Source organism: Pezoporus wallicus, unplaced genomic scaffold (assembly GCF_028554395.1).
Source record: "Pezoporus wallicus isolate ANWC-B61680 ecotype Strahan unplaced genomic scaffold, APGP_CSIRO_Pwel_v1 contig_3058, whole genome shotgun sequence".
NCBI lineage: Eukaryota > Metazoa > Chordata > Aves > Psittaciformes > Psittacidae > Pezoporus > Pezoporus wallicus.
In genome coordinates, this window is record NW_026641153.1 from 2,129,015 (window position 1) to 2,273,193 (window position 144,179).

General features: G+C 37.6%; 1 protein-coding gene across 4 annotated transcripts; it reads right to left on the bottom strand.

The window, feature by feature from the left end:
* Nucleotides 1-42,020: 42,020 nt before the first annotated feature.
* HGF (hepatocyte growth factor) lies at nucleotides 42,021-99,224 on the bottom strand. 4 transcript variants are annotated; one of them, XM_057422547.1, is made up of 18 exons: nucleotides 98,986-99,222; nucleotides 87,854-88,019; nucleotides 81,317-81,429; nucleotides 80,612-80,726; nucleotides 75,974-76,101; nucleotides 74,172-74,292; nucleotides 69,036-69,154; nucleotides 59,435-59,609; nucleotides 57,370-57,497; nucleotides 56,036-56,138; nucleotides 54,162-54,301; nucleotides 52,027-52,065; nucleotides 51,450-51,546; nucleotides 48,650-48,724; nucleotides 47,921-48,067; nucleotides 47,118-47,224; nucleotides 45,102-45,247; nucleotides 42,021-42,897 (listed from the first exon to the last, which is right to left on the bottom strand). In XM_057422547.1, exons 1-18 carry the CDS (start codon nucleotides 99,059-99,061, stop codon nucleotides 42,727-42,729), a joined length of 2,166 nt encoding a protein of 721 aa, XP_057278530.1. In that variant the 5' UTR covers nucleotides 99,062-99,222; the 3' UTR covers nucleotides 42,021-42,726. The 4 variants fall into 4 exon arrangements, with proteins under 4 accessions (XP_057278530.1, XP_057278529.1, XP_057278531.1 ...); XM_057422546.1 differs by having other exon boundaries at nucleotides 75,974-76,116; nucleotides 98,986-99,221; XM_057422548.1 differs by lacking the exon at nucleotides 47,921-48,067 and having other exon boundaries at nucleotides 75,974-76,116; nucleotides 98,986-99,223.
* Between the last annotated feature and the right edge of the window lie 44,955 nt (nucleotides 99,225-144,179).

Consider the following 144,179-nt stretch of genomic DNA (forward strand, 5'->3'; position numbering starts at 1 on the left):
CCCTGTTGGTGAGCATGAGGTCAAGCACGGCACCTCTCCTTGTCGGCTCCTCTATTACTTGCAAAAGGAAGTTGTCTTCCCCATAATCGAGGAACCTCCTGGATTGCTTGTGCCAGGCCGTACCGTCCTTCCAACAGATGTCAGGGTGATTGAAGTCCCCCATGAGAACGAGGGCCAGTGAGTGTGAGGCTTTTCCTATCTGTCTATAGAGTGCTTCATCCGCAGATTCTCCTTGATCAGGTGGTCTGTAACAGATCCCCACAGTAATGTCTCCCATCACTGTTCTCCCTTTAACCCTGACCCACAAACTCTGTTAACTGCTCACCTGTCCCCAGACAGAGTTCCATACTCTCCAGCCTATCCCTAACATAAAGGGCAACTCCCCCTCCCCGCCTTCAGAGCCTGTCTTTTCTAAATAGCCTTCGTTACAATGAACACAAGCTAATTGACAACCTTTTTCTGAGTATTCTCAAAGTCAAGTCAACATCTGGCTTTTCATAAGGTCTGAAGTTTCTCCTGTATAGGGAATATGTCTCCCTGGGTTACTTTTGAGATGTGTTAGCAGAAAATCAGTGGGATATTTTAAGTTTTTAATTGTGTATTACTACTCAATTAGAGTTAGAGACATTGTAGAATTACCCCTGAGTCAAAACTAATGACCAATTTTTTACTTCTGTACCTGATTTATCTTCAGTAGCACTCTCCTGGCTAGCGTTCGTACTCCAAGGGAAACCCAGCTGTACTTGTTCCTAGAAGTTAATATGATATTGTCCTGTGACTGACTTAAAGCATGCAGGCAGGATGCTTGCCTAGGAACATTCCTAGGGTCCTGTCCTAAGAGAGTCCCTGGATCATTTCTTGAAAGGCCATGATGTATGTCTCTGACATAAAGCAGCCGGGTTTTCTCTCAGAAAGCTCTTGTCATTCATATTTCACCAGTTACAGAGAAAAGTGTTTAGGGGAGAAAACATCACAATTCACATGTTCCTTCTATAAATCCAGGATCAGTTACACCTGTGGTTTTTAGGAGAATAAAAAATACTTATTGTGAAATGTGCTTTTTCCCCATAGAGAAAGCATTATATCAAGTTGTCAGTTCATACCTTTTTACATCAGTTTCAGAACTGAGTATGTTGTTTGTTGTAATGACACTAGCACATGAAAAAAAAACCAGAGATAAGCACTTATGTAATTTGCTTGATGTCCTTGAGATCTGAAACAAGATTTCCCTTTAAGATTTTGAAGGCTTTCAAATGCATACCAGATACTTTGAAAGTTTACATTTATAAATTCAATACATAGGAGGTAAGCTTTCCCTTTTCTCCCAATGAAAGAGTCACGTCTTTGGTTTGGATTGAGCATCAATAGCATCTAGTTTAGGTTGTTCTGGATCAATTTTTATTTATAAACTGCAATTTAAATCCTGTCTTACAACTTTAGGTTTTCAGAAAGCAAAAATTCAGGAAGAGAAGTGCATGAGGGCTTGTAGAACTATGGCTCATTAAAGGGACTCTGTCTACTTCTACTGTCATTTCTGCATAAACTTATAAACAGTTTCCTTTACTGAAGTACAGTGTAGTGGAATAAGAACATGTCCTACTTGATCATGCTTGTGGAATGTCTTTTGTAAAAAGAAAATATTTTGGAAACTACATCCATGGAATGAACACAGATTCCAAATCTTACTTTTGCCAGTGAAGATGCTGATCAAGAATGTACTTAAATGATTCAGTAGAAAGCAAATTGGGAACTTGCTCAACTCAGTGCTGAATTCTTGCAAGTTCCCAAAAGTTTGGTAAGTTTTTTTTCCTGCCAACAGCAATAGGATAATAAGTTTGGCTTGATTCTGTGGCAACAGGTTTGATCTTCCTGAGATTCACTGAGTTAGTGATAAATGTGAGATCAGCTGTAACCTCAGAAGCCAGGATAAACAAAGAGACCAGAGTAAGAGAGAACCTTTGTAAAAGTAGAGGAAGATAATGACATCTTTGTAATGTAACAACCAAAATGATCTTCATCTTGTTCAAAGTTCTTCCCTCTATCATTAATTGAGTCTCTTAGCTGAACATCCTATTCAGGCACTGACTCCCAAGCACCAGATCAAACAGCCACATCAGTTTAAGACATAAACCTCTTATCTTTCTGTTTTGTTTTTCTTCCAGAAGTTAGGCAATGGGACTGGGGTAATAGAAGCAAATGTGTTTATGCCTCAGCACAGGTTGCTTGGTGCAAATTCATTACTTCTAGCTTCAGAGGTGCAAACTCAGTTTTCTTCTATCCCCCTCTTTCAGATTGTCCAGCAAAGAGTAAAATAAAAACCACCTTCAACCACCACAGATAGATTTGCCAAAGGTTTTGACTCTGTTCTTTTTAGTGACTCATCAAAGTCCTCTTATTGTTAATCCCTTTTTAAATGTTCGACTTTTTGTATTTGTATTACTATGTTTCTCTTAGTACATGAGGCATCAGCCCTGATTACAGTTTTCACCAAAAGGATCCAGTGACAGCATAGCTTATGAGAAAGGAAATTTCCAATATAATTTATGCAAATCTCTTCTCCCTGATCTCACACTCAAAAAATGAATAAAGACTCTGTATATCCTGGCAAACTCATTAGGCACCAGAGACAAAATTGTAATGTTTATATTCTCTGGTTTTTGTTCTTGTTCAGTTATAAAGACATTAACTTCCCAAAGTGAATGACAATCCAGCCCTTCTCTGTTAAAAGTGAAGAGTTTCACCAGGAATTTGCAGACAAGAGAACACACTAAAGCTGGTAAGCTGTTGTTTCCAAATCTTGAATTTTATTATTTCATTCCTGGAATATCTACACTTCCATAAACAAGATTATATATTCAGGGCCTTGCTTACACATATCTAAAGCACTCGGACAAAATGCAGGTCCTAGCCAGTGCTTCAAGGAAGCAACAACAGCTTGTGCCAGCTCAATATGTAATATTTCCTTTGGATGTTTTTAAGCATGATTTACATTTTTCATTTGGCCATTTCATTCAGTTAGTGATTTTCTGTCCTCAAAGTGCAGCTAAACTAGACTGTTAATATCAGAAGTGCAGGGAAAAAAAAAAATCTGTATTCAAACCTGCTCCTGCATGAGATGCTCAGAACAACTGAATGTGAGATCATATTTTCTCCTGCTTCCTTTATGTGAAATTACTTAGAAACGGAACGCAGATGAAACAAACACTTCAGTCAACTCCTTGCAATAACCCAATGCCAAACTTTTTTTTGTTTGTTTGTTTTTGTTTTTGTTTTTTGTTTTTGCTAAGGGGCTGCAAATACTTAGGTTGCATTACAGCTGATAGCAGTTTGTTTTGTTTGTCTTTCATAGCTGCACATGACAGAGATTCAAAACCCATTGACTTGAACAGGTTCTGGATTGACTGTGGGGACAGGATTTCCACTGTAGATAGGAATGCTAAAAACCATAATTTTTTTAAGGCTTCAATTTCAGAAAAAATATTCCAGCCTCTCTCCCTTTCTCATTCTGTCCTGCACATACACATTTGCTTAGGTTTCCATTCTCTCTCCTTTGTACGTTAGATAACTATAAAATTACTGAAGGCATTCAAACAGCAAGGTATAATTCAATGTGAATAAAGCTGAAAATACTTGCCTAGAGGTGGGAATTTTCCCTTCAGGCCTTGCTGAAAAGCTGTCAGGCACACACTCAAATGAAGTCAGCAGATTCATACATGTTTTTACATGCAATATTGTGATCAAATTACTGTACTTTTAGTACTGTACCTGCACTAAAATCAAATTAAGTTGCAAAGTCCAGTACTCCAAAGCTAGGGTAGTGAGAACTGGAGTTGCCCTTTCTTCGCCAGATAGAAAGCACCAAGCCTCAGGCTGCCCGTGGTTTTCCAGGACTATAGCTCACAGACGCAGTGACTGGTCCAGACAGCACTCACCGACACGCGCATGTCTCAGACTTCCTCAGAACAGCTGAAAACAGGACTGATCCAGTTACCAAGAAGAGAGGACTGACGCATAGCAGCCAAGTAGCTTGCTGCTATCCATTATTTATTTTCAACTTTCAAAAGAAAAGAAATAATTTAAGAGGTCCAGGGGTGCATGAGAGGAGGAGAGTAATGGGGAGGGAAAGACGAAAAGGGAGAAAGGAAAGGGAGCTTTGACTCAGTCAGTGAATCACTTTTTTTTTTCTCTCTGAACAAAAGTTCAGATTTATCATCAACAACTGAAGAACTTCTGAACTGATAACTTAAGTATCCCAAGGAGACAAGCAGAAATTTTCAGTTTCATCCCTTTTTCTTCTTTTTTTTTCCATGATAATCCAAACAAGTAATAGTTATGGGATTCATTAAATCCATAATTACTATGTTAACCAGATATTTGTCCATCAAGATAGTATGTGAATTAACCTGGGTCATGAAAAACTGAAGAAATCAAATATTTTTTGCACATACAAGGATGCAATTTCATGATGAACACAATAAATATGATTTCCAGAATTACCTTAGGTAACACAAATTGAAGACACACAAAGTGGCTGAAGCCCTTACAAGGGGCTGACTTGGTGCATCCACCAGGACTCGCTGGGTATTCTGCAGACTATAGGTGATATTCCTGACTGCCACTGGCTCACTGGATTAATATGGACTAACCATTTTTACTACCATCAGTTTATTAATGCCTTTTAGATTCATTTTAAGAATGATGGCAGGGAAACATTGTATGGGATATGTTTCATTCAAATGCTTTAAAATATACCTAAAAAAGCAGTAGATAAAAAGGATGTTGTCTTAATGCATACAAGCCATGCTATTAGTACATGTTATACACGACGGTCACTGGAGCAGACAGGCAGAGGAAATTGGAGGCTCAAATCCATCTGAAAAAGACACCTAGATTTAGATGTTAACATGTGAGTGAGGGAAACAAAATCTACACAGTAGAATATGGAGAGTTATTTGGGGTAAGATCCATGTATATGCATAGGGAAACAGTGCCATTGGATATACCCTGGGGTAGCCCACCTTGCCTTCAGCTGCTGGAAGGCTATGAATCTGTATTTGATGCAGCAGAAGTGCTGCATCACATCTGCCAGCTCCATGAAACTGACAAAGTTACAATATTACATGCTCATGTTTAGTCAACTGAATCTTGCCCCAAGAGTTGACTTTGAAGTCAGTCGCTTCAGGATGAACTGAATAACCCCTAGGTGTCACTGTCTATACTGCATAAGGACTCAGTTCAGTTGCCTTTATATTTAGGTTGTTAAGTGCCATGGGTTCAAGATGCCTTCAGGTGTCCTACCTGGACTCCCACCAGTGGTCCAGAGGTCTGTTTCCAGGGATTCTGTGTGCTGCCTGTCTCATCAATGTGTGCATTTGGGACACCCTTGGGCCGCCACCTCAAATCGCACTAGAAGCTTGTGTTAGGTTAATACATGACAGTGGCTGTAATGGGAGTTTTAGATCCTTTTCTCAGATGTAGATGCCTTTGGCTATGAGTTGGGTCTGATTATCCAAGCCCCAGTAGGATTTAAACTTAGGATAGACATCAGGTTTCTCTGCAGTCTGTGAAATCATAGCAGTGGAATATATGGCACCTGCAACATTTGGGGATTCAAATCAAAATATCCAACAAGTGGTGATCATTAAAGTTAAAAAGAAACAGAGTTGCAGTTTTAGAATTACATTTGTGTCTGTAAATTTTACCTAGAACCTCAGATTGATATCAAAGTGATTTTTGAAGTCTGATCCTAATTCATTCATGACCAAATGACCATTATTCTCTGTATTAGGACAATTAACAAATATAGTTTTGAGTAGCTAAGGTGGGAACAAGGTGTCAAAATTTCACAGTTTACATACTTCAGTCGATGGATATTTTCCATTATGTCAGACTGCTAACATTTCCATTTATTCAGAACTCTTCATGAAAAGTTTATTCTGAAGTATCTATTGCATCCTGGTGGTAATTGCATTACAAAGACACATGCTTTCAGTACTATAGACTACATGTGAATTAAACATCTGCCTAGTATTATAACACCAATATAAAAAAACCCTATTAAAGAATCAAATTATCATCTTGCAAAGCTGGGAGACTCATCCTGTCTCTGCAGACTTTCAAATATTAGACTGATGCAATGCTTGTTCTTAGCCAAGTAAACTCTGTGTTACTTTCTTTGTTTCATTATGTATAAATATGCACATGCATTGTTTATAGACTGTGTATACTAGGCAAGGCCATGTCTGATTCACAGCTGTGAAATTAATCATGCTTTATGTAGAGGGGATTTCAGGGAAAATTGTTTTATATCAGTACTCTGACTCTTCACAGTGTTTCTTTTCTTGTGCATAAACCTTTAAGGCCAGGCAGTACAAGTGGTAAATTAAATCTACTATTATGTAACAGGCTCAAAGAACAGATTAAAGGTACAAGCAAACAGAAGAACACAATAACTTAAAACATACTGAAACATAAATATGCTGCCTTCAAAGCATAAGTCAACAGCTTAATGCATTAACTATTTGGCATAAGAAAGACATTTACCCTGTAAATTATTCCTCCAGCAAACTCCTTCTCTGATGCAGATCAAAATGCACAACAATGGGAAGTTTACAGTCCTGCCTGAATGTGTGGATGACAGGAGCTCAAATGGAAAAAGATCAGTGGTTACTCTTAAAGTGTGAATCCAGTTCATTTTGTGAACAGCTTCCACACATCGTAACAGCAGCAAATGCTTTCTGCTGGTTCATAGCCTGACTTGCCATTTATAAAGTTATGCTGTTATAGAGCTGACTATGAGGCAGCACAAACCAAAGGAGCTAGAACTTGTCTTTCTTTTACAGTCAGGGAAATAAAAACTCAGGGTTCTGAACACAAAGACAATTTTTTAGAAGAGTAACATCTGTATCTTTCAAACATGGAATAAGATCTACTTCCAGATATATTGTGTGGGGTTTTTGGAAGGAAATCAACAATCGATAAGGTGGCCTGTCCACTGGGATACATTGCTATTGCCTTATAACACCATAAAAAAACAATGCCACAGGACCTAAGGGACAAATGTTCCTTTGAAAAGAAGTTATGGACTGATCAGGATCCCCATAGCACTGGGAATAACACAAGAAACTGAAGACAGTAACCGAGTCCTGCTCATCCGTTCTTCATTTTTTTCCAAAGAGAGCTAGAGACACCTCTCCAGACGTAAAAGTGCTGGATAACAGAGTCCTCAGCAGCCTGTGCAAAATGCATTCTTTTTTTACTCTTCTTTGTCACTCTTCCACTCAAGAGAGACTGTTCAGAGATGCTCTAAATCAGAGGCTATGCTCCAGTAACAATCCTAAGTGAGACAGGAGAATAAGATCAGGATCTTCCAAGAAGATCTAATGAGCCTTCATTGCTCACTCAGCGGGTTGATCCAAACTTAACCAAAATAGCCAAAGGACAGAGTAGGTTGCCTCTGAACAGTAATTCAATTTACATCCCTCTAATTGAGATCCACATCCTAGGTCTCTCTCCAGAGCCAAGTGTTTAGCATCTTTCTAAGAAATCCTGGGGACAGATTGGGCAGCTCCCTCTAAATCTGTTTGCATCAACAAGACTCCAGTCATTTCTCTCTCTAACCACTAAGTGAAGAGTAAAACTTCCCGCTTTCTCTGATTCCAGTATGCTTTTGGAATGCAGCTCCAGCATATGAAAAGAACAGTACACAAGAGAAATCCACTCCACTATGTTTAAAACCACTAAACTATGTTTAAGACAACAAAAAAAAATTACACTTAAGCCTGCAAGAGGGTTTTAAGCACTAAACTGGAATTTCATAGACATTCTGAACTGCAGTTCTGAGGTATAGACCAAAGCACGTTGGTGAAAGAATCTCAAAGATGCTTGGGTATTTCCTATTCATTGTCTTAGTTCTGTCGAGCCAGTTTTCAGAGCCTGTCTCCATCTGACTACATAGGACACAGAGCAACGATCTGACTCTGCATTGTGAATGCTACCCCCATATTTATGGCACTCAAATCTTAAGCAGTGCAGTGCTAAGTTAAATCAGCCCCTAACTCTTACCTGAAAATCAAGTGAACCAGAAAAAATACATTCTTAGATTCATTGAGCATTGGATTCAACAACTCTAAACCTTTTACAATTTTTATATTAATTCCTCTGGGTAACGTTTTTTTCTAGGAAGATCTAGATACCTGGTTGAAAAATAGTAGAGTGGAAAAGATCTTAAAAAGAAGAGTAAATTATAAAATTAGCAACTGAAACTTATAGAACTCATTGTTCTTCCTAAAGACATAGACCCACATAGGGAAAAAGAGATCATTAAAGTTGACATTTTTCCATTCCATCTATCCATACTTATTTTAGGACATTACTGCTTCAGACTTTTGAAGCCAATTCCTACTGAAATCATGATGTGCCATACAATGTAGAAATTGGAGCATGTTAATTTTTTGGATCATGACAGTTACGTAGGTGAAATCATCCTGTTTTAATTACAAAGAAACTTCCCCACCCCATCCCCCCAACTATGTTTCTTCTGCTTAATGTTTTCCCCCTAATAAAAAGCAAAGAATTATTACTATAAAGAAAAACTTATGTCATTTCTTGACAAAGAAATATATTTCCTATCCACTATGTGTCTAAATATTGTTCACTTTTCTAATTCAAACAATACCACTAAGTCAAAGCAGCTTTTCATAAAGCAGGATTTGACCTCATTTAGTTCCATCCTGAAGAACATATTCAGGGAAAATGAGTAATGTGCTGAGAATTGTTAGTCTGAAGACACAGGACAGGAAAAGTGGTTTGTAGCAGTCATTTTCATTATAAAAGTATATATTTTTTGTATTTAATAAAAGAAAGATGAGCTACTCAGGGCCAGCTTTTTTCCCTGTTACACTGAAAATATCCTTACAGTCTGAAGAACTGCCCCGCATCCTGCATGTCAGGTATTCATTATATGCTTTTGATTTACACCTTTAAGTGCCAACTGATATAAAGACGTTATGTCAAACATTTCTCATGACTTGGAAAAGCTCGTATCCTGAAAATGCCATTTCTTGAGCTCAGAAAACATGCAATTCTACTTAGAAATGCTGACTTCTTTTGCAAACACAAATGCCATGGGCATTCATTCAGAAGGACAGCTGTCAGAGATGAAGGAGTTATGTTCTTTTCTTGATGTCTATCTCAGTGCCAGATCATATACTCAGAGGCAAGAAACTTAGAGCTCTTCCAAAGTGAACTCTGCTAGATATTTTTCTCTTTCAAGAACAGGGGCTCAACTAACAAACTCTTCAGATGTATCCTGCTCTTCCTGGTGTAGCTTTTGAAAAAGCCTCTGGAGTTGGAGCAAAAAAGCTCACTTCTCCCAGTCTGAGCACACTGTTTGCCTGGGAATACTCTATTCCTACTATTATTTCTGTGTTCTACATGATTCTTCCTTGTATAAGAAACATAAACAGTCTGGGAGAAGAAACTAAAATTTGCAATCCTTTGCTGACGTCCAGTAGGAAATCATATACCTTTCCTCACGGTCAATCCATTATTGAAGACTTCCCTGAAAAAATAAAAGATAAGATGTTGACACTTTTAGCAGCAGAAAATCACTGAACCAACATTTCATATGACCTAAACCAATGTTTCAACTGTTGTTGTTTTAATGACTCTTTTAATCACCCAATCATAAACTCATTTAGGTTCAAAAAAACCTTTAAGATCACTGTGTCCAACCATTAATGCTTATCTTAATTTGTTTTGAAAGGGACAGTTTAAGGAGTTTTCCAAGAGTATATCGTAATCTCAAATGCAGTGAAACATACGAGCATTTGTAATACAAAAGTCTCTTTTCCTCAAATATGTTATTAACAGATGTCTGCCTCCTGCACATTCTGCAAACTGCTTACAGGTGCAAGGAAATTGTTTTAAAACACTATAGCAAAGATTCAGAGTAAGCTTGCATCACCTACCCAAAGAGACCTTAAAAGATCCCCAGAAAGTCATCACAGAAGAATCATACAGGGTATTAGAAACAGAAGGGCATTCTTCGAGAAGTGGAAAATGCTTTCAAGCAAGACAAGTGGAATTAAACATAGCTTGGGCAAGTCTACAATAAGATAGGCCAAAAATCACTTTGTTAACTAATTGCATGAGGGATAAAAACTAGGAACAAAACTTTAAACATATCAAAAGCAGGAAGCATGCCAGCTTATCTGCAGGGTTGATAGATGACATAAAAGGTAAAAAAGATTTTCTTCAACAAGAAGAAATACTAAGTGAATAATTTGTATTTGTGTTTGTGTTCACTATAAAGGAACATAAGTGAGCTGACATTGAGCCTTTCCTCTGGCAGACAAATCCTAGGAAATAACTCAAACTGAAGTGTGCTTACAAGATTTTTAGAGTTCTGATGATTTTTTTATCATTGATAACATGAAGAAAGCTAGTTTTTCAATTAAAATTCAAAATCAGATTATGTTTGATTATATCAGATTATATTTGAGATTTTCAGAATTGCTCAGATCAGCTTAGATGCTGAAAGAGTGAAAGTATTGAATGATATGGTGTGTTTTCAAAGAATCTGTCAGGAGATAGCCAGGAAACTACATGCTATTAAGCCTCTTTTTTCTTGGACCAAGCATCTGAACTTCATAGCAAACCACATTAATAAATATGATGTAATAGTGAATACTCAGCATGAGTTTTGCTGGACTCAGAGAAACAAGAATTACAGGTGAGCTCCCTAATATGCTGTGTCTCCACTTTCAAAGAACTTTCAAGAAGTTCCTCCCCAAAATTCTTAACCTAACAGGAAAATTTCCCTCAAAGATTAATGGTCACTTAAAATCTGGGAAACAAATAATGAGAACTATGTAGAATGTTACCAGTGGTAAAGTATGAGGATCTGCCCTTCAGTGTACGTAGCTGAACATAATTGGCTTGGGATGGATACGAACATAAAAACTTTTTTCAGAAAGTCCAGAAAGTGACTATGAAGATATCAGAGGATACTGGATGAATAGATATTAAAAGGTCAAATAAAAATTAAATTCTATTAACTGTGAAAATAGTTAAAATCTATATGCCATATATGCCATGATGGACTTTAAATTAATTACTCTCAGCAATCTTTGGATCATTGTTATTTCTGTAGAGTCACTAGCTCAGTGCTCATCAGCAACCAAAGGAAAACAGAATGATAGTAGAGACAGAATCAGAAAATTTGTACCACTGTAGAAATGCATGGCAAACACAGGCCTTCTGTCTCATGTACAGTGCTCCTCACCATCCCCCTCTTCAAATATATAAATAGCAAAACTTGTAAAGGTATAGGGAGCTGTGACAAGGATGATGAGAGGTAAGGAATGCTTTCCATATGAGAAGATTTTAAATAGAGTGGAACTATGCTCAGAAAAAGAAGGAACTGAGAGTGATTTGATAGGTTGTAAAATCATGAATGGGCTGGAGAAGGTGACTGGGGAATAATCATTCACTGTATTTTATAACACAAGGATGAGAAAACACCAAGTAGAATTATCAGACAGTGGGGCTGAAGGAAGTAAAAGGAGTACATTTTCACAAAACACCTCATTATATTGTGGAACTCACTGCCACAGATAACTTCCATTGCCAAAAGTGTAAATGAGTTCAAAACCATGTTAAACAAATTCAGGATTGGAAGAGCCATCGAAAACTAATAAGCCTGATGATGTGGTTCAATCTTCAGTTCAAGAGAGCTCCAACAAGAAATGGCTCGAAGCTGCATGGCTGTGTTGCTACCAAAGCATTTGCTGATCATTATCGATTATATAACATTGGCAGAGAAGAGTTTTAAATCTGACTAAAACTAGATGGTTTTATATTTTTAACTTTTGTCACAGTTTCCAGTGAGTTTCCATTACTCTGAGCACAATTCCTATTACATCTTTAGTGACTATCTTACTCTGTATTTGGGTCTATATGTTGCACCTGCACATCTTCGTCCATCTTGGAAACAAACATACATTTTGGGTTGCATGAGTCCAACCAGGCACATTTTTCTATTTGGAAGTACATGTCCCTTTCCCTTGACAACTTAAGTTTTTAAACTAAACATCTTAATTCTGCCATAACAGTTCAGTAGGACAGAGCTGGATGGTAGAGTAGTTTTAGATTCCCTTGGCTTTATTAAAATAAAAAAAGGAAAAGAAAAAAGAAAAAGAAAAAAAAAAAGATAAGAAGAAAGAAGAGGAGATCTCTAGAAACAGAGAGGAAAACTATGAACACTGAGTTATAAAAGAAGTAGAAATAATACCTGAACTGACCAACAACATCAAGATGCAGTATTTTTTAAATGTAATACCTTTCCACACGTGAAAATTTTGGTCTTTAATTTTATTTTGACCCACCTTTTCCAGCATCTTATGTTTTAATAATATGAAAATGATGACTCTTCTTCCATTAACCTCTTTCCATCATGGGACTACAGAGGAATGTTATTGAGGGATGAAAAAAAGACAGAGTTTATAAGGAATTTTCTTTTTCTTTTTTTCTTTTTCTTTATCTTTTTCTTTTTCTTTTCTCTTTTTTTTTTTTTTTTTGAGAGGGAGCTTATTTGGAAGACATTCTGCCTCTACTATGTCAAGGTAAAAAAAAAAAAGGTATGCTTTGAAAATAGTCTGCCTGTTTTGTTGCTGGGATACTCTGAGTTTCAAACAGTTGGAGATTGAGAAAAGATGTTTTCTTTCAGTACTTAAATTTCATCACACTCTGCTATTTTTTTCCCATCACATGGGAAATCCCACACATGAGAGAAGACATATATGAGTACAACCTGTAGTTTCTTTCAGATGACAAATGCTGTGACGAAACAGAAGAAATTTTCCATTAAAATAAACCACATGTCAGATTTCAGCTCAGATTCAGCCAGCTCTCAGCTAAGGAAATGCATCTTAGCTGTAGATCATGGAGTAAATACATATCTGCTTTACTCAAAGTGGCCCATAGAGAAACAGACAGAAATACTAGCTGGCGCTGACTATGATAATAAACAGAAAAACCTTCCAAGAACAGTCCACCTCATGCTTTTACCAACGTACTCCTCAAAGATGCACATATCTCCTTGCCTTAGGTGATGTTTAATTACCTTGTACCACAATAAGATGTGTAATTCAAAGCCAAACGTATCCAGTGAGTGCTGGACCTCATACTGCTTGTGGTATTCCTTGTCATTGGTAATAAAAACTGTGAAGAACTGAAGCTTCCCACAAGGTCCTGCAAAATATAATGAATTTCCTTTACCATAGTTCAACACATTTCTCAGGACCTCAATTTATCCAATTAAAAAGAATGGAAAAATAAATCTAGGGAGTAAAGGAAATACTGGAAATAGGGAAGAAAAAATAATATGAAACTCCCTTGTTACAGGTGATTAGCTTTCTCCATCCTTTAAATAAGTAGACCAGGGAGATAATGTATGTGCTTGGCATTCAGCTTAGCCCCTTCAGTCTGAGTCCATCCCCACAAAAAGCAATGTTGAAGTGTTCAGGATTATTTTGTATGGATGATTTTTTTTTTCTTTAGTATCTCACTGTTTCAAGAACACGAAAAACATTTTCAAAAATGTGTATATTAACAAATTTTCTTTGGGCAAAATTTTATATCTACTAGGAAGAAAACTAGGAGCAGGAATGCTATTACTGCTTCTACTTTCCCTTCTTAATGTCATAAAACCTAACTTTGTCTTGACTCAGACATTCAACTAAATCTACACAATGATTGCTTTCATGTCAGTCTGCTTTGTTGTAATTCCTTAGATACACACTGGAGGATAAAGTATTCCAGAAAAAACAGGTGAACTAACTTTCCTGATGTGAGAAAAACACTCTTGAGTAGCTGACAGGATTTCAGTCCTGATAGTTGAAATGTGCTGCCTGTAAGGTAAATCTTGTCCTTCTTGGATGAAAAGTCAAAATTAATATTTTTCTAAAATATTCATTTCATTCAACCCAAGACCCACTCATGAGTAAACTATAAAGGACTTAGTAGCTAATCAAATGTTCTTTTCTCAGCTGAAGTAGTCAAACAGCTTCTAAGGAGCTCTTTCTGTGAATGGGGCCACCATTAACCACACACTTCACAGCAATGAAATAGGAATGGATTGTTGGACGGATCCTAATCCATAGCTAAAACTTACATTCCAGTTAAAACAAGTACTACATAGTGACAGAAGTAACAACAAAGACAAGACACACCCCCCCCCCCCCCCAAAAAAAAAGAAAAATCCAATACATAGCTGTATTTTACTCTAAAACTAAGCAACTAAAATAACCCCTGGTGATATAATCCCTGGTGAAACTGAGTTTAAACAAAAGTCAAATGATGCAAAATGACTATTGCATACTTAATAGGTATACATGAATTCTTCAATACTCTCTCGCCTTATTGTAAATCTATACCTTTGAATAGTTGGATAATGGTGGAAGTGACCTATTATATTGATTTCATATTTCTTTAGAAGACCCATTTGGTAACAGTTTTACTATTTTATATATTTAGCACATAGATACAACTATTGCTAGCTAAACCATTTATTTCTCCCCAAAGATCTGATTGATAACATGTTTAGTAAACTTCTGAGCTACCTCTTTCTGGTTTTGAGGATTGCACTGTTTCAGACCTGAAGAAAGCCTTCTGTGTTGTAAAACCTATTTGTTCAAGCTCTAGCAGATGCTCTAATAAAGGTGCTCCATTACAGAAAGCTGTCTGTCTCAGTGAGGACACGAATGCACTAATGAAAAAATCTGGTTTATGTTATCTGTTAGTTTATCTTTTATTTTTAGCTTAATAATAAAAAAAAAGAAATCAAATGTGACTAGCAGCTAATATAGTGCTAACATAATGTTATTAGCACAGTATGACTGGCAACTAACTATGTTCCACTAAGAATAAATAAATAATGACTTTGAATAACCACCAAAATTTAATGTATTCACAAACATAATGATCACTGATAATTACAAGTAAAACCAGAAATACACAGAAGTTAGTTTCAATAATTTAAAGAATAAAAGACTAACTTTTCAATGAAAAACACAGCTGAGCTTAATCTATATCAAAAACTTGGGAGCGTCATCATTACCATTATAGATGGAGCTGTGTGATTTCACCTTTTTTGGTATTATATTTCAAAACCTCTTTGTTGAAAGAAATGGCATGATGGAGGCAGAAGTGATGAATGCACTGAAAAATTGCTTCCTGTCATAAATAACTTTATAAACCTACTGGGAAATTTTTCATGTCTACATCTGGTAGATGGTGACTAATGCAGGATAATCAAATTAGAAATCATTCATCCAGTAGGGACTAGTGACCACACAAAGGTCTGGTGACTAAAGCAAGATTAGAAGTTGATATGTGTAAATCACAACTGATTCTAATCAGAAGCAGATGCCTGATTTCAGACAGGTCTTCATGGAGAAGATGTCAAAAAAAATTAGAAATAATTGAATAGATGGAGACAATGAAATGCTGACTATGTTATAGTACAAACAACTGGTAGAGTTCTATTCAAGTAGGTATGCATAGTTGAAATTGCAATGTCCACAGAGAGTATAGATTTAAAAAAATGATACTTTCTACCTGATGATTATGTGGTTTAAATTAATAAAATTTAGTGTAGAAATCATGTGTAAACATATTGTGAAAATGTGGAATAGTTAATTCTATTTGACATGTGAAATAATATTCCCATTCTCTGATTTTCTATGGGAGAGCATGATGAGAATCAAGCATTTGTTATCATTTTTTAGACTAAAAATATACTTTTCAGGATTCCATATTTATATTTATCCTAAACCAATTCTAAATTGTAAATTATATAATAAGTGCAAAAAAAAAATTACCGTGGTGTTTATTATCTCAATTTCTTTTTTTTCTTCTGGAAATTTTACTACAGCTCTGTGAAGCCTTTCTATTTCTATCATTAGCAACAATATGCTTTTTTTCTATTCAAATAATTTTTACAGTCCATTGTTGTAGTTAAGGGGTACTGAATATAGATATGCGTCTCCAGTGGTACATTGAAGAATAAATACTAAACATGTAATGCCTCCTACTACTACTACCTTATTTCCATAGGCACTGAGAACTAAATAGCATTAATCATATGTTGCATTACATAGGTTTGAATTTATGGAGTGCATGTTGCACACAGAATCATCTAAACTGTGTCTGGAATATATTTTTTGCCATAGAAGGATTTCTAATGCTAGCAGAAGGCAACAATACGCTCTCCACAATATTTTACCTGTAACAAGCACAACAGGGAGCACTGAGTAAAGAAGTTTGACATTCAGAAAGCTGAGCGATTTTAGCAAAAAGCTTATGAAAAGCTAGGGCATAGGTTAATTTTACTAAATAAGATATTTTTATGATTCTTCAATTTTTAGTTCTTTTCTAATTCTGATTAGGGTATTTTTCAGACCCCATCAGCTTCTCAGTCTGAATATTCATGTGACTTATTACACATCACTCACACTTTCGATTGGCCAACTGTGTCTCAAATGGCTCTATCTCCTGTTTGGATGACTATTTTACAAATGAGGTTTTGCTGATATTTAATCATAATTCCATACATAAACATTCCTGTGACTTGCTGTTTAGAGGAACACATACGCAAATACTACACTGATATAAATGTCCTTCTAAGCCAAAGAACAATTTACACAAAGTGAATGTTGGAGAATATTAGTAAAAATGTGAGTCAGAGGCTTTCCTGTAAACTGGGTGGATGGGTAAGGTTAATGGAAAGGACTGAGTTTACAATCAAGTTACTTTCCCTGACTGAAAGAGGTCATAAAAATAAAAACAAAACCAAACAAACAAAAAAAAAATCAAAAAGATTTTTCTATGAATGTCTTTCAGCTCAGTATTCTTTATTGATTTTAATGGTAGGATTCTCAATATGGGTTAGGGCAGAATGCCTGGTTTGTTTCCAGTATCACATTTATGGTATGCCTGGAAACCTTGCAAGTAAATGCGATGACATTTGAGTGATAATTCTGCACCTCTAAAGCAATGTAAGAGTAGACTTTAGCTGCTGCTTGTTATTAAAGCACATACAAGTCATGTATATTAAACATAGAATCACTAATCCAGGGAATAAATCATACTCCAGTGCATAAAATGGGAACTTTAACTTAGCCTGCCACATATAATAGTTTTCTAAAGATCAAGACAAAGTACTTGTACTGTTTGCACAAAGACTGACAGATCAAGAAAAAAAGGATTTTTTTTTTTTTTAAGTGTATATAAGATATATTTAGAAGGATAAATTCATGACTCAAAGCACATGTGTAATTTACATCTAGGACCTTTTCAGCTTCTGAATGCAAACACCTAGAAGCACAAGAAATTAGCAAAACCAGAAAGTATATTACAGACACTCAACAGACAGGATTTTTGAGCATTAAAACACCCCACTCTTTGTTAATTCTTTGAATCAACAACATATGTTGTTTACTTATTGTTGCATCTTGCAGAAGAAATAAAGTTGGCTTCAGCAGATAATGAGCAGATGAATTTTGAAGAACAAGGACTGTGCGGCTAGAATTATGAATACCAAAGAGCAATGCCATTATACTGTGGGCTTAAGGTTTTTCCACAGCAAAATAATAGCCTGCCACAGAGACAAACAAATTAGCTGATGATGGACCTCCCTTCCACAGCTAACCTTTAATCCAAGACAGACATTTAACTAATGAGGTATCCTCCTGTTGTACTACTGTGATAATATGAAAGTGGTGTGAAGCTGATAAGCTGGAGTCAGTCAAGTTTTTTACCTTTCTCAGAAGTCCCTTAGACATCAGCTAGATGAGAATGTGAGGACTCAGCCATTTGAGTAAATCTCCAGTGATTTAGCCCCTGGAAAGTCTCGAATAACTTTCTTAGTCATAACAGGCACTTTGGTCTCACAAAAAAGATTGGCATGTAAGTTCAACTACCCACTTAAAATTATTAGTGATTTGAGTTCATCTCACTAAGATTTAACCAGCTTAAATGTAGGAGTCCTGTCTAAATAGTTGCTTTCCAAGATCCCCACATAAGCTCCTAAAAATCTTTCTATTTCTGAATTTTCCTCATAAAGTCCTTTGAGTTCTACTCTAAGGCATGTGCTCATTTTGAGTAAAATATTGTAAATGAGCTTAGCAGCTACCTCATTCTTTACTACTTTTGGACTCACAAAGCAGGAGTTTTCCATCCTCTGGCATCTGTTGACCAGTAATTTCAGTGTATATGCAAATCCCCACAGAGGTTAAGGAGGATGAACTGCTGCCCATCTTCTACACAAACTTTTTGCTATTTGATCTCTTGGATGATGGACCATTCAGCCTTTTATTCCACTGTCACATGATATGGCTTGAACTCACTTCTTTCACATTACTGGGACCAAGAGGTACTAAATGTGTTAATTAGCAAGCTCTTTGGAGAGAGGGCAAAAAGAAAGAGAAGATGTAGAATTTTTCTCTTCTACCTTTTACTCAAGCTAGTCTACTTTTCACAAAATGAAATAAGAGTGAACCAAGAAGCAGGTGAGTGTATTTTGCCCTGACAGCTGTGGAAACAAATGTGAAAACATGTCTAAAATGTAAGTCCAACCAGAAATTGCATGACGAGCAAGATACTGTAATGGAATTGACAATGCTACATTAATAACATTTGAAAAAAGAATGGACAGATTTGAGGATAACAATTACACTTTTGGGGGCAGATGTTCTCTTTACCTCAGTTGCTACTGAGTGCAATGTTATCTCACTTTGTATCAGCAGTGTGAGACTTCAATTGTCAGAAAAAAGGAGGGATGGAAACATATAAAAGTCTTTTTGCCCTTAATTTTTTTAAGTCCTCATTATAAGGCATTCCATAAAAAAAAATTGGATTTAAAATAATGACTGTGGAATCAGGATTTTTCTTCAAAATCAACCCTTGTTTCTACAGTATCCAGAGCTAATGACAAATGGCTCAATGGGTTATTTATTCTTCTCATGGAGTAACTGTGGTTCTTCACTGTTTAAAGTTCAGATCATGCTCTGATACTTAAGGAGGAACACTGGGGCAAGGCAGTAAGAATTTGTACAAGAAAACTGCTGTGATGACTTTACCAGTCCTTGTTTGCACAATTTTTTTTCTAATTTCTGAAGACATGTTTAGCCATCCAGCCCAGTACATCAGTCTTTCTAATTATACTTCATTAAAGGCAAAGGGCTAGGCAAGCATATTATGAAAAGGAAAATGCTTTGGGCTTATTGTTTGAAAGACTACTGTCATTATGGTGCTCAAGTTTAGTTATGGACTGAAAGAATTATGAATTACCAGAACAAGACGTATTTGTTCATATGGGCCCCTCATTCCCACAGTAGAACACCATTTCAAATGATATATTCTGCCTTGAAGGTGAAGCTTCCATGATTCCTTTTAGCCTTCTGCTCCACACTTCTGCAGATCTTATACTTAGGGAATTTGTGATTAATTGTGCCCTGCTCTTTCATTTTCTTATCTACTACTCAAAATTCCTCTCTCTGTCACACACTTTCTTTGAGAAGGTGTTGATGGATTTCCTAAGGGGTGGTGAAGGCTTTGACATGTATTGGCAATCAAGACTACATGAGCAAAAGGTGATCTGAAAGCAGGTGGTGCCTCATTATCAAACTGTAAGAATAGTAAGTTAAGGAAATTGCAGGACCCAGAGATAATTATAAAATCATAGAATCATAAAATCATAGAATCATAGAATCATAGAATGGTCTGGGTTGGAAAGGATCTTAAGATCATCTAGTTTCAAAACAGCTGCCATGGACAGGAACGCCTCACACTAGACCATATCACCCAAGGCTCTGTCCAAACTAGCCTTGAACACTGCCAGGGATGGAGCATTTACCACTTCTTTGGACAACCTCTTCTAGTGCCTCACCACCCTCACAGTAAAGAATTTCTTCCTTATATCTAACCTGAACTTCCCCTATTTTGTTTAAACCCCTTCTTGCTACAGTTCCTGATGAAGAGTGTCTCTCCAGCATTCTTTTAGGCCCCCTTCAGATATTGGGTAAGGCAGGAATGAGTATTTCATTTGTTGTGTTGGTGGACCAGAGAGAGTACAAGAGGAGAAACGGTATTCTGGAGAGCACACATGGCCCCACAGCGCCTAACAGTATGTTAACAAGTGTCTGGGCAAGAGAGAGGGTGCTCTAGCTATTTGATATAGTTTATACCACAAACAAAAATCCTAGTAACATTAGTGATAGACATATTCTTCTTTCTACTTGTAGTACATTTGCTTTTGATCTACCCCTGCCTTTCCACATTTTTCTATGACAATACCGACCATGAAACAATGCCTAGCTGTGGCTGCATCCACTCTGTTACTTCCGTACCTTTCCATGAACCACTGAAGTTAGTTCATGGCATCTAAATTTCAGTGCAGTGCAGAAATAGCTTTGGGATCTAATTTTCTATCCCTTCTGATCATGCTAACACTACTATGATTTCAGAAGGATATTCCTTGAGAAGACATACCTCCCAACCAGACATTTTGTTACAGTATTTTGGTAAAATATTTCAAGAGAACAGTTTTATTAACAGTAGACCATGAAGCTGACCCTGATTTTGCTTATGAGCTGTGTACAACTGAATTAAATACACAAACCCAGTCAGCTTAAACCTGTCAAAAATTCTTCTAGGAAACAGGTTGTTCATGCAAGGATTGCAAATAGAAAAAAACTTTCAACTTTAATGAAATAGTTTATGCCCAAATCATTCAATGTAGTCTGTCAGTTGTGTGGAATCATTTTTCATAAGGATGTGGCTGGAAGACACTTCAAGATGGACTCAGACTACAAAGTAGTTTAGAAATTAATGAAATGTTGGGTTTTTTTAAATGACCCTTTAAAAAAAAATGCAGATTCTTCCTTCCTATGTACAGCTGTCATCTATATTCATCCTCAGTTCTGCTGAAATTCTGTTATCCTTTGAGACGTCAGGAGTTGGCTGTTATTGGAGGACAGATAGAAATGTTGATTGTCTTCTAGATGGATATGACAAAAAAATTGATCTGCCTTGGGGCATAGGAGATTTCAGTTCTTGTCTTAAAAGGATGCAATGCAAGAGATTTGATGTGAAGTACATTGGAATAATCACAGTAACTGTCTAATTATACATGGCATAAAATAAAACTCAATTTCAATAGTTTGGGAAAGTCTAATGAGGCCTGATGTTTATACCTATTTCCTGGTTCCAAGCCGAGTTAATATCTTCATCAAATCTGATTTGCTCTGGCAGGATCAGAATATCACAATAACACAATCAGAATAACGCAAACACTGAAAATAAAGTTTTATAGCACAGGATTTTAATCCATATTTATGTTAAAAGTAACCAGTTTGTCTGTCTTTTCTCTCTTTTCCTACCACTTACACCTTTTACCCAAATGTTTAAAATTGGTTTTCACTCTCTCAGCAATCTTGATATATAAGGATGTCTTACTTTGTTGGCAAATGGATGACTGTGGCATAAGATGGAATAAATAATTTGATTAAGTGAAAGTATAACATTCAGAAAACTCAACAGCATAATTTGATGTACCTGTACTCAGCATTCACACTTAACTAAAAAGGATTATTTTATCAACCAACAGCAAGTTTTTGATAAAGAAGCAGTTCTATTCCCTCTCACACATAAACACCATAATGCTGTCTAGTGCTGGAAATACAGGACAAACAAAAGCAGATGAAATCCTAATGTGATAAATCCCATATCAGTTGGGACTTAGATCTCTACAGCCTATCACATCCAAAACAGCAGCTCTGTTTTCCAGGACAGCCTAATCTTGTATTTATGAACTGCCTTCCCTCACAGCCTTAGAGTTCACCTCAGGCTGATCGCAAGTACTTCTTCTGGTGAGGTGGCAGTCTCTTAAATACCAGGTAAAGCTTTGTTGCAATCCTCTTTATGGGCAACCACACTAGAAATATGTCTAAATGTTCTTGAGAAACCCTGTAATTTTTTATGTTGTCATAACTGAAGCCAATTTTAATAGAGGGTAGATGCCTGTGTGTAGCCTGGGTGGCTTTCATATGCTTGTTGTCTGATCCAGGTCAATGCCTGCATAGCGATACAAGGCAGCAGACCACAGATAGCTTCAGGGAGGGAAGTACTCTGCTGGGCTGTTGGATTATATCCTGAGCAGAGCCCAGAGTCCCGGAGATATGAAGTCTTACTCATTTTGCAGCTTTGGAGAATTCTGCATTCTCAGTAGAAAGGGAAAGACTTGTACCTTAGTCTGGATTACTCTCTGGTAGTACATAAGTTGCATATACAGGCAACAGAGCAGACATTTGATTTCAGTAGCCTGGAACTCCATCTGCAGATCTCTGAAGTGTTTATTTGTTTTCAAAACTATTCAAGGGATGCAGGAAGCTGCATTAGAGAAGCTCAAATATTTTTTCTTTCCTTTTCTGGGGTCAGCCACTTCAAAGTGGAGATGAACCAGTGCCTATAATGAAGACTAGACACCACTATATTACATTTTTAAACAGAAAATCCTGAAAGAATGAACTCAAGTCTTAGCTTCACATGAGAGGCCTAAGGTCCTTCTCTGGAAGGAAAGTTCACTAATGTGGATCAAGCTGCCAAGTCCCAGCATAAGCCATTACAAGAATAAGAGTACGCAAACGAAAATAGGAAAATCTCTCTGGAAATCTGATTTTATGCTAAAATATGAGGAAATGGATATGGCTAAGCCTCATTTTTCTACAGTCTCCAAATTGCTCTCTGTGTTAGAAGAAATGATTTCACTAGGATTCATTTTCAGAGTTTAATGCAGAGATTCAGACTTTGTCTGGACATTGATGGCTTCAGAGAAATGAATCAGAAGGAAAATTGTGTTTCTTCATTACCACACAGTTATGGTTTATGCGTGGATAAATTGTGGAGAGGTTACCTTATAATAACCCAAATCCTCTCTTTTGCAAATTTAACCTTTCCCACCAGATTCTCACCCCTGTTTTGCAGCCAATAATGGACTAATATCTAGAAATCCCAGAAAAGACTGATATTACGTTGTCATTACAAAGCCAAGTCTCAGGGTACAGTGTAAGAAGTAAGGCCTGAGTAGGGGCTGTTTCCTGAGTGTCTAAAGGGAAAATGTGCTGTAATCCAGGCCAAATTGATTGAGATTTGAGTACATAAGTTGGTTTTGCACAGAAACCAAAGGAAAGTCCAGTAAAACTGAGACTCTTGTAGTCAGAAGGGAAGATTTTAATTGGTGTGAATTTTTACCCCTCAGAAAGCTGGTAGATTGTTACCACTTTGTCAGATAAAGCTTTGGTCTGGTACATTTGGTTACTCGTATTTGCAGGCGACTGGTTTGGGAAACTAGAAAGACAGTGTGCATGGTATAGACATTTTCAGAGACCTAGAGGAGGTATTTCATAAATTCGGAAGGCTTCATTCTTGACCAAATAGGTCCATGCAGTATTTTAAAACACAAGTGAACAGTGTTTTATAAACAAAGCGAGCACACTGAAGACATACTACAAACTGAACTAGGATGTTTCCCTGTTTGCCTTATTAACTAAACCTTAACTAAACCACAGACTTAAATTTGCACCAGAAAAAATTATAGAAACTTGGCAGAAACGTAGTACAAAACCCAGAGGGAGTCAGAGTCATTGCCTTATGTAATACGATGAAATAGGTTGGGAATGACTCAGAAGCCGTGATAGAAGTCTGCACTGTCCGCACAATTTTAATATATTTAATAATAATAAAAAAGAAGCAGACAGAATAGTCCTTCTCAGTCAGGATGGTACTGTTCCAGACATCACATGGGAATAATAGCTCTGTAGAGACAGCAGTAACGTTTTCACAACGAGTGTAATCTCACTGTTACACTGTTGGAACTAAACTATAGCTTTCTGGACACAGTTATGTCTATGGATGATTTCTGCCAAATGACTACTGTGTGTTAGCCAAACAAGATTTTTTCAAACACTACGTGTTTTATATCACTGTGTGCGCATGTTTGTGCATGTGTGTCCGTGTGTAACTTAGATTTCTTACAATAGTCCCATCTGAAGTAAAAACTCATTAAATAGTATCCCAGACACTACAGAACATCTTACAAATAAATGGATATTGTTCTTTGGCTATCAGCTGCTTTTAGTTTAAGTAGTTTACTGTAGCTGAAAGCTCCAACATTCCAGATACTTTTTGCTATCAAGGTTTATCTCAACCTGTTAAAGTCTAGATAAGGGGTTGCCAGTTTTCCTGCTTCAAAGGAGACGAGTAATTGGAACTACAAACTCTCCCCTTCATTCATTAAAACACACATTTTATAGGACCACAGAAAGCATCTGTATCTTTACTAAGACAAGGCATGCATTAGACAGATTTAAACAGACTGCTCAATACAGTAGATCACTTGTCTGACATTTACAGATGTTAATGTGCATACATTCATTTCAGAAGAGGAGAAAATAGCACATGCTTAATCAAAAGATTATTTTACAGAATGAGGTCCTCACAATACATAGTACTTTGCTTTATCTGAAGCCAAAGTCCCTTAATCCTTCACCATAACCATTCAGTACCTTCCATGGTCAGACCCCATAACTTTTTCAGTGCAGTTTCTCTCACTTGTGCCTTGTCACAAAGAGAGTTTCATACTGCTATATCCAAGACCTATACAATCCTGAAGATGATTACAAACACTATGCCTTGGCTAAGTCTGACAATCATTAATTTCCATAGTCTATTAACAAAAAGTGGAATCTACCCAGCAACTATATAGCCCTAACACTAAATAGTACGTCTTATAGTATAAGATGTACATATTTCCTTATGGTCAGTTTGATGAAGTCTTCACTTCCTTTTTGATAGCTTACAAATTCATCAAAGATACAAACTGTTTCGAAGTCAGTTAAATTTACTCCTACATGATGCCATTATGATCAGAATATATAAAATCTGCAGTCTAAAGTAAGGTTTTGCCAGAGAATGACTGAAAAAGAAAATAAAAATATCCAAACAGTTCCTTTCTTGTGTGTTCAGTAACTCTAAAATGAGTCCCAGATTGTTTCCACTGGAACACCGTAAAAAGGCTACGTGATAAGGTGCCCATTAGTTTCCCTGGTAAAAGATATTTTAGTGTTATCATAAAAGAGGATTTCGGTTAACAAATCACTGACAGTTAAATGTACTGCACTTTTAACAAATCTAGAGGTTTCTGACAAGTTTTTTCCATTCAAATGCTGTCATATCCTACAAATGATGGGTTTTGCAGGACATGTGATTAGCCTCCAGTAGTCATGAGAATGAATGAACAAGGACCAGTTTCACAAATATTTTGAAGATTTTCTATGTAAGTGTTAGATTGGTTTCTAAGGAAACACAACCACAATATCATAGAATGGCTGAGATTGGAAGGGACCTTTGGAGGTCATCTTGTCCAGATTCCCCTCTCAAAGCAGGCTTGCCTACACCTGGCTGCTCAGGACCCTATCCACATGACTTCTGAGAATCTCCAAGGACGGAGACTCTACAACATCTCTGGGCAATCTCTTCTGGTGTTCATGCACCCTCACCGTAAAAATGTCTTGGCTTTTTTTCCTTTTTTCTTATCTTCAGATGTAATTTCCTGTATTTCAGTTTGTGCCTATTGTTTCTTGTCCTGTCACTGGGTACCACAGAAAAAAGTCTAATTCCATCTCCCTTACACCCTCCCACAAGGTATTTTATCCCTTTACGGTATATTTATAGTGACAAATACTCCCTGACCCTTATCTTTCCCAGGTTGAGCTCAGATCCCTCAGTTCCTTTCCATATGTCAGATGCTCCAAGACCTTAAACATGTCTGTGGCCCTGCAGCTCAGGAAGCTGTTGGCCTGTTTTGCTGTTATAGTTCATTGATGGCTCATGGTGAACCACCCATTGTTCAGGTATCCACTGATCCATCCTTCTCTAACGAGTTTTGAATACTTTGATCAAATTCACTTTAAAGGAATCATAGGACTCAACAAAACGATGTTTCAGCACTGGCAGAGCTCAGGACCACTCACATTACTGCTTCTTGTTGTTTGGTGAGGCAGATGTGGCGTTACCACATAGGAAGCTATTTAAGGGAGACACATCCATAGAAAATCAAACTTTCTTGTTTCCCTTTTTAACAGAACACCTTTTTTCATTGTAACTGCATGGGCTATAGCCACATTTGATAAGTCACTCAAGTCTGAAATCCAGCCATGTATTAAAATAAACCCTAAATTCAGTAGACTATACCCTAAATTCAGTAGACTCCTGGAGGATTTAAATAGCATAATAAAGAAATAATTCCTAAGTTATTCTATAATGAATGGTAATAATTACACTAAATGATGAGCCCAGAACTCAAAAAGAAAATTCATAGAATCATAGAATAGTTAGGGTTGGAAAGGACCTTAAGATCATCTAGTTCCAACCCCCCTGCCATAGGCAGGGACACCTCACACTAAACCATATCACCCAGGACTTCGTCCAACCTGACCTTGAACACTGCCAGGGATGGAGCATTCACAACCTCCCTGGGCAACCCATTCCAGTGCCTCACCACCCTGACAGGAAAGAACTTCCTCCTTATATCCAACCTAAACTCCCCCTCTTTAAGTTTTAACCTTTTACCCCTTGTCCTACCCATACAGTCCCTAATGAAGAGTCCCTCCCCAGCATCTCTGTAGACCCCCTTCAGATGCTGGAAGGCTGCTATGAGGTCTCCACACAGCCTTCTCTTCTCCAGGCTGAACAGCCCCAACTTTCTCAGCCTATCTTCATACGGGAGGTGCTCCAGTCCCCTGATCATCCTCGTGGCCCTTCTCTGGCCTTGTTCCAACACTTTCATGTTCTTTTTATGTTGAGGACACCAGAACTGCACACAGTGCTCCAGGTGAGGTCTCACAAGAGCAGAGTATAGGGTCAGGATCACCTCCTTCGACCATGGTGGTCACGCTCCTTTTGATGCAGCCCAGGATACAGTTGGCTTTCTTGGGCTGCAAGCGCACACTGAAGCTGGCTCGTGTTCGTTTTCTCAACAACCAGCACTCGCATGTCCTTCTCCCCAGGCCTGCTCTGAATCTCTTCTCTGCCCAACCTGTAGCTGTGCCTGGGATTGCTCCCACCCAGGTGTAGGACCTTGCACTTGGCATGGTTCAACTTCATGACGTTGGCATCAGCCCACCTCACAAGCGTGTCAAGGTCCCTCTGGATGGCATTCCTTCCCTCCAGCCTATCAACCGAACCACACAGCTTGGTGTCATCGGCAAACTTGCTGAGGGCACACTCAATCCCACTGTCCATGTCACCAACAAAGATGTTGAACAAGACCGGTAGCAACACTGATCCCTGAGGGACACCACTCGTTACTGGTCTCCAGCTGGACATTGAGCCATTGACCACAACTCTTTGTGTGCAGCCATCCAGCCAGTTCTTTATCCACCCAGTGGTCCATCCATCAAATGATGTCTCTCCAATTTAGAGACACGGATGTCGTGTGGGACAGTGTCGAATGCTTTACACCAGTCCAGGTAGATGACATCAACTGCTCTACCCCTGTCCATCAGTTCTGTAGTCCCATCATAGAAGGCCACCAAATTGGTCAGGCAGGATTTCCCCTTAGTGAAGCCATGCTGGCTGTCACCAAGCACCTTGTTGATGTTCATGTGCCTTAGCATGCCTTCCAGGAGAATCTGCTCCAAGATTTTGCCAGGCACAGAGGTGAGACTGACTGGTCTGTAATTCTCTGGGTCATCCATTTTCCCCTTCTTGAAAATGGGGGTTATATTTCCCTTTTTCCAGTCATCGGGAACTTCACCTGACTGCCATGATTTTTCAAATATGATGGCCAGTGGCTTAGCAACTTCATTTGCCAGCTCCTTCAGGACCCGCGGATGGATTTCATCAGGTCCCATGGACTTGTGCTAATGTTTTTATACAACAGAATTCTGACAGCCTGTTATGTACACTTTCTATGTACCTCTTTTTATGCATAACTTCTTTAGTAGTCCTTCTAGATATCTATGTGATTAGGTTTCTTTTAAATATTTTTGCCAGCCTCTTAGCCTCTTCATGACAAGAGTTAATTCATTTGGTTTTCCTTTTGGTACCCTGTATAGTATTTGTCTGTGGGAATGTAGTTTGTCTAGTTCCTTTTCTAACCTCCCCAAATGTATCAGTTATTTACATTCTCTGAGGCCAATTTTTATAACAGCCTTTAGTGCCCTAACCTGAGCCTTAAAAAAAATGTCATTTTTGAAAGATCCTCTAAAAAGATAATCCCTTTCCTTGTCTTGTAGTTACTTTATACACGAACAAGGCCCTATGATTGTGTCTGCAGAGCTTGCGGAACAGAGTTTGAAGCGGCTTCTTCAAGGATACTAAAAAAAGTCAGTGCTGAATTTCCTCTTCTCAAAGATCTGTTGCATGGTAAAACTGAATGAATTTTAAAACTCATTTTAAGATTTGGCAGTATGAACAATATTGGCATATAATTTTTCAGCAAGATGAAATATGCATGTGGAAGAAGAAAGAAAAAACCAAGATACTTGCAGCCTAATCCATTTAGCAATCTGTCTCTAATTTTAATGATGCATTTTTCATTTTATTACTCACGAAATGTCATTTATATGAAACTGTCACTATGATATTAGGGAGGAACAGCTTGTGTTAAACTGTGCAATGTCTTTGCCAATTTTCAGTGTTAGTTGCATTCTAAATCTTTAGAATTTCCCTTACACTTTCAATTCAGCTTAGATATACTACTTCATGTATCAAACTTCTGTACATAGCTGCTGCATTTCATCTTAGGGTGGACATAGCAACTATTGTGTTTAGTTAATTCAACAATATGGAAACCACTCTGAAAAAAAATTATGTAAAAATGTCCTGAAATATCTATAACTCTTAACATTAGTATTGACTAGGTGGAGCTGCAGTCACTTTCAAAGAGAAAGAATATATTTTATTTGTTCAAAACCCAATTATACTACTTTTCTTTTTGTCTTAAATATACTTGAAATTAACTTCATTATTGATAATCACTGAGATGGAGGAAATATGGGGGGGGGGTTCCTCGTTTGATTTTCATATACTAATATCAGCCGCTACGATGTACTATTCATTGAAGTTAAATGCAAAAAAAAATCACAACCAGTCAATTCTCAACTCTGTAAAATTTTCCTCAGGAAATACAGACAAACCAACACAAAATTTATTGTGTTAATATACATCTTTAGGTTCTCATCTGCGTTTCCTAAAAACTACCAGTTTTCTCACATTTTTCATGTTCTATTTAAACTCGTTGCTTTAAGAAGCTAAAAATAATTAAAATCTTACAAATCTTAGAAGCACATTTGTAAAATGAGGACAATATCAACTAATTACTTTTCTATGTTCTCATTAGTATTAGGGGGAAAGCAATAGCATTTTGTAGAGCATCTTGAAGCATTAAACAAAAGAGTTTTATTAAAGTTGTGTCACAGAATTTAACACTCAAACCCAAAGAAGGAAGTGTTTTTAATAGAGCTCCATTAAATTATGGAATTAAGATTAAAGATATCTTTTTAAAGGGGAGCATTTCTAAAATGAAACCTTCTACGTAGGAAGCTATAAGCAATTTCGTTTTTCTACATTTTTTAATGAGCAGTCTTTGATTTCCATTTTGAATCCAAGTCTTTCCATGAGAAATCAACGATTTTTAGTAGAAAAAAAGGAAATAGGTAGAATTAAATTACTGAACAGGGGACAGATGTGGAGGATGTTTCATATCAAATAAAGCAATTCAGATCAACACTGCTTTTTTGCAGGCACAAAACCTTTATCGCAGCAGGAAGGAGTATCAGAAGCTTTTTTCTTGATTTTGTACATTTTCCACTAAGCTGAAGAAAAGTATTATAGCTGTAAGAAAATGAAGAATCAATGTTATCATGGTGCTGGGAAGGCCAGCGTTTCCTTGAGCCAGTGGTAGGGGTGTCAGCAGGAGCAAGGCCCGTCAGACAGGACTGTCCTCCCCAGGCAAGGAAGGGCAGGCTGGGGCAATGGTCATCTCCTTGGGAATGTTGGGCAGACATTAGGATGAGCCAGGAAAGGTGGAGATGCCATCTTATGGCTTCTCTGGGGCAGGGAGTGATAGCCCCCAGCGCCAGAATGTAGTCCTGGGCTGTGAGGAGGGCTGGGGGAGCCCTGGAGATGAGCAGGGACATTAGGGCGCCTGAGTGTACTCAGGGTCTCAAAAGACAAAATGACTCTTGCCAAACCAGAGGCAGAGACAAGACATGAATACAACTCCAATAGTTTCTAGTTTCACAATCTGTCTTGACATTAAAAGGGAAAAAAATTATGATAATAAAGAACTGATGCATTCGTTGATTGCAAAGGGTTATTTAAGAACTTATTGTTCCTCTAGGGAGGAGCGTGTCCTCAAGTTCTTCCACGTGAATCCTCACTTGTCATCAACATTTGGTTTTAATCACAAATCTTCCATGCTAATCTCAAAGCAATTGCCTTGTTTGTAGAGCTGTGGAATCAAGCTTCGCAAAACGACTTAGCATAATTTCTTGAATGTAATTCAATTGGCTTGATCAGATAATTCATGTGGCATAGGTATTTGTAGAAAATTTTTCAAGTGTACTTTTCAAGTCTTTTTTAATCTTCTGAAATCCTTCTAAGGATGGACCAGGGTTTAACTTCCAGAAAAAAAAAGGTTGGAAAGCCAAGATCTGGGTCTTTTGGATATATACTTTAATTCTATAATGTAATTACAAAGGGGTTTTGACCCTGCCACATGTGAATGTTTTGGGCTTCATTCTGATCTTAGATGAAGCACGTATCAGACACAGTTATCATCATGTTTTAAACATATCTCTATATTCTATCAAATAAATGTCAGGCCTGGTATACAATCTGTCATTTGTAATTCTGAATCCTAGGAGATGTGTCTAGACAAGTAATATAGATGATGCAGAGATATACATTCCGAATTCAACTCCAGAGCACAGAGCAGTTATAGCTGTTCCCCACAGACTATGAAGTAATTGGACTGAATGCCATTAAAATGCAACCATATTGAAATGTCCTCTGCATTACCTTTCCACTACACAAAGAGATGTAATAAGACGTCTAATAAGACTCTGAAGACGAAACCGTCACTATATCTATTTTTACACAAACTGCAGTTAAAGCAGAAGTAAATTTGTACGTATCTTCTCTCATACAGTTGCCGTTGTTGAGACTTTGAACGTCATTTTCAACTGGTCTTTTTTTAAAAAAGAGGAATTAAAGGAAGCCATTAACATTCTTAATGTCAGATTTGGAAGTCTTTTTTATGTTTACTTTGTTCCTAGCTTAGGTAACAGTGCTTTATAAATTCATTGGATTATGTCTTCAAAGAAAGGCACTTGTCAGTGGGACTTGAGTTTATGCTTGATGTTAAATTTATGTTTAATTATGGTCTCACATTAAACCTGAGTTTTTTGATACAGCATAATCTATCCATGTTTGTATTATGGTGTTAAATAAGTCAGAAGTGACAGTTTACCTATTCTGGCTGAATTTCTATAGGTAAATTCAGTACTTAAGAGCAATGTCACAAAGTCTATGCATGAGATTCTTTCTCAGCATTATGAAAATTACAGCAGTATTTGTAAAGCATAAAGAAACACAGCATGGTGATAGCATGTACAGATTCATCTCTTGCTACAAATACGATGGTTCCTGCTGTGGAATTTTTAAATTATACAAAACCTAATGTGTTAGTTAGCTGGTTCAGCAATCTTGCACATCAACTGACTTCTTTTTCTCATGCTGAGACTGGCCTTATAATATTTAGTATTATTTTTATTCTTCATTTAACTGTTATCATCATTTAACTGTTTCTTACAGACATCCTAACTATGGAGATCACATTTAGTATCACATCAGTCGTAGCCTCCATTCTATATAATTCAATTGAGCTAGCATCTGTTACAATAAGTCCTAAGAAAGGTGATAGAACCTCCAATAATCTAATTCAGTCTAGTTTATGTTATTTATTTCAATGGAATAAAACTTAATTTTGGAGGCAAAAACAAGCCTAATGAGTCATACCTCTAAATGGTCTGCCCATCTTTGCAGCTGCAGTTTTGTGCCACATTACAGGCTTGCAATCTCTATTGTGCAAAAAAATCATCTATCTAAAGATAGCTCTTGATAATGCAAAGTACTTGTCAATATCTTTAAGACTATGCAGGCAAATTGTTAAGTAGCTAAAGATCTTTTCAGTTCTGATAGTCTGTGAAACATTTTCTTTTCCTAAGAGCTGATATTTTATTTGTTTTGAATGCAAAACAAAACATTAGGAAAGGCCTGGAGGGAAGTCTAGCACAAAAGTGACTAGTAACAGTCTAATCTCCCTCTGCTATTGAAGGAAAATGTGTTTTGGTTTCTTTCTTCTTAGTCAAGTAAACATAAATATATTTCCCCTGGCTTCCATTACAGCAAGTTGGCAGTTACAGAAGAATTCTTTCAGTTTTGATTTCCTGTCAGCTTTACTAACAAATGACCGCAGAGTACAGTATTCTCTTGGTGTGGTTTTTATAGACTCTGTGCCTTAAAAGGAGTGTTTCTAAATGAAATCGCTATATGTTCTCACTTGGAGAGCTCTCTTTGCTGTCTGTATGTAGTACATTTCCCCTATTAATGACTGTGTGAAATTGGGAAAACGATAGGCAGGATGTGGCCTGAAAGAAAACATTTGCTAGAGAAACTTCGCTTCCCTTGATCTTCATCTTCTAAGCTGGAGTCAGAAAACTAAATTCAGATAGAGACATGAACTGGTTCAGGCCACTTTTTCAATCTACCCATAGCAGAGAGAAAACAACAAACCACACCAAACCAAACCAGCTCCATGTGCAAAGGGCTGATCTCAGGGAAGTCAGTGGCACACTGCTGAGTGTTTTCATAAGAACTTGCTGAACTTTCTCCCTCAATGCTGAATTTCTTCTCAGAGGTCAATCTTTCAGAGAAAGAGACCTGACAACAGCAGAGCTCATGAGATACGGTCAGAAACTGTGTGGTTCCTAGGCTCCTCGGTAGCCACTCCTATGGCCTGGGACCTAAAGGATTGCCCTGCTTTCTCACACTTAGTATTCCCTGAGAGTAGCCACTAACCTTTTCATTTGTCTCTAGAGAACGTCTCTATTTCAAGCAGGCATCCATTCTCTACTTACATGTAAGGAGTAGCCCCTCTTGAAGAGCAATCAAGAGCAACAGTCTTTTCTAACAGCTTTTTCCAGATTGAGATTACTTTTTCTGTTCTGTCTTTATAGCCATGGTCTCTGGAGAGAATAAGGCAAATATAGAAATGCCACTCAGTCCATTTGCTGTATTTTGTTCTTCAACACATGTATGCCTAAGTAGCCTTTTGCTCTGCATTTTGCAGAAGGAAAATGTCCTGCAGTGAAGGGCTCAGTACTGTTCCTGAATGTGCACTGAGGGACCTAGACAGCAGTGTGGAGCAGGGCTAAGAGAGGTAAAGTGACTTCATCTCTTCAACCCTTACAGAGAAGATAATGAGCAAAGCACTTTCCAAATAGAGAAAGCATAAGAGTCTTCAGACACCTAAAGAGGCCGAGAAAACTGCCAGGAGAGGAGTGAAGGGAAGAACATTCCAAAAAACTGTCCTTAGCAGACCATAAATCTTACTCAGCAGACAGTTCAAACACATCACTTGCACCAGTCCTACTCTTCCCTGTTACTTTTTTTCCTGTCAGCATTAAAATAGAATAATAAAGTACCGAACAAACAAATAAGGCAAACAAGAAAATAAGCACCAAAACCCAGTAGAGAAGAAAAAGAGCTAGAGTCCTTGCCTGTCAGGAAGGAGTCCCTTGGATCACACTATGCTGCAGCCTGTGGAAACACCAGTGCTTTACCACGTCTCATCCAAGGAGGGAATTCATAAGCTCTTCTTAAGCATCTGAAATAATCATTCAGAGGGATACAGGAATGCCAAGACTATATTTAAATATTTAAATGGAAAGCATATCCAAAAGTTTTGTTTAATGCCCAAGTGAGGTGTCTTCCTGTTAGTTTTGGCTGTTCAAGCTTGCATCAGCTTCATATTCCTTCCTGCATTCAGTTAGAAATTTAGAGGTAAGGTAACTCTTTTAAACATAAAGAATATTTTACTCTTGAAGAATTTTTCAGGGAAATGGCAAGAAAAGTCCACCCTCTCTAGTTTGCCGTGGGAAAGACAGAAAGCTCTGCTGCCAATTTTAAAAGGGAATGCACAATAGGGCAAGGAAATACCTCTTCAGAGGAAGCCACACAGAGTGGGAGCCTGGGGAGGTAAGTGAGCACACCGGAGAGAAAGCAAACAGATTTCAGTTGGAAACCAGCCTGGTCTCTGTCAAACATACCAATAAAACTGACATGTTCCTGCATACTGAGGTGGTAAGATCTGCGTGTCATGGTGGGAAAAAGTACCTATAAGAAAACTTAGTAGCATTAGCCCAAAGGCCAGCTACAGAAAACTTAAAAGCGCTTTTTTTTGCCATCCCCTATCCCCAGTCATGTGTATAAACCAAGAAGGAAGGTAAGGCTAAATTAAATTCTTCAGTAGAAAGTTAAAGGTATTAATGCTCAGGGATTAGTTTTAGGAGGTATATAAACTAAACTGTTGCTAACACTAAGCGGCATCAAAGGGGATTAATGAGCACCATACTTATAAATACAGCTTGGCCTCTTCGCTAAGACAAAGTCAGTCTGGAAAACCCGTCCAGAACTTTAGAAGAGACTCCTAACTAAATTAAATAACAGCCCAGAAAGCCCCAGTAGGAAAGCAGGTTTCTACAGGAAAAATATTTAGGTTTAAGACAGCTTTAACATTAACATCTGGCGATACCTAACAAAATTAAAGTGGAATAAAAGGAAAAAAAAGTATCCAGAAGGGCTTCCAAAGGCCCATGCATCAATCCAATTAGTGTAGATGCAAATGTTTATTACTGAGAGTTTGAGAACCTTAATTGCTGAGGCCAAGCTTTTGAATTCCTAACTTTCAGGGCCTTCATATGCAGACTGTGGTAACACTGATGTTTCCAAACCAGTAGGCAGCTGGCTGAACACTAATCAGGTCTACTTGTCCGCTTTCAGGGCAATGAACATCAATGCCAGAGCTTCTACAGTGCTTCAGGCAGAAGTGGTACTTGTGTATGAACACAGACACACATCGAAGAACTGATTTGATTGGTTTGGATCTAGCTAGTCTGGAGTGTGGGCAAAGATGCTGGACGTGAAGACTTTTTCTCATAATTCAGGCTTACACTACAGAAGTTTGCCATCACAAATGTGCAAATTCAGGGTCTGAAAAATTCATACTCACGGCTGTCACCGCAAAGCTCCCCTTTGTTATTCTTGGTTATTAAGCAAAGTGAGATGAGTGCTCTTGGTATGAAGACCTTTCTTCTCAGGTTGTCCTGTTCCCGTTCTAAGGCACTTCAGTTACCACAGCTCTACAGGACAGGGAAAATCCCAGGTTACAATAAACCTTTCCCTGAATATTCTGTGTAGATCAAGAAGATTAGAATTAGTGAGATACCATTGCAAAGGCATCTGTGTGCATTTGTGTGGGTGTGGTGTGTACTTGGTTTTGTGTAACTTGTGTTCTTTAGTGCTCAGTCACATCAAGCCTCTGGCTATGTATGGATGGCTTGGTATAGCAGGCTGTGGAGCACCTCCCCAGAGATAGCAAAGCCTAGCTGGTGTGGGATGTGTAGAATCCATCTATCCCACTAGCATATTTCTTCCCCTGTGTTAATGTACATGATGGCAAGCTAGGAACACCAGGGTGGGTAGTTGAAGGCTGATATCTGAATATTTCAGCAATGCTGAAATACCTACAGGTATTCTTAGAGATATACTCTGAATAAAATCGACAGGGAAAAATAAGGCTATATGGTACTTTGGCAGCAGAAACATAGACTTCAAAGAATTACAGGATCAGGCAATAACTGGGACCCAGCTGCCATGTGAGGTTGCACAGCAATGAAAAACAGGTTTTTAAATAAGTGTTTAATGCACAACTTCTACACCTTACACTGCTGTGAACAGCACATTTTCTGAGCTTTCATTTATTAAAAAAAAAAAATAGAAAAAGAGTAAAAATTAGGAGAGAATAAACTATGTGGTGGCAGTTTTGCAACTGCTATGTGAAGTTACAGTACTGTTAAACACAAGGCTGAACAGCAGATGGCATATTTACGCCCAAGACGTGAGACTATTGTTGACATGGTTTGTAATAGCAATGTTGATGTAAATGCATATATGCTTAGTCTGTGCATAATGCTGACATTAATCCTCAAGGAAAGAAAACCATCTGTAAAATTTTCAGTTAGCATAATCAGAACTGAATTAAATACTATAAACTTACATATTATTCAAGATAAAGCTTCTCTCTAGTAGAGAGGACTATAGCTTTGTGTTTTATACAAGCCTCATCTAATCCAATGTGTGCCTTTAATGCTATATTTCCTACCTTATTTTTAATAAATTACTATGAATTGCACTCTCCTGTGTATAATCTTTTCTCCCAGTAGAATATCAAATAACCCAATTGAGGACAACACTAGCTTAAAGAGACACAGCTTAAGGAGTCTCAGGCAAACATCAACATTTTTTGGGCTCTGAAGTTTGCAGGTTTTTTTTGCTCTAGTGGAGAGCTTTTCCCTAAGGAATTCTCAAGGAATTTATTATTATGTGTATAAAAACTGCATTAAGAGTAACTGCATCCATTCTGTGTTTTTAATTATCATTACTTTAATGAAAAATATTTGAATAGTAAGCAAATCAACCAATCCTTATATTCAGTTAGATTATGACTGACTAAAGTTGACAGTCTTCAGTGGAACTTTGATACCCAGGTTTGAAGTAAAATATATACTTTTCCCCTCTGCCACTTAGTACCAGTCCGGACCATGCTCTGAATGCTTTACTAAGCCAGGATCTGAACTAGTCCCATGACAAAGTCCAAGGGGTCCAGAAGGAGGATTTAGGATCTACCATTAGCCTTAGATGAAATTTTGATGGTAATTTCAATGCTGGTAGGGTCAGGTCCTCAGATACAGAAGCACAACTGGCACTACATCTTCTGTGACCATATGGAGAATTCATTGCACCTTTCCAAGGTTCTGAATCAGAGTGTAACAGCTTTAGGAAAGCTAAGGCCATTAAGCTATTCTATTGCAGTTTTTCACACCACATATCCTATGCTATAAAAACTGAACCAACTTGAAAATGAAAATTATCTCTTCATTTTAGGGCTTACTTTGGTATTAATCTTTTTGTGGCTTGCCTTTTTCCTCCCAGCTGTTTTCCTTCCTATTTACTGTACGTGGTTTTTATTGAAACACAGCTGTCCAGAAATCCATGCTTTTGAAGGCAGAGTAGGTACATAACTGAACTCTACTAAATGGCTTGCTCTGTTCACATGAGGTTTGTTAAATATCAAAGAGTAGAAAGCAAATACTGAACACTGATGTGGGTCTTCATCATTTATCATTTGCAGATTATAGTGTTTTTGCAACTATGAAAGATAAAGCCATACAGGATATAAAATGAAGGCAATAATCCTCTATGGATCTTTTTTGTGTAAATTGCTGTACAAGCAGTTAATTCTCATAGCTCCCAGGAGGTAGACAGGTCATCTGAACACCCTCAACTCTTTAAATATAAAACTACAGCAAGATGTGGTTTTGGCATATGTACTATTTCTAAATTTTTATAACTTTGGAAGCATCCCTGCGTGATTGGAGTTATTGGCAAGCTTCTCATTGATTTCAGGAGTTCCTGATAAAATCCACTGATTTTATGAATCAATTAGAAAATCCTGGTTTTGGACTACAAACAAAAAGAAAGTGATGTTTACCATGGAAAATTCAGAATCAGACTTCAAACACTCTGCACGTGGGTTTATTTGAAGAATGATTCACTGTTGATATAGCTGGAGTTGTTAGCAAGTATATGTTTAAATCATCAGAATTGCAGTGTAACCAGAAATGCTTAGAACTTTGAAATTTCAGCTAGATAATGAAATAGAAGTAATGAACTTACTGTCCCTTACTTGAACTTGCTGAATGAGTGCTATGATGCTATGGGAGCTTGACAGTACTCGGCTGGACAGAGTCACTAATCTGATGGGGCTAGTAAGGGTGTTGCTTGTTTCTTTCTTTGCAAGCTATTGCTGATGGCTGCTTTTGATATTAAATGCAGGAGCAGCACCTAGGTTTACTCAAGTTACAGGTCTCCTTTGTATCACCTTTTGTACTATCAGTAGTACAAAGTGATACAGTAAGCCCTTCCCTGAAGTGTAAAGTTTATTTAAAGAAATACTTAAAATTCCAAGCCTCTCATAAAGGAATTGTGAGGAGCTACAAACCTCTTGGTAAATCTTCATGTTTAGGTTAAGCACATCCTTTCTACTGCAAATATAAACCCTCCATGATACACTTAGGCCATTCTCAGTGCAGATTTCCGTCAGGAAGTCCTTGGGGAGTACTCAGTAGCATCACAGCATGGATTTGACTGTATGTTTAATTTTATGTGCAATTCTGCTATTACACACATGAAGGTCTTTAAAGTACCATTCCTCCATACTCTGCACACTAAAATCCCTCACTGAAATTAAAGCTGGGAGGCTAGCCATGGGATTCCAAACCTTTGTCTTTAAATAAGAAATATAATGATAATTAAGTTGGGTTTTTTTTATAAAATACTTTATTAAGAATAATAAGAGTAAACAAGGTTACAAAAATACCAACTTTATTAACTAATGAAGAGGCAGTTAATTACAGAAGATTTTTAATACAAGTTATAACCACAGTGTTCCCTTTTCATTAGGCATTCAGCCAGATGCATTTAATGGGAGCATTATTTTTTCCCACTTAAATATAAAAAAATACTCCCTATCATACACTGAATTCCACAGGCAGCTCCCTGAAGTTAGATCCCATGCAAGGAAACACCATACAAAATTGCCCAAGGGTTTAAAAAGGAACACTGTAAAATTTTAGGATGAAAAGCCATGTTAGTTCCTGCCAGCAGCCCCAACATTCATAAAACAATAATATACCAGTGCACGTGAGGGAGGAAGAAAATAATCAATAAGGAAACAAGGCTAAACAACCAATCCAATAGGTTCCATGTGGGTCAACTAGTTTACAGCCAATCTTCCAGAAGGACAGCAATACAGCCTTGCCTCCTGCTGCAGTTGCTGTGGAGTTGAGAATCTGTGTGCTTTTCAGTGTACAAGGATGCATAAAGTTCAGTGCACGGCTATAGCAAAAAGCACTGAGCAACTCTGAGCCCCCGTCTTTTGACAATCACATTCACTGATTTCAAGGGACATTTTGCCTGAGTAGGTTTTGACCCTCAGAGATGTACATGGACCCTCGTCTGCAAAGCTCTAACTCGAATAGCTCTGTCAAGTACGCTGGCATTACCTACAGCAAGGGTTTGCAGAATGCCTCAGAGAATTTAAATTTTAAACTAAAGAAGATTTCAGCAGTAGCAGCAAAAATCTAGACCAGTACATTCCCAATGACAGCTACAGTTTCTCTGAGGGTCATGAGGTTTATGAGAGAACAAGAGATAGGGGGAAAAGCTTTTCTAACGAAAAATTGTTTTCATTAATGAAAGAAAGAAGCATCAGCCAGTTCCAATGCCCAAAGAAAATCAGTAATTAAGTTGAACTAACTTCAGTAGCACAAAATCACCTTTTTGGGTTTAATTCAAAAATTTTATATCCAGTTTTTATACTTTTCAGAGACCAAGGATTAATTACAACAAAGAGAATGAAGATGAAATTCAATGGTGTTTAAGAATGTTCATAGATAAGAATTTAAGTTCTGTACGCTTTACTTCTAATATGAAAAAAGCCACATCTACGAAGTAAAGTCCAACTCCTGCTGAAGTTAGTTAAGAGGGTTTCCAGCAATTTAGATGGGCACTAGACCAGGTTCCCTTGTTATTACAGCAAGAAAAATATTAGAACAATGAAAAAATATCTATAGAGTGTCCTTTAAGAGAATCCTGTAGTTATAACAGTTGCCTGGTACGGTACCATTGGTACCAACAAGAAATATTCACAGGAATAAATGAAGTACAAATTCATTACCACATATCCTTATTCTTCTCTTCCCTTGCTCTTCAGAGTCTCGTGTGCCCTCCATACTGAGATAGGGAGAGCAAGAGCACCCGATAAGCAAGTGCATACAAACATGTTAAGTTCTGGAGCAACAACTCTGCACAATTTATTTTAGTGATGTGCTGCCCAGAACAAACAGGTAAAAATCCTTACACGTTGTCTAACAAAAAACAGTATTTTTATCATATATATATGTGTATATATATATATATATAAAAATCACAGTCTTCTGCACAGCAGAAGCTTATAACTAAAATATTTTAAGATTCAATTTTTTTTAGATAGACATAACAAAATGCCTGCAAATATAATACAGTGGGCACATAACAATTCTTAGAGTACAAAGAGCGAACATGGAGTTATATATTTTATCCACATTCTGCTTGTGACTGGAGACAAAACTCTCTTGGAGTTTTTTAAAAGTTTCTCTTAAAAAGTTAATCCTTTCAGTAAGATATGGTCAGTATATACTTACTAAGAATACGTTCTTCACATACATGGCAATAATTAACTGTAAATACAACAGGCTAAATCCTGTCCTCTTTAAGCCTGGCAAGCAAGAGAGCCCAAAAGGAGAATAAAGTCTTCAGAGGCAGCTGGAATGTATCAGTACAGACTATCTGCGCAGCATCCACCACCTCCAGATCTGCTGTACAGAGAAGTCGCATCTTACCCAAAGAGACTATTTACATCAGGAGGAATTTCAGAAGCTCCGCTTGCTGAAGGACTTCTTCCTATGTGCCAGTAGAATCTTCTGGATGCTTGACAGAAATCTTAGCATGCCAAACCACTTGAGCATGGGCTGAAAAGCATCCCAGTTCAGCAGGAGATGTAAGCATATTTGAGTCCCATTGAAATGAAAGTGCACTGTTGAAAAAAATATTTTGGCGAGTCAGCATGAAGACTGCCTCCCAGGACAGCTCCCCTGAACCGGTTACTTTCTGCAAGGCAAAACTCAACCCTGTGTCTTCTGAATGAAATGTCCTTTTAGAAATGTCCTACACCATGATGTCAGCTTAGCGGCTATGCAGTCAGATATGATACACGTCATACAATTTGCTAATGGAAACATTTACAGTTATGCAGTCAAGTGAAGTAACAGTGCAGTTACTTATGCAATTACATGTACAGTAGTAAAACAAACAAGTTGATATATGTTGTATCAATTTTCCAGAAAATACAGGGTAAATGGTGCCACCTATAACAACATATTTGTATACTTCCAGCCATACCAGTAAATGCCTAAAGGAGAACACATGCTTTTCATGGACGCTATTAGTTCCCTTTCCTCATCAATATAAAGTGATGGCTTTACATACAGGCAGAAAACACAAGCTACTAAACTATTGGTGATGTTTTCCATATTACATAAAAGATCATATCAATATCTGCAATAATTTTATTACCCTGAAATTCATTATACAGAGGATATAAATTTGTCCAAATCTAGGTAAGGTTTTATTAAAGATCTTACGTCTCTGAAAGCCTATTAATGTATAACTTACTTTTCCCAGTATTAAGTCTCTCAGCCAGGTGCCAGATCCAACTATTCTAAGTGTTCTTTTTCCTGCTGCAAATAGTTACTTACACGAAATAATTAGAATTAGCTGAGTTTTTAACACTTGTCTATTGAGAAGATTTGGGTATATTTGATTGAAATTTATTTCAATGGCCAAAGTTTGCCAGTAGCTAATCAGGATTAATTTTTCAATCTGTATGAAATACACTTTTGGCATTGTAAATCTACGGTTATATGTTATAAACAAATGATTGATAGTTACTAACCAATACACTTTTATGTCTCATCCTTCATCCAAAAGGGATTTTGAGATATCTATTATGGGACCACATACGCACTGGAGGAACTAAGTGCAGAATTAGGCTCTATAACCACTATGTAAAAGGAAGTTATATTGACTTCTATGAGAACTCTGCTTGCAGCAGGCTTGTCAAAGTCCATCAATAATGAAAAGATTAATTTCTAAAGAGATTATTTTTTAATGAAATATTGACCTCTTATAAGGGCTAAAGAGAAACATGATCATGTATGCTGTCCTTGACAGATGCATATATCTCTCAATAGGTCTTTTGTAATATACGAAGAGAAATATATGGCTCATAGAAAGAATAAGACGTGATAAATAAAACTGTGATTCGATTCTCCTCCTAAAATAATCTGAAGAGCAGCATAAAAGAGGTCATATGATCTATTCCTAAGAAACCTTTATCATCCAGTAACGTTTTTGCAAAATTTTTTACCCATTCAAGTATCTTCAGGAGATATTTTACCATACTTGCATATACTGTAAGTCACTCCAACATTTATAAAACAACACTGATTGATAGACAAAAACACCAAAACCACCCATAAATATTAAAAGAAGCTCAATGAACTTGACTATCAAGTAGTTAAAAAATTGTTGATCTTTACATTACACATTAATTCCATGCTGTCCAAAATCTTTCTCTGAATGGAAGTTGTCAAGTTTTCAGGGTTTTCTGTAGGTCATCATAATCTTGTGTATCCACCGGGAATAATATGAGACTCGAACAAAAATCCCAGGACGATTTCGAATGGCACATCCACGGCCAGGAACAATGACACCAACTACTATCTTCAGTCTGTTTTGTTCACAAACCAAAGGACCACCATAATCTCTCTAGGAAAAAAATAAAGAATGACACTTCTCAAAATGCTTCAAGACACAGCTTCCACCTGTCTCCTACTGACTGGTGTCTTTTGGCGGTGACCTAGCTCAATGAACAGGCAATAGAATTATTCTTGCCATAAGACAAAAAACTAATTCCAATATCTTTTCCACAGCCAGAATTTAGGAGAATCAATGTCAAGGTCAGCCTTTAATCTTTGATTGCATCCTGTGCAAATTAAACCCTGTGATGGATCTTTCCATGCAATTCTAGTGACTTCAGACTATCAGACCTTACTGTCCTCTTTCAGTTACCTGCAAGCATAACACTTGCTTATGTGCATATAAACAAGATAAGCAGAAAGTCAGTTGACTGATAAACATCTGTGTTATGGTAAAAGGCTTTGCATCAAAGACTACTGACAAAGCCAGGTTAATATTCTTCTGTCAGGCCATCATCTTGCAAGGCCCTAGAATAAGAATCTACGCATACTAATCAGAAAGGGGGAGAATTCCAAATATAATAAAAAGTAATAGTTTGTAAACACAATTTTGAGATGTAACTTTTTAAAATGCTCTTGTTCACCATTCTGAGTGAAGGAGACATCTATGCACCAGTACATGCATTCAGAGAAAATTTGGAGGATGGCCAACTCAGATCTGGGTCTTATTTAGCACTAAAATACATCATTCCAATTACATTGAAACAGTAATTTAGATACATTCACATAGATCTTGGACAACATAGACACTATGTTCAAAACAGACACTGCAGCTTTTACCCAGGCAAAACATACACTGAATCTAGCAAACTATCTGCAAAGCTAGACAGTAAATGTCCGTATCAGATAGTGAGATATTGTTTCAAAAAATAAAAGCTGACAAGTAGCATTGTAATCTCTCCGGATCACCAGAGAAACAACAACGCCTGACCTTTATTTGGTGAAGATTTTTTTTTCCTGACTGACTGCAGATTAGTTCCCACATGAGCAATGAACTATGTCAGTACCATCAGAGCAGCTCATAAAACACTTTCAGGAGTGGAGTTTCACCTGCCAATTTGATTTTGCTTCTCTGCCTGCTCTCTGCTGAGGAAAGTGGCTTCAAAGGAGAACTCAAGGAGCAGGAAACCATGCAGTCATTAAGACTGATTGCTAATATTAATTCAGTCCATTTCTTCCAGCAGGAGAAAACAAAGTGCAGGATCCCCTGCAGACTTCCATGCAGATGTTTCATTTATAAGCCTTGACATGCCGAAGAGCTCACTTATGATTAAATATTTGATTTTGAAGAAAATACTTTGCAATAAAATAATGATCATGTGGAAAATTAATAAAAGGAAGAGGCTTCAGTCAGTTGAAGACCTCAGTTTACCACGGTTTGGTAGAACGCTTGGGTAGAGAAAATTTTACTAGTTGGTTAAGATCAGTATTAGCAAACCATCTGTCCCAGATATTAAATGCATAATAATGTTTATGACTGTCCTCCTTCTATATGTCATCAGGATGATTTTCCACATGAAAAATTATATCTTTCTGTAATAAGTGATTTACAGCATTTCTCCTCAGATGTCTTTTCTCCATCATCAAATCTAATCCCAAGCAAAACAATATTGAACTACATACTTTTTACTGAGGTAGGTTTCTGCTGTCCTCACTGATATGTTGCTCAGGTTTGATTAGGAAGACCAAATACTTCGCCTTTCTGACTAATACTGAAACTCAGTACATTTTTTGATCTTTCTTCTTCCCTCATAACTTTATCAGCTCTGTTGAGCAATGACTTTTCTGTATTTTGCATACAAGTCCTCATCTAATCAAACAGTTAAATTTGCTCCAGGCTTTGCTTTCTGCTCAATCAAAATATGCTGCTGTTGATAGCACACAGCCCACTGTAGCCCTTATTATATAAACAGAAATTTGTCCCAGTCTAGTAAAGTGTTTAGTCATGTGATTATATTTAACATTCATGCAAATCTTTTACTAGGGTGGTGGTACGGTAGAATTGAAGTGAAGAAACCTTTTCCTGCACTCTTGCTGAAAATAGGTCACTAGAAATAAATAATTTTCCGGTGCAAAATATTAAAAGAGGGGGTCTTTTGGTGTAAAAAGTTTAATGCAGAGATAATAGTTGCAAAAAACCCACGCTAAATTATTTCTGGTAAACTATGTCTAGCTGATGGCTCCTCAGAATGTATTAGGAAATGTGATATTTACCTCACAAGGCCCAGCACCAATGGTTTCAGCCACAGCACAGATTTCTGACTCATTCACAGTGATCTTCCCTTTGAGATACTGATTGCATTTCTCATTTCCCAAAACAAACAGATTTGCTACCCGAAGAAGACCATCGTAGTTAATTACTAGGATTGGAAAGAGAATGAAAACTTTATTCTATTTTAAGGAAAAAAAGAAATTGAAGATACAAGTCCAAATAAACTTACTCATGTAACTTCAGTTATTGTACTTTCCCACCAGTAATCACATTTTTTGTCCATCCCCATTCTCACCATGCATTTGTCTTTTGGATTTCTTATATTTGCTGCAAATGAGATTTGCAAGAAATTTGTTTGGTGGGCATGTCTGTTCAGTTCTCTCAAGATATCTGGAGAAGTTTTTTGTATGAGAAGCAAGGGATAGGTATCTGGTTTTACCCTACAGTTCACCACCAGCTTGCCCTGTCGCATCACAGAAATCAGAGCCGTGAATATTGTCTCTCCCATGAGTGGAGTGAGGATTTTGCTCCCTGCTTCAAACACAATTTAGCATGTGTGAGTGCCTGCCACGGCCTAAGGAAGGAAGTGTGACTTGAAAAATACTGTAAGAGAGCAGAGTCTTTCTTATTCTGTGGTGGCTCAGCTACACTGAATGACTTTGTGCCTGCAAGGGCAGAGCCACAGCCTTGTGCAATCTCCATTCATCAGTGTGAAGGTCAGGAAGCAGGAGCCCTGTGGAGCTTACTCTTGTTCTATATGTCGAAAGACAAGTCTGTACAAGCTGCAAAGATAAATAAAGGGCCTAGACTTGCCCATTCTCTGCCTAGCCATCAAAAGAAAACACCAAGTTCTCCCATCACTGACTTCTTATCCTGTTTTCTTGAAAAAAAATGGATGTAACACTTACTGCTTTCCTGCCTGGAGTGCTGTGAGGATTATAATAAGTAATGCATAAAATGATATAGTACAAAGCCCTTGGAAGACAGATGTTATGTATTCACTGCATTATGTAACTCCACAGCATTTCAAATTCCTTATCAGTTCTAGTAAGCTAAGCTTTCCTGCAATGCTGCACCATGCTCCAGCCTGACTTTCCTGTGCTCCAGACAGCCATTCCCTGCAGAGGATGGTTAATATGGCCATGCTGGGAACACCAAATGTAGTCATCTGGGAAAGGGCTGGTACAGATTACTTGCCACCCACAAAGAAACGCAGTGTAATGGCTACAAAGAAGAGAGCCTCAGGATTATGGTCTAGTTTCTGCTCTGCTTCCAGGAGAGCATGAATATGTTGCTGCTGCTTACTCAGGGTCTGTGGCAAAATGACATTTGAGCACAGCAATTATTGTAGTAATTATTGTCAACTGGCAGCTATTAACTTTATCATCAACACATAATTAGGCAAATATAGTATTTACCAGGCTAACTAAATGTCTGTTCTCTCACATATTTCTATTTACTTCACAGAAAACCTGTGTTTAATAAACATTAGTAAGGTTGCAATGTCAAGTACTGAAAAGTTAGGGAATGCCAGACTTAGGGCTGCCTGTGCATCCTTAGCTCAATGTCTTTGTATATGTTAATTATGCCTCTGATTACATGACTCTATTAGTTTTTCCACAGGGTGGCCTGCTTTAGCATACAGAAAGACTGCTCAAGTAGATGAATTGGAATGTTTCCAAAAAGGTTTAGAACTCTGCAAAATAATTTTGCCAGATTTTGTAAACATGTAGAACAATATATTTTGCTAGTTCATTCTTTGAAATGTTTGAACCATTTCGCCTGTCCATTAAACAAACAAAAAATAAAAGTTGGACTAGAGAAAACATTTAATATTAAATGATCTCAGGTGAAATGCTCAAAGATTTACAAAATTAGGAAAAAATTGAAACTGCATTTTATAACAAAAAACTTGTTGCACAATCGTGGCATCAGGCAATACCAGCAGTCTCACCTATAATGACAAGAGGAAGTAAGCTGTCAACGCATTCATTTAGTTTTTAAAAATAGTTTCTTACATCCAGTGTATCCCCATCCATAAACACTGCAACTGGTCTTCTCTGGAATGGTACATCCAGAAATGGGCAATCGGATTATTTCTACAAAATTTGTCAATATGGCAGGTCTGAAAAGAAAAAACAAATAATAGATACAACAAATTTTACTTAACTTCTTAAAATATATCTGAAAAATAACTTCAACAGGAATTAAAACCTGTGCCAATTCTTTTCCATCTTTGATAGATTCTTCTACCTATTTTTTGTGCTACAGCTGTTAACTGTCAAAAGATTTCTTGAAACGCTGTCAGCACTATTGTGCTATTTAACTTGGGTTTTCATCTTAAAAGTAAGTAATGATGGCATTTTGTTTGAATATACAGCTTTGTTAATATGGAGAAAGTTTGAAAGTTCATATATACACAGGGATCTCAGTTACAATCTGGTGCTTATTCTATAAAATAAGACCATATACTAGTGCATGTGGATTGTTATTTAAAAAAAACAACAAAATGACAAACAAACCAAACCAAAAAAACCTTCCTAACAAACCTAAACGTGGTTAGAAAAGTTATCTAGAAAAGCATATAGGCACAATTTTTCAGTAGTAACATCTGCTTCCTGATCGAGGTAGATAAATCTGCATTTCTGCATATATCAATTAAAATTTCTTTCCATTAGAAGTTTATTCTATAGAGACATCATAATCATGCGGTATCAAATGCAGTATCAAAGATGGCAGTGAACTGAATTTGAAAGTCTTATTTAGAAAGAATCTCATTCTTTAGTTGAAAGTTCTGGAATTCACAATAATGGCTACTAACCTGCTAAGTTTCAGTAAGACCAAATCTGATCCTGCAGGGCCATATACCAACTGGGAGATATTCAGAACTTGCCTATGCTTCTCCTCTCCCTTTCCTTTGATATTATGGACTCCAAGCCAGGCTTTGTAATCTTTCAAATCTTTGTACCTAAATGAGGCAAGTTAGTTAGGATTTTGACAAGCATATGATACAATAACTAAAAAACTGTTTAAAATGTTAGATCTTAACTAATACTCTTCACCAGAAATGGGTTTACGCTGCCAACTTCTATTCCAAAATCAACATGCTCTGATGTAAGCTTTTGGTCTGAAGCCGTTACATAATTTTAACTATTACTAAAATCTAATTTTTGTTTTCTAATTGTATCCAAACATTTAGATCTTTGGACAATATAAACCTTTGTTTTTTTTTGGGGATTTGTCCAAGTTTTCTATTTTATTTTGTCCAGCTAAGCAGAAGCATGAGATTATTTTCATAAAGAGGCAACTGTCTAATCATTAGAATTGGAAAATATATTTATACTTCTATGTTGAATAGCCAGAACCCTTTTAGATTAACAACAATAAAAACAGATAATACCAAGGTCCCACAGGACTTTTATGTCAGAAAAGCAGTGTTAAAGCCAAACAGGAGGGAAAAAAAAGCTTCATTTAAGTTGAAGAAGTGATGTGCTGATAAGATTCCAAAAATAGACGTATTTCAATATTGCAAAACTACAGACTACTGTACCGAGAAGGGAAACACTGCCTTGCTGTTAGAACCCACTCTTCCTTTATCAAAGTACCTCCACAGATATGCTTATTCCTGGGAGAAAGAAGAAAAAAAAAAATAAAAAAAGAGGTAATAGAATGATTTTCTACATATTCCAAACATTTAAATAATACTTTTGTTCCCCATGTATGTATGTATGTATTTCCCCATGCTGGTGAAAGGTAGACGACTGTCAGTCTGCAAAAAACACATCTCTATCTCTCTGCCCTACAGTTTCAACACTTACAGTAACATGAACTTGCAGAGATTTACTCCAATGTGTAAAAACCAAGAGCAAAGAGAAAGTCACTCTGTTCATTTAGCTGTTTCAAAACTGAATTTGTAATGAAACCTAATTAAAAACAATATAATAATAGTAAAAAAAGCAAGCTAATTCTTTGTAATAGGAACTGGACTGAAACACTCAAGCAAGTCCCCAAACTGCCACCAGATGTAAACAACATTTGATCATTATTCATGTAGGTATTATTCAAAGCATTGACCTCAAGGTGGAGAGTTCCTATTTGATTACAAGTCCTGTGAGATTTCTGTCCCCACATATTTCAGTTGGAAACAATCTGCAATGTGTGACATCCTACATATGATTATAGAAAACCTACCGCATAATATATCAAGTAAAATTAAAGCAATTAAGCGTGACAGTTCTTTTAAAAATAAAGACGACCGTGGAATGCAGATTAATTAGTTTCCTTCTTTCTGCTTCCAAAATCACATTTATTTTCTGAAGCTCTTTGGCAAGTGAATCAGAATTGTCAGCAATTCAGGAAAAGCTTAAAATCTTGGAATTTATAAATTCAAATCGCACAAATGCTCAAAGCTTTGTGAAGAACTTCTGGAAGGAGTCCAGGCTCTGTATGGATTTCAAAGACAGCAGAATAACACAGATGCTTGCCTACATTAGGTTTTTTTTAATTGCATTTTGGTTGAGGAACAAAATATCTGATCCAAAAGGTTGGATTCTTTCTAAAATATACATTGTGCCCAGTATTATTACAAAAAAATGTCACAATCAGGGAGCATATGTATACTTCCATGTTATGTTTACATCACTAATTATCAAAATGAATTTATAAGATTGTATCTTCTGCTTTAGAAGATTGACTACTACACATGAGAAGGTTAAACTTACTATTTAAACATGGGACAAATCCAGAACTGATTCAATGAAATAGATTAAATTCATTCAAATACACTTAAATTCACCTTATAAGAGGATCTGGATTGAATATATAAGAAATTTTGACATTGATTGATTAAATATTTAGAAGTGGGCCTTGGTTACCAAATATGAATACAAGTACCTATGTTGCACTAAGCCTTTACCATTCAGACATGGCAATTCCATTTTGAGGTGTGCAGTTAGATTTTTGCAAAAGTCCTGAAGAGATTAAGTTTTTGTTTCAGACAACATTCTATTTGCTTCCTTGGTAACAATACAAAAATAAAACTACATTTTTATGCCCACATGTAATACTCAAAAATATATTTTGCTGCTGGAGTATTCCAGGAATCCCGTTTTCAGAGAAGAATCTGCAATCATTTAAGCACACATCTACTTCATGGAATTTTGTTGCATAGCACAAAATCCAAGTTCAACTGGCTTAACGTAAATTATTTAACTTCTAGGCACCCAGATGTAATTCACCTCACCTGTCTAAAAGTTCCTCAAACATCAAGGCTGCTTTATAAGCAAGTGCACAGATAAACTTTTCCAGGAATGATTCAAAACACCTGATTGGTTATTTAGTCTAGGAATAGAGTGATGGTCCCTTAGAAATGTCTTTCTGGATCTTCCACTACCCTTCCAGAAAGGTCTAGATCTGATTTGATCTCATAAGATGCAAAGATCATCAACAATGGGAAGGACCCCAGAATTTCTCTAGCAATGAAGCAGTGTAGAAAACAAAGAGGTTTATCTTTACTCCATTTTTCCATTTAAGACCTGGTTTCAACACGGTTTTAAAGGAGATGGGCAATCATAAGGTAACAGAATTGAGCCATATCTTAGTTTATATCATCAGACACACACACAAACAAAAAAAAAAAAAAAATTGCGTTTTTTTTTTTTTTTTTTTGTTTTGTTTTTGGTATTTTTTTTTTCATTATAGAAGATACAGGGCAGATACATGAGGTATATTAATGATTAATACTTCCAGCTGATGAGTTATGAACCAGAGTAATGAACATAAGAAATGGTAATTTATGTTCTGGCTTTTACACAGTAGTAACTTAAGATCTGCCACAATGTAATACACATTTCCAGCTGTACATGTTAGGGTCTTGGTTTAGAGAATGAAAAGGATTTCCTTATAGCTCCTACTTTAAATTGTATGCAATGGTATGAGCAGAAAGCTACATTTGACATGGATATAAATCCTGAATCCAATACTTCTCAACTAAATGCACTGCTGTTGAAGTGAAAATATTTATATGAAACTCAATTTTTTTTTGTAACAGTTTCTAAAATAAACAGTTTAGTACTGGATGCTAAGCCAATGTTATGAAAAGGTTTGCAGCAGCTAATCAAAAAAGCAGAATGCTATGAATGCTTCACAAGCTCATGTGTGTAAGTTAGCGACAATGAACATGTAAATATTTCACTGACAGAGTGAACACTATAAAATCACCTGATGTTGCAGGAATGCTGCTTTTCTGCTTTTACAGAATTTAACAGCAATCCAGAAGCATTCTTATTATGGCCAGTTCTACAGCTCCAAACCCAATATATTAGTACATGTATTATCTTTCTAATAGTTACCTGTATGTCAAGCTAACCACCCATCCTTCGTTAGTTTGTGTCGGGATTCCATTTACAACTCTCAAATGTTTTGTTGAGGCACAAGGAATGACAGTATCTGAAAGCAGGTCCAGAGATCACATTTTACTAAAAAAAGCGGTAGGAAACCTGTACAGTTGCACATAAGGACCACAAGAAGGTCAATATTTATTACGGATTAACTTCCCTGCGCTATCGAAATATACTTCTAGAGCATCAAACCTACTTCAGTGAAGCTGAGTCAGTCTATATAAATATTAATTGGCAATATAAAATATATATATTTAAATGAGGGGTTTTTTTTTGAGATTTACATAGTTATAAAGAAAACATTGTAAATCATTACCATATCTCACCACTGGCAGGACAGGATAATGAGTATATGTAAAAGAGTATAATAAAACTGTTCCACATTTTCCTCTTGTAAAAGCTATTTTTCTTAATCTGCATTGGTTTTAATCTTTAACTGATCTTTCTTTTATTTCCCAACAGGAAAGAAATGGCTAGTCTTAGAGGATACAATACATGCATTGGACAGTACTTCTGCAGATTTACTTACCATCCAAGCTGGTTGTAGTAGGAGTTGTATCCCCTTCACCTGGGCAGACACATAAAATAGCCATAATACAAAATTAAAACATATCTAACAGTTGAACAAAATAAAAATAAACAGCAAATGACATATTGTAAATCTTAATAATTCACAAAGTTTTAAACTTCAGTGATTCCTTTATTACTCTGCAAAAGCACAGTTTAGTAAAGATTAACAGAAAGGCGGAATTTCATCCCAGTAGAATTAAATAATTAAATATTTTGCAACAGGAGTTTAAAACATTTTCCTTCTTGGCTGAATCCTGAATACATCAGACTATCTATTATGTTCAACTTATATATTTAATTCGTAAAAGCAAGTGCTGAAAAATGAAGTTGTGACTTTCATATAAGCTTTCATAAAGTATTGAAGTCACATAATTAAATATAAATCAGATTTAATGAAAAATCCTGATCTCCTTGAAAACCTTTGAAACTTCAAATTTCCTTTTCCCTTGTTATCAGCAAAAATCTTATCAAAATATGTGTTACCCAGAATCTGGTTTGGTTCTTGCACCTAGTCCAAGTCAAAATACAGTTACAATGACCTTGCTTAGACCTCGTTCAAAGTTCTTGCCTTCAGCAAAGTCTGCAGAGTGACCTAGCATTACAAGCTAGAGTTATAGGTGCAGCTACTAAAAATTTGCCCAGGTAAAATTGAAACAGTCTCATCTGACTAGATTTCCACCATTAAGTAAATCCCTCTCTCCCTCTCTAAAGGTATACATTTATATACATAGCTAAATTTCCATGCGTATGTATACATATATGCATATGTGTATGTGTATGCATATGTATATGTGTATCTATATATATGTGCATATACATATATAAAGAGTGAGGGCTGTTTGAGACCAGATAAAGGCATTAAGTGAGCACATTTGGGAACTGCTAGCATTTTTCTGTACTGGTTAAGATGGTTATCAGTACCTGAGTGAGCTACTAGTAGTTTAATACTAGTCCATATGAGTTACAATTGTAAAACAGACATATTCCAGTTCTGGAGGTTGATTCCAGAAACCATAATACCATTGCCATATAACCTATAAATGTTTGCTGTGAATATTTCCTTAGGAATTCATAGATACAGGTAACGAACTTATATATTCACTATTTATAGTGAATAAGATTTATATTCCTTCAGCTGTTGTTCTTTATCTACATTGACACAAATAACCTTTTGTAGTTTGTTTACTATTTACATAGATGCCAAAATACCACCTGAGACTTGAAGTATCACCTCTTAGAGATGCTGCAGTTCAGATTATGAGGGAACACAGCAGATTGCTGCTAGGAATGAATGTAACATTATCTTTAACCTCTACAGATCACAGACATGCATTCAAAGGCATGATTTACCTTTTAATTGTTCTCTCAGGATATACAGCACAGTGATTTAGAAATAAGAATTGGGAAAAAAAAAAAGAACATAAATGGGAATTGCACATTTTTCAGCATAAACCTATCCTTTTCCACTGAACATCAGTCTATTACTGAATTCCCTAGGGTCTTTAATTCTGTTTATTTAAGCTATTTAGATTTTAACATGCAACTTTGGAGGTGTGATGCTCCTAGTTCTTTCCAGGAATTAAATCATCCCATAAACATCCAAAAGCAGAATCTAATCTATATAGCACATATACACTTCAGCATATATGTAGTGAGTTATCCTAACTTGACAAACAAATACAGATCACACAAAGAGTCTGTGAAGCTTGTAGCACAAGAAGATAACTGTCTCCGGGTTTCTTGAGGCCATAGCCAGCTTTCTGACCACTAGACAATTCTTTGTCTCCATCCAGCACTTATTCAATAGCTAGATCTGTTGGAAAATGTTTAACCATCTGTAATAGCCCTTTTATGCTCCTGCTGCATAAATAAGCCTTGAAATCTCCAAGCTGGTCAAGGAAAATGACCCCTTGTTCATATATTACACAAGCAGCTTCTGTCCGTTCCTTCTCAGTCATGCACAATTGATTCTTGATAGAATCACATATTATCTGCTGTCACAAGTGACAGTACAAAGGTATGCATACGCATGTGACACAATGGCTTCACTGGGACTGCACAGTTGACAACGCCTGAGGCATACCAAGTACTCACATCGAGAAATAGGGCAGTAATCCCAGGGAACGAGAGGATCATCTGTGTAACACCAGGGACCATGAAAATCATCATCTGGATTGCGGCAATAGTTTTTCTTCAGTTTACTAACATCTGGTTCTCTGAATATTTGTATATGCCTACAGGGAAAAAAAAATTGAAGTGCTGAAAAGCTTTATACTATAGCCCAAATTTTCAAAGGTTAAATGTTGCCTTGCTCCACATTGTAATATTAGCTGATTGAGAAGCCTACAGGTCAGGGTTTAGGGCTGGTTAAAATCAAAGGGAAGATGAGACCCATATATTTGCTGGATCTGGGTCCAAGTTTCCTCTGGTTGATATTTTAAGCTCTGTGTCCACTGGACAGCTGGGAGGTTTATTGGTCTGCCACCCTCAGCAGGGATCATTACACTGATTAGAAGAGAGTATGTGTTGCCCTCAGCAAATCTACAGGCCTCTCTGGCAGCACAGGTACCTTCTTCCTCCAGATTTACAGCTAGTACCAGGGATCACTGAATCTGCAAAGAGAAATCTTACGCAAAGACAAACACAAGAAAGTTAGGCAGACTGAGCAGCAGGCAAGGAGAAGGATGAATGGCTCAGACAAACTGCAGCAATAGGTCTAAATTGCAAACCTACATGGGGCACTTCTAAAAGTGAAAATTTGGGGTAAAAATCTGAAGCAAAGAAATCTGTTTATTTCTGGCTTATCAGATAGACACAAGATTCCTAAGTCACAGCTGCACTCCCTTTTTCAGTTCATAACCATCCATGCATGCTGCCTCTAGCACACACATAACCAGAGTAACTGCTGCAGTGAGACAGGTAGCTCCCGAAAGATGTTCCCAGACGGAAAATTTGTGGGAGTAAGAGAAAAAAGGCTCATCTGTGCTCAAGACTGTATGAATGCAATTGCATCAAGCATCCAGTCTCATTCACAGCTAACTGAAGACCTATTAGAGCTCTCAGAATGCATGATCATAAACCTCTTCCTTCCTTACATGGACAGCATACTGGAATATGTATTCTGCCAAATTCCAGAGGGCAATATGTTGGGTACTATGACTGTGGTGATCGTGAGCACTAACTCAACAAGTACCAAAGGTAATACTGAAATAATCACATCTACCTCAGAAACTAAAGGAAAGTGAAGGAAAAACTGTTTCCATCTGAGACACTAATGTGTGTAATATCTCATACATAGAAAATTTTTGATGAATCTCTTTGTGCAGTACGTGGAAGTCCTTGTTCTTGTCATTTACTGATCTACTATTCTGAACCAGCAAAGACAGCACGTGATCAAAATAGTCTTGAAAACTCACAACTTCTTTTATACTTACTGCTGATTCATTTTTTACATTAACAAATAAAGTAATTTGCCATTTCCACTACTTGAATATGATAAACAACAGAAACTACAAGTTCCTTTCATGTCATTTGATGTCAGTATCATTAGGTCATAGTCTCAAGATTCAGTTTCATGCTGCAAGGGAGCTTAGGTAGTTTAAAGGCTCCTGCTTCAAGCAGCATGAGCTATGAGATCAGATTGATGAGATAACTGTTTCCTACTTCATTCCTGCTATTCTCTCATAGAACAAAACTTTCAAGGACAAAGTAAGGCCTGGTAAACCAGGCCAGTAAACTAAACACTAAGAAACATCCCAAAGCCTGCAATTAGTGGTTAGCCTGAACAAAGACATGTTGTGTAAGACATTTAAAGGGAAAAAAAAAAAGAAAAAGAAAAAAAGATACTGAAAGCTCCAGGGCATAAGGGGCTATTTTAGAATCACTGCAGAAGAAAAAGAGATGCCATCTGGAGGCAGTATTTATTCAGGACTCACTGAACCATCTCTTTTTGTTTTATATGTACACACCTACGTAAGTCTTCAATATTCTTGTCCCATGTGGAGCAAGTTAGCCCAAATCTTGTCTTGGATAGGTTCCCCATGTAACTCTTTCCATTGCCACGATAACAATCTGAACAAAGGATGTTGAGACAAAAAGAAGTGGAAGGTGATTGTGCAGCTTTGAAGAGAAAACTCCTCATTTCCATCAGTAATCCAAATAATTAAAGACAAGTGGTATATTTAGCAAACACTATACAGTATAAATCAGTCAATTGTATAAATCAAATCAGAAAGAAAATGGGAGAAAGTTTTCACAGTTAGATACATAATGTCCTGCTTGAGGCCCTCATTCCCAAAACGGTAGCATTTTAAACTTTATCTTATTTATATAAACTGGAAAAATTTCCTTCATAAATAGTTTATTGTTAATTTAAAATGGTCACACAGAATATTCTGAAAATTGTCAGGAGCTGCTGTATACAAAACAAAGCAAAAACGCCCCGCTATTCCTTCATCCTAAAAAGCCAGGCACTCAGCCTATTTGAAAAACCTTGCCTTTATGTAGATTCTGGATACTGGCAAGAGTATATAATCCTAGACTTAAATTCTACTTTGGCAAAACAAAAAAAAATCAACATGACTTTAATTTTAATGTAATTCAGAAACTTGCCTGTTTGCTCCAGCAGAAGTCATGTTTAATTCATAAGCTTTCATCATAAGCCTTTCTGAGACTTTTCAAATGGATTGTTTAAAATGATCACTACTATAAAGACTTTTTGCATGAAGTATTTCAATTCATATTCATCAGTATTCTTACTTTTGGATAATTGATACTTTACAGAAAATACAAAATGAAAGACGAAGTTTAGTCCTTTCTCTGACTAACTTTTGCAACTGCAACTTTTCAAATTTTAAGGGGAAAAAAGGCTAGAATTTAAAGATGGAGATCTTAATGCAACCTAATATAGGGTCACAGGTCTGATGTCCTAACCTCAGTTTATGCTGTGATTGACATCAGTTCTAAGATGAGAAAGGTCAAAGAGTAGAACAGATTCCCAGTTAATATAAAATGTATCTCCAGTTAATATAAAATGGCACACTGATTTATCTTGTCTAAAAATCAGATCCAATAACAAATCTTTGCTGTAGCTTTCCCTGTTGGCATCGAAACATGAACTGAGAAGTGAATCTCATTTACACCACGATGAATCCCAAATATGCAAATAAAGCTGAAGCAGAACTACACAGGTGTAATACAGATGTACTGAGACCAACTTCTCTATTTTTCAAGCCTGCCTATCTGCCATTTGGAACAGTACAGCATTCACTTAAAATCATGTTATCGACTTTTCCTCTGTTACCTTGCTCATTTGATGCATCGCACTTAGGAATCTGGGAGCAATAACCAATACGGATGTTTGGGTCAGTGGTAAAACACCAGGGTGATTCAGATCCATCTGGATTTCTGCAGTAGTTCTCCCTCAAATCCCTATAAAAATAAACATGTTAGCTCACAACAGGGATAACCTAAATCCACTGATGCATTCTATTGCTTTGTATCATGAATTAGCAACTATATAGGCTCCTTAAGATCTGATATTACCGATCAGTGTCCAGTGCAAGGGGATGAGGAACCAGTAAGAACACAGCGTCAAAAAAGAGTGGTAAATGTAATAATATGGTTATGGGAATTAGTTTTCAGAGGAACTATGTTTTGACTGGATAGAAGATTTCATTTGAAGATTAAAAATATTTTCAATACAGCTATTTTTATTCAGGGTTCTCTGTCAAAATTTGCATGCAAGCTGACATTGGATACACCTGCAATCCATTACAAGTGCTTTTAAATACAAACATTACCAAAGTGCTTAAAATTCCCTGTGCTTTGAATGGCTCTGCTGAGTTTAGAGAAATGGAGTCCTGTAGACTGTCAGCAATTCATTTAAGAGACTGAATCTTGGAACATAAAAAAAAAAGATGTCTGTAGAAATACTACACAGCTGTTACCTTTAAAGTAAAAGTCAGTCACAAGGGAACATCTTTAAATGTCTCTTGCAGCTCACATGAAATAGTCAAACCTCTTAACTGTAAGTTTTATTTTCCCATCCCCTGACAGTTGTTGCCAGGTTCTGTGCATTTCCATATTTCATTCCGTTTTTCCATGTGCAGCACTTACTGATAACAGACTATGGAAAAAAGTTGAGCCTAATACCATAATTCTTACTCATGTGAGTTTTGAACAGTCATACCAGTGGTTCTGTTAATTTTACTTATGTAGCATAGGCTGAATAAACTAATATTAACCTCTCTACACTGCTAGGAGCATTGTAAGATTTTGGGGCCTAATCCTTCAGCATTACCCAGGTACAGCACAATTTTAAGTGGTGTTTTGTCTGAGAAAAACCTGTGGGATCAGGCTTAACCACTAACTTCCCGGTAAATTCCAGGTGGTTCTGAGACTGACAGAGGAAGCCCAGGATGAGTCCTATTTTCCATTATAATGATGATTGTTACATTTTCAGTACATGTGTAAAATGCACAGTATTTGATTGATAAACTGAACAATAACAGTGAAAGAATTAAGACAACAAACCTGTTTTGCTCAAACAAGCTATTGTTACGGTGATAATTTGAACTCAGACTGGAATATTTTCTTTACTTTGAAAGTTTGGCACCATTAAACTCCAGCACAAGCCCAAACCGATATTTAGCCATTGATAAAGACATTTAGCACAAACCAGGCATTGTGTCCATGCTGGTCAGGTAGGTTTCCTCTATGCTCAATGAAAAAAAAGGACTGAAAGAGCATGACTAAAGTAACTACATAAAAGAAACAGATTATTCACTTCCTGGGAGTGTAGGAAAGGTACTGTACAGAAAGGTTAGATTAGTGGTCCTGTGGGTAAAAGCAGTCGTATTCATGTAAGTACCTTTAGTAATGAGACAGAAAAAGAATTGAAAAGACAGATAATGTCAAGTGTTGCCAAGGAGATTACCCTTAGATAACATTTAGGACATATTAAGTTAAAGTGAGTAATGAAAACTGAGAACAAGTACTTACATCCATGAAAGAAAAACAATATTGCGTACCAGCACTACTGGGATTCAGGTCCCAGTTTGGAAAACATCCATACACTTCATAATCAATTAAAATATAGTGAAAATATGCTTGAAGAGAAAGTCCATAAAAAAACCTTCTACAGTTTCACACAAGTTCATCTAGAACTAATATTTTGAGATCTGAAGAACTGATTTTCCCATGTTCAAATGGTTTTCAGCATCAGCAAGCAGAGTGAAAGCATCAGCTTACAGAGAAAGAACAGGGATCCTATAGTCTACTTTGGCGACATGAATTTCTAAACCTTTGAAAACTCTTTTTTTTAAGCTCTTTTACCATTGCAGCAATACCCTCATGCATCTACTCACTTGCACTTGAAGTTCTCAGGAGTAATGTTGTGCTGATGAGGAAACTGGGAGTCCCACCGCTGGCACTGGATCCCACTCCATATGGTGTTCACTGTGCCACGGTAACCCTCACCTTGTCCCTGTATGCATGTTGACGTCTCAGATGCTACCTCTGTGCTGTTCATGACTCTTTCATCTGCAGACCCAAAGAAGAAAGGCTGTTTGATATGCTTAAGACTGAGCCTGGCTTAGGATGCCATGCTTGAACTCTACATTGCAGTTAAAATCGTGGTATCTGGAGCAATTTGGTGAAATTGCCAATATCTCATGTCTTTTACAAAATAACCTTTTCCTCTTCACACTTACAACACCCATGAAATCAAAATAGGTGTTAGACCTTATGCTGGTTTATCCACATGCAGGCAAAGAATTGGCAACATTTAAGAGCTTTTGGTTAGTACACTTTGTTAAACATATTAATACATGTTTGCAGGATTTCTCCAAAGAACTCCCAGAATATCAAGTCACAGGGAAAAAGATGCACATAAAAAAAAAAAAAAAAAAAAAAAAAAAAAAAAAAGCCTAACTCCTATTATAAAGGATAAATCCTATTATGGAAGTGCTGAATCCTCCTTGAACTTTCTCTTTTTATGCCTCATAGTTAGAGGGAAAAAAAAACAACTCAGTTTTTGGAAATCAAAGATCAGTATTCTCTACAGACAGACAAATGTTTTAGACTAACAAATTCATCGGACTCAAGATCTTTTACAGATGTTGATATGCTCTGCATTCATCCTGGTGTGGGCTGTCTTGAACCAAATTCAGAAAAATAGTGGTTTTTGAAATGACTCATTCACATAACTTGAAAGTCTCTTTATATTTCTTATGCAATTTTTGTAACTGCAAATTAATAGCACAGATATTGCACCAGATATATACAAAGTAGTACAAAACTAAATACACTACAACAGCAACACTTCTACGGTGTCCCAAAAAAGCTCCCAACACAATATTTTTGCAAGTAAAACCCCATGTGTTGGTAACTGTTATTGTTCACAAGACTAATTTTATCAATTACCTTAAAAGTATTAGTTGACAGCAATAAGTATGTTAATAAAGTCCTAAATTAGTTTTGTTTGAATGTTCCAGTGGTTAGAACAATATTTGTGTGTTACTCATAACGTAGTTCATTCCTGGTAACTTGAGCCAGTGCTATGAACTTGCAGAGAATATGGATCTTAAGGAAACCAAATGTCATAACAGATGGGTTTGGCTGATTTGCTGTCTAATCCTCCACGTTAAAGATCACTTCCCTGTCAGATGATAACATCAAGTTGTGCAGTTGAATTATACATTTCTCCAAGCTGGAGAAAATTTCTCTTCATCTGGTTGATGTTTTTACATCACTGTTTCACGGTCAAATTAATTTCCTGTCCTTCTTTCACAAGGCATTTTGTCTGTAAAGGTTGTCCTGTTTCAGCAGGATTGTGAGTTCCAGGCTCGTTGCAAAGCCAAAAGGATATGACACTGCAAGTATCACAAGTAGGCTTCCAGAGGCCAGCAAATGCACCCTTTCTAGTGGATTTATCAAAACAGCTTGCAGATAGTAACTGTATTTCTAATCGTTATTACTCATTTTTAAAATAATTGACAACAAACAGACAAATTCATGCATCTAAAAGAAATATATGGCTGTATATTTAAGTTTTCCATCATAACTATTATATGAAAACAAATTGGAATCATATTCTAAAATAGCTCCTAAGCTGATTAGACTAAACGTTGCTGTGCCACATTCAAATGCATATTAGTCTTTTCAAAAAATATTTGTGATGCTTTAATTAAAAAGGAAAGAGATGTGGGGTATAATTTGGAAAAAAATAGTTATCTACCACCATCAATTTCAGTACACATATTGCATCCTGGCTGCATAATATTTCTCAAGTAAATTAATAAGTTACAATTATATAATTCTAGCAAAAAGTTTCCTTTATTAATTGTAATAATGCATAAAATTAATACATGATATTAGAAAGACCTTATTTATCCAGAGTAAGTTACTATTTCAACTTTAATGAACTGTACATCTACTCTGTACTCAGTCATACTAGAGAAAATCATTAGGTTGGCATTTATGTATCATTGTGTGGTTTTGGTTTGTTTCTTTTTAAATCACTTGCCTGAAATTAATAACTAAAGCATCAAATGACTTAAGCAAGGCCATAGAGTCATTCTGTAGAGCATTCCTTCTTATACATTTACAGATACACAACTTAGCAGTCTGCTTGCACAGTGATTTCTATCTATAGATTATTTTATTACAAAAATTTGTTTGTGTCAAAATACCCTATTTAAAGGAAGTAGGCAAACTTAATATTCACATAGCAAGGCCACTACTGTAAAGACTTATGTTATAATGGCTGAGAGAGATTGCTTCAAAATCTTCAACATGCAATAGATTATCTGCTACTACTACTTTGTGGCAGCTCTCAATAAGAATTCTAGTGATGAAAAACATCACTAGAATGGTTTTATTGAATTAATAAAGCAATTTATCCTTCCAAATAATCACAGAATCCCCTCCAAACTCTTCTTGCTATACCACCTGCATTTACTGCAAATGTCTAATTTTCAAACATGAAAAATGAGACACCAAAATATTTCTGAAATTTAATTCTGAAATCCCGGGGCTTGTGCCTTCAGAAACAACCTGTCCAATTCTGGCACTTGAATCTCACAGAAAGCTCAAGATTTATCAAAAAAGGCCCAAGAAATCATTCAGCGAGTGGTTTCTTGAAATAGGCATGATGGGAACAATCTCCCTGTTCATGTGGGCTGGATGCACACAGGGACATTCAAAAGCTTGGAGAGGTGCTCTGCAGACTATAAGGCAGTTGACAAACTTAAGAAGTGCCCAGGTTGTCCAAGCCTACAGCTTTCATCTCCATTCAGTACTGGTCTTGTTCTTGAAGCTAATTACTCTTGTCACCCACATAGGTGATTATCTAATATTTCTTAACTTTGGGCATGAACATCAGATGTGCAGAGTCCTGAGATGGAAGAGTCTTGAGACCACACTCAGCAGTTCTTTTACAAGGAACTGGAAACAAGATCAAGCTAACAGCCAGTAAGGCTGGATTCCCATCGTTACCTTAGCAATTCTTTTAAAATATAAATTAAGACTTACAATTCCAAGGGCTTGTTCCAATGAGAAAGACATTATGAATTAACTTTTAAGATGAAAATTCAATAAATAATCCTTACAATGCAGGCAGTTCAGCTTTTAGAGTCCTGAACTGAGATAAAAAGTACCATTAAAGGAAGGTCACACAAAATGTCATCTTACAAAATACTAATATTTATAATTTGTTAAATGTCACTTCTTATTCCTGTATGGAACTTGACTATAAACAGAGGAATTTGATAATTGTCTAGCAACACTTTGCTACTTTTGAACTTTGTTGTAATTTGTTTTGTGTTCTGGATGACTCAAATTAACCATGTAATTCAGACAGCTACTTGAGGATTTCCTGTCGGTAATATTTCTACCTTCACATGTTCACTCTGAAATCCCCAACCAAATCACAATAATGCAAAGGCTTTCTTTTTTTCCACAAACCCCTCCCTATATTTCAAAATACATAATTTTATTTATAAAGAGCCAGCTCATGCATTCATAAATGCTTAAGTAAAGAGATGAAACATTATCCAGAGCTTCATGTGTAAAGCCACAGACAGCCTTCTCAGTTCTGGTTCTCACAGTAATGTCAGCATGAGGGAATCAGCAGGGGCCTTGAGTCATTCTACAGCTGAAGTAACCAGTTAGAGTACTATTTCTGTCTTTAATACCAGTGTCCCAGAAGAAAATCCTGCACAAATTTTAGGTCAGTGGTGAAAATCCTACTCACTTAAAGGAAAGTATGGGATTTGCTGGAGTATTCATATTCTTTCATAGTAATGCTACCAAGGCATTTTTGGGAAAAGACATAGTTGGAAAAGAAGTAGAGTCCTAAATTACTTCATCAGGAAAACTCCTACTTTCTCTCATAGTGTTGTAATTTCTTTCCTAATGTGCCAGTCAACAAAAAGAAAATGTGCCCTGATTTGCAATAAAAGATTTTGAAAGATTTTAAAAGACAAGATGTGCCTAACCTAGTAAAGAAAGTGCAAATACCACAAAGTCCTTATTAAACATAATCCATGCATTTCTGTAAACGTCAGTAAAAAACATGAGTGACATGGAAAGAAGCTGCTCATGCTTCCAGGCATCTCTACCTCAAACAATACCATCCAGTGTTCTAGGCAGTATGATAGTGGCAGTTCTTTTCTTTCCATGTATTTCCTCCAATGGATAATCTCACAGTACATGAAACATGAAAAAAACTTCCATCATTGATTTATAGGGGTTTTGTTGGTTTGGTTTTTTTTTCAGTAAAAACATATAAGAAAGCAAAGAAGTTAGTGAAATCAAAGCTCAAGAATCATGGTACTGAAGAACTAATTCTCAGCTCAGACCGGCACACCTACAATTCATTTGTCCTTGAACAGAGAGAGATTTTTGCAGGTTATTCCAATGCCTACAATTAGGCTTTAAATCCAAACAATTTTTAGTTTGAATCCATTAAAAAAAAAAACAAAACCAAAAACAAACAAACAAAATCTTTACATAAACTCAGTATCTGCAAGTTCAGAGCTCTTAAATCTCACTTTCAAAGCTATCATAGAAATGATGAAAAAGATTTGAGTGGAATCCTTTTTAAGGAAATGTAGATTAAATCATTGCTCACAATGAATGCTGGACCTTTGTTATGCCTCCCTGTGGAACAAGGTGGAAGGGAACACTTTATCAGCCACTAAACATCACTCTCTTTCCACTGCCACTTTTCTTTAAACATCTTTATCTTACACAAATATTGAGCTTAAACTGAGTGTCACCTTTATTTGTTTACATGCTATGATTCAACAAATAACTTTAATCAGAGCTTCACATTCAAATGGACAGTTGAAATCTCTGCTTCTAAAGAATGGCTAAACTAATATCAGTGATTTTTTGCCTTCAGGTTCATTTTACATCTAGATTCTCAATTTTGCCATTTCATTACTTGCTTTTCCCCATCAAACCCACACCTTTATTGAATTCTCTGAGGGCTTTTTGGGTTCCAGTCACTCTTACCTATTGCCTATGAGTACTAATAACAGAAGTTAAATCCATGGTAAAATCAGCTGGGTAGGTTGGAAATCAAGTAGGCAGCAAACAAACACTGTCTTTCCCATATTAATACCATATATCTCAGCTCTCAAACGACTTTATTTCTGGGCCTTAGCACTTCTCATATCTCTACAGATCATCTGCAGAAGTGCAGCTATCCTTTTTCCTGTTTTGTTTTTTTTTAACTCTCCATTCCTGTCTCCCTTCAGTAGTCCATGTCCTCATTCATACCAAACTAACAGTCTTTTTTCATGTTTGTGTCACGGCTTCCATTTCTTCATTTCATCCTACACTTTCTTATTGCTGTTATAGTTGTCTTTTTATCCTCTCTTCTAACTAAAAAATGTCTCAAGCCAAAAACCACAGACACATATGTGAGCAACTTCAAACCAGTTCTGGGGTCCCTGAAGTCTTAATCCAGATCCAATTTTTGCAGCTTGAGCCATCTCTAATCCCTAATTGCTCCTGTCATCTCTTTCTCAGAGCCCTGGCTGCAAGCCACAATGTTTTATGCTGCTTTCTGTGCTTGGAAATAAAGTTACAATGCCCTCCTGTCTCTTCAGTCTTAAAAACATATTTATTTTCTGAATGCTTCCTTCCACTGACTCTTTTGCTGAAAATTTTGTATATGAGCTGTTGTCAGCATTTTGGCTATAGAGCATGCTAGCACTCATGACATGCAGCAAAAGCCACAAGCAGCATGCTGCCTTGTGGTCACTCCCCAAAGAGAGGACACCTACATTTCTGTATATAGTTCAAGGACTTGGATTTGAAAAGCATTTTTACTAATTAGTATTTCTTGTAAAATGTATAAACAGTCCTCATCACAGGAATTAAAAACCTGTGTGAGAATCCAAACCACAAAGCTATAAAGACATATAACTCATGATCTCTTTTTAGTTACTGAGATTGAACACAGCCACAGCTTCAGAAAATGAAGCTACCACTGAAACCCAGAAAGGCCTAGTGTTTTAGGCTCCCTGCTATGAGGTGGGAAATAGTTTTTCTATGTGCCTCCAGAAAGACAGAAAACTGAAAACAGGGTTTAGATATTTTGTGTTGGTATGCTAGTCACTGGGCTGGTGAAACAACAGTATCATAAGCAATAAATTCCCTCTCTGAGTGATAAAGGAAAGCACTGAGCAGCATTGCACCTTATGTAGAGGGCAATGCCATATGCTCGTGCCAAACAACCTTTGAAAATATCTGCGGGATTAAGCACCTTCAAAATCACTTTCTTGTATACTTCCTCATATATATTGTTTTAAGAATTTTGAAAGATCTATAGTTTTCTGCAGTGAAAATATGGTTTTGCATATGAAATTTCCACACATATTATACTTTCTAACTGCAGGTGAAATAATTCATAGTTAATTCAGTCAACTTATGCCTAGAAATGAGATAAAAGGCTTTCATTACAACATTAAAATCATTACATCCTTTTGGGGTTTTAAATTTCATTTTGATGATTACCTTTCATTGAGGACTCTAATTGTCATTTGAGCAGACAAAGGCAACATTAGAGTAGTTTGCAGTTCTCCCACCCAGCTGTTTTATAAAGCTTAGGCCAGACAGTAAATACTGAAAGTTGCATGGGCTGTAAGCTTACGTGACCAACAAAGCCAGATGTGAATCCTCAGAACACTGACACATCAGCTCAGGAAATGCCAGAGGATAAAGGTTTATAAAAGTTGCATTTGTGAAACAGTCAGCTGTAACTGGCAAATTTTGTTGGGGGTTTTTTTGGTAATAAAAACACTTCTACCAAGGGAAAATAATGGAACTAGTACTCTACATATGATTAACTTATTATCTAATAAATAAAGAATGTTAGAAGCACAGTAAAAAAACACAAAATAAAACCCCAACAAACAACAAGCTCTAACAATTAATTACCTAAAAAATTAGAAAGATGGTTCAGTTACACAGCTAAGCAAGACTGCACAAAATGGGGAAAGACTGAACTTTCCACATTACCAAAGATTACCAAGAACTCAATTACATGAGTTAGGACTGCAGTTCACAGGCAAGACTTTCAGCATGGTGTAACTTACTGGGTGTCTGACACAAAACAAGCAGTAGTTCTGTTAAGTTTCTTTTGTCTCTTGAAAACCTGATTACAGACATTGCCTAAAATAGCAAATTAACCTCACTTACTTATAGTGGAAAAATTTTGGTACTTTTAACTACTTTATATTGTATTTACAATGGCATATGATAGGACAAAGTAAATTTAATTACTCCACATCAAGAAGTACATTAAGAGTATTCTTATTCAATCTTCAGATTTCAAACAATTGGCTAATCAACAAAAAGTGACTGACACTCCAAGACATTACACTGGCCTAAGCCAAAACAAGCAAGGACAGAAAATGCTGAACTATTGGTAGTGGAAGCAGAAAACATTGGGCAAAATTTGGTTTGGCAAGAACTCCAAGTGAAGACAGAGCATCCCATGCTTCCCTCTTCAGGTAGCAACTACACACATGCAAAGGTTCATTCCAGAGCCATTCCCTTTTACTTATCCACTTTGCCCTGTATTTATATATTTGTTAATTTTATGGGAAAAATACAGGATTATATTATGGAAACAGACTTTTTTTAAGATTCACTACTGTCTTTATTTTATCTGGATCTTAGATACCCCAGGAATGGTTTGTCTTGGTTTATATAACAATAACAAAACACAGAGAACCCTGCAAATTAAGCTGTCATAAAATAATCACTCCTTTTATGCTTATTATAATTTTTGCTTTTTTGCTTTTTTTTTTTTGAATTCTTACATTAGTCTAGTTCCAGGTGAGCTTTCTTGTTCATTTTAATAGACTCTGTTCTGTTCTTCTATTCTCCTTCCAAGAGACCCAAATAAATTTTACAGTGACATAAGCCTACTGAAGTGACACTAGGCCTAGATGAAAAACAATGTCTGGTTTTGAGGATTAATTTTTTTTTTCACACTTAATTTTGGTCAGAATTGAAGCAGGACAACAAAGGAAATCATAGTTTCCAAAACTGCAGATCTAACAAAAACTGACTTTCTCATGAGATAACATGACACTGAGTTTCACTCAGCAGTTTTAGAAGCAGCTTTTGCCTGCATTTCACAGAAAATCAAAAAAACACTGTTTTCCCTTTTCTGCCCATTTTCCTTGGGTATCTGCCACAAGACTGGGGCCCATGAAGCTGACAGGCTTCTACAGTATGGATTCAGTTAAAGTCATGCCTTGTTTTCAGAAATTGCCTTTATTCCAGAGATGTTATAAACAAAATGTTTTGAGTAAAGAGAATAAAAAACCAAAACCTGCCTAAGTAATATGAGTCTGCCTTTAATATCTTGTACATTGATTATTTCACATTTCAGATTACTAAGAGAAGAAAAAAACTGGACCCCAAATCTGTCAATGAGAAGCATGTGAGATAAAAGGAGAGATTATCACCTGTAGACCTCATGAGTTGTGAATGAGGAAAGCAATTTCAGGGATGCAAATCTTAGTTTTCTGGCTAAAGCAAACCCCAGCAAAACTTAATTCTACCACCTGCCTCAGCCCCAAGGTTACCACAGAAGTCGAGAAAAAATACCTAACCCAAGTTTTCATGTGAGTTCCAAGAGTTTTACCATTTTCATTGTCCCTATAGTGCTCATTTAAGATATCTAATCATCAGTAGAACAGAGCTGTCAGAGCTAGCACCAAAGTTAGGAGGATCTGGTCTTTGAAAATAGAACATGTTGCAGAATGCTTTATAAATTCTGAACTAAAGCATCTCTAAGTGGGCATCCAATATTCATATACCTTAATGTTGCTTGGATTCAATTCCCTGTCTGTAAAGTGAGGCTAAAAAAAGCTACCATCTTGTTATTGATGGATGAAAAGAAATTAATTGACTGTAGAGTGTTTTGATACTGCAGCACTGAATATCACAGAGAAACCCATGAGGAAACTAATAATTCTGTCTTCAGTACCAGGCTGCATAGCAGGCAGGATTTGAGGGCTAGAAGCACACAATGAGCAAAAGGAAACCAAAGCAATGGGCAGTTGTTAGATAGAACACTGAGTAGGGAAGGTGTGCATGCACCTGTTCCCAGACTCATGGGATAATGCTTAGCATGGCCAAACTAATACTGTACATGAGATCTTCATGATGACATTGTCTCACTGGTTTAGTTCTTGAGATTTCTATATTTTAATGTAAATTTCTGTATGTGACATACACACATTTTCCAATGCTAAGACACAACTCTTATTTCCTGTCAAGATTAAATATAATGTTGTTATAAACAATTCTCTTTGAAAACAATGTTTTAAAAGTCAATGAAGGGCAATAAATGAACTAGCTGTGGCTCTATATTGCTTGAAGTATCTGTATTCAGATTTTGGAAAGGAAAAGGAAGTAATAAATTTTGCTTGAACTCACCACATGTTTTAATTGCACAGAACTCCCAGGGGGTGTTAGGGTCAAGAGTGTAACACCATGGTCTCAGCTTGCCATCAGGATTGCGGCAGTAATTATCATCAAAGCCCTTGTCAGGGTATCTGCAAACCACAACAAGAAATGTGTCAGAGAAGTCTTCCTGGCAACGTTGCATTGGCTTGTACAAGGTACTTAAAGGACAGTCTTCAGGAGAAGCAAACAAGAACCAGTTCCTGTTAACCTGGAGTCTGATCCTGATGTGGACGCAAATGCTCCTTTAACACTATTAGAAAGTTAATAATGTAAAGTCTCTTTCCAAATATGCAGCAGAATCAGACCTCCACTGAGGGGATTCCCTGCTGTGCTAATGCACAGGGTACCGGATGGGGTAACTACTAATTGCTAAACTCTTACTCTTGTGTCCATCAACTGATGACCAGACTCTAAAGCCACTTGTTTTATTTGAAACAACCCAATTAAGTGTGGATTGTATAAACACTGCCTAGCATGCTGGACTCATTAAGGAAACAGGTTTTTCAGTGCAACAGCCCTGAGTTCAAACTGGAAGCTATTTTGAATAGCTATGTTATTAATGATAGCTCCATTTCTGTAATAGAGCTCATTCTAGGCCATGCCCTCATTTCGAGCACTGGGTAAAAAAAGGTGAAAAATAAGGAATTATTTTCTGTCACCCTTATATCATTAAGATTTGAAACTATCGTGCCATTTAATTGTTTCCACTTTCCTACCACCATCATTGAACGATCAGGCAGATATTCAAGATAAAACTTGAAGAGAAGGAGATAAACGCATACTCTTTTCCTCCAGTGACAACAAATTGTCTTGGTATTCCAGTTTTACTGAAACATGTTTGTAAAAGAAATAAAAAAGTAGATTTGCCCCTGAGGGAAAGATGAAAAGTGTGTAAGAGAACAATAAAATTAACTACCTGGGAACCTGAACCCAGTTACAACTGCAAGCAGATGTTTTTCGCACAAGCAGAGGAAAATAGGATTTACAAGTGTGTGCTTTTGCTAGGATGCTTTTTCTGTCAAACAATCATGCTAATTTTGACTCACTGCAACTTGATCTCCCATTCCTTGGGAAAAATCAGGTTGCTTCATCTATATAAAGGACAGGGCCGGGATTCAAGCAGAATAAAAAACAAATAAACAATAACAACCAAACAGCAAAACCACCAAGGAGAAACCTCATAAACCTGAAAATTCAAGGGCAGTCAAGAATGTGGTAGTTTCAGATCTAGCATCAGTACCCTGTTTTCTGCTAGGTGGAAGACTAACTGTAAAGGACCAAATTGTGTCCAAGGATTTCACAAGAAAACAGTTAATGGGCTATTAACACAGCATAAAGAGAGATTTTTTTTTTTTTTTAATTTTCTTTTGTACCCAGTAGCTGCAGTGATGAGCTTTGATGTTAGTAGCACATGTCACTTAGCAATGGAGAGTCCATGGCACTACCCAAGAAATGAGGTGAATCCAGGAATGGCAAGGTATCTGCAGTCATAGCTCTCAAACCTATTCAGAACAACTGGGAGTGTAAAGAATCCACTTTCTAGAAAGCAAGTGCCCTTCCATAGCACTGTATGCTCTGTCCTTTCCAATATTATATGATATGTTCCCACAGTATGCAAAAAAACTTATTTACTAACTTAAGAAAAGATAGAATAGATCTTCAGGAACCAGCTTTAGGTATCTGCTGCATGGAGTAGTTCCCATGAACTGTATCTTTCCACCTACTACGTTTCCTTTTTCAGAGCAACAACAGCCTTTCCAGTCACTGTTTCTTCCCTCAGTATTCAGACATGTTTCTGCCTTCCCTCATATCCAGTAGGCAACAGTTTCTCTGCTCCTATTCAAAAAGGCCAACTATCAAATACTAGGGACAAGATAAACAGCAGGGCTTCAACCTCTTCCACACAATTCAACAGTGAGACTGTGGAGGATTCCCTGAGGGCTCATCCCTTTGCTCTGCACAATTCTCCTTCCCCCGTACATCTGGGGAGAGACCTCTTGCTTAGACCCAACAAAAAGCCTGAGGTTTCCAAGATCTTTCAGAACCCTACATATTTCTTCCACTCTCCTGCTGCTGAAACTTCAGTAGCTGTACTTCATTGTTGAAACTGAAATGAAGCATTAAGATACACATCTGGTGTCAAAATCAAAACTTTTTCTCAGTTTCAGGGAGGGGGGAAGAGTGTTAGATGAAGAGATAACATTTATTTTCTTTAAAGCAGCAGATGCTGAGTTATAGCCTTGCTGGAACTAAACTGAAACTTAGTGTCTAAAACTCTTCACGAATATTTCTTTTCCCCTTTTTGTTTTAAAAGATATGCAGGACTGGAAACTTGATTCTGTATAAAGTAAATTTTCATGCAAGAGATATAAAACAGAGTATTTTAATAAAAGTATACCCACAGTTATTCAACTTCTATAGCACACTTCAGCCCTACTTTTCTCTGTGCAGTTCAGTACATATTTTCAAACATGTTTAATTTTAAGCAGAAAGTATGCTTCTCTATGCCTATCAGAGTCATTATTCTCAATGGTTTTCTTTCTATACTGAGACATAATCCTGCCCATGAGGAGGACACATGAACTGGAGCTTCAGAACACAATTCTGCATCCACTACTAGCTAAAAACAGGTCATGCAGGAGCTTTTTGGGTGGATTCCTACTGCTACTTTCAATCACATCTAAGTACACAGACATCACCAATTCCCTTCAGTAACTGACCTCTGAAAGGAATACATGTGGAACAATTCAACAAGGTGACAGAAAGGAAAAGTGAGGTGTATTCACCCGGAGAATAAAACGTTGTTCCACAGCAGGTAGACTGAAGCATTTGAAAAGATCACTAGTTTTACTTCTTTTCCTTTGCCACTGCAATTGATGATTCCAGAAATGAAAATAAGTTTAAGTCTGTCTAGCTAGTCCCTCCTGGTTTCCAGGTTATTCACATTATCTCCAGATGGTATAGTATAAGCCTCTCTAGAGATTGCTGCATTTTAATGGATCATTTGTTCCAGACCTCTTATTTTCAACTTCAGTAACTATTAAAAACCACAAACAAACCAAAGCCCCAAATACTTTTAAAAGCTAGTATAATCAAGTATAATTGTCACTACCTTTAGTGACCATTCCATGAAGTTAATTAACATCAATGTTATTGTACACTGTATTGTACCCCAGTTACTCTTCTGAAAGCACATACAGATCAGTTCAATCTGGATGGGTGACTTTTTGATTAAAAGGCATTTTTATTACAGTCTAAAAGCTCTCACAAAGATGTTTTCTGAGGAGAATCTTTCAAGGAGGAACATGACTGTGAGATTGCAGTTAGTCTGAAAAATCACTTCACAAGCAATCCAAAATTAACAGAATAAATTTCCTCCTGATAGTAAAATTATTATTGTTTGTACCCAGAAGTTTTATAACTCGCAAGGAACAAGATTCTACTCCAGAATGCACAGCAAGTGCATGGCAAAAATCAGAAACAGATTATCTTCAGTCCCAGCCTGTTAAGAGCTACAGGACTGCCTGCTACTCATGAAGCAGATCATCTGATCCAAGAGGAAAAAAGAGGTTATATCACATAAACTCAAAAACTGCAGTTAGTTACTGTTTTGTTGAATAAGCAAGCTTTCTAATATCTACCAGTACCTGTATTTCTGAGTATGAAAAAGATGCTTTATTTGGCAGAACACTTCAAAATATATAAAAATACGTTCAGTGGAAGGTCTCAATCATTCTGAGTTTGTTGATTCTTGCAGTCCTCCTCTGTCAGTTTAAGTTTATTCCATGCACTTACAAATAGAGATAATCCAAAATCCTGAGTAAAACTAAAATGAAACTTTAGTCCAGTTTAAGAGAAACACAAAGGCCCTCCTATGTGGTCTAAACCCTCACACAAAATCCTTCCAAAAGGGGTGTATCATAGATGACCCTTTGCGCCTGGGTGAATTTTACCCTTTAGGACAAACTGTAATGGGGATGCAATTTATCTTGCTATTTCTGACTCATCTTTTGGCATTAGGTATCTACGCTTAAACTAAAAGAGAAAAGTCTAAAATACAAGTCCATGTACATAAAATGCTAAACAGAATGATTAAGTCCTTTCCCAGGCTGAAAAAAAAACACATGTAGTGGGAAACCTTTTGCTGAAACAACTTGGATACTTAAACTTGATTACAACAGAAGATCATCTACAGCTGTAAAGCTGCTCAATATTTCAAAAACAGATCATACTCTGCCTTGACAATGTTGCAAGTTTATGTTCACTAACTGTGTTAAGAACTAAAAAAAAGTATTATTTTTTAATCATTATTTATTTTCTGATTGCTTTAAGGTATTTTACGCTGATTGAAGTTGCATAACAACATATGAAAACAGGCTGAGAAAGCTGGGGCTGTTCAGCCTGGAGAAGAGAAGGCTGCATGGAGACCTCATAGCAGCCTTCCAGTATTTGAAGGGGGCCTATAGGGATGCTGGGGAGGGACTCTTCATTAGGGACTGTAGTGATAGGACAAGGGGTAACAGGTTAAAACTTAAACAGGGGAAGTTTAGATTGGATATAAGGAGGAAATTCTTTCCTGTCAGGGTGGTGAGGCACTGGAATAGATTGCCCAGAGAGGTTGTGAATGCTCCATCCCTGGCAGTGTTCAAGACCAGGCTCGACGAGGCCTTGGGTGATATGGTTTAGTGTGAGGTGTCCCTGCCCATGGCAGGGGTTTGGAACTAGATGATCTTAAGGTCCTTTCCAACACTAACTCTTCTATGATTCTATATACAGCAACATTCAGAAATTTATTTTTTTTTACTGTAAGTGAAGCTAGGGAGGAAATTTGGATCAAATAATGCAGCACATGTCCATCACTACACTACACAACCATGGGATGTAGCCACAGCTGCATGGCATAGCCTCTAGTCACCACCCTTCATCTCCAGCATGATGGCAACCAGCCCGCACACAGCATGGGCCAGGACCCCAAGCAACTAAAACTGGTGAACTCCATAAACTTCAGGTCACCTAATGCTGATTTTGTCCAATTGGATCCCAAATGTGTGTCATTTTCAAATTATATCTACATGAATTTCCCTGGGAGGTGGGGAAAGACGCTACCTCTCTGGACGAAATTTGTGCTTGTGTGGTCTCTGAAGATCCCAGCGCTGACACTCCTTGCCTGTCTCGGTGTGATCCATTGGCCCTCTGTAACTTTCTCCATTGCAGGTCATGCATTCAACTAGGAAAAAAGTAGGTAGCTTATTATGCTAATGACTTGTAACACACACAAAAATAAATTAGAATAATTAAATCACATCTCTGCTGTTATAAATTGAAATCACCCTAAAGAGAGATAGAAAAGTAATATATTTAAGTTAGGTTGGTATGGTAAATGTCCTTTGGAATAGATTTTCATCTCTTAAATCTAATCCAGATGCTTAAATTTGATATCACTTTATTCACTTTATAGGACACTTATGGTTTGGAGGCAGGTGGGTGTGAGCTGCTAGAGACATTCATGTTCCTAGCACATTTTTTAACCTTAGTTATGGCTAGTAACAGAGAGAGACACATATCTAAGGAAGGAGTATATTTCAGGGGTGATATTTTATGATTAATTGAAAATAATTATTCTAAATCACTCTAAGTCATGGCATAATTACAGCACAAGTTTAAGTACAAAATGACGGCTGAATTTCAGGGCAGTACAGTCTGTTTCTTTAAATTCCCACCACATTCATACGATACTGTTTCTTTTCGATACTAATTCTTTTTGGCAGCCTAAGCTAAGATACGTTTTCAGCCCTAGTTTGGGAAAGTGGGGGGTTGAGGGAGAATGGGCAAAAGCTACCAAAGGGATTTGATATCACTGCTGAACAAAATATCCTCCATAATTTAGAAAGAGAAGACTTAAAATATAAAATAAATTCACCATAAGTAACTGTAGACACGTTTCTCAAGTGCTCCCTAATTAGAGTAATTGTAACAAAAGATCACTTAGTAAATAGGAATTTATGCAATTACAGATCTCACACTTCAGACCAAACATCCACTACCAAAGTCTTCATCCTGCAGTGAGCTCCAGGTCTTATCACATTTGAACCTCAAATTGATCTTTAAATTTTAGCTTTTAACAGATTTTCAAGCTCCTTGTAAATCATTCTCTTCCTCCCTCCTTCTCCCTTTTCTTCCCCCACCACAGTATAGCTATTGCACATGACACATTAGCAGGAAAATTAAAGTCATCCTATCTTGAGAATTTAAATGAGTTGATTGACTGGAACTGAATTGGCTGATTAGCAAGATATAAGAGATTAGTTTGGAGCTTAACAGAACGTAAAATTCAACAAATGCAAGGGTTCACATGAAATATCTTTTGAATTCTGTCAATTGAAAGTTGAACGGGAATGAATTTATGCAAAGTCTTATTTACAGTATTCAATTGAAAGAAAAAAATGGGAAAATAAACCCCAACATGCTTAGATTGCTCTTTTTTCCTGTAGTTAAGTATCTCTATTTTCATCCAAAAGAAGGAGAAAAGTTGATTTTTCCATGGAATGGTACTAGATGATTTTATCATACAGTAATAGCAATGTTAATAGATTCTCTATGTACCAGATAAGTGAAAAAAAGGGTCGCATTTGTGCGCTCAGCATAACTTCTTTGTTCCAGCTCCTCCATGACCTGAAAAAAAGCTGCTGAGTCTAAAAGCGTGTTAAAGTCTTCCAGAGTACTGGAACATAATAAGACCTTCTCTTTCTGTAATAACTTCTTTCCTTGTTACAAGCGTTATTCTTGCTGAGAAATCACCAATTCTTTCTCCAAAGTCCATGAGCAAGTGTCAGTGAAACTAGGGGAACTTCTGCATACCTGCTATCAGCAGAAAAAAGGAACTTTCCACATAAGCCTTGCTGGGTTACCTTGTGAGCAGAGGGGGATGTCACAGACTTCATGGCGCGTCTCTGGACTGGTGGTGAAGCACCACGGCCCTCCCTCTTCCCCTCGGGGGTTTCGACAGTAGTTTTCCCGGAGGTCTTTACCCCGATAGCTCGAAGGCAAAAAGCTAGTTTTAAAATGACAATCATTACAGTATAAGAGCATGCAAACTTTGGTGTTAAATCATACTATTTTTTGCAAACAGTTAAAAACAATCCCATTTCTGCTTCTTTCTCCCTCCACCCTGCCTAAACAAATGTACATCCCCAAATATCTGTCCCTACACAAATACACATCTTCAGTAAGGATTACTCAATGAATGGCCTAAATCTGGGTCAGTTAGTCTAGCCCATTGCTTGCTCTAGCAAGTTTTACTCCCATCCCTTGGGCATCCAGAGCCAAATATCTGCCACAGCGCCAGAGGCAGCAACACACTCCATGCTAGCCCTCACTGAACTCTCCTTTGCAAGCTTGTAACTACTCACACAAGGCCCTTGGACAAAAAGGAGAAATGTATCGGGTGCATTGGGCTTTTCTGGGGGGAAAATCCATTGGGTCCATCACTGTGTCAGACCTGTCATTACTGTGTATGTTGTGCACATATACAGCACAATAACATATATAACTGACCCAGCTGGGCTTAGTGTGCACCTACTACATAAAGCCCACAGGCAGAGAAACCTCTTTTCATTTCTGGCCAGGCAGCAGCTAAAACTGAGCATCAGGAGTGTGTGAGCGTGACTGAGCACTGTGACACACCATGCTGAGAGGCTTTCACTGCCTGAAACCACAGACAACTTTGCATTTCAGCATCAGAAATTTCCCCAGATTCCTCTTTAGCCATCCTGCCTCATGTTCTGCCGTGAACCCTGCTGTTGTCACCTTAGGGTCTGCTACTTATAGACCCACTCATCATTATTATTGTACAAATTAGGTCATTTAACAGCAACCTAGCTGACTTCAACTGTCCAGGGTCAAGTTTTTGTGTTCTTAGCTATCTGTAAAATTTTGTGCTTACCCCTGGAGAAATTCCCACATGCACACTGAGATATAAATATATAAGTAGGTGTGTGTATATATATGTATATATTTACACATAAAAGTAATACTGGTTATTTTTTGCTACAAACTAGGCAACAACACGTAGTGAGGAGCCCAACCCTAGAGCTGGTCTGTTTGATGCCACTGCAAAAGCTCTGACCACACTCAGACTTCTTATTGGTGACAAACCCATTGGCACTTCACTTCCAGTTTCATTGCAGTGATGCTTAAAGAGCAGCTAAACCTCTGCAGACAAAGACATTAAATTCCGAGTTATGTTCAATTCCATTAAAACTTTATGGCTTTTGGGTAACTGAAAATTTGGGCAAAATACATAGGGGGAATACACGAAACCTGTAATTCATTGTAATACGCTGATTTAATTTTTGAGCTTTCTAAGATTTGTACAGGTTTTTTTTTCTTCAGTATGTTCACATTCTGGTCAAAATATCACTAGTGAAGTGCAGCTTTTATTCTGAAAATGCCTAATACGTTAATTTGGATGTTTGTTTGGGTTTTTCTCTATTGGTTTGGTTGGTTTGTTTTGTTTTGATGTGTTTTTTGTTTGTTTGGGTTTTTTTAATTCCCCAACGGAATTCAGATGTATCTATATTCTGTAGGAAAAGAAAATGAATAAAATTTCATCTAACTTCATTTAGATGATTGTAGACTCCTGCAGTTTAAGAAACTGAACTAAAGCACTTGGGACAGTCTTTATACCCAGACACCAATTTAATTCACACAAGAAAAGCAGAAACATATGAAATGTATGGTCCCTGCTGTCCTTGGAATATTCTATGTTACAAATGAATGAAAGCAGGAGTCTGACATGTGTCATTTTAATAATGTTTTATTTCCGTTAATGAAATCTTTGAACTAAGTGAAGTGGAAAATACCTCTGTTAATCACATTGTGGTTCTAGTCAATCCAATGCAGAAGCGTTACTGAAAAAAGTGTTTTCCTTATTTTTGGTGCTTGAAGAGAATAATTTTTATGTCATTACTGCTGCCTATAAAATTGTTGCTTCTGGTTTTCCTCTGTAGTCTTGTAATATTAAATCTCACAAATTTTGTTAGCTAAAGAAAGCCCTGGGCAAACTTTGCTGATGGGACATTGCAACTAGAGTAAGTGTTAATGTAGTATGTCAGTGCATATTAGAATATCTTATTTAATTTTCCTGCTGAAAAATCTTCCTGCTCAGACATTATGGACATTAGAAAACCAGGACAATAGGGAAAAGGCACTTCAAATTATATCAGATATGCTGTCATTAAAAATTAAAAAGTCTAAATGAATAGCATTAAAAACCCAAGATGAACTGGAAAACAAATGGCTTCAACAGGTAATGAAGCAACATTCTTGAGGGAGGAAAAGATGAGATGCAATAAAGACCCACCCAGAAATTGAAGATAGAGCCACTCCTAAAACTGTGTACCGATTTAGTTCAACTATATTAGGTAAGGAAAAAAAGAAAAAATCTGAAAACTGAAGCCAGTAAGACTAATGGTAAAAACAGATTCAACAGCAAAAATCACAGAAACAAAACTCCTGTGACGTGCCAGTCTGATCTTTGATTGTTTCTCTTTGAACTCTTTTGGCATTGGCTTTATCCATTTAAATTAGAAAACTCTTAAGAGAAAAAAATAAAATACTTTTGTAACCTTTACCAGGATAGAGACAGAAACAATAGAACCCTGATTTCAGCTGGGAGTCTCCAGGTTCTACTGGAATACAAAAATAAAAATGTAATTTGTTAAATCCAGACACAAATTTAAAGGCTGAAGTTATTTCAGTTCTTTCTAGAAAAATAAGAAAAATCAGTAAAGTACATTTCTCCCTTGAATACGAAAAAGGGATTTATTTTCCAATGGCACTTTGTGATAATCAGATGTTGAGAAAAACTGACCTAAAAATCTAAGCCTTTCATACTAATAAGTTCCAAACACACCACTACTGTCTGCTTCTTCCCATCTCCCTCATGTCTCTGATGATGAAATCATATTTTCTGATGTTGAAAAACAAAATTAGCATGCAGCCACCTCATTCATCCAGTGACCTTTTAAAAATTAAACTTATTGCACAAGGCAGGAGAAAAGTCATTCTCATAAAATTCATCATAGAAAAGTGGCTGTCCAAATGTATTAAAGTTGTGCATGCTGTATGTTAAAATGGAATTTAGTCATAACGTATACTACCTAGACACTTTCTTTAATTATATAAATTTGTATGCATGTTTATAGAATAAATGCTCTTGCTTAGGTTGTGATTAATGAGAATTCTTTCACTTCTAAAGGATGAAGATTGTATACTTCAAGGTGTTGAGTCTCAATAGGTCATTGCTGTGGAAACTGATCATATTTATCATATGCTCGTAATTAAGAATGCGTCTGGTCACTGAAAATCAGACACACTACCATCTATATTATAAGCAGCCAAGTCTAGTCAATTCCAAGCCTGAGGCTCAGCTTTGTAACACATAATAAGACAGAACCCAAGTATCCTTTGTCTTTTCATGTTGTTCCAAGATATCATCTTGTACACTGGATAGATTTGGTCAGGACAGGACTCAGCAGTGCACAGCCCAGTTTCTCACTAGCAATCTCCAGCTCAGCTCCTTCTAAACAGAGTGCTGATGCTGGGTGTCCAGAGCAAAAGGCAGCAATGTGGATAGGAAACTTATGGGTGAGAGGACCCTTTGGTTTTGGCTCTTAAGGGTTTACCATCTAAATGGCTAAAGCCAATAGAAAAGGTTTCAAAGAGAAAAGGTCAAAGAGTAGACCAGCACTTCATGTTCCTTTTACTAGTTTCCAGCAACATTTGTTGTGGTTGAATCTGTTTTTACCATTCCTCTTACTGGCTTCAGTTTTTGCTTTTCTACTCCTTTTTTTAGCCAATATAATTGAACTAAGTCTACTCTCAAAGTGTAGATTTGGCCTCAGTTCCTCGCTATATGAGGTCTTAAACTTAAAAGTAAGTCCCATACCTGCTGCAACAGTCTATCATATATACATAATGCTTGTATGATCTGAAGGAAAAGATTTCAATAATCTGTTCAGTCTTTTCCATGTATTTGTTGCCTGCTCTAAGGGCTTTATAAGGTTTAATATATTCTCTAATTATAGAGAATTAATACTAACTATGCAAAATACAGTAACAATAATTATACACTGATGAAATATGTGGGATAATATTTTTCAAAGTTACCCATTTTCTGGGAGTCAGTTAGAAAACATTGATAAACTTCCAGACCCGAGGCTGAAGTTAAGCAGATGTTTTGTTTCTGCCAGTAGCTAAGAGATACTAGGACATAAACAGCTTAAGAAAAAACAACCCTGACACAAGAGAAGGGATCCAGACACACAGGCTGGCATTAGGAAAGACCTCTTGGAGAAAGTCCAAGAAGGTAAGTGTTTTCTGGGATCTGGAGAAAGGCATCTCTTGGGGAAAGGCAAGAATACACCTAAGAGGTTTTGTTGTCTAAGGTCAGTTTTCTCATAAATTCTGTTTGCTAATAAGTCAAACCCTGCTTTATGGAAGCTGTCTGGGCACTATTCCCATTGTCTCTGCTCCTGAACTCTTACCTGTGCTCATGGGGGATCATTGAATTCCAGGCTTGACATTGGATACCACTTTTGGTAACAGATATTGTTCCTTTGTAGTCTGCTCCTTTTCCGATGATACAATTCCTGACATAGTCTATTGAAAGAAAGTAGAAGAAAATTAGGATTTTCGTTAATGTATTTAAAATTTAACTCTTCATCCCTTCTCACATAAAATTAATATATTTATGATTGACTTTAAATAATTATTCAAAATACTGTTTAACTGTCTACATACATTCTTGTACCTTTTTTTCCCCTCATCTTGATCCCTAAATTCCCAAAGAAACCTACTGAAAGTGTTTATAAAGTGCCTGATTGACCAAAAGTCCATGTCTGAGGACTTACATCCCCCACTCATGAATGAGATAAATAAAAGTTATATTAAGTCTACAGTAACTCATACAACTGAACTTTTAAATATTAAACTGAAGAAGAAATTCAGACTAGTATACATGACAGTAGGCAAATATGTATGCTGGGAAACTGAGCAAAAGCAAGTATGTGAATAAACTTGCATGACAGAAAAATGAGGATATTTGTAAATAATGCTGTAGAACGTAGCTTTCAGAATGCACAAAACCATCCCATGCCCAGGATGCTCCTACAGTCAAAAAGTCACTGACTGACCTCAGCTTTTTCCCCCTCCATAGCTGGAAAAACAAAATCAGTAAATAAATCAGTTACCCTTCTTTTCATACAGATCAAAAGCATGGTCTTGCTTCTTTCTCACACCATTTGTCAAGCTGTTGAAGGATAACCAATGGCACCGTTTTGTAACTCTGTCATAAGCAAAGGCCCTGTAAAGAAAATCTGGATAAGAAAAAAATCTCTGTGTGGTTTATAATAATGACACATGGCCTGCCAAGGAGCATGCAATGACATCAGATTTATTTTTACTGCAAAAGTCAGAGAAACAGCCCAAATTACTATTTAAACCTACAACTGTGCTGACAAGAACAAAGAAACAAATTAAATTGATGTGGTCATTACATTAAATACCAGCTTGGTTGTTCCCTTGTCATTGAAGATCTTTATTTTGAAAGTGAGATAAATGTGACTGAGACAGCATTTGTGGCCCCAGTTGCACTGTTTTCTGGGGAGGGAGAAGGGGGAAACACTCTAGAATGTCTTTACTGTGCTTATAATATATGTTTGAAGTTGTTAAGTATCTCACAATGATAACTTCAGGAAAATTCAAGCACATGGAGTTGTTTCTTGCCTAGAACAATAGAGCTCTTTAAAACCAAGATTGTTTTTATTTTTATAAATAATCTAAATTGCTAGGGTACCTACAGCTTGTATTTGCGTAGGTTTTGTTTTCTTTTTTTCTCTTATTTTTTAGTTGCTTTCACGGATAGAGTACAACATGTACCAAATTGAGTGGATTTGGGGGGCAAGAAAGACAAACAGAAGTCAAAAAAGTCAAGAAACTCTTCCAGCTTTTTAAATGAAACATACAGACCTTTTTCTCCTACCATAATTTTGAAAGGAAATTAATTAAATGTAGGTAAAATATTGTAAAGTATTTTAAAACCACTGTAAACTGCCTGGGTGAGGGCAACTTACATTCCAATATATTCCAAGAAAAAAAAAAAAAGAAGAAAAATAACAGAAAAAGCTGAAAATTCTTTTTCCCCTCTTAATTTCTCTTTAGAACCAAATAACAAATCATTGACATTATGCTATTGCTCTAGCCCACCACAATGTATACATTTCTGTCAGTCATTTCAAACCTCCAGAGATATTTTATTCTGACTAGAGAAAGCATTTTAACACTACTTGATAATATCCAAAAAACACACATTTCCTACACTTCATCAGTACTTCAGCTGTGCCGTATTCCTGAGTATTACATCCCTCAACTCAAAGCTTTTTGAGCTTCATTTAGTTCATCATCGAGCTTTTCTTTGTGAGATCTTGCTGGCTTTAGTTAAAAACATTACAAGATCCCATCCAACCTCCCCACTCTTCTCTCTTTCGAACATCCTCTTCATTATCATTTCCATCACCAAACAGATTTTTCATCCAACTGCTCTCTCTACTCTGTTGACTCCAAATGTTTCCAACCTGCTAACCTTCATCCTTCTGTCTTTATTCAGCCTTCTGTTCCCTCCTGGCTGGTTCTCAAATATGAACACATCCAAGTGCCTCTAACTCCATCCCCACAAAAATATCCTTGACCTTTCCTGCCTTTCTAATTACATTCTCCTTTCCCCTCCTCCCTCCTAAAGTGGTAATGCAGAATGCACTGTTTACAAACATTTTGTTCAGTAGTTGCCTTTCAGTTGCCTTTTGGTTTCCTTCCAGTTTGGCTTCAGCCACTCCTGCACACAAAGTTTCTAACAATCTTTTGCTGGAAACAAATCCGGATGGTTTTTACACTCCCAAAGTCAATATGTTTAATCAAATTCTTGGACTTTACGCTACTGATATTGCTGATCACAACAATTTAAACAATTTTTGTTGTTGTAATTTGTACTGAGATAGTTGGTAGGTTTTCTGCTCAGATACTGAAATCTCATGGTCTATCTTGGAATCCCCTTCAGTGAAAATACAAAGACACTCCAGAAGGTAAGCAAATAATAAAGAATAACATAGGCACAGTGTTGTAGGTAAGGAAGTGACATGTCGTCTACATAGTCAATACAGTAATAACTGCAATATCTTTTTCTCACCCATAAGAAATGTAATGGGAAAAGCTGCAAGATGACTGAAGGAAAACAGTGGGAGTAATGGACTGCAAATAGTGGTGAATCCTTTAAAGAATAAGAGCAGCTTAGCAGCAGGTTAGTAAATCTGATAGCAAGCAGAAAAAGATGCACAGAGAATTATGAAGTCAAAAAGACAAGGTAAGTAAAGCTAAGGAGAACTTCGATGGGCAGGAGAGCTAGGAATAGTGCTATAAAGAAGAAACAAGTCTAGATAAGAATCCTGTAACTCAGTTGGAAATCATCAAGAACCTTGCACGCATGATAGTAAGGGAAAAAAAAGAAAGGGCCATTCTGAGAAGTGTCATGTATTGGCTTCAACAAAGAGGTGCCAGAATTAGAATCAGCAACAATTAAGAGAACTAGCTACACAGGATTTAGAGAAGGCTGAGGTTCTGAATGACTTCTTTGCCTCAGTCTTCACGGGCAAAGGCTCTGACTGCACGACCAAAGTCTTGGAAGGTAGACGCAGGGACCGTGAGAATGAAGACCTTGGGCCCAACCAGAGAGGATCTGGTTTGAGACCATCTTAAAAACCTGAACGTGCACAAGTCCATGGGACCTGATGAAATCCATCCGCGGGTCCTGAAGGAGCCGGTGAATGAAGCTGCTAAACTGCTGGCCATCATATTTGAAAAATCATGGCAGTCAGGTAAAGTTCCCAATGACTGGAAAAAGGGAAATATAACCCCCATTTTTAAGAAGGGGAAAATGGATGACCTGGGGAATTACAGACCAGTCAGTCCCACCTCGGTGCCTGGCAAAATCTTGGAGCAGATTCTCCTGGAAGGCATGCTAAAGCACATGAAAAACAACAAGGTGCTTGGTGACAGCCAGCGAGGCTTCACTAGGGTAAATCCTGCCTCACCAATTTGGTGGCCTTCTATGATGGGGCTACACAACTTATGGACAGAGGTAGATCAGTTAATGTCATCTACCTGGACTTGTGTAAAGCATTCGACACTGTCCCACACGACATCCGTGTCTCTAAATTGGAGAGACATCAATTTGATGGATGGAGCACTCGGCGCATAAAGAACTGGCTGGATGGCTGCACACAAAGAGTTGTGGTCAATGGCTCAATGTCCAGCTGGAGACCAGTAACGAGTGGTGTCCCTCAGGGATCGGTGTTGGGACCGGTCTTCTTCAACATCTTTGTCGCTGACACAGACAGTGGGATTGAGTGTGCCCTCAGCAAGTTTGCTGATGACACCAAGCTGTGTGGTTTGGCTGATACACTGGAGGGAAGGAATGCCATCCAGAGGGACCTTGACACGCTTGTGAGGTGGGCTGATGCCAACCTCATGAGGTTTAACCATGCCAAGTGCAAGGTCCTACAGCTGGGTGGGAGCAATCCCAGGCACAGCTACAGGTTGGGCAGAGAACAGATTCAGAGCAGCCCTGTGGAGAAGGACATGCAAGTGCTGCTTGTTGAGAAAACGAACATGCCAGCTTCAGCCAACCGTATCCTGGGCTGCATCAAAAGGAGCATGACCAGCAGGTCGAAGGAGGTGATCCTGCCCCTCTACTCTGCTCTTGTGAGACCTCACTTGGAGTATTGTGTACAGTCCTGGTGTCCTCAACATCAAAAGGACATGGAACTGTTGGAACAAGTCCAGAGAAGGGCCACGAGGATGATCAGGGGACTGGAGCAGCTCCCGTATGAAGACAGGCTGAGAAAGTTGGGGCTGTTCAGCCTGGAGAAGGCTGCGTGGAGACCTCATAGCAGCCTTCCAGTATCTGAAGGGGGTCTACAGAGATGCTGGGGAGGGACTCTTCATTAGGGACTGTAGTGACAGGACAAGGGGTAATGGTTTAAAACTTAAACAGGGGAAGTTCAGATTAGCTATAAGGAGGAAGTTCTTTCCTGTTAGGGTGATGAGGCGCTGGAATAGGTTGCCCAGGGAGGCTGTGAATGCTCCATCCCTGGCAGTGTTCAAGGCCAGGTTGGACAAAGCCTTGGGCGAGATGGCTTAGTGTGAGGTGTCCCTGCTCATGGCAGGGGGGTTGGAACTAGATGATCTTAAGGTCCCTTCCAACCCTAACTATTCTATGATTCTATTATCTAACATAGTATTCACAATTTACTTGCAAGCAATACAGAAACTTGCCATACATAAATCAAAAGTTGTCTCAATATTCTTTCTTTATCCCCAGAAAATAAGGGGAGTCTGATACTTTAAGTCTGCAGTGCCTGGAATCTGCCACTTCATCACTTCCTGGCAGATAAGAAACCCAACCCTCTTCCTGCTTATGTACCTCACACAGCACAGACCTAGGTGTTGTTGTTCCCAGTACTATTGTTATAAAATATTTCTATTTTATTTGATCTTAATACTTCAACAAATTGAGCTTACATCCAGAAAATAAAACATCTGTTGTGATCCAAGTAATGGGGAACTACTGTATGGATATGGAGTATCAGAATCAAGCCACAAAAATGTCAGTAAACAAAGGAAAATCCAAGTCTTTTATTTCAAGTCTTTAAAATGCCATTTTGTGTTAATTCTCTTCTTATTTTAGAATGCTCCCACAGCAACTAGTGAACTAATTGGTTTTAATTTAAGTTGGCAACAAATTTCACCTTGCCGTAACCATATGCAGATATGATGTTAAAGACTGGGGATCCTAGGAATAAAAGGGAAACATTAGTAATCAGTGGTTCCTTTAAAAGGGAACACATGTCAAATATGTGTTTACAGTAGTATCAAAGAACTATGCACGCTACAAGAGGACTCATCTGGGGCCAAATGGGAAACCACAAGAATGTTCCCAGACACAGAAAATCCATCTTAGTTGTAGCACAGGCAAAACCTAATCATCTACACCTCTGCTGCTAGACTTCCTTCCTAAAAATATGTCAGGGAAAACTGGAAATTCAGGGCATGAGTAGTCAGATTTATAATTCTTTTTCATCTTTAGTGCAAAAATAATTACATGACTGATTGCAATTCTATTATCTATGAGTAGGACTCTTCCAAGCTGCCTTCTCAAAGTCTCTCATAGCTCCTCTAAGCTGCTTTATTGACTGGTTACAGCAGGGATAATATGCTCCTTAATGAATCCATCAGAGAGAAATTCTTCACAAATTGCAATGTTTTAAAAATTCGAAGAGATTCTAGATTATTATTCCTGCAAAATAGAATTAAAAAAAAAATACTAACTTACTTTTTATTTTCAGAACACAAGCATACCATCCAGAGCAGCTACAACTAGCTTGAGACAGTATTTTTAAGGAGATGTTGGAATACGGAATTGTTGTTTGCTTGGCACTGTTCAGAAATCTTACATACTGTGGAACCTAATTTTACAATACTCTTCTCTTATGACCATCAGAACTCAAGGAACTCTTGCTGTATTGAAGACAACCTGATCCACTTGGCAATAATATCAGGGGAAGCTCTGCCAATAGGAAAAGGAGTGTCTCGTACCACATGAAAAATATTAGTGCCTGGAAAATATTTTCTAACAGAAAATAAGTAAAGTCTGCTCATTGTTTACATATATAAGTAGTCAAAGTACAAAGCAATACAAACTAGATCTTGCAACACGGGAATTAAAGGCTTAAAGAAAGATTAAATTACAATCGAGGCCTGTTTCTGCAACAGAAGAGCTTTTGTTGTCACATTTAGTCTAGCTTCCATTTGTAGTGACTGTAAAAATTTTTTTATGTGTCAAGATGAGGCTGACATTTAGCTCAGTACTCACCACTACAGAAGTTATCAATTCTCTCCAAGATTCTCCTGCATTCATGTCCTTTCATACACTGCTAATGGTCTAGACTAAGAGAGGCCAGGGGGATACTTTATGTCTAATACATGGGAAAAATAATAGTGATTTGTTCCAGAAAATAGTAGAGAATATGTACAAGGCAGACAAGCAATCAGCTACATGATGTGTTTCTAAGAGACAGCAGATGCTGAAGAATAGTTATGATATACTTGTAATGATTGTGCAGCCCAGAAGGTTCGATTCCATTGTATCAGATTCATTGTACTTGCCAGTGTATTTCAGCAGTGAATGTATCTGTGCTCCATGTGTGAGGTTCCCATTGATTTCAGCAGGAGTAATGTGCAAAGAATGAAGACAAAATATGGTCTGAAGTGGTGCTGAAATACTGCAGCTGTGATGTGTGACAATAACCAATTTATAAAAGACATAAAAATCTCAGAAATGTTCACTGAACACTATAGAGCAGCACAAGTCATCCGCATTTTAACATGAGTACATTTTTTCCAGCTATGTTTTGGAAAAGATTACATATTGGACAAGCTAAGAAGATAGATCAACTCAGATAAAGCTTTACAATAGACTGACACTCTTTAGGCAGGGATAACAAAATCATGGAAATCAAAAAGCATGGTCTTTAGATTGTCCTCAGTACAAGCTATCACCAATGGCAATTACAGACACCTTGGGTCAAAGGGTGTTACACAGGTTCTATTATAAAAAAAAAAACAAACAACCAAACCACGATATCAAACAATTAAAATAATGGAGATACATAACTCACTTGCAAGTGAATAAAAGACCTTTGTTCCTGCTGCATCTCTTGGCACATTGCTCAGTGGTGTTTAACAGCTTGGTTTTCACTTCCAGTGTTTTGTTTACTTTAATGAGCATCAACTCTCCTGTTTTTTTGAAGTCATGAAGAGGGTTTCTTCTTTTTCCTCTACACTCTAAGACAGAAGCAAAGAAGAAAAAAATGAAAAAAATAAACACTGTAAGGAACAGTCCTGAGATTAAAAATGCCACTATATATGAATAAAATTTATTAGGAATTATGGGAACATCAGTATCTAAATCTCAAAGAAACTCACAAAAATTAGCAGATACTGAAGAATTGATTATTTTACATGGTCATCACCATCCTTAAAAATAGTGTAGGTAGTAACTATAGAAAACCTAGTTTCAAATAAAAACTTGCATAGTACTGATGAAGGGTAATAGGAAAGTTTTTCACTCTTTGTAAATTTTTTTTCAGAATGTCCAAAATACGTCTGATAATCTGAGATTTTATAAAGATTTCCATTAAAAACTTGGGTGAAAAAGGTGTACAGATGTCTTTTTTTGGATGGACACAGTGAACTTACAATCAGAAGGAAAGGATATTAATATTACAGAAAGTCTACATCTGAATAAATTTTAAAATTTAAGAACAGTGATAAACTGTTCTTAAAACAGTAAACTTTTTGTCACAAACTGTGAAAAGAAGTGGAGCCTAGAAGTGATACAAAATAGTCATTTTTGTGACCCCTGCTCCAGTGAAGACTCAATGTGAGTGTTGTGCCCATTTTAAGTGTGACAGATTTAGAATTTTCAGCCCACAGTAAAGATGACAGGGGGATGCAGAGGCTATTGCATGGAAATAGTCTGCACGGTTGCAAATATTTCAGAAAAAAAAAAAAAAGAACGGGTTGATCTGGTTTCTATGTCTCTGTTGGTGGAAGGGGTAGGAAATGTCAGGGGAAATTGGTTAGAGATGTTTGGCTAAAGCGCAAGAAGAAAAGTCTTTGATTTTTGCAAGAAAAAAACCCCACACCAATATATATGTAGATTTCCCAATATATATGTATATTTTTATTTTTTCTTCCATAGAAACCAGTCTGCCAATGTAGGCTGCTCCACTGTCAGTGAAGGCAGATGAATACATCTGGAGAGTGATTCTCCCTAATCTGACAGATGAGTAACATAGGGAGGACCACTTGCCCTTTGGATCTATCTCTCTTATTTTACTCAGTGGTCCCAGATGATCCTTTTGGATTTTGGATTAGTAGCTAACCCAGGTAAGGTTAGGTGAATGAATACTTTCTTAATTAACAAAGCAGGTAATAGTATTTTCAATAACTTCTTTCCATGTACCAGTTTTCACAGCTGTCCCTCCATTTTTCTCTACAGAATCTGCAGTAATGGTTGAACATGAATGTTCAGGATCAATTTATTAAATTTTGACAGAGTTTTTCAAATATATGAAACCTCAGCCTAACGCTCCGTTATCCTGAACAGATAATTCCTCATGCAAGTGCACTTAAGTCAGCAAATTTTTACTTTGTGCACTCTGTGCAGAAGCTCAGAATAACTTTGTAAATCGCAATGGCTGAAGCTCTGGAGGAGTTTCTAATAACTCCACATATTGTAAAGCCAAAGAGGGCTCAAGGGTGTTACTTTTGCAGAACTTCCATCCTGATCATTAAGTAAGCAAGCTCACATTTTCACTGGATTCAGCTAAATCACACCTCTCAGTGGCAAGTTATCCCTAAGACACCTCAAAATACACCAAAGACATTTAAATTAGATTTCACCAAGCTTCAGCCTTATCAAAATAAAATAATTTAAAAAAATCAAAGGAGTATAATATCTCTGCTGCAATGCTTCCATAAGATACCTTCATCCCATCCTGGTCTTCATCTTGAACTGCTAAAGGTGAACTAAGCTATTGCTCTGCACCTAAGAGCCCACAGTTTTAGTTCCAACTACAAATATTTTCAGAAAAGAAAAAAAAAAAAAAAACGGTTTTATTTACCTACAAATCCATGTTCTTATCATATAAAGAAGCTTTAGATGAAAAGACAAAATGGTAATAGTTTTGGTGCTGTGCAGGGGTCTCATATCAGCTCTCTAAATAATTTTCAGCCTTGTATTTGTGCTGTGGACATGCATCCAAACTGAATCATTATGTTTAGCAAAATGCTAGGAAGACATTCTTGCCTTAAGTATCAACACCCTGTTACTGGAAAGCACTATTTTCACTGAAGCTGCTTTATTTTTTCCTATACCTGTGATAGAGCCAAAGTGCTGCAAAAAAGATTGCATCTGCTCCTTAAGACAACCACAGGAAAGCAAGTCTTCTGTAAAGCTTTTGTGGTATATTTCTCCATCTATTATCTTACAATACATATTTGTTAGTTCTGTGTTGTCTCAGCCAGGACTTTAATGTCAAATGGAGGTAAAAATCTGTACAGAAATATCAAAGTGTTTTCTTTCAGTTTCTGATAATAACATTTCCCATGTACTGATAAGTGTCATTATCTTAATTCCTGATAACAGCTTCTTAAACTCATCAGCTAGCATCCAAGAATATTGTTGTAAAAACCCAAAGAATTCTATTCTGCCTGAAAAACATGGTTTACAGTTCTGCTTTTTTGAAAGAAAAGAATCCTAGCAGTTGTCCAAAGAGGATTATGGGTTTGATATTGCATTTAACAATTTATAACAGCTTGGTTTACTTTAGCTTTCAAACAACAGCATTCTATGACTTGCCTATAATCTAAAAGGCAAAGGGCCAAATGCATCTGTGGTGTGACTGTTAGAATCACGAGAATAATGCAAAGCATTACTTTTACAACAACAAAATAAAATAATTGAGCCTTTCTACTTCAAATTGTATTATTAAAATCTTAAATCTAATATTACCCTAGAAATGTTCTGTGTTACAGGTTATCATGCAATATGCTGTAACTACAGTTCTTAATTTGTGATTGCCATTAATTTCAGTTTCCTAAACTTTGATTTGTTTATACTGTGGGCTGTGTCCTCTGATGGCTTTTGTAGTTGAGGATCATATTGCTAAGGAAGTCTGACATTCCACTTAAATTTGAAAATAAGAGCAGCTGGTTCAAACACAAGAGAATCAAGTCAAATATGAATCAACATTTTTTCTTCAACCACTAACTAAATACATTTCTTCAGTTAACTTAAAAAAATTCCTCAAAAAAAATGAGGATGCTGTCTCTATTTCTTAACATGATAGCAAACTTCCTTGAACAGAAGAAAGAAGTCAGCCAGTGCCCAAGAAAGTGAGACCTACAACATTTGCTCTAGTAGGATGCAGCATTGGACAAATACTCTGTAATTTAATTTGCGATGTCCACAGTCTTCCAGCTGGAACACTTCCATTTTAACAAAATATTTTAATATATACTGAAGGAAAAAAAGTCATACTTCACAGTGAAAGACTGTGAGGAGACCTACAGGTCTCAACTTTCGGTTCCCTAACTACCTTTTTCATACGAAGTTACTGCATAATCTTCTCAGTTATGAAGCATTGAGACTTTTCAAACTATAGACCGTCTGGAAGAAAAGATTTCCAACAGTGCCTTTTCTTGGAGTAGTTTCAGTCCATGCCAAGTCAAGAATCAGAGATAAAGTTATCATTCTGCAGCATTTTAGTGAGAAAACTTGCTCGGAGTTTGCAGAACCTACTTAACTGCAATTTTAATTATATTTATACAAAATAAAACCATGATTCTTAATGAAACTTTGATGGTTTCCTATGGAGTTTTATTTCCTTATTCTGTTTCCTTACACTTGCAGAACTTCAGCATTTTACTAAGTAGTTATTTGTTTTGTTGTGCTGAACTTTCACTGTGCGGGGTTATGATTTTTTTTCCTATTATAATTATTGGTGTAAGGAAGTTGGATACAGGTCTTTATACTGTGGGTGGACAAAAGACCTTTTATAATTTTCAGTTTTGACATAACAGCACCATTGCTCATTATGTTTGTCAGATGTCAGAGATAAAATAAATCTTTGGGAACAAAAATAAATCAAGAAAAAGAAGGTGCTGCTGCCCATGCTGCAGGGGTTTGGAACTGGATGATCTTTAAGGTCCCTTGAAACCCAAACCGTTCTGTGATTCTATGAAGATACCCAAATTACATGGGCTGGAAAATGCTGCCAGAGAACTTCAGAAACCAGCTGCAGTCCTTCCAAACACAGAATGACATACAAAATAAAGATGGCACTGGGGAGTAAAAGTAAAAAGAGGAAAACTCTTCACATACTGTGTAGGAAGCTCAGAGAATCCTAGGAGTCAAAATATTTTTCAATGAAGAAAAATGTTCATGTAAAGTGACACAATTATTTCAGAACTATAAAAGAGACATAGTCCCTTTCTTTAGTGTCAACTGGCATTTTAGATAACTGTTGGGTATTTTGCATCATGTTTGTAATGAAATGAAGTCACCTGACCTTGAGCAGTTAAGAGATGGACTAATTAGAGATTGAATTATTTGTGTTACAATTGATAACCAGGTCAGAACATCAAAATGAGATTAGCTATTAACTGAATTTTGCAAACAATCATCACTGCAAGCCAAAGTAAACTGGCTTTCCTCAATGAGCTAAAAAGAACCCTCAAAAACCAAAACCTGAATTGTATGTGACTTAAAACCTGGGGGTGGGGGAAGCAAAATGAGAAATTGACCATCAAAAGAAAAAAAAAAAAGATAAAGGAAAGAAAAAAATTCCCAACCTTAAACACATGTGAAATAAATGTAGGAAAGCACAGTTCAACACAACAAACATTTTATCAGGAAACACCACGCTTGACAAAAAATTGCATTGTAACACCCATGCAAATGCATTCATAACTATGCATCTGAATGAAAAAAAAAAAAAGAAACAAGCAAATGTTAGATCTCAACAAAATGTACAAAGAAAAAATCTGCAAAGCCATGTATTATCACAGTGTTAGACAATACTTTTCAGCAGAGATATCAAAGCTGAAGACTTCTCTCAATATAAATAGTGGAAACTTAATATGAAAATAAACAATAAAGTATGCTTAATTATATGCATAAAATTGCATTGGCAAAGCTTGTGTAAGAAGAAAAATCAATGAGTAGAGTTTGAAATAAAGCAACAGTTCTTGGCATACATGAAAAGCAATATGCAAATGCACAGAGGTGTTTAACTTGTCTATAAAATATATTTCGAGGGATAATTAAATTCAGTAACATATTTCCAAGACAATGCTTTTCAAAGGATATAAAACCTCAAGGGTAAATTGCATATTGATGCAGGCCCCAGTATGACAGCATAAATATACTAGCTTCATTAAGGAAAACAGAAACCAACAAGGTGACAAAACGTGACCTGATGGTGAAAGTAGATGCTACAAAATGGTTTCTGATACCACATGCTTAAATTAAGAGTATGGTCACAACAATAAAGGAAAAGATGTTAAAGGTGAATGTTGATATTAAAATATTTAATGGGGTCGTTAATGTATTATGATCTATAAGAATTGTTAGGAAGCACTTTTCAAACAAATACATTCAAGGCAACTTTCTGTCTTAAGTCCTAAGAGAGTCACTTTGATAAAAAGAACTAATGTTCAGCACTTTTAACTTACTTTCATTTACTCTGAATTCTCCTTATGCCTGTTTCAGTATCAGAAATGTCCAGATTCCTGGTTAGAATGCAAAAAAGTGAACACCTTTTCCAAAATACTCCTCATTTGGAAAAAAAAAAAAAATGAAAAAAGAAAGGAAGAGAGAAAGAAAGACCAACATAATGAGAAACTGAAACAATTCTGAAATATGCCCAAGAAAAGATCTTTGCAGATTGAATAGGCTTAGATTCCAGATTAAATTTAATGCTGTTATTTATGTAAGACAATAATTTGGCATGAAAGAATTTTACCAACCATACCCATAAAAACTGCAGTCTGCTGTATAGATGGAAAATCACCAAAATAAAACCAGCTGTCCAAGGAGACATCTCTAGCTTGTCACAATGAAACAGTTTCTTGCAAAGGTATATGGAGGATGATGTGATTATTTTAAGTTCTGAAATTTATTTTCTTGGCAAAAAAGCCATCATGGAAAAAAATCTACAATTTTGAGAAAGTAGTTTGAAGTAGAGACATACAATATAGAGATAATTTTTTCCTTATTTTTACATTGGCTTTCAGTCTAGTTATTGAGCAGATTCAGGAAATGCAAAAAAGATATTTCTTTTTTTGGCTTTGTATTTTATATTACCACTCTCACACACAACCAGGAACACATACCCCTTATTAGCATCTGCAGAGAGTGCCATGTTACTTGGACCCAGTTTCATGTTTGTGCTGTCCTGCCTTCATAACCTTCTCCTGTAGCCAGCATGAGAGCTCAAGAAGCTAAGGGTAATGCTAACAACTGATAGTATAGTCTAAAATTGGATGGCAAATGAAAAAGGACAGCTCTTTTTCTTCCAAGAAAAGGTTATCTGCCCAGCAGGATGCTGGGACCCATTGTCAGAAACAAATGTTCTGCAGTTTGTACTCTGACTTGCTGTATCTAACCTCTGGATAAATTACTGAGAGGACTTTCCTTTGTAAGAGTTGTCTTCTTACGCATTTGGCACAAGGATTAAATCCCCACCATTTTGCATTGCATTGCACAACCTTTACAAGCCTTTGGTGTCTCCTCGGAGGCACCCAGTACATTGTGTACTTCTTCAGTGATGGAGTCCCAGCCGCCACTGAGGACACTAGGGCGTGGAGCAGGGGGTAAAGAGAACAGCATGAGCAGGCAGGGGCAGGGATTTGGGCAAAACAAAGTTACGACTACTGAGGGCAGCAAAACAGCTCCTGTGAGGAGTGATGAGAGCCTTGCCACATGGTGTATACACAAAAGTAGTGTTGCTGACCAAGGCCAGGAGTCATAGGAAGAGCTGGAGCTGAGGGGAGACAGAGGGAGCAGCCAGTTCCCAGCTGGGCCAATAGCACGAAGGACTGCCCGTCATGGCTGGGCTCATCAGACAGCCCAAGGCCCACAAGGGTGGAGGCCCACAAGCCATTGAAAACTCCTGCAGCTGGATGTTGCCAACACATCTGACTAATCTGGAGCATGTTCCCAGCTCTGCTTCACTGCAGCATTGCTTTACATGTAGGTTAGAACCTGTTCAGGAACTGATCCACTATCCCCTAAGGGCACTGCCAAGAAAACCTACAGAAAAGCAAACGGGGTAATTATGAGGATGTCCATACCCCTTCATGTTTCTTTATAGTTGCCATACTTCCCCACTGCAAAGTACAAATATTGCTCACATCATGCTAATTCTCCTACTATTCATGCTTCCCAAGCAAGTGTGGAGATAATTCTTTCTCACCTCTATGACCAATCCTTTGTCCCCTCCATGCTGCATTCTAGCCTCTGACCACCAATTCTACCTCAGCACTGCGGGGAAAAAGTGAAATTCCAGCGCTCATCGAGTACAAGTAATTGCAAAATGCTTAGGGCAACTTTCTCCTCTCCGCATCAAGCTTTTACCCATCAAGAGGCCAAGTCATCCTGCTTTCAAATCTCCTTGGAAAAGTTTGAAATGCTTAAGTGACAAACTAATGCTCAGTATAAAGATCCAAAGGGGAGCTATTATGCTCTCCAAGGGAGACTGCATGTTTCCCTTCCAACACTGGCCTCAGTTGAAGTATTACAATAATGACAGACGAGCTCCTCCAATAAGAGGCTTTCCTTTCTTTGACTTCAGCACTCACTTTTCCAGAGTTCTATGCAACATTTTAATCCTGTGTATTTCAACTCCGTGTTCTCCTGCTAAGTTGCTTATGAAAATGGCATTAATAGAAACAAAATCTGTTAAGCAGGGTAAGTGCTGCCTTATATGTGAGAGCAAAACAAGCAGCCCCTGGCACCAAGCACTAAAAGGATTCCATTAAACAGAAGGAATACAGTCTTCCAACTGGCAGAGTATCATTTTGCTTTGTTGAGAGTGTATAGTATAATGATTATCTACAGCTGGGTTGGGGAAGTATGAATCACGTTAAATTTTTAAAATATACTTAGCTATGCAGACCACAGGAATATACAATGTTCTTACATTGATCATGGATATGGGATTTTATTATTTTATTTGGTTTTAAGCAATAGTTATTTATAGGAACTAAGTGCAACTCCCACATCTTCATTAACAACTGCTTCAGATCATCCAAACTGCAGAAAGTGCTGAGAAATTTGAATAAAAACACTTGTCTGACAGTCTCTTCACAGAAAAAGATAACTTTAGTTTAAATAAATCTTGCAATATACCAATCTACTTTTTTCTTTGATTAAAAAGTTATTTTCAGTTTTAATATATTAACTTTATTAAACAGATACTGTCTAAAAATACTGAATATCTGCACAAGGAAGAAAACTCCCTAACAAACTTGCTAGCTGCAGATTAATTTCTTTGTGCAAGTGACAGAGACTTACAGGATATTGATAATGACTAGGCAAGTAGTCTACAGGAACCTTGCACATTTATCTTTCACCAATCACTGTCTTATCTTTTAGATATTAAAAAGAAACTCAGAAACTGATAGTGTGGACAGCTTGCTGACATTAAAATTTCTCCTGTTTTCTTCACCCTCCTTTTTCTTTACCCTTTAATATAACCCAAATGTATTAGTCAACAGCCACAGTAACACAGGACATTGTCTTCATACAGGATTTAGGACATGTGATTCCAAACCTAAAAGATCCATTCACAGAAGAAATAACACTCAACATTAGGCACAACTAGAATCAGATTTACAGAACAGTACTAGAAGAAGCATGGGTATGCATTAGCAAAACACTTTTTTTTTTTCCTATTTTTAAATTCTGTTTTCATCACTTTGCTTGTTTTTCATATATAAAAATAAAAATGTAGGCAAATATTAATCTTTCTTAAAGGCTTCCCAGTAAAAAGAATTCAATATCCCATACAAAGACACCATGTATGTTTAGAAAGCAATCAATATGTTTCAGAAAGGAATTGCATAACTTCCTCTTGCCTACATTGTAAAAACCCAGACACTTTTGTTGAAAATCATGTATTTTTGTAAAGCAAGGTAAGCACAATGGCAGTGTGCAGTAAGACTAATCTTTCTTGCCCATAATGCAAATGATAGAATTAATATTAAGGTAGGTGGGGGAGGAAAGTTAAGAAAGGAAGGGTTGCCAAGAAACTGTCACTATGAAAGCTGGCCAGAAAACAAATCCTACTCCGTGAAAATATGAAGTTTTGGAAATCTAATTTTCCTCCACACCAAGATGAACCATCCAGTCCTATATTGGAGAGCCCATTGGTTAGGGCACAACCCTATTTGTCAGCCTACTGATACTGGCAGCACTGAGGTTTAATCTATCCTGTTGGAATATTAGATTATTCATTGAGCTTGATAAAATCTCTCATTCAAGAAACACATCCTGACTATCAAGACAGTAAGCATGACATAGCTTCGTATGAAATTGGCTATAGAGCAGTACCTGTATCTTTGGTCCATGGAATTAAGTTGGGGGGGATGGGGTCTAATTCCACTTTTTTTTTTTTTTTTTCCAAACTAAGCCATCTGTTGAAGAGTTTCTGTCATAAGTGAGGGTTTCTCAAGAGTAGCTACCACAGGATATTGTGAATATCTCTCTTTCATTTGATTTGGGAGAACCAAGCCAAAGATAGCTTCTGTTTAAAAGGCTCTATTTTTGTGCAAAGTTTTGATGGTTCAGCGTTTTCCATTTAAGAAATGCAAACTTTTCCTCAGAAAATCCCTAACCAGCTCTAGTCATCACTTTCCAGAGAGGTCGCATGTCCATAAAATGAAAATTGCAATTTACATGGAAAAGGAGTTCAGAAAAGCATAGCAGCATCATGTCTGTGTCACCTGCTAAGAATGCCCACAAAAACAAAATTGTCACTGAGCAGACAGCACAGAAGATCTGGCAAGATGTTCAGCATCCTACAGAACTCTTATTGCACGAGAAAAATGGCAGGATCTACTGCATGTGATGCTTCCAGGTTTTTTTTTCTACTTGCCCTCTAAGATCACGAAATACTCCACTTTGAAATCCTATTTCAAAATATAGATATTTTTAAGTAGGGAATGTAGTTATGTCTTGGAAGCCACCAACACCACTTGCCATACACGTTGCACGAAGCCCTCAGACCTTGCCCCAGGACTCACTCTGTGTCCCTGCCCTCACTCTGCCCACTCCTGGCAGATCCTCTCCCTGAACTGTGGCTGTCTTTCGCCTCTGTCTGTGCAAAGGTCTGACCCTAACAGTGTTGCCGGAAGGAAGGAAAGGTTTGTAGAAACCTTGCAAACTTTTTTTTTTATCCCCTTAAACATCTCCCCAGAGGGCCAATAGAAATGCAGAGTGAGCTCTTCAGATATCCAGTCCAAGGGGGACACTTCAGGAAAGAAATTCAGCTAAAGAGCTTCCAGCACTTGATTACTTATTGTTTGTTCCTTCCCCCCCCCCCGGATCTCATTGGGAACATCTAATGAAATTACAAGTATTTCTGGCCTGAAATAGCATGTTTATGCTGCTGCACTTCAGCAAGGACATTCCCTTTCAGCAATGTGCTATCCCGTGGTTTGGGTATTCCCTGTCAACTTCTGTTACTTAACATCTGTTCTACCACTTGAGAATTAAAGAAAGGTACAAGTCCACGTCTCGCATAGGGCACCTATGGACAGCGACGGGATTCCCTTCTCCCGCTTTCGGCGTCTCCAGGGCTCCGAGGTCCCGTTCGTCCGGGGCGGAGGTGGCGGGAAGCAGCGACCTCTCCTCCAACCCCCGGACCAGCGGTGCCCCCCTCGTACACCTCGCGGCAAGACCGCGGGTTCGCCCCGACCCGCCGCGCTGTCGCCGCTCCGCACTGCATCGCTCAGAGGGCGCGGGAGGCGCCAGGCGGGCACCGATGCACCCAATGCCCAGCCTGGGCGCCGGGTAGTTGCTCCTGCCCTCAGGTAGGCGCTGCGGGAGCTGGGGTATCCCCGCCTGTCCCACCTGCACCGTCCCGAGCACTCACCCGCGCCCCGGCGCAGCGAGGGACAGGGAGAGCGATGCCGCGGTGAGGTGGAAGGAGGTGGCGAGGGAAAGGATAGATAAACTAACCTGCCACGGGGATGGTGATGGGAAGCAGCAGCAGCTGATGGAGCAGCAAGGCGGGCAGGAGTTGAGTGGCCCACATGGTGCTGGCGGCCCCCCTCCCCCCAGGCGGCTGGCGGGGAGGAGAAGAGATGGCTCCACGGAAGGACCCTGCGCGCAGCCGGTCACTAGAGGAGGCAGAGTGAGCCGAGCTGCTTTTTATTGCGATGATCTAAGTTTGTTGTGTGATTAACTGGAAAGATCTGGGTCCCAACTCCCTCTTACGGTAAGAAACTGTTTAACAACATTCCCTCTCTGTCTCTTCTCCTCCTCCCCTCCACAGGAGCTGCCTCCCCTCCCGCCCCGCAGCCAGCCCAAGGACAGGGCTCCCACCGTCTCATCCCTCCCTCTTACCCTTCATCCATCCATCCCCCCCTCCCTCCTTGCCCCCGCCTCCTCCCCTCCATCCCCTCGGGGCTCAGAGGGAGCAGCCTGTCCTGACAGGGACCCCAGCTCTTGCCTCAGGACTGGTGTCTGCTGCCCCCAAGCCCCTCCTGGCCCCACAGCCACTCACTTGCAGCTGAAACAACTCTCCCTCCCTTCTTGCAGACGTTTCCCTTCACAATCTACCTCTTTCTCCACCTGCCTCTAGGCTCCATCCCCAGCTGCATCCTCATCCACAGTTATCTCAGCAGGAGTCCCCCAGGCAAACCCAGGGACAAAGCAAGGCCAATTTCACCACTTAGGAAACAGCTTTCTTCCGACCTGCTCATGGCTGCCCACTGCCACTAGCCTGGCCTTTCCATCACCCTCTTTGGCCACCTGACAAATGCCACTTCCCCAAAAATGTGGCAACTCTCGTGAATCTAAAGGTCAAGTATCAGCTGGCTGTCATTGCTCCATGGAGATAATCCCAACACGAGGCCTGACCTTCCTTCTGTCACAGGCAGTGGTTGAAATTCTTCTGTTGCACTTCATTTTGACCTCGTGGAAGCAATGGCTTTGGGTTTTGTTTAAAGTCATGAGATCGGCCTTCATGACACACAAGTGTTCAAAAATAAACACTTCAGGAAAAGATCTGCCTTAATTTAAACTGTTCTTTTCTCCCATGCACTCACCTACCATCTATAGCATGTGTGTGCAACAACACAGGAAGCCTTTCCCCTCCATTTTCCACAAATAAAGCAGAGTCCTGTATGTGGCCTCATGCTATGTGAGTCAGGAAACAGCCTCCTTCTTCTTTGCCCAGAATTATTATCCATACTGATAAACACCTTTGAGAGAAATAGCTTTCCTTAAAAATGGGTTGTTTCCCAAGCCCCAAATATTCATTGTCAGGTTTTATTAAATTTTTTCCTGTATTCCCCAAATTTGTTTTTTTTTTTTCACCAGACTCATGCCCAGTGGCAAAACAGAATTTCCATTTGGGAATTACTGTGTTGTGAAGTAAAAGAAAGGGGACAGAAAGGAGTTGAGAGAAAGTCTGTGAAGAAAATATTTTGAACATTTGGTGTTACAGGAAAAACACATTTATGTGAGACAAAAAATACTTTCTGCTGCAGAGTGAAGATAATTTCTAGGGGTGTATTTTGCTGTGCTTGTTTTTCTCACAAGAATGCAGGTTAATATACGGGAGTTCCTTAGAGATGCACAACCTGAAATCAGAGAAAGTGTATTCCACTGGCCAGTGACCTTGTGTGAAATCCTTGTCCACTGCAACCGATAGAACATATCTAAAGCTTTGTTTTTCTCCCTGTGCTCAAAGATAGACATGAATGTAAACAATAAGCAGCAAAAATAATCATAGCACCATGCTGAGCTCAGAACAGTCACATTCTGTTAACCAGATGTATTAGACTTGTTGTCCATGCATGTGGTGAGTGACTTTATTTTTGGTTAAAAGCATAAAATCATGCACCATTAAAGTCAACTAGATCTTTTTGTTTGCCACTGACTTCCCTAAGAAGGTATTTGGCCTGTAGTCAGGTTTCTCCTGAATTTTGGAGGATTTTTGCAGTGTCTCTTGAGGACTAGGATGCTCCTTAATGGAGTAAATATTTTGCTATATGGATACCTATTATTAATACATAGTCTTGTGTATTATTCATGATGCATCTGCAGTTCTGCTCGAGAGCTCAAGTCATGGCCATACTCTTCTTTGGCTGAGTATGTTACACTGGGCAGGTACAACTCCATAGCCCTGGTTCTCCATTTGCCTAACTAGAGGACACCTCTGCTATTTTCATAAGCCTTATATATATCCCCTCAGTGGAAATCAGGGCACATGGAGTGGAAGGCCAGGTACAGAAGGGAGATTAGGAAGGCAAAAATTCTATAAATGCCATATTCTGATGCTCTGTTTGTAGGCAGTCAAGACAAAGTTTTGCATCTGGATCTGGGAAATGAAAATGTTCTTTGGTCCCACATCATATACTGCAAAATGTAGTGTGATCTTTTTTCTGTGCTTTCTTGCCCCATGTGTTTTACAACTGAAGTATAATATTTTAGTTCAGTTCAATCAAATTTTACCTTGAAACCAATTTCAATATGAAGGAAGGCTGCAAAAATTCCATTTCATGCTGAAGTTTGCAAAAAGAGTTCCATGTTAAATTTCAGTCTGCACATAGAGAAACTGAAGATCTAAATATGATAATAAAAAGTTGTGGGGTTTATGTAAGAATATTTTGTTAAGTTTTCTGACCTACAAATCTCCTTCTCTTTTTCTGTTTTTAGAGCTTAGCTGAGTGTGGGGATTTTTGGCTCCTTTTTTTCTTTTCTATTTTTTTTTTTTGGCAGCATTGCAAACTTGCCTCGATAACCTGACTTTCAAATCAGTGCAGCTCTGTATTAGGAAGGTAGCATAGCATTTTTGTGTAAGGTATCTAAAAAGAGAAGTGTTAGTGCACACTTTACCTAAGTTGTATTTGCTCTGGACTGCCCACATGAGTAAAAAAGTTTGAAAACACTTTATTTTGGTTGGAAAAGTAAGCAGACATGACCAAATACATAGAAACTGCTGTTTTTATATTCCCTTTTCTGACTATAACCACAGTTGGATCTGTTTTTGAGATGTAGCTTGCTATTAAGAAATGCTACATATTCACAGTTTTGGCAGGAATCTTCACGCAGAGTAATACCAAGTCACAATTAGCTTTAAGGAAAGCTTTTCTAGATGACCCAGCATCTGTCATATTAATTACTTCTTGTGTTTCATATAAAACTTTTACCTCTTGATTTAGCTGGTATAGGTATCACTCTGTTAAGGTCCTATTGGATAATAAACCAGATACAGTAAACTGAGCTTGAGACTAAGAAGGGAAGAGACTGAGGAATGGACTGCAAGACTGGACACTGCTGGGAAAGCCAGAGTTTAAGCAGAGCTTCAGCACAAGGCAGGTGTCAATACTTGCTGAGGCACCTCAGCCAGGGCCCCAGCTGGGCATATGGCGCCTTCCAACCTAATCTCCAGCCTTCTTCATGCAGAAAGAAAAAGGCAATTAGCGTGGAAAGACTGAAAGGAAGATGTGGAAGAAAAGGATAACAAGATCTGAGCAGAGTGGTTAATATCTGGCTGAATGCAGAAGCTCAGAAACTACCCTGAGTTTGCCATTTTAGACTCAGACAGAAGGATTTTACATGTCTTCCAAAACACTGCAGACCTGAACTGCTACTCCCAGAGGACAAATTCACCACACCAGTCAAGTTGTTTAGAGCACCTTACAGTGAAGCAGAAGAATGTGGCGCTTCAGACAAGGCTTCTTTTCAATTAGCCACCACGGAAACCCAAGGATGAAGACAAGAGCCACATCTCCCCCTGCAATGTAGGCACTAACCTGCAGTCCTGAAGCAGTCATGTCTGCAAACACGGCATTCACAGGTAAAAGTCCATATGTATTTAATAACTTAAATTGTCGACCTTTAAAAAGCTTCTTATTCTTTCAGCCCATGTCAGAATTTACAAATAAAAATTAGTCAGGGGCTGTTACCTGACTCTATAGGCACAAGGTATGGTATGGTTTGGCTTGAAACTATATAGTTGCACTTCACCCAAAACCAGACTTGTGCAAGCAGCTTCACACCTTGGCTGAGTCCTTTCATGATTCAAACAAGCAAAATAATGCAGGGTATGTGTAAAATTCAAAACAACCTAGATTACAATTTTACACACAGGTGCATGCTCCTACATAATGAAAAGTACAGTTTAGAAGCTGTTGAGGTTAAAAAGGGATATGAACTCTAAAGTGTCTTGGCTGTGCTTGGTTCCACCCATTACAATTGACATGTATTCGGAATAGTCAAACACGCATAATTCACAACTCTCCCCACATCCAGACTCCCAGGTGCTCAGGTTGGTCCTAAACCCTAGTCAGGTAATCTGGCATTCATTCGTGCAGTCAGTTAATAACATAAATCCCTTATGTTTTTTCTGTGCAAGACATACGGTAACTGCTTTTTACATATATGTTATATGGTAACTAAGAATAGCCAAGATGAATAACAAAACAATTTTAAAGTTGCAGTATGAAAGCCATTTAAGCCATTTATGGCATTGTGCCGAATGGCTGATGCTGATAACACAGCCCTTCAAGATCAGTTTGGAAATTACTATTTCCAATACTTGGGGGGAAAAAAATAGTAAAGGAAAAAGTAGTAATCTATACTCTGCACATTGCTGTTAGTAGGAAATATCTGATCTCATTTTATCTGATAAAAATTCATATATTTCCACACATCAATCATTTATTTACAAGGAGATAAATTTTGCAAACAAGTGTGCATTCAAAAGATTTATTTGAATAAAAATTCCTGGTAATATCCATTTGACATTTTGGGGAATGTGCTGCATTGTGGCTATAGGCTTTTAGGAACATAAAAATTCCCTTAACTCTACTCATAATTGTTTCTTCTAAGTACTCAGAGTTTAGGTATATTGACTGAAGAATTTAAACTTTTTGTTTATATCTGTTTCCTCCTTTATTAGTCTCCGCAGCGCCAAGAAAGTCTAGAAAGATAAATGTCACCAACAGTACTGTCAAATAGATTTTAATATACCTTGTCTGTATTACTTAGGGCCTAATTTGCCCTGAAAAACCTTTACACTAGATTTATTTGTGCAAGAATGTAAGAAAAAAATGAACCTCTCTTCGACCTTACTCTTCTAAAATCAAATTGTGCTACTGGCCATTGTTAAAAAAACAGAAGCTGAATACATTTGATATGAAGCAACAGCCCCAGAAGACCTCAATTTACATGCCATAGTTACTGAGTTATTCTCTGAGGGCAGTTGCTCTCTACACTATTTAACCATTCAGATATTCAGCCATTTATGCTTCTCCATAAGTGTCTCATTTTTAGCAAAGACATAAGTGATTTTACAGTCTTAATATAGGATACATTATCTTGGTCAAAGAAAATCAAAGGTTTGGTCAAATTCACCCAGACTTCAGATTTCCCTTTTTCCAGCTGTTGTTCTTTTTCTTTTTTTTTTTTTTATTTAAAAAGCCTTCATTCCTTTGCATATTTAGGTAAACTACAAAGCTTAATCATGGTCAAGGAAATCTATATTTGTATATCTATTTTTAAGCACATTACATCTTTTTTTTTTGTTGTTGTTGAAAAGCTTGAAATTATCAACTCAAAATATTCAACCACTGAGAAAATCTCCAAATCACATTGCTTTTAAGATTACCTGTTTTTAAATCAGTGTAACGATTTTAGGACCTGAGCTAATGTGCGTATATATGTGATATCGCCGGTACAATAATACTTACTCTGAAACTCTTACATATGTGGGTAATTACCTTTCATTTTTTAAGAAAGTGAAACTCAAGCGTGTACTGAAATAAAACCACTGAACATACCTGGCTGAATATTTTTTTCATTTAACTGGCTAAACCATAAATCTCAGACTAGTTTTTCCAAGCTCTTTTATGTGTTAAATCCCAAACTAAAGAATAATTTTGGAATTTCCTAGAGCAATTTTTTATTTTAAAATAAGCTTTTGAAGGATTTCAAATAAGGACATAATTTTTACTTACAAATTAGAAACACTTTTGTGTACAAAAGAATTCCAAACAAATAAACAAACAAAAAGGAAAACTGTGAAAAACAATGCAGAGAAGTTAATGTGAGATCATGTATTGTCTTGTTGAACTTTAATGTGTGTTTTTAAGGTGGGAAATGTTTAAAACAAGCTCTCTGTAATATATATTTTACTTCTAGAAGAGGTAGAACTGTTGACAAACAGCAAAGGGCCCTTATCTCACAGTATGATACTTCTGCAAACGCAACATCATTGAGATATGCTGAGAAGACCCTACCAAAAGGTAGGTGCTGAAAGGCACACTACAAAAAATAATATGCAGAGATTTAAAAAAAAGAGTTATTGCTGTAAAAATGTTATTCATATCTCTCAGACTGGTACATTTAAAAATGCATTTTCAGTATTTTGGAGTAACAAAGAATCAAATTAAGCTGATCTTTGACTGTGAATTATATATTATGGAGCAGTTTCAGCAATTCAACAATCTGGAGACAAAAGCATTAGCCCTTTGAATTCCAGAGAATGAAGACTTCCAGAACCTGCTTGTCAAGAGTAAATTCTCTAGGATTTCATATCAAAGAGAAGAATTTCTACCTAGGGTGCTGTTAAAGATTTTAGAAAGAAACCTAACCGGGAATTCATCAGTTTCCTAGCAATCTCTCAGACACGAAGATGTATTAATAGCAGCTCAGAGACAACATAAACAACAAAAAAGAGCTCACAATTCATGGCCATAAGGCACTGATCTTTCCTGGTTTAAGGTTTGTAACCCCAGTGAAAGAACACTTGCCAAGATATCAGAAAAAATGTTATCAGAGAAGGAATCTCAGCTTGACTTCTTTTCAAGAACAAGCTTTGGGTACTTTATTTGAATCAAAGTCTCCTTGTTTGGGATATGAGCTCTGTAATGCAACTACTGGAAAATAGTCAAGTAGGGAAAAGGGACATGTGGCTGCAGAATCAAGACAGGAACTCTCAAAGGGAGACTAGGGCAAACTGTTAAATTTCTCTGCTGTTTTCAGTTTTTTATATACTAAAGAGAAACCTTTTTTCAGTAGTTTTGGCCCCTAAAGCTCTTACCACAGGTATTGCAATGTTGGTACTGAAATAACACTGATAACCATGATTGTTCTACATTTGCTATGCCAACAAAACATATGCACTTTTTCTCTATGCTATTTTTAGCATTCCATACCTCAACACTATGGTGTCTATTTTCACAAAGTACCCAATCCCCACTTTTCATAGTGATTATTTGTTGCCAAGCCTTTTTCTTATAGGTGAAATCTGAGCATGGATGATAAGGCTTCGCTGCACATTAAACAGTGATAGAATATATTTCTACCTTAGTACATTCTTCTGCTCAGGATTTTGCCACCAACTTCTGCAGCCAAAATAAGATTGAAGGAGAATTTAGATGTCTATGAGCTGAAATTATACAATTCTAAAGCTGTCTGTTTGTTCACATGCATCAGCTTTGCTTAACCTTCCCAAAATTTTGATCCCAGTCTTCAGGTCTAAAATTAGTCTTATAGATTAAATAAGAAGTTCTTGAATCTGGAACACAACTGCTAAGCAAGCTGGTATGATGGTTTATTTCAATATTTTTATCAGATTATTAAATAAAATTATCTTAATACAATCAGATTGATATGAATAGACATAAAACAACAAATGCATTTATAATAGTGACATAGAAAAAGCTTTATGGAAAAGTATTTTTTTTTCTGCTGAATAGCAATCGTGGTCTATCTTAAATTGAAACACTGTATTTCTGAATTTGTATTATTACTGCATAGTTTTTTTAAGTCTTTCTTGAAATAACATTGTACAGATTAACATTCATTGTATATTTAACTTCCCAGGTAAGTCACACTGTTTTTTAATTTAAGAATCTGCAGATTGGGTTGAAGGACAAGTCCACATAGACAAGAAATTTTATCTGACAGTAATCAATGAAGGTTGTCTAGGGAAAAATACAAAACCAGAACAAGTTTGCAGTGATACTTCCTTAGAATGGTTTCTAGCCTTCCAACATCTGATGGTCATCCAGTTTCTGGCGCTATGAAATTATCTTAAGGGTGATCTATGACTTTTTCCTCTCTTTATGCAGGTTCTGATGTAAACAGCTAAATAAAAATATGAGGTAAACCAGCTGGACAAAGAATTTTTAAATATACAGTTTTGTGAGTTGCTTTTTACTTCTGGTCCAAAATGATTCACAAATAAAACCACTGAAAAATACTAGCTTTTGCAAATACTATTGAACGATAAATGTTCAGTGTTGTAATTTTACTGTTTTTTCCCTAAGAAGAAAAAAAAAAACAAACAAAACAAAAATCAAGAACCCCTGTCCTTCACTTTATTTTCATGTAAACACTTGAATAAATATTTTTTCACAATAAACCCATCAATTCTGAAAATATGTAGATTTACATGACACATACCTGAATAGCTAGTTTTTACCATTCCAAAGTATTTCTTCATTTATTCCCAGTAGAGAAAACAATGTGGTTTCAATTCATATAGTAAAGAGCAATGGCAACAAACTGTCTTTATTTTTGCTTGAGGTTATTTTGTGCACATATCCTTTGGTTATGGAAGCACTTCAAATAAACCACTGAGAATGTGCATTGAGCACCCACAGGAAATAGAGGGCTATGTCACTCAGCTTGAGATGAACAACGTTTCAACTACTTTTCTTATAGTTATCCAAGGGGGGGGGGAAATAATAAAAATCTGGTAATTCCCAAGATTAAAATAGAAAGCACACTATGGGCAATTAATCTGTATTTTATGACAAGGATGCCTGATATAGTCCCATTGAAAGGAGTGGTGTCAAAAGCTGACTATATCTGGAAATAATCTTCCATTTTTTTAACAGGGGGCATAATTAGCCAAAATTTTGAATGTTGTATATCACATTAAAAAAAAAAAAAACAACAAACTTTGAGCACTAGTTACTCTGCTAAACCACTTCTATGCCTCATTGCCAGTAGCTGACAATGTATATGGAATTTAATCTCTCCTTTACTTTCTTTTTGTTTCTTTCTCTCTCTCCTTCTTTCTTTCTCTTTCCCATTCTTTCCCCTTTTCTCTCTCCCTCCCTTTCTCTTCTTCTTTTTACTTATTCTCTTTCTATTTCTATTTTTCTTTTTCTTCTTTTCTTTCTCTCTCCATCAGTGTCTCCCTTTAACATTGTCTCTGCCTTTCTGCTTTTCTTTCTTCCTCTATTTTTATATTTTCCTGTTTCTTCTAAGAGTCTTATTAAAACCCCACACAATTAGAGAAGTCTTCCTGTCTATTGTCAATTTAAAAACAGTTATGCAGGCTAAGATTTATAAATTAAATTCTGGCCTCTGAAATAAACAGTAGAAGAAAATTTTACAAAGTATTATGAATTTGGGGGAAAAATTCAGCAACTACAACTCCAGCTAATAGGCATTTTAGGTGGCATACTGAGACATGCTAACTACCATCCTGTTAAGTCTTCTTTCTATACTTTGCAGACACCATAATGATTGCTGAAATACGAAGTTTCAATAGGACCAGACAAAATGCTGCTTCAAAGTGCAATAGATTTTCAAAGAAACTTCTAAAGGAGCTAAAGGAATAATAACAGTTCTATCACTTACATCAGTGTACCTATCTAGTACAGATAAAGTACTGTCACAATAAACAGCAGACTATTAAGCCTTTATTTCCAAGTCTCTCCTGTTACAAGTAAGTTCAAAGATGCAGGTTAATAACGGAGACCAGCTTTTATAATGGTCACAAGGATTACATGTGAAAGTGTTATACTTTGGAGCAGGCATTACAGAGTGATACATCAGGAATATGGCCCTCAGTCTGTGATATTGTATAAGCTTTTTAGCATCCTGTGGGCCAAAAAGCAGCAACTGTTGTCACAATTTTTGTAATGCCGAAGTTTTCTGAATATTGCCTATAGCCATTCTCTCTTTTACATAGAAGCTTAGCTTCAGAAAAGCATGTAAAAGTCTGCTTGACATCCTGATTCTCATGAATGCTCATTCACCTACATTTTCAAAGAGGTGTAACACAAGTGAAGTTTAGGTTTGCCTAAATGTCATTCTTCATCAGCAATAATATAAAGTAGTTGTTGTTCTGTGTGAAACATAAAGCAAGACTGCAAATTCAGATCCTTGGCTATTTCCCATTTATATCTAGGAGACTACTCATGTTTTTAGATATGTATTCAAAAGAACATTCTTGGGTCTAGGCATATGGGACTGTTTTAATGAAAATTAAGAAGGCACCTCAATGGACTTTGACGCCAAAATAATGACAAGCTATTTATCAAAAAATCATAGAGTGAAGTGGAAAACCCGTTTAATTTTATCCTGAGCTAAACGTCAACAAAACTGATTAAGTACAAGTCTTAGCCTTGTAAAATTCAGCCTGATGAGCAGCTAGCTTTTGCAATGTGATTCAAGGAAGAAAATGTCAGGACAGAAAAAAAATACATTCCAATTGAGAATCATAGGTCTTCTGGTGAGCAAAAATTCCAGTGAAGAAGCAACCATGGTGAAATGAGGATTCACTCAAATATACCATAACTTCAACAGGAAGGAAAAACATTTCTCAGCAGTTCATCACACTGTTTAAGCCAAGACTGATCACACACTTGATGAACAGCAAGGCAGTGACACAACTTTGTAGGTAAAATCTCTGAAGACAAGAGGGCTGTGGAACAGCAACTGCAGTGAATGGATAAAGAGGTTTGTATATTTTTTTATTTTATTTTTAGCTAGGTAATAGAGCACAAATGTTCTGTTTTGAATAAGAGTCACTGTATCGTATCCAAATTTAATAAGTCAGAGAGAACAAAGAATAGTTACAGTAGCTTGTAAAAAAGTGTTCCACTTAGCATGTCTAGATAATAGATGCAGATGTACCATCTGTGTTTGAAATGGAAGGTTGCCTACCCACAAATCCATTTTAAAAGGCATTTTTAGGTACATACTAAGAAACCAAAAGTGAAAATAAGGAACATAAGAAAACTTTCAGATACATTCTAGGGTCCAGGAAGTCTGTTAAAATATCACAAGAAGGGAGGAAAATCATCGGCACTCTGATTCTAACATAAATAGGTGGGAAAACATATATTTCTGCTTGAGCCACACTGTATCTCTGCTGTGTTATACCTTATACTGCTTAGGTATTTCTGTCTCGTGGTCCTCCTGCATTACCAAAGGAAGCCCAGCTTCCTGCGTGCACGTGCCTCCTCCTCAGAATAAACCTGTTCTTCCCCGTGCTGTCTTCAGCTACCTGCCACATTCCAAGGCAAGCAACTGAACCAGAGGCAGTGGGTTTAGTGTGAACTCTGAAAAGCACACACACCTTTCTGCCATGTAACATAGTATAGGTATGTTGACTGGTCACAAACAAACTTAATAAAACACATGACTTCACACAAATGACTTCTTTCCCAATGGAAATGTTTACATGGGCCTCTCACATCTACCTCGCTAATCATTTTGGGTAGTATTCATTTAAATCTGATGTTAGATACCTTTTTTTTTTGGGGGGGGGGGGCAGTTATGTCTGAGGTACTTACTTACCTTTCACTGTAGCACTGTTAGAAATGAACAGGCATTTGTGGGCACAATTAATCTGACTGATAAACTTTCAGGGCAAATTTTAGGTTGGCCTCAAAATTTCCTGGAAGGATTTACTTCTTCTCAGTCAGATGCCTACCTTTCTGAGTATTTTCAGCATAACTCCATTTAGATGAAATCTGATTGCAAGCAGATAAATTAACTGATGAGAAGAATAGGAAAAAAAAAAGTAAAGACTTATGGCAAAAAGTAAGAAAACTGCAGAATTTATGTTATTCTAGTGCACCAGACATGTTCTAATGAATTAGAAAACCATCCTGAAAACAGGGGACTCACAAGAAACTCTCATATTCATATGTTTATGATGCAATACAGAATCCTCAGGAATTTGTAGAAAATTTCCTGTGAATATCAGATTTTGTGTTAAAAGGCAGATAACACAATGGCTCAGTACAGCATTTAAGCTTGAGTCCGGTCTGCAGCTCAGCATGCTGAAATAAAGATTTCTTAAGTCTTAGATTTTTACTAACAATTCTGGGCGACAATGAACTGTTAACTCACATTTCCTGAGTGTTCTATGCACACCACAGCAAAAGAAAAGGACTCCAGCTGCAGCATTTCAGTATTTGTTTTAAATGTCTATTGTTTCAGCCAAGAGTTCTAATTCCCTGACAGTGAAAAGAAACCACGACAAGAGAGTTTAACTCTGGAGAAAAACATGGATTAAACCCCATACTTAAGCTTTTCCAGTTTGCCTCTTAGTTTAGCAGCTTTGCGCAAAGTTCAATTTGTTGACAGATGGAAAGATATCCCTAAGACTGCATTTACCTGTCTCTAGAACTAGAACTAGGAGAGGCACAGCGTTCCTGTGCTGCATTTAATTACTTTTTCTGAGATTCAGTTAAGGCTGTTGGGCACAGCACCATGCTGTATATATTCCTTCACGAGCTAAAGGCAGTACCTTTAAATTGTCCTGTTATATGAATGTCAATGTGACCAAAGTAGCAAAGGTAATATTCAGAACTTGGAAAATGATGCAACTTTTAACATGTGTCTGAGTAGCTCAGGCATCCAGCTCTGGTTTATACATTCCTTATAGAGGACTAATTCTCTATAATTCTAGTTTTTAAAAAAAGTACGGTCCTTGCCTTTTGCATTCTTTGTTGAACTTACCACAGTTGATGACAACTGGGGTGAATGGAGCTCAAAAAACAAGAATGATAAAATCTATTAGATTTGAAATATTTATATGATTGAGAATGATATTTTGAAGGCATTAAACTTCCAGAACATGATCAATGAAGAAATTCTCCCTATTGCTAATACACATAGCATATATAGAAGTTACATCAAACTACTTACAGAATCCTCAACTTTAATTAAAACTGACTGGGAATTTGCAGGTCACATATTTTCAAATCAGAATGCAATTAAAACCAAAACTGAAGAATGGGTGCATTCTACAAATCTCTCTTTTTTTTTTTTTTTTCTATTTTTAAGGAGTTTTGAAATTACAAAAAAATCTCAACTTTTTGACAGATATCAGAATATAAAATGACATTTTCCAGTTTAAAGATGTTTCTAGATGTTTTAAATTCGAATTAATATGTAACAGAAAGAACTATAAAATAGAATAAAACTAAAATAGAATGAACCATTTAAATTGCTACAATTCAATACATTTTTAATATTAGTTCCCCAAAACATCAGATTTTGACATTTCATTCAAGACAGGTAAAAGCGAGAAAGGTTTAAAAAAAGTATAATAAAAAAAATTCTTGTGATGGTAAAATTAATTTCCTGTGCAGCTATGGTCTGATTAAGAAAGTCATGAGTCAAGAGCTCAGGAGGTCAATGAAACCAGTGTTCTGACCATAAGGCCAACACACTAAAGTTATAATTGATCTACAATATACATTTCCTGATTTTTTATGTATTTATTATCTCTCTGATGTTCTGTGATTTGCGTTGTTAGTGTAGGAATCCATATGGAAATATGTGAACATAATACATAAATCTAGATGTGCATTATGTCCATGAATAAATGTCTTAATTGCTTTAGTTACTGTTTGCAACAATTCTTACCCATAATATCCAGGAGGTGTTGTGAGGTTCTGTTCATTCATTAAAAGCATGAAATTTGCTGTGACAGCTTTGCATGAGCAGTGCTAGAAGTCTACAACTAGAAAACTTATGTGCTCATAGGCTTATAACCCATACAGGGAAAGGGTATTCCGTATATTTGCATAATCCAGTTTAATAGACTTAAACCATAATTAAGTAATTTCAGAACTTCCCTGTCAACATTTTTAAGTATTACAACTATTAATGTTTCTTGCACTAATATGTAACTGGCAGTCATCTTCATCATTTCTTCTTTAATTAAATTATTGATTTTATTGATAACAGTTTAATATTTAGAAGATTCAAGATACAGTGTATCTTACTTCCTTGGAGCCAGAATTTCATCCAGAATATTTTATTTGGTTTATTTTTTTAAGATTAAAAAATATTTCTCTTTCACTTTTCCACTGCTTTTCATTTTGCTTAGATTATTGAGTTGAGTACTTTTTGTTTTGGTTTGGTTTAGTTTTTCTGCAGAACCTTCTGGGGAAAAAAACAAAAGCAAAAGAACACTGGAATTCCAAATAAACACTTCTTGGCTGAACCACCCTCCACAGATCAGCAAGCTCCTCCCTTAAACATTCAGATATATGACTGTACATGAAAATCAGATTGGCATGAGGAGATGATTTCATTTGCCAAATGCAGTTTTCATCCATATGGCAAAGAGCTGCTCTTCAGATGAGCAAATTTCTGGGAAGCTAATTTGCTAAATCCAAACAGAGGATCTTGCAGTCAAAGGTAAATACATCATAGCACCTTGCAGTTTTTATTTGCTGTCATCACCACTAATAATGCAGTCGCTTATGATATGCTGTTTCTTTCTTTCAGAATAACCTGCAAAGTACGAGATAAATACACAAAATATAGGATCTGAGTAGCCACCATTGCTGAAACATGCAGTAAATGGGAACATAATTCCTCATAGTCATAGCAAATTACCACAGACATTTTCAGAAATGTGTGATAATCCAGGGTTTGCACAGAGGCCCATTCCAGAAAGATTTCTTTTTGGTTTATGATTTTATCACTGTCATTCAGCACTAACCTGGTTTTGCCTCAACATATTTAGGGTAAAACCTGGTAATTGATTTTATTATGAGCAGTTGCCAGGACTATTAAAAATACCACCTTTTAACAACTGAAGTGTATATATGTGAGATGATGTCTATGTTGCTTCACTGCCTGGAGGTTTTTCTCTTGATTGAAACCCTAAATTGTTTTCTGAGTCTGTAGCAATGTTTGTAAATTTTTTAAAGAGCATTTGTTTTCCACAGGAAAGGCGTGTCATATTTCTTACCATCCGCAAAACTACCTCGAAGGGGGCCTGTCCAGACATGTCAATTTGTGGGCCTTTCCCTTTGAGTCCTACACTGAGACACCTTCCAGCCTGAAGGAAACCATGACTCCAAGCCAACAGGCTCTATGTCTTGTCTCAGGACTCTGCTATTTAAGCTATGCCTTTGTCGTGGTTTAAACCCAGTCAGGTAACTTGTTCACTCACTCCCAGTGAGTGGTGCCGAGCTGACAACAATCGAGGTCCGTGTCCCCCCCCCCACCGGGGTTCTCCCCCACTCCCGGAGGAACGGGGAGGAGGATCGAAAGAGTGCAACTCCCACGGGTTGAGACAAGAACAGTCCAGCAACAAATCACCACCGCTACTATCAGCTAAAACAATGATAAGGGAAAATAACAAGGGAAGAGAATACGATACCACCGGCCAAGAAGACGAGTTCCACCCGGAAGCCCGTGTCCTTCCGGGTAACTCCCAGTCACCCCCCACCCCGGGCATGACGTGCTGTGGTATGGAATACCTCCCTGGCTAGCCCGGGTCAGGCGCCCCATCTCTGCTTCCTCCCGGCTTCCCCTCCTCCCTGGCAGAGCATGAGCCTCACAGAGTCCTTGGTCAGGGTAAACATCACTTAGCAACAACTGAAAACATCGACTTCACCAACACTGTTCTCAGGCTGGAAGTCAAAACACAGCACTGCACCAGCTAGCACAAAGGAAAAAAAAAAACAAACAAAAAAAAACATGACTGCTACTGCTGAACCCAGGACATTATCCACCCCTTATTCCATACCATTCACGTCGTGCTCAGATCCCACATTTTCAATACACCATCGCTCTCCCATATATATACATCCATATACATACAGACCAAGAGGAAAAGATCATTTTCTTAGTGCATGGACCAATCCCTATAGTGCTGCCGAGTCCATTCGGTCCATGATGTTCAAAGTTCATTCTCTGTTGGGATGATGGCTGGAGGGAAGTCAGGGCCAGTCGCTGGTGACCTGTAGACATCTAGTTGATGGGCTATAAAAGCATTACACAGCAGGCAACAGCATACAATTGAGTTCACTGGCTGTTTTCCCCTAAAATCAAATCCCCTTGAGGTATACATCGGACTTCCCCATCTTCCCACATTACCCACCAAGTATATCCAGGTCCCTGAGCAAAAGCAATCCCATGAGTAGGTTTGCCTTTACCTGAAGCAGGAATTACTCAGACTGTCTTCCCCAGCAAATTCTTCATATGCACCACGGGAACTTTGTCCCCCTCTACAATATGTAAAAGTTCTGACTGGGCTGGGCCGGCCCTGTTGGCAGATCCTCTGGTGTTGACCAACCAGGTGGCCTTTGGTAAGTGTGTATCCCAATGCTTGAAAGTTCCCCCACCCATTGCTCTCAGTGTAGTTTTTAACAGCCCATTGTACCGTTCGATTTTCCCAGAGGCTGGTGCATGGTAGGGGATGTGATATACCCACTCAATGCCATGCTCTTTGGCCCAAATATCTATAAGGTTATTTCGGAAATGAGTCCCATTGTCTGACTCAATTCTCTCTGGGGTGCCATGTCGCCACAAAATCTGTTTCTCAAGGCCCAGGATGGTGTTCCAGGCAGTGGCATGGGGCACAGCGTATGTTTCCAGCCACCCGGTGGTTGCTTCCACCATGGTAAGCACATGGCGCTTGCCTTGGCGGGTTGGTGGCAGTGTGATATAGTCAATCTGCCAGGCCTCCCCATATTTATACTTCAACCATCGTCCTCCATACCAAAGAGGCTTTAACCGCTTGGCTTGTTTAATTGCAGCACATGTTTCACACTCATGAATAACCTGGGCAATAGTGTCCATTGTTAAGTCCACCCCTCAATCACGGGCCCACCTGTATGTTGCATCTCTGCCCTGATGGCCTGAAGTGTCATGGGCCCACCGGGCCAAAAATAATTCACCTTTATGTTGCCAATCTAAGTCCATCTGAGCCACTTCAATCTTAGCCGCTTTATCCACTTGTTGGTTGTTCTGGTGTTCCTCAGTGGCCCGACTCTTGGGTACATGGGCATCTACATGACGTACCTTCACCACCAGGTTCTGCACCCGGGCAGCAATATCTTTCCACAGTGCAGCAGCCCAGATGGGTTTACCTCTGCGTTGCCAGTTGCTCTGCTTCCATTGCTTCAACCACCCCCACAGGGCATTTGCCACCATCCATGAGTCAGTATAGAGATAAAGTACTGGCCACTTTTCTCGTTCAGCAATGTCCAGGGCCAGCTGGATGGCTTTCACCTCGGCAAACTGACTCGATTCACCCTCTCCGTCAGCAGTTTCTGCAACTTGTCGTCCAGGACTCCATACAGCTGCCTTCCATCTCCGATGCTTTCCCACAATACGGCAGGACCCATCAGTAAACAAGGCATACTGCTTTTCACTTTCTGACAGTTTATTATATGGTGGGGCCTCTTCAGCGCGCACCACCTCCTCCTCTGGTGACATTCCAAAATCTTTGCCCTCTGGCCAGTCCATGATGACTTCTAGAATGCCTGGACGACTGAGATTTCCTATTCGAGTTCGTTGTGTAATTAGTGCAGCCCATGTAGCATCAGTTGCATGATGTGTAGAGGAGACCCTGCCTTTGAACATCCAGCCCAGCACGGGCAACCGGGGTGCCAGAAGGAGCTGTGCTTCAGTGCCAATCACTTCCGAAGCAGCTCGAACCCCTTCATAGGCTGCCAGTATCTCTTTCTCAGTTGGGGTATAGCTGGCCTCAGATCCTTTGTATCCCCGACTCCAAAAGCCGAGGGGTCGACCTCGAGTCTCCCCTGGAGCTTTCTGCCAGAGGCTCCAGGTAGGACCGTTCTCTCCAGCTGCAGTGTACAGTACATTTTTTACATCTGGCCCGGTCCGGACAGGTCCAAAGGCTACTGCATGAACTATCTCGCGTTTAATTTGCTCAAAGGCTTGTTGCTGCTCAGGGCCCCATTTAAAATCATTTTTCTTCCGGGTCACATGATAGAGAGGGCTTACAATCAAACTGTAATTCAGGATGTGCATTCTCCAGAACCCCACTGCACCCAAGAAAGCTTGTGTTTCTTTCTTATTAGTTGGTGGAGACATTGCTGTTATCTTGTTGATCACATCTGTGGGGATCTGTCTACGTCCATCTTGCCATTTTATTCCCAAAAATTGAATCTCCTGTGCAGGTCCCTTGACCTTACTCCGTTTTATGGCAAAACCAGCTTTCAGCAGGATTTGGATTATTTTCCTCCCTTTCTCAAAGACTTCTTCCGCTGTATCGCCCCACACAATAATGTCATCAATGTATTGCAGGTGTTCTGGAGCTTGCCCCTGTTCCAGTGCAGTCTGGATCAGTCCGTGGCAAATGGTAGGGCTGTGTTTCCACCCCTGGGGCAGTCGGTTCCAAGTGAACTGGACACCTCTCCAAGTAAAAGCAAACTGTGGCCTGCACTCTGCTGCCAAAGGAATGGAGAAAAATGCATTGGCAATATCAATCGTGGCATACCACTTGGCTGCCTTTGACTCTAGTTCATACTGAAGTTCTAGCATGTCCGGTACGGCAGCACTCAATGGTGGTGTGACTTCATTCAGGCCACGATAGTCTACTGTTAGTCTCCATTCTCCATTAGACTTTCGCACTGGCCATATGGGGCTATTAAAGGGTGAGCGGGTCCTGCTGATCACCCCCTGACTCTCCAGTCTACGGATCAGCTGATGGATGGGAATCAGGGAGTCTCGGTTGGTGCGATATTGCCGCCGGTGCACTGTTGTGGTCGCAATTGGCACTTGTTGTTCTTCAACTTTCAGCAACCCCACAGCAGAGGGATCTTCTGAGAGACCAGGCAAGGTGGACAGCTGCTCAATTTCCTCAGTCTCCAAAGCAGCAATACCAAAAGCCCACTGGTACCCTTTTGGGTCTTTGAAGTACCCTCTCTTGAGGTAGTCTATGCCGAGGATGCATGGAGCCTCTGGACCAGTCACAATAGGGTGCTTTTGCCACTCCCTCCCAGTCAGGCTGATTTCAGCCTCCAGCACAGTCAACTCTTGGGATCCTCCTGTTACTCCAGAAATATAGATGGGTTCCACCCCTTCACAGCTTGATGGCATCAGGGTACACTGTGCACCGGTATCTACTAGAGCCTTATACTTCTGTGGGACTGATGTGCCAGGCCATCTGATCCACACAGTCCAGTAAATCCGATTGTCCCCTACCTCCACCTGGCTGGAGGCAGGGCCCCTCTAATGGTCGTCACAGCTTTGGACACTTAAGTCGTGGTGAAAGGGATTATTCTTCGTTATCACAGGAGCTGGAGTAAAATCAGCTCTTCCATTCCATCTGGGAAACTGCTCACCAGAGACTGAAGCCATAGCTCTCATGGGACAATCAGTCTTGGCCCTTGCTCCCCTCTTCAGTTCACTCACCCGTTCCTCCAAAGCTGAAGTAGGTTTTCCATCCCACTTTGTCATGTCTTCTCCGTGATCCAGCAGGTAAAACCATAGGGTACCCCGTGGCGTATACCTCCTGTATCTCCTCTCTTGAACAATAGGACGCCTTTTGTTAACAGCTGAGACGTGTGTTGGTACACGTGAGGAGCTGGATAAATCAGATAGATCGTCCCTCAATTGTTCGAGGTCCTGGGACAGTTTTTCCACAGCTGAGATGATGGAAGGGGTGAGGTTGTCTTCGAACTCTCGGAGTTTATGAACCATTTCATCCACTGTTAGTGGTACTATGTCATTCCAGGTTACTGTTGCCAATGAATGGGCATATGATGACGGTGCATTCCGTGTAAGTTTTCGCCACATGGGTCGTGTACATTCAACTTCATCTGGATCTATAGGTGTATCCCCGTTATTCGGCTTGATGTGATAGAGCATCTCTACAATGGCCGATTCCCTCAGAGACTGGATGCCTTTGTCTATAGTAGTCCACTTGGCCGAACGACTCGTAACATCGTCCTTGTACGGAAACCTTTCTTTCACAGCTGCCAAGAGCCGCCTCCAAAGGCTGAGGGACGTTTTCTCTCTTGCGATTGCTTTGTCAATTCCCCCTTCTCTAGCAAGTGATCCCAGCTGCTTGGCTTCTGTACCTTCTAGTTCGTGACCATCGGCCCCATTGTCCCAGCATCGGAGTAACCAGGTGATGATGTGCTCCCCTGGTTGACGGGTAAAATCTTTTCGTATATTCCGCAGCTCGGTTGAGGTCCGAGGTCGAGAAGTTACCTCTTCTTCTTCTTCTTCGTCATGTGATGATGACTCCTGATCAGATTCTGGACCGGGTGGTGAATTCATTGGTTCTTCATCTCGCTTCACCCTTTTTGTCTCCTTTTTGCTTGTTCTCTTGCGTACAGGGGCAACCGATATTGGTACGAATTGGTCCTCTGGTTTGGCTGCAGTGATTATCACTGTGGTTTGAGTAGCAACTGTACTTGTTGCTGGGGGTGGTGTAGCTGCTGTACTTGGAGCTGGGGTAACCGCGCTGTCTGTTGCAGTTGAAGTTTGAGCAGCTGCTGTACTTGCCACTGGGGTAGCTGCTCTGTTCATTGAGGCCAAAGTTTGAGTAGCGACTGTACTTGTTGCTGGGGGTGGTGCAGCTGCTGTGCTTGGAGCTGGGGTAACCGCGCTGTCTGTTGCAGTTGAAGTTTGAGCAGCTGCTGTACTTGCTGCTGGGGTAGCTGCGCAGTTCATTGCAGCCAAAGTTTGAGTAGCGACTGTTGCTTTGCCCTCAGATCCGCCGACATTCTTTTCCTTTTGAAGGTGCTGGATAGTGTTGAACAAGGCCCTGTAAGCATAGGCCAAGCCCCAGCACGTTGCCGTGATTTGTCCATCTCTGGTATGGCCAGAATGACCACACACCTCATTTAAGTGTTTTACTAATTCTTCTGGATTTTGCAGTTGTTCGGTAGTGAAATTCCAAAGTACTGGAGGGGCCCACTGACCTAGATACTTGCCCATACTATCCCACACACCCTGCCACTCATGGCTGTCCAGCCTCAGGGAAAATCTCTCGGTCCTCCTACATTGTCGTTTGACCCCAGACAAGACCCAAACCTGACTCTGCTTAACTCTTGAAATCAGTAGTGGGCAAAACACACTCTGTATGCGTGTTAGCATGGTGATTCCCATCACCATCAGCAAACAAGTCTGTCTGTTGAGACATTAAAATGCCATTCAAAAAATTCAAAACTCTCAAATGTAAATGGTCTGGGGGGACGACTGGGATGGTAAAAGAATGTCTCCTTCACAGGTTGAGCACCTGAGAAGGAGAAAAAAGATGTGTAATTGCTAAGCACCTCCATCATATACCTCCCAAAGTATAAAGGTGGTGACCACACTGGGAACATAAGCCAGATCAGTTTCATGATCAATGATTCTATTGTATTACAAGTCATTACCATAAAGTACAATGGGACAAAAACCTTAGCCCAAGCCCCACACTTGAAAAACACTAATACAGCAAATACCAGATGGACGTAAGATACGATATACTGAAACTGTGAGATCAAGAGGAACAACCTTGAGAGCCGATAAATCAGCATTGTAACGAGTGACTACCAATCCAGTCAGATCTGTTCTTATCTCAACCCCTCATGCCCCACGTTGGGCGCCAAAAAGAACTGTCGTGGTTTAAACCCAGTCAGGTAACTTGTTCACTCACTCCCAGTGAGTGGTGCCGAGCTGACAACAATCGAGGTCCGTGTCCGCCCCCCCTACCGGGGTTCTCCCCCACTCCCGGAGGAACGGGGAGGAGGATCGAAAGAGTGCAACTCCCACGGGTTGAGACAAGAACAGTCCAGCAACCAATGTACACAAATCACCACCGCTACTATCAACTACAACAATGATAAGGGAAAATAACAAGGGAAGAGAATACGATACCACCGGCCAAGAAGACGAGTTCCACCCGGAAGCCCGTGTCCTTCCGGGTAACTCCCAGTCACCCCCCACCCCGGGCATGACGTGCTGTGGTATGGAATACCTCCCTGGCTAGCCCGGGTCAGGCGCCCCATCTCTGCTTCCTCCCGGCTTCCCCTCCTCCCTGGCAGAGCATGAGCCTCACAAAGTCCTTGGTCAGGGTAAACATCACTTAGCAACAACTGAAAACATCGACTTCACCAACACTGTTCTCAGGCTGGAAGTCAAAACACAGCACTGCACCAGCTAGCACAAAGGAAAAAAAAAAACAAACAAAAAAAAACATGACTGCTACTGCTGAACCCAGGACAGCCTTACTTATGTAATTAAACCAAGAGAATTCCTTTGCGGAGATTGAATTTACATAGAAACAGGTTCTCAAGGAAGGTATAGCTCTGGTTACTTCAGCATATGAAGCAACATCATTTGAAACAGCAACTGGTTTGATTTTATTTCTTACCTCTTGTGATAATATTAGTTTGATGCACAGTTTTTCTCATCAACTTAAGATCTTTTACAAAGCTTAGCTCTCTTTTTAAACAGTCACAATGGCACATTCTTTTGTTTATTTCCACAGGTATTCTAGGGAAGTCACAATCTGAGTGAAAAAATCCAAGATATTTACTGCCAAATTGTCTCTGGAATAAGACCATAAAAACTAAAAGAGGTAGAAAAAAGATGAAGGATGAGGCCAGATGGTCTGTTGGAAGGCAGTAGAGAAGAAAGCGTACCAGTTTGGGCAAGGCAAAGTCTGAGAAAATGCCTGCTATTTGGATACTTACATATTTAAGTCAGTAACAATTTCAGTTTGTTTTTTTTTTTCTGGTACTTTTTATAAGAAAGACAAGGTAAGGTGATAAAATTAATTATACTTATTTTTAATGTACGTGTTTGCCAAGAATATTTAAAAGTCAAGTTAGATACCTATTTAGATTTAAGTCTAACTTTATGAATTAAGTGCATGAATATATTCCTTTATCTTTCACTCTTCAGATAGATTTAAATCTGAAGACTAACTTTTAACTTTACATACAGCAACATTTTATGGAGGTTCAAACTTAAAAGGAAATCTGACACCTTCCAGAGTGCTTGTAATTTTTGTCAGTTGTGAGAGGATATTGTTCCATGTCTTTTCCTGTTACTACTTTCTTAATTACATTTTTTGTTTCTCCCAGCCTTTTCTTCTTGATTGGAACCACTCACTAATGATTAAGGGATTATTTTATATATGTGATCCTTATGGTCACTTAATTTGTGACACTAAGTCATTTATCTCCATCAAAGTTCCTAATTTTGGCTACTCAAGGTGAGACTGTAGTTCTTGAAGAAATCCAGAAAGCCTAACTTTGAACTTCAGGACTTGGTTTGAGGAAAGTAACCCCCACTTTCTTATACCCTGCCTTGGAGATTTCCCTGACAATTGTTTTCTTCAGAAGGAATTGTTTTCTTCTGTTTGTGTCTGTTGCTTCTTTTCCTGTCAGTGCTGAAAAGAGCCTGGCTCTGTCTTCTTCTTCCTTGTATTTATATAGATTGATGAGATCTCCCCTGAGCCTTCCCTTCTCCAAGCTAAACAGTCATATCATAGTCATATCATAGTCATATCACAGTCATATCATAATCACAGAATCATGGAAAAGTTAGGGTTGGAAAAGACCTTAAGATCATTAAGTTCCAACCCCCATGCCATGGGCAGGGACACCTCACTCTAAACCATGCCACCTAAGGCTCTGTCCAGCCCGGCCTTGAACACTGCTGAGGACGGAGCATTCACAACTTCCTTTGGCAACTCATTCCAGTGCCTCACCACCCTCACAGTAAAGAACTTCCTCCTTATATCTAATCTAAACTTCTGCTGTTTAACTTTGAGTCCGTTACCCCTTGTCCTACCACTACAGTCCCTAATGAAGTCCTAACTCCCTCAGTCTTTCCTCACAGGAGAGGTGTTCCAGTCCTGTAACTATCTTTGTGGTCCTTCGTTGGACTCTATCCAGTATGTCCATGTCTTTTTTGTACTGAGGAACCCAGAACTGGGCACGGTACTCCAGGTGTGGGCTCACCAGTGCTCAGTAGAAGGAAAGGATCACCTCCCTTGACCTGCTGGCAACTTAGACTCTTTCTAATGCAGCCCAGGATACCATTTCTTTTTTTTTTTTTTGCCACAAATGCCCATTGCTGACTCTTTGTTCATCCAGGCATCCAGCAGGACCCCAGATGTTTTGCAAAGCTGCTTTCCATTTAGGCAGAGTGGATTCTAATCCAGACTTAGATATGACATTTAGGCACATAAATTTGTGTGTCGACTTTTAACTATCTACATGTGACTAAAAATATAGTCTTTGCAAATGTAGGGGGAAAATTGCATAATCTTTCTCAGTACTGGTAGATATCGACATTGGTTGAGATTCCACAGGATAACATACCTGAACTCCCACTGCTGATACATGAGAATATGTATCTCCCATAAATCTTTTATGATATCTTCTTATCTAATCTGCAATGGTCTTGGACACTCTCCAGCATCTCAGATTGCACTAGTCGCTTATGTGTATGCAATTGAATCACGTCCCTTGACAGTGTACTATCAAATGTACTTGTTAGTGGAGTGAAAAGAACCTACTCACCTAACCAAATTTAGTATCTATATTTAAGTGATGTGAATGCAGATGTCCAGTGATGGTAATGGGGTCGTACATGGCCATCTATATCTTAGACAACTAAATTTAGGTATCTGAATCCTGAGCTGAGTTACTTTGTAAACATCAAACTTTATGAAAAATGCCAGCAAAAGGTTTGGTCTGGTGCATGTTAAACAATAAATGCATTCCAGCATTTAAAAAAAAGAAGATTAAAAAATACTCTTAAAAGTTTTCTTACTTTTCAAATACATAGCATATACATATTTTATAAATTAGAACTAAACACAATGTTCTTCATGCACTTTTTAATTAAATGGAGGGGAAAACTCACAGGGAAAATATGACTCACATACAATTCATAAAACTAGATGCTGCCCAAATAATGAAACGCTTGCTTCCTTCAGTTCCATTAACATTCATTCCATGACAGGCACAAATCACATTTCCTCTTTCCTTAGCTCCTGGTTTGCAGAGAATAGCTCCCAGGAAATTGGATCAGATCAGAGCAACTGTCCACCCCTGATGCTTAATCTGAATTACCAAGTAAAGATTTTTGGCTTACATTGCATTCATGCAATCAGTTTAGACACAATGTGTGAGACTGCTGTAACCATTCACTGTAAGCTCCCAATACTGTAAACAGAAGAGGGAGGGAGGGGAAGAAATGAGATATAAATGCACTTACGTGGCACAGAAAAGCTGTGCTAGCTAGTGATAGGATAGGACACCTACTATGGACAGATTTAATACAGCTTTCTCAGAAGAGCAGGGGGCAGAGAGTAAAAATGAAAGGTAGAATGTGGCTCTTTAATGTACATTATCAGTATTAGCGATGATCAGATGCTGAGCTACTCATTGTGTCACAGTTGGGCTTGTAAGAAAGTTGGGGTTTAGTTTTAAATAGAAGGATTTTTTCCTGTAAATCCTTTGCATCCTTCTAAATGATAATACGCCCTTATAGAGCTTCCACCTTGGGGTCAATGACTCCAAACCACTTTTTATTTTGCCAACTTGCACATTTTTAAGTCTTGTTCTCTTATTTGGTAAGTTAACATTTTTAGGCATTTTGCATTTTTTTTGCAGTTATTTTACCCTGCTATCATTTTACTGCTGCCAAAGTCAGCAGACTGAATGCATGATTGCTTTCATTTCCATTAATACTGGAGGCAGATGAAAAGAATCGTATGAGTTTAACCAAGATTTATCATGCATAAATACTAGCCAATCTACCTATATGCATCTGCTATGGGTTTCTTCTTGAAGAAAGTGACTTTCAAGTTTCAAGAGTGAAACAATCCAGATAATCTACATGATGTTTTCATATCAAAAATATAGTAAGGAATGGCAATGCAAAGGACACTATTCTTTTCAGAGAAGTAACTTGCACAATGAAGAAATAAGAGGGTTCCTTCAATATATCCTCAGGGCAACCAATTTGATGCAGAGAAAAAGTGGTTAAAGGGGGAACATCACTCTGAATTTCATCACTGTAGGAATTTATGGAAAACCGGTGTTCTTAAACTTCTTAGGAAGGCACATCTGGATATCTCTCAACTTAAGAATGATGAAAAAATGAAAATATTAATATATAGCAAAATAGACAAATAAATATATAAATCTTCATCTTATGATTGCCCCATTAGACTTTCCAAAACTTTATTGCTCTGATGTTTAGAAATCTTTATATTAGTGTTTGTTTTCATACAAAGGGTCATTATGACCAATTTCTTGTCCTTGAAATGCAGCCTATCTTAAGATACCTTTCTGCCGTCCTGCTATTAAGAGAGATGCATTATCAGAGAGCAGTAGTATCTGTCTTTTACCAGGACAGATGGACTTTCAAGCAGTGTACGTACAGCCTAAATTTAGGTACCTGATCTTTCTCTGCTTCTGCATTTATGACTGATGAATTATAGGATAATTTTCTGTTATGAGATCCACATGTAAGTCTAGGTACATTGTACTGTTGGATTTCATCTTATGCCTAGCACTTCAGTCCCCTAGGTCATCATTCTTACAATGGCAATGTTTATATGTAACCTGCTTGATGTTAAGAGTTCTCCTAAACCTACCTCAGGGCGTGATCCAGTCACAGAGACACCTCTCTTCTGCCATGCTTCAATTCACAAAAGAAAGACACTCAAATATCTGGACCAGAAGGGAACTGTGGTGTGTACCAGGTAGATCGTCAATGCAAAAAAATTCAAGAACTGGGACTTTTGGTAGCTATGTAGTATATGTGACACCCATCCTAAATACATCCAGTCTAAATACACCCAGCAGCTCCTAACATGCTACCACTAACAAGCTTTAGTGAAATGCGTCTCCTTTTTATTCTATACCTGGACTTGTGCAAAGCTTTTAACACTGTCGGTCATGACAACCTTGTCTTTAAGCAGAAGACGATTTTGAGGGATGGGCCACTCAGTGGATAAAGAATTTGCTAGATGGCTGCATGCAGAGAGTTGTGGTCAATGGCTCAGTGTTCAACTAGAGACCAGTAACGAGTGGTGTCCCTCAGGGGTTGGTGTTGGGATGGATCCTGTTCAACATCATTGTCGGTGACATAGACAGTGGGATTGAGTGCGCCCTCAGCAAGTTTGCCAGCAACACCAAGCTGTGTGGTTCGGTTGATATGCTGGAGGGAAGGAATGCCATCCAGAGGGACCTTGACATGCTTGCTCATGTTCAGCCTGGAGAAGAGAAGGCTGCATGGAGACCTCATAGCAGCCTTCCAGTATCTGAAGGGAGCCTACAAGGGTGCTGGAGAGGGATTCTTCACTAAGGACTGTGGTGATAGGACATGCAGGAATGGATTTAAACCTAAACAGGGGAAGTTCAGGTTAGATATAAGGAAGTTCTTTACTGTGAGGGTGGTGAGGCACTGGAATGGGTTGCCGAAAGATGGGGTAAATGCTCCATCCCTGGCAGTGCTCAAGGCCAGGTTGGACAGAGCCTTGGGTGATATGGTTCAGTGTGAGGTGTCCCTGCCCATGGCAGGGGGGTTGGAACTAGATGATCTTAAGGTCCTTCCCAATCCTAACCATTCTATGATTCTATTTATGCTCTGTCTAGGAAATAGTGATATCAAAAGCTTCCTGTTGGCAGGACATGATTAATTTTGATAAACTCATTGTGTGTCATTTTCTGTTTATTGTGAAAACTTAAATTACTCTTTCCCCCAGGTGTTCCATATTGCAAAGGTTAAACAATTGTTCCTCAGCCACCTAAGACCTCATTTTCCTTCTTTTAAACACAAATTCTACATTGTATAGCTTCTAGCTATAAAAGTCAATCTTCAAGTTGAAAAATTTTTTATTATTTCTTGCTGCATTTTATGAGTCACTTTTCTTTAAGGTCTGAAATGATGATGACCAGCCCTCCTGAATCCAGCATATAACCTCATGACACACTAATTCAGGCATCCCCCAAAGACCTCCTACTCATCAACAGAGAAACAGGAATTTTCAGACACCAATTTAGATTTTAGGGAGTTTGAATTGCTGCTCATAGAAGCTTTTTTTCACAATTGATTTTGAAGGAGTGTGTGAAAACCAGGCTTCTGATTGCTTTGCTTAAGTGCTTAACACTGGGGAAACTTTGCCAGAGCCCCAAGTGCACTCAGGGACCCTAACATTCCTGTTTGTCTACAGGGCTCCCCACACACTGTCCAAGCCCAGGACCCCATTCTAGTCCCAAGAGCCATCAGTGCCTACCCCATAGATGCCTTGGACTGTCACTATCACCAGGGATGTGCATGAAGCATGGGGCTGCCTCAGGTGCCACCCTGTCCTGCCCTGCCCTTGCTGGACAGAAGGGGCCCTGGCTGCCATCAGCCTCAGGCCCAAGGAACCACCAGCCCTGGCCCACACAGTTCTTTACATCCACTGTAGATATGGCCCTGCTTTTCTTCTACCTGCCTCCTCATTCCAACAGTTACTCTTGAATGTCAGGGTGTGCTGCCATATTAGATTGCCTTTTATCTCTACATGTCACTGAACAGGAGTCAGACTGTCAAGCTTCATACATTATTAGAAGAGCCTTGTGCTCACTTGTTTTATTTTCCTTTGTAAAGACAAAAGCAGCTTAACTTTTTGAAATTGTTGCTATGTGCTTGCATATTTTGACCTTTAAAGTATATCTTCCTTTAATGACCAGTCCTTTTGCCATTCCAGATAGGCTCCCTGTTTACTTCTAATATCCTTTTTATGAGATGGTTGTTTATCCAGTTAGGCCTTCAAAAAAGCTTTCTTAAAAGTCTTTTCTTTTCTTTTTGGATGAGATGAGAGCCCCAGATAATTTTTGTGCATTTGACTTAGATAAATTCCAGTCTTGTTCCCATTGAAGTTTTTGAGCTATTTAGTCCAGTTAACGTCATTAATTAATTTTCTTAATCATCACATTTGTTCTTTGGAAACAAAAAAACAAAATAAACCCTTAGCTTCTGACCCATCCTGCTGAAGTCATTTAGAGGGGAATGAGCCCAGGATGGTAATACTTCCCCTGCTTGCACAGTGTATTTGCAAAGTGATTTATACTAGTCCAGTCAAAATGCAAGCACTCCTGTTGATACTGAGTTTAATTGGGCACAGTAATGACTAAAGGCTTTTAAAGGTCACTGCATGCAGATGTTCAGCTATTAGTCACCATCACCCCAGCAAACTTTCTACAGTAAATAAAGATAAAATAAAGAAACACTGCAACCTTCAACAAAATTAGTGTGTGGGACTGGTAGGATTATGTACTTCTGCTTTTCTGGTCAGCTATGTTCAGTCTCCCCGGAACATTAAATGTTACTGAAAATAAATTCTACCTTATGAGGAAAAGCCATCCTTTACTTTAGTCAAACAAGTAGGCTTTACTTTAATGAGTAACACAATTACAGTTTAAAGCTTACAATCTTTATACAAATTCTGATATTTTCCACATTGAACAATCAGAGTCTTTTTGAATACTATGCTGTGTAATACTACTCTTGTGTCTGAAAGTTTAAGCAACTCACAGCAGCTTCCTTAGTCCAGTTTAGGAAGTAACATCGAAAATGTTTTGGTTTCTTTTCTTTTTAGTTTTCAAAAATTCATCCTATTGGAATCAAAGTTCATGTTCTTTACCCTTGGCTGATTAATACCTAAGTTCTTATCTTTGAAAATAATTTTTCACAGAAATTTAATAGTTAATTTCCAGAAAGCAGGTTTTATAAAGTGACTGCCTATGATAATATTTCATACTGTTACAGACTATTTTCATATGTTAATCTAAAATAATTTTCCAAACTCTTTTCTTCTCACTTTCTAAAGATGCACACAGGCCTTTTAGCTTTCTGAAAAAGCTCTATATTTCAGCTTCTGATATTGTTCAGAGTTGGAATAAATACAAAGGTATTTTCACCATTTTTACCATTTTCAAACACTAATGAAGGATTTAATTTTCTAATAAATCCAAAATTCAGTTGAAATTATTTTAATTTTAGGAGAGTTTGAAATAAAATTATTGAAATGACAGTGCTCAGTCTTCTCTTGTATATATAAACTGGTGAAATTTATTCAATCAGAATGAATGGAAACATAGCTAGGAATTGAAGCTACTACTGAAAAAGCATTCATCATCAAATTCTGTGCAAATGCTTTTCATATGTAATTAGAATTCGTATAATATAGGAAAGCAACACTTATTAGATACTTTTGTTTATCATGCTAAAACTTGCAGAAGTCCTATGAGAAACCTTGAATTTTAATCAGATATATACTATGGAACACTCCTACACTGAAGAAGGAAAGCAATGCTATTGAATCTTCTTTCCAACCCATCTTTACCATGTTTCATCCAAAAGGCTTTGCTCCTTATTTATCAGCACTCTGCTTCCCCAGTGAGATAAACAGCATTCTTTAAAAGATATACTGCCAGACTTTACAGTAGAATTCATTTGTCGGAGTGATAAATCTAGAGCTAAACCAGAATACAGTCTCATTTAATCTGAGAACATTGTCACAATTTATGTAATGGGCTGCTCTAAAGGTTAACAAGAAAACATCCTATCTCTTTTTTCAAATGTCAGCCAAATATTTTATAGATTTCTCTCCATCCCCTCTTGTAGCCCCTTTAGTTAAATTAGCACAGCTGCCTGAGAGATCAGATTTAAAGCCTTACAATGTTCCCTTGATCTGAGAACAGATGCCTCAGGAGGTCTGCCAGGCAAAAGGTAAAGTGGACGAGTGCAGCATATTTTCTAAGCACATTATATACACAGAATTAATAAGTGGGTAGGTACACTTTATCTATTTTTTATCTAACTTTTAAAATACTTGGAACAATCTTACAGTGTCCAAAACCAGATCTAGCTAAAGTACACAGGGCCAGTGCTGTCCTTTATTTATAGAAACATCTGGTAGAATTTTGGTTGGTTAAAAATCAAGTAAAAAAGTTGGTTTAACAGGATGGCTCAAATTTAGCAGATATTGGATGCCAATATGTGTACTTTACAAAATAAAAAACTGGGACTCCTGAGAGCTCATATGAAAACATGACCTTTAGGCACAAAACAAGGAAAAAGTGTTTTATTTCACCTCTGCTAGGTGTTGAAGGCAAATTTTCTAAAATTACTTCTGTGGTCTAAAATGGAATCCAGTGTTGTGTTTTTGGCATGATGATCAGAGGTTGTCCATCTTCTGCACCTCCAAAATCCAGCCCTTCAGCCATAGACAGCTTCACCAACGTTTGAAAATAAATGACCACTGAAATAAGGGAGCATAATTTTTTTTTCTTGTATTTCCTTTGCATAAAGTGTAGCTGATAAGTAGGTTGATAGGGTCAGAGTGCAAATCACCCAAGCAGGATATAAGGCCTCTGATATGTCTGGCCATTTGTGTTGATGCACCAGGTGAATTAAAGCACTGTAATGTGAGCATTGCTGACACCATGTCCTGCAGGGAAAAGGGAAATCTCTGATAATTGAAAAGAATATGAATAGCATAATTTTCAAAAAAAGGAAAGAGTGATCCTTATCCTACTCCTTCAAGGAACAGATGTATTTTTTCTCAAGGCCTTCTTCCATGCAAGGACCCTGCAGATGTAAACCAACAATATTCTTGATTCTGCTCTAGTCCCTGAAAAGAGTGCTCAGGGAGTCATCAGGTAAATCCTTTCCTTATCTAATCTTCTTCTGGAAAATAAGTAAATCAACATAGATAGGACACATACATTTGCAAAATAAAGAGCCATATTTTGTACGTTAATAAACCCTATCATGGCAGGTTCTTGTTTTGCAAACATCTGAAAAAGTGGGCTAGTGGAAGGAATGGAATAGTTAAACCATGCATTCAATCTTTGAACTGGCAGAACCATAAAATATTTTAATATGTCATAATTGTAAGATGGAAGGATATTAAAATCCTACTTGAGGATTTCATAGGATCTACGGTTTAATTAACATATTGTCTATTATCACCTGACCAGAGTGACTCAAGGACCAGCAGACTGTATGCATTAAAAGATTATACAGTGTTTGTGTTTCAGTTTTTCTATTGCAACACTTTCGGTATCTGAGTCATCAGTAGGGATGTAATCTTTAAGGATAAAAACCAGTAGAAGTATTCTATTTATTGTCAGTGTGTTCAGTTATAGGCATAGAAATGAGTTTAATACAAATGTAACACATTTATGAACATAAGATTATCACACCTAAGTGACTGGGAAAAGACATAACATGTAGATGGAGCAGGGACACTGTATCTTCACTGAAGCCCCTAAAAAGTGCTACAGATAACCCAGTAACTAGTGTTATCATATAGTGTTGCTGCTGGCATAGAATCATAGAATCTGCCAAAATAAATGAAACCTACTTTACTAGAAATTGTCATCAGTTTCTCATTTGTGTTGTAAAATTAGCAACTCCAGCATTTTTGGGAACTGGGAGGAGAAAACACTACAGTTTAAAGTTTTCTGAGCTTTAAAAATGTTTTTTCAAACACTTGGTGTTTTACTACACTAGCTTAAGCATTGTGAAACATCCCATCCACCCTTGTAATTAAGCTACTGTTTATTTGTTTTTATGGAGTTTAAATTAAAACCATGATTTTTCCTACCTAAAGGGAAGCCAGGGTTGAGCAAACATCAAGAAAATCATAAAAGAGAAACTTCTGTATAATGTTGCTTGTTTTTTCCTATAAAATATAAAGGGTGAAATCCTAGCCTATTGAAGTCATTGGGAGATTTGTAATTGACTTTGAAGGGCTGAGATTTCACCCTTAAGAAACAAGGCAAAATTTTCCAAAAGCAGTCTGATTTGGAGTTGCTTGTATGTGCCTGCTTGATCCTTTGACTATGCTGAGCTTTAATGCTCTAGAACTCAAAGTTGCTGATGCTTTGCACTTCTAAAATAGGCCTCCTCTTGTCTTAATTTGGATGCTTAAATCATCACTGCACCAGGAATTAAAAGTTGCCTTTGGAAATTTTTAGCCTACTTCTTTAAAAAGTGTTTAAAAAAAAATGTGCATATCAAAACTTTGTAATTGTTTTTAGAATAAGCTGTGCAAAATAAATTGAGAGCAGAAGTGAAAATTGGCAAGAGATATAATCATGAAAATAGCAGGTTTTCAGTGTTACCCTGGTTTTTGTAACCCTACTTCACTGGAAATATTGAAAAAGGTAAAAAGTTAGTGGGACACTTCCATTAGACTCTATTAAGAGATAACAAGAGTCTGAAACTACAGAAAACAGATGAAACACACTTATAGCACTTGTAAAGGAGGGCTAGAGAGAATGGATTTGTTTAAAGAACAAATTGATTGAAATTTATATTGGCGGTTCTATAGTGTTTTAAAAATTTCCTCATCACAAGTTGTAGGTTTTAATTCCTGAAGTCATGTGCTTATCATGTTGGTATCAAACATTAGGAAGAGTTATCTATATCACATAATATATATATAAGCTATATAGAAAGAATCATACAGAATCGGAAATAAAAAATCCTTAGACAGTATGGGTTGAATTATTTAAGGTTACATGAAAAGTACAAAATTGTCTCTGCTGTCTCCAGCAGGTGTTATGAGTTTTTTTCTCGTGCTTCCTCATCTGTTAGTACTACAGGGCACAGCAGAAGAGAAAAAGGAAGACATTTCTAAGAAGGAACAAAAGAGAAAGTTCACAGTTCATCAAAATTCTTACTGGAATGGATTTAAATGAAGAAATTCAGTATGTCTCCATAATGGTGGAAGCAGAAAAGGTGCTGGGCTTTTTAAGTATGTTTTTCTTCCACTGGACTTATGGAGCATTTAGGGAAACAAGAAATAGCCAATGTGGCTCCTCATTATATTGCACTCAAATATATACAGACAAATCTGAAACACCCATGAGGATGCTACATATTTTATCCAAAATCCAACTCCATCCTTTTTGCTACATTAAAAAGAAGGTAAGGTCTATGGCATGTTATACTATGGCCATATACTAACAGGCCAGGGTATTTATAGGACACCAGATCCTGCATCCATGGGAAAATAGAGATTGATGTTATCACCTTTGATTCCTTCCCAATAACCTTATGCAGTTGAGGTGTAAGTGCAAGTCCAGACCTTTACTCCTATGCTTATTCTATATCCCAAACACAAACAAAGGGTGTTTCTGGCAAACAAATTGAGAAAAATTGATGAAATGTCAGAGACAAGATATTTCTAGAGGACAAAATATATGTGTTTGGGACACCCTGACTTGATGGGCGATTCTTCTCCTGTATTATCTAAGGAGGCCAGAAATATTGTTCTGGGAAAAAAAAAACAAATAATATGTGCAATCTGATGTCTCCTTTCTTTTCTTAAACTCATTGTAGCAAGTATTTTCAAAATTATTTCAGTTATGATGTTCACTGCTCAAGTCATTTTAGCTTAATAGAACATCCTTTTCTTGGATGTAATTTCCCACTTTTTACACTGTAATTGTTCTGAGCTCCAAAAGGCAAGCTTTTAATGGTCAGTACAAGTGAGGTCTTGATTAGAATGAAAATGAATATGCATACCATTTTTTGCCCTATATTAAAAAAATTCCACATCTTGTGCCTTTTTTAAAAAAGGTCAGTCTTAAAAATAGCCGAGGTTTAAAAATTTCAACATGACATGGAAATAGTTGACTGTGTAGTGCAATGTACAGTCTTCTTCCAGACAAAACCAGATACATGATTTGAAAATTGCCTGATAATCACTCTTAGGACTGAGGATCTCTTTTTTTTATTATTATTATTAACTTGTCTAGGACTTTATTCTTTTTCTAGTTCATTTTACACAGTCTTAGATACACTTGTGCAGTATTAAATCAATCTCAGAAATAATAAACCAGTGTGCTTTCAGTAAACTTTGTAATCAAAGGAACCAAATCATATTAACTCTAAATTAATCCATCACTAAAGCTTATATTTCAGTAGTATATAAACAAGGAACATGCTTACTATTTTTTTTTCCTTGGGTGATGCCCATTTTTATGCCGTATAATGAAGAAAAACCAGTATGAAATGTCTTAAAAAAATCTTTCGTATCTGTTGTGTGCAACTGCAGTTTCTAATAGTGAATTCCAACTTATTTTGCCCTGAAAATATATACACTTTTTAAAAAAGATAATATTATTTTAGAAGAAGAACATCCCAACAACAGCTGGCAATAATTTATATTGAGAAATGTTTTCCAGTGTGTAATACAGGAAGATGCAGACCTTGTATATATAACCTGGAAATCTGTAAAGGCCATAAACTGTAGTCAAATGCATACAGATAGTACATGTTCTCATGCTTAAGAGAAATGCTATGTAGGATCATTAAAAATGTCTTCAAATGGAAACTCAACCAAGTTGGACCTGACCACATTACACACTTTGATATATTGATGTCAGAAAGACCAAAACTTCTACAATAAATTCTCTGTATTACTGGAAACCCACAATGAAAATTGAATTAGAGTAAGAATACAAAAATAAACAAGTAACAAAATACTTTGCACATATATGAGAGGCATTAAAGGCAAGTATGTTCTGTAATAGTAAATTAATTTTTAAAAGTAAATAAAAATATGAACTTGCAAGGCAAGTGTCAAAGAAAATCTTTTATTTAAGTACCAATGATCTATGTTCTCATTGTTGTACACGTATGGTTGTATCTCTACATTTTCTTATGAAATTTCCAAAATAGCAGAAGGAAAATAGGTGGTGATATTCAAACAACACAGACTTTCTCTTTGACTCCCTTGAAAACCCAAAGGGAAATATGCAGTCTGTTACCCTCATTAGCCTGCTAATTAGTCTTGCTGAAGACAGACAGGAATGCTAAGTTGTAATGGTTTTCCATAAAGGTATGAGAAGATGACATATTTGTGACTCCTTTCACATTACCAGAAAGTAATTTGCCAAACAAAAAAAGTGTGTCAGCAGCTCATGTCTCAAAAGAAACATGTTGTCATGGCTGAATTTTTTTAACAGCTTCATCCCAAAATATGGGACCAAACTCTGTTCTCCTTTGTACTGTCCGATATTTAACCAGAATAAATCAGAATAAAGTTCATCCAATAAGGCATTCTCAAGGAGATCATAGACCATACAGACATATCTACCTTATTAATAACATATATATATACTCACATGTTGAAACTTAGGTGAACTATGATGATTTTGAGGAATAATAACATTCCCAAATGGATAACATTTGTATCAATCAACATTGTATAAGAATGAAATAAATCATTAAGAGGGTTTTATTCCATAGCTGGAGGTAGCTTGAGCTGGAAAATTAATTGTTTTGGAGACAGATTGAGGACAGAATTTCACTGATATCTTATCCTCATATTCATAAAAACATAGGTAAGCAGATATTCTCCTGTGGCTACTACATATGTCAATCACATTTATAATTGTGTTATTAAAAATAAAATCAAATAAAATAATTCACCATGGCTAGAATCCTTAAATGTGGTGATTGAATTATTTTCTTTGATCTCCCTTTTCAACATTAGGGCTTAAATTCGTGTTCTGACAGCATCAGATAAACTACACTAGCAAAAATGATGGTCAGTAAAGTAAATGGTATTTAAACTAAGATTAAAGTGGCACTTTCTTACTGTGCGCATACTGTGCAAATCTTTTCATGTCTGTTAAAAACCATACAAATGCTAAGATGATATTCACAGTTAGTTATGTAATAATACTGGTGCCCCACAGACTTTTAAGGGCATAATTTCACCATATTTAAGAAAATAGGTCTTTTTTTTTTGTGCAGTGGCATAAAAAAGCTGTATACGATTAAATAATATTAATTAGTAGAGTTATTGGACAGGTATTCTGAACAGCAGAGTTTTTATTTGCTTTGAAATTATTCCAATTAAACTTTGTATTCAAGCTTGTCAATAAATTTCCACTCTAGAATTTGTTTCACAACCCGAACAATCCTTCTTAGGCAAGATATTTGCTTAAACACATCTGTATATTCTATGATTCAATCTAAAATTAGCCTCAGCGGTGTGTTACAATAGCTGTGACAATGTGGCACATTAGCTGTTCATGCTTTTTTCATAGGCGATATTGCTTGAGTTTGGCATTGTTCTCCACTATTCCAGGAAAGCCATGGTTGTGATATTTCTGAGTGAAATTGAAGTAGTATTTTAGCTTTTCTGATTATTTTTCCCTTTTCAGTGACTTTTATTGTAAGAACACAAAGACTAGCAGAAATAATAAAACAGATAGAAAATTAATAAAAGGCCACCCTGTAAAAAAACTCCAAATCACCAGAAAAATAAAAGTATTCAAGATGCCCTTTTACCCTTTGATTTTCCCCATGACGTGGTATCTCATGAATCATCTCTCTAAGGGATACTGCTGATGTCCAAGAAGTATGTTTAGTCACTTCTTTTAAAGGCGGGACAACCAAAAAAAAATGGTCACACATTTCATTTTTAAATTTGGAAAGTACTGCAGAGCTGATCTAAGCAAAGCACTAAAACAGTACAAGCCATCAATCCAAATAAAGGATTCATAGGAAAAAAGTTCCAAAGGAGCTTCATGTTCTAATTTCCCTTGGTGGTGTTTTTCTCTCTTTTTCATGCACACTATGAAATTATTATTCTTGTAACTGAGTTGTATTAGAAATGTTTTATACAGAACTGGTGATTAAAAGAGAAAAGCAATTAAACAGAGGTATTATTAAAATATTTTGTTTAATGTTTAAGCATGAGAGTAGTTCCATCAAATTTACTCAGGTAGCTCTTTAAATAATAGGAATAACAGAAGTAGAGAAGTCAGGCACTAAAGTCTCAGGGATAGATTGGCTGAACGCTCATCATTGTGTGATGGGAGCACATCTGTCTATATTTGAATGCCCTACACAGACCTCAGGCAAAGTCAGACAGCTGTCTGCTGCAATCCTGGAGAAAGCACAAATACATTTGAGTGACAGTACCTGTTTTGTAAGGCTTGCACTCTGTGTGTTCACGAAAGAAAGGACACAGAGATAGTACAGGTGGTAGTAACAATAACGCAGTAAGAATAGAAACTGGCTTTTTAAGCGCCAGGTTAATGCCATGTTAAATGTCTAGCTTTGTCCTTATTCAACGGCAACGCTCTAAATGCTGCAAGCTTATTTTCACATAGTAATACTGTTGAACTCCAAATATAAGACCTTGAGCATTAATTAAAAGTGCCAATAATGTGTGAGCCCTTATCCCATATTCCACATGTTCATATAAACTTTTGTTCTATTAAAAAAACAATAACCTGAGTATTAAATGGAACATATACTCTATGTACTCCTTCACTAATCACCTGCCTGTACAGAGCAATTAACAATTAGTACTGATGTTTGCTGAAGATGAGCATAGCACTACTGAATCTATATTGGTTTCCTCTGGGTTCTTTCTTTGTGAGCATTTAAAAATTCAGTGTTGTGTTTCTGTTTCCTGGCAGGGACCACAGAGAGCATCAGTATTTTTAGATTGAATCGCCATTATAAGAAACCCTTCCAAGTATTTGAAATGTGTTAGGACTAGGAGACATCTTCCACATGATGCATTATTAATTATAGACCAGGTCCAGAGATACATCAAAACTGACACTAAAACTCAATTAGTGGGGATACAGCTTTTTTTGTGAAATGACTTTTCACCCCAGATCCTCTGGTGCCCTTTCTTTGTGCCCAGACTTCTTTAAGGTCCTGACATTATGGATGAAGATTACTTAGCAGGGAATGAATACCAGAGTCACCTAACTTCATGTGTGCTAATAATTAACTCAGATAAAAACTTCTAAATTTCGGTGAGGTCAAGCCTGCCTATTAATCCTTGATATGAAAGATCAGCAGATGAAATAGAAAAAAAAAAAAAAAAAGGGTAATTTTTTTATTCTGCTCCTTTCACTCTTTTAAGGACAATGGGAACAACTTTCTCTTTCCAGGGAAGCTGTTAATTTCTTTGTCAGTAGCCATCTCTCTGGCCTTTAGTATATTCCTGGATTTCTGTTAAAGACTACAAAGAAAACAAGGTTTGACTTTCTGTGCATCAAGTTTGCATCTTTTCAAGGTTCTTATTTTTCCTTTCTCAATGTTCTTTTCACTTTAGTGTTTAAGAGTTCCACAGAATTGCCATTGTGATACTCTCTCTTTTCCATCTGCTGAACCAGCTACCTTATTTTTCCTTCTTCCTCATTCTATTGTTTCTTCTTGTCACCATCCCTGAGTGACTATTCTTGTTTTCCTTCTTACTATATTAATACCTTTTCCTTTCCACTTACTTTCCAGAACAAACGAATTTAGATGACTTTGCAGAAGAAAATAGCTATAAATTCAAGTGAATTGGAGATGAACTTCCTGAAGACCATCCAGCAGATCAGTAGAAAAATTAAAGCCCATACCTGAACCATTGTGGTTAATTGTCCTGAGATTTGGATTATCTATTTTCAACAAAGAATGAAGGAGGAATGCTTACAGCTTTCAACCACTAACCTGTTGTCTTGCTGGTGGCATTATACTGTAAAAAGATCCTAGTTCAAGATCTGGTTTAAAATTTTCAAATTGCTGTTCTCTAACTAATTTAGGAGTCTCAAGCTTATCATTACTTGTAAATTTACAGCTGTTCCATCCATCATCAGCTTGCTAATAGGGAGTTGTGTAACTCTCAGGAGTCTGCCATAAGAAATAAGAGCAGTAGGTAGCTGCTACAGCTGGATTCCCATTCCACCTCAGGAGCTTCTTAACAACATTCTCAGATGTGTAAATGATCCATTACCAACCTGAGGGAATTACTACAAGCATAAAAAGCTACCATCACGGAATGAGATGAACCTTTCACATTGTGATGAGAAACTGCTGGAACAGGGAATCCCTGTACACCAGATTAGTAGTGCACAGGTCAGAAGAAGAAAATTTGCAAACAAATATCAAAGATAATGATGAAAAGCCAATGAAATCTGATGAAATTTTTTTCTCCAGTCTGAGAAGTTTTATGGGATGTCTTATCTCTATCTTCTAAATCTTTGAGTGCTTAGAACATCTCAGTTGTTGCTTTTATTGCAGAATAACCATTCAATGCAGCACATGAGCCACGGTAGCTTCCCCCTGACTTTCTTTTTCTGGCCTGGCTTAAAGCCTATTTGCTCTTCCTGTTGTCCTTAATACATTTAGTCATTTCCCTTCTTTTTGGCAGCCAGTTTCTCCCTGGACCCCATGATTATTCTTCACTGCTCACTTCTCTAACCGCTCTGTCAGCAGCCCCACTAGCAGCATTGTTTCCTCGTTACCAGCCATTACATCAGGACTCCCCTTTTTCCATGTTTACTTCCTTATTTATTTACATGGATTTTTTGTCTGCCATGCCTAGACTAACTACTTAGAATTTGCACTTCTGTGCTCCAGAGCTTTTAGAGTTATGAACCCACTCACACTGTTCTTATCTAGAATAACTTTTCTATTAAGTCAGATACAATCAAGGCAAGTTGTCTACACTACTTCCTTTAATAATCACAGCTAACCATGCTCTTGAGTTGCTTGAACCCCATATAAATGTAGCATTTTAATGCACATATTTTAGGTTTAATAAGTCCACCAAAGTTTCTGCAGTAACCCTTTCCTCTGTTGATGCATCCACTATATAGTTCCAACATCTCTTCTTACTTTCCAGTCCATACCTGACACAGCTATTGCCAGCCTGTCCTTCAAAGTGTATATTCCTTATTGATTTTGTGTCAGTGTTTATATTATTTACCCCTATTCACTATCCCCATGCTTGTTCCTTGAATTCATAGACATAATGGTGACAAACCAGACTAACTGCAATCATTCATTCAATCATTTTTAAAATTCTCACCTACAAAGAAAAAACCACCCAAACCAAACCAAAACCCAATGTAAGAAGAAAGAAGGCAAGAAACTGTGAATACAAAATGAGGAAAATCCAGGACCATTTCAGTTGTTTCTTCTGCTGGGTAGTGTCATGTATTTTTCTCCCCTCATGAGTTTCTGGCTTGTGACAGATTGAATATAAATGGCATATACTTTAATTTTTTTTGTGAGAAGCCTAGAAAATTCATGTCCACAGGAAGCAAATAACAATAATAAAGATATTTTTTATTATTTTAGCATTAAAAGACAAAATCAATTCTAGAGACTCAAGTGACAGTTCAGAATAAATTGGTAGAATTGTTGGATGAGTTTGAACCTCTGCTATGCAGTGGTAATCTCTTCACAGATCCATCTTAAATAGTCAAATTTTTAAGGAAAATTACTATAGGGATAAAAAAAACCAACAAACCACTGTCTTGTGAAAAGACACAGACCAGATCATATCACTTGATCTTGTCTGGTTGTTATTCTGGATGACTGCAATACCCAAGACTGCCCTTTCACTTCCTAAACATTCTTCCAGGGGCAGAATGCTGTTGATGACTCAGCTTCACCTTCAGAAACTACAGCTATTGTTCTCTGAGGAGCTAGTTCCTGTTCTTTTTCTTTTGGTTAGACAGTTGTAATGTGGTTTTGTTCACTATGACTAACTAATCTAACAGCAATGTTAGAAAATATTGCTTTTCATGCATGAAGATGAAAAAAAAACTTTCTGCTCTATAGACCGCTTAAAGTGCCATTGTTTTTCATGTGTCCACTTGTTTTCTTGGTCTTCTATTTTGTTTATTGAGTGCATAAATTACAGTGGCTACTTTACCACTGAATAAGTATACAAGGTGCTAAGAAACCTAGATGTGATTTATTTGACTAAATGTTGATGACTGCATGTAAGCTAGTTATCAAGGCTCCTGTCACAGTCAGTGGAAAAAAGCAGTCATGTCAGTCACACTTCATTTCATCATGGGCTGGGTATCTAGAACAGATCAGAGAAATGCACCCTTTTCCCTGTATTTATAAAAGAAGCATGGAAAGATTATTTCTGAAGTAGCTAGATACACTATATACATTGACTGATTAAAATCTTATCTTTACAATTTAACTCTTTATTTGCTTTGTGGGCCTAACTGCTCACTAGCAATAACTTTACAGATGTAGACAACTGTCACTTCCTCTAAGACCATATTTTCTGAATAATGGCTTTTTAAGAAAACCAAAGGACTGATCAGTGAAAGGCGGCCAGACATAGTTTAGCTTCTCTTTGCCCCAAAAGAAAGTGTAACCAAACTGTTCAGGAGTATCCAAAGGCCACTAACAAGTAGCCATAAGACAACTGCTTTCTGAATCAGAGGACTCAGGTAGAGCTAGATGTTCCTATTTTCCTTAATAGAAACTGCCTTTCTGCTTTATAACCTAGTATCACCACTGACTCAGATCTTAGAAGTACATGCTGTCCAGGAAGGAGGACTTTTCTTACTCCTCTCTCATCTGTATGTAATTGCTAAGATGAATTCCCAATAGCCATATAAGTATGAATCATAAGCAATTCTGTCATTTGCTGGTGAGTTACACTGTATAAGTTCATCCAAACCCTGTTAGCTCTGAAAATGAAAAAAAAATACGTTTAAAAAATCATTTGCAGAAGACAACACAACGCATTCTTGTGGTAGGTCTTACTGCAATGATGTCAAGGCTTCTTACAAGGATAGTATTGGCTGGAGGATAAGTCAGACTTTCTTCATCTATGGGCATGGAAAGTTCACCTATTGTGGACTCCAAAAGCTGGTAATGACCAAAAACATAATTCTAAATGTGATTTGCCACTGCACATGTTTAAATCCCTTATCTTTAAATCCCTAAAATATCTATACATTCTGATTTTCTTTCCATATCTACATTCACCTTGACATCACATAGTTTGGTGATTTAATGTAGACTTAGTTTAGGTTGAAAATGCAGTAAATCATGGTACTGCTCTGAAACTTGTTCAGTAATGCGTGTCTGTTACACAGACGTAGGGGATTTTTAAAAGACTTTGAAAGGAACTTCTCTGCCACGTTTTATTTCATTCAGCTTACCAGAGTAGTGGGGTTAATGATGTCTTCCTGAAATGGGGAACAGATGGAGATAGACTGCCCATGCCATGCCACCTGGCCAAAATAAAAAATAAATAGGAGATTCAACTGTAAAAGTAAACAGCCTGATTTTCCTCCTCTGCTTAAAGAAGGTACTGGGCATTATCTATCTACAGGAAGAAGACTTGAAAGGGGAATGTGAATCTTAAATACATAGTCGTGCATTACACCACATACAATTTGATGTTTGTGTTAAAAAAATAAAAAGGCCTGGACTTTACTGGGAAATCGCTTCCTTCCAAAGAGTTTGTTTGTTCAGTGTTTTCTAATTTATTTCCTATTTTATTTCCTGTAAACTTGAAGCATTTGCAACTCATATGTTGATGTTTCATTCCACTGCCTCAGTTTCACAAGTATTTGCTTGTAACATCCTTCCTTGCAGTATAAACTAATTGAAATATGAATTATAAACCCCCCAAACACCTGTTTTATTTTAATACAGATGAATTATCGGGGGGGGGAGAAGAGGGAAGAAAGGAAGCAAGAGACCTTTATCCTATTGTCTATCTGTACCAGGAGAAACCAGCTTTACAAATTATTCCTTCACTGAATGAAACAAGTGTAAGAAAGTTAATAAATTCTATCAATGCAATGGAAAACAGAAGCAGTTTTTAGGTGAAAACCAATGAGAAATATCATGTAACACAAAATGAAGGGTTTGCATTAATATTAAGGAATTCTGCCTATGATTCTAAGGACATTCCTATTCAGTGTTCAGAGGTATAGATACTTCTGAATGCTCTTCTTTTTAAAGTCTGCCTATCAATTTTTTCCATGTTAATGTGCAACCATTTTAAAAGCTTGGACTTCTGGAAAGTAGTGCTTAAATATGAATCTAAGAACCTAGACATCTGGTTTTGAAAATGTTGGCTCAAAAGTTTCACACTTGTTGATTGCTGTCTAACACAGAGGGAGATTTATTTGTCAACACAACACACATTCTCTGAACTTCCTGTACAGTTTTCAAACAGCAAAACATGTTTTCAAAATTATCTTGTAATTGGGCATGTAATTTCCATTAAAATGAATAGGAGTGGCGTGTCCAAACTGTGGGGCATTGAGCTGCAAGGCACTTACTTCCTTGATCATCAAGGCCAGAGCTTTTTTATTAGAGACAACAATATCATACAGTTCTTTCCATCAAGATATTAAAAAAAATCACGTTTCAAGCCACCACAATCTCATTAAAGTTATAAAATCTCTCTGTGTTAGCAGTTGAAAACTTCCCTTTGATGTCTGGCCTAACCATTTCATATTCACCTATTCAGTGTTCTGTCCACCTCTCTTTACAGCACGTTTCTCTCTCTCTGATGTGTTTAAATAAGATTTATTTAGACATATTTAGGCAAATGAAAAAGAATTGGATCCAGAATACTGGATTTAAGGGGCCAAACCCTTGGTTGGAAACATCGTGACTGTGGCAGCTGAGAGTTTCAGACAATTCCAGGAAAAAAGATTGTGAGTGAAGCCTTTAAAAAAATATATTTCCACTTTTTGATCAAAAGTCAATTTGTTCTCCTCTCTAACAACACTGCGGTCTCAGGTGATAAAAAGCAAAGCCTTTCTTCAACTACCACCTATACTACTAGTGATTCTGCACATTAGGCAACCTCTTCGTCACTGTTTGGTGTCATTATGAGGTCTAGATTTGCATTCTTGAAGAGAACAAGAAAACTTGATTCTTGTAAACACTCATTTCACTTGAGTCATAATGACACAGGTTGAATTTATGGCCATCAACCCTAAAATACTTTATTTGTGCATGCAAGAAGGAAAAGGAGACCTGGATAAATTCATAATAATATGGCATATTTTGTATGCTGTTTGAAAATGCATAAAGTTATGGATTTATAACAGCATTATAATGGCCATAAAATGATTTATTAGGCAACTGATTACCTTAAGAAATTGCACTTTTGCAACCAGGTAGTCATCTTTCTGATTTTATCAGATTATTATCAGATTTTCTGTCTGTTAAGTACTTAACATCATCCAATTCCAGCTACATTGTCTAATTTCAATCTTGAAAAAGAACGGTATCACTGTGTTGGGGAAGGAAACAAATCCATAGGGAATCAGCCTTCTACTGCTTATGGAACAACAAAAAAATCTTGTTATGAGGCTGAAATACATGAAATA

Coding starts and splice junctions, on each gene's coding strand:
- HGF (XM_057422546.1), bottom strand. CDS start 99,061: ATGTGGGCCACTCAACTCCTGCCCGCCTTGCTGCTCCATCAGCTGCTG. Junction 52,066..54,161: donor TTACTGCCCTATTTCTCGAT/GTGAGTACTTGG, acceptor GTGTCTGCCCAG/GTGAAGGGGATACAACTCCT. Junction 45,248..47,117: donor TGGATGGGGATACACTGGAT/GTAAGAAACTAT, acceptor TTCCAATCCTAG/TAATTAACTACGATGGTCTT.